General features: G+C 41.7%; 3 protein-coding genes across 3 annotated transcripts; 2 read left to right on the plus strand and 1 right to left on the minus strand.

The window, feature by feature from the left end:
- Positions 1 to 6,645: 6,645 nt before the first annotated feature.
- On the plus strand, positions 6,646 to 26,953 carry CLTRN (collectrin, amino acid transport regulator; the record flags this gene model as incomplete). The annotated part of the gene is made up of 6 exons (XM_082491212.1): positions 6,646 to 6,712; positions 7,097 to 7,155; positions 12,780 to 12,865; positions 19,614 to 19,730; positions 22,526 to 22,720; positions 26,797 to 26,953. The coding sequence occupies 6 exons, from the start codon at positions 6,646 to 6,648 to the stop codon at positions 26,951 to 26,953; spliced, it is 681 nt and encodes a 226-aa protein (XP_082347338.1).
- Positions 26,954 to 37,425: 10,472 nt separating this feature from the next.
- On the plus strand, positions 37,426 to 62,630 carry ACE2 (angiotensin converting enzyme 2; the record flags this gene model as incomplete). Its single annotated transcript, XM_082487444.1, has 18 exons — positions 37,426 to 37,608; positions 40,611 to 40,769; positions 42,681 to 42,774; positions 43,398 to 43,541; positions 44,887 to 44,999; positions 45,551 to 45,659; positions 46,400 to 46,497; positions 48,003 to 48,172; positions 49,256 to 49,482; positions 50,648 to 50,792; positions 52,384 to 52,482; positions 53,150 to 53,272; positions 53,629 to 53,801; positions 54,885 to 54,943; positions 59,187 to 59,287; positions 60,306 to 60,422; positions 61,676 to 61,870; positions 62,510 to 62,630. The coding sequence occupies 18 exons, from the start codon at positions 37,426 to 37,428 to the stop codon at positions 62,628 to 62,630; spliced, it is 2,430 nt and encodes an 809-aa protein (XP_082343570.1).
- A 4,190-nt stretch (positions 62,631 to 66,820) lies between these two features.
- On the minus strand, positions 66,821 to 95,695 carry BMX (BMX non-receptor tyrosine kinase; the record flags this gene model as incomplete). Its single annotated transcript, XM_082480418.1, has 18 exons — positions 66,821 to 66,895; positions 67,893 to 68,050; positions 70,003 to 70,121; positions 71,051 to 71,115; positions 72,803 to 73,019; positions 73,964 to 74,135; positions 74,875 to 74,949; positions 75,362 to 75,489; positions 76,961 to 77,040; positions 78,751 to 78,805; positions 79,561 to 79,620; positions 80,632 to 80,694; positions 82,714 to 82,892; positions 87,650 to 87,711; positions 89,488 to 89,607; positions 90,192 to 90,273; positions 94,450 to 94,554; positions 95,558 to 95,695. 18 exons carry the CDS (start codon positions 95,693 to 95,695, stop codon positions 66,821 to 66,823), a joined length of 1,953 nt encoding a protein of 650 aa, XP_082336544.1.
- Between the last annotated feature and the right edge of the window lie 48,484 nt (positions 95,696 to 144,179).

The following is a 144,179-nucleotide window of genomic DNA, read 5'->3' on the forward strand; positions in this document are numbered from 1 at the left end:
TTTCGAGGCGAGCAGGGGCACCTGCTGTCCCTGGGCCGCCCGGGCCCGGTGGCTGAGGAGAATGCAGGGAGGCACAGGGGCTGGTGATGGCTTGGGGTCGTAGTTTTCCAGCCGGTCTGCAGCCGGCTGCAGGAAGCTGTCCGACGCTACAGCTGTAACAGGCTGGGCAGTGAGAGTGGGGGGAAGGGAAACCAGCGTTGGGTATCACTGACTAGCACAGCTGCTTTCAGCGTGCTCATACACTCTTACAGCTGCCTTTGCAAAATTCAGAACACAAGACCAGAGCAATTCATATGTTAAAAGGTGGGATTGAGTTTGTGTTATTCCTCCTGTCAAAAGCATTTAGGATTCAGTGAATGTGCTGAAAGGTAGCATTGTAAAATTTCAATTTACTAAAATCTTTAAAGACCAGAAAAGATTCGGTCTGCTGAGTTTTTCGTTGTGATATCTATAACTTTCCCAGTTGTACCAAGTACAGCAGTGCACGTGGTGTGCAGTGTCGCAACCTGCCTGGGTTCTTTCTGCACAATGCTCCCCGGGTGTAGTAAGTAGCTGCTGCCAGCTTGTTCTCTAAATTGCATCATTTTCTTTGTGAAATACGCGTGGAAATGTGAGGTGTACGATGCCTGCCACGAAGCGAGCTCCTAGTGTGTCTCTTGGTTGCTGTGAACACAGGTGATGGATGGCCACCCTGGCCTACAACTTGTCAAAGAGCTGAGGGAAGTCATAGCTCCAGTGTAGCAGAGTCACAGCAGACTGGTATGTTGATGAGTTTAACTGACACTGCTGATGTATTATCACCGTCTCTGAGGCATACTACCTGTCTTGATTATAAATGTATTTTGTGGCAGGAAATGAGTTACAATGCACAGACTGCCATGGATATGATGGGTCAAAATATGCAAGTTGTCAGTAGTCAGTTCCTCGGTGGTATGTGTTACAGATTGCAGCCTTCAGAGGCAATGAATTTGTAAGTTTTATTTAGGCATGTTTTGCATATCCATTAATAATGTACATTGTTGATTTAAGATCTAAATTATCATCATCAGCCACAATGCAGGAGCTTACTTCGTATATCCTGGAGGTAGTATATTGCTTAAATAGTCTGAGCTGCTGGCAGTGAAGCATACCAGAGCAGGCTTTGTCAAAATCAGGCTAATTGACTGTGCTGTTCATTAACAGCATAATGAGTATCCTCTTATTTATTCTGAAGCTCAGTGAAGTTCTTCAAAGCAAGCATGTGACTGCTGTAGTCAGCAGCTACATTTGCTATTTGACCAATGGATATTCAGACCATGACCTCTCTGCTATTACTTAACCATGTTTCAGATTCTAGATTGTCTTTTAAAATGGAGTTGACATCACTATTACTGTTTGCTTGTGCAGAACATACATGTAAAATAACACATAATTTGCTGCTTCTTAGATACAGAAGATGGCGGTATTGTGCATTTTACAACTGAAGAACTGTTGACACCCATGAAAGTTTTGAAAAAACACAACCAAATGTGTTTCATAAATCTAATTTATTTAAGGAATTGCAACTAACTTTTCATCCTCCTTTTGACAGAGTAAGTGCTATAACAACAACCATCCTTTAAGCTATCTATAGGTCAAAATTGAGAAATTCAATCATTTCTTTCATTAGTATGCTATATTTCATTATGGCATGTTTCCAATATACTTGGGGAAAGAACCATCTTAAGCTATATATTTGAGTAGTGAAAAGGAGGATCTCTTTATAAGAAAACACAAAATACATCAGCTATTGCAGATACTCGTAATGATCCTGGAAAAAGCTGTCATGTTTCTTTGAAGCAGGAATACAATAATTGTGGTTTTCTCCGTCTAGTTTCTTCTCATTAATTTATGCACAGAACAGCAGCTTTATATTCAAGTAAAAGTGTAGGATTACATACAATTTAAATTGATATAGTGTCAGAAAAAAACAAATATGGCCATTCCAGATTAGCCAGCACTATTGATGTATCCAAAGTAATGTAGCATTCTGGTCAGTAGTTGTTAGCCCTTACGCTGAGGGCTAACACTGTACAGACCACAGGTCTTTTCAAGCATGGTTTATTTTGGTGGAAACCTTGAAGAAGTTTGTGGAACTCACTCTTCTCTGTTTTCTAGAGGAAAATATACCTATATGGTATGGTACTATGTGAACCCCATCATGTGAAGGTTGATACCAGCTGCACTGGTTATACTTCACAGAATAGCACAGAACAGCGAAACATTTCTCCTACAACTTGAAGTTACGTATCATATTCTGTTGTAAATCTGTGCATGTCTTGTAAGATCTGTGAACAGAACAATGCATGTGCAGTAGACCAGCTCTGAGCAAGTGTACAGGTACTCCATTTAGCACACATTTGCAATTGCCTTCCACGTGGTTCTTCTGGTTTCCATTTCTCTTGTATTTCCTACCAGTGTGGACTGACAGAAGCAGATAAAAAGTATTCACTTTCTTTGTTGTATGCCCAAGCCCCCTGGGGAAAAAAGAAAGATTTTATAGACATACAGATTGTCCTCATCATAATTTTTGCCATAAGCTCCAGTAGAAGAGCAGTACCTTCCCTCATGGAATCATACAGCTTTTATTTTCCTGGCTGAAGAAAATGGATGTAGGGGAATGTGTGGGAAATGACAGTAAATCACTACCGTGGATTTGGTTGACTCAAAAAATATGTGTTGATTAGGAGACGCTTGGAAAGTGTGGGTTTGAGATGGGAAGCAGTTGGTTCCCATTGATGCTTCAGGGCTGTAGATTGTACTATACACTTACTAGTGAAGTGGCGGCAGCAGGACCATCCTTCCCCTCTGCGCTGGAAGTTGCTCCTTGTTTGTTCTCGGTGCCAGCCCTGTTGTGGGTGATCCTCAGTGCTTTCCACTGCAAAGTGCAAGTTTCAAGGCAATACATGTGAACTCCAGAGAGCGTGTCCTTCCCCCACCTGCTGCCTAATGGCTACACTACTGTCTCAAGGGGTAAATGATTTCTCACATACTGTCTACTTCTGCGAGCACTAATAAAACACTCCATGACAATGTAAGTCACTTTTGCATCATTACAATTACAACAGTGGTTATGGGCCTCATTCAACACCCAGATCCCCACAAAATTACTGGAAAAACACCCATCTAATGAGACTTGGGCTGGACCTGTATCAGCCAGCCTGATCTATTGGCTGATACTGACATTCGCTTAGATCCTAATCTCACCGACTTTTGAAGTCTGCAGGAGACGTGCAGTGTTTGTCGTTTCCATTGCAAGGCACCGTAGACAATTAGACTTGCAGTGCTCCAGGTACATTTCCATGAGTGACTAATGCTGACAGTAGCACATTGACTCTGTCTTCATAAGAGTTGAACACAACTGTTTAAGACTAAATATTAACTTCCTCGGAGTTTAAAACTGTTAATTTGTGAAATTTGAAAACTGAGGTTAAGTTTAGCCATAGCTGTTAATTAACTTATATGATAGCTATCAATTTTTTACTTTCCTGGGATTTTCCATTTCAAAGACATTGAAAGAAGCAGAAAAGTACATTGCTAATCACATTGAGAAGATGGAAGGGTTTTGTTTGTTTTACCAAGTCATATGCTTTGCTGAAATTTCAGTCCTCTCTTGATTTGTTTGGAAGTCCAAATTATGGTATACTGTTAAGTATATACATACAGATAATCCATGAACTTCTGGAGGTCACAAGCACTGAATATTATACTGTTATTTTCAACCATGCAGACAAATTCATTTAGCACAAGAAGAGAAATAGCTCTTTGCACTAATTCAATGATATTTTTAGGGTGCAGGTCACGTATGAGATTCTGCATGGCTCAACAGCAGTTAGGAAAAATAAAGTTACTATAAAAGGGGAACTATTTAAAAATCTAATACCTCATGAAATAGTGAATTAAAAACATACCTTGCATATGTGCATGTAGATTGTCATTTGTTCAAGCAAATTGATGCCTAACTGATTAATCAGTGACAAAAGAAATGCAGATGTGCTTAAACAGTGGTACATATCTTGCCGAAATGGGAGAAAAGAGGCTGGGCGGAAAGTTATCCATGCATGTAGATTTATTACAGAGATGTGAAGTGTCAAAATGCCTGTCTTTTTAGATTATGCCGTTATACTCCATTTGTAAGCTGAAAAGTTACTGTGCTTTTTAAGACAATATTTTAAAATGTCGTTGATTTGAAGAAAAGTTGGCTTTCCAGGTGAATCTGCTTTGGCAGGGGGGTTGGACTAGCTGATCTCCGAAAGTCCCTTCCAACCCCTACCATTCTGTGATTCTGTGGGTCTACTAACACCTGCTCTAGGCTTGCTTGGCCACCTAGCTTGTTTAAAAAACATGCCGGCTTTGGAAAAAGATTTATAGATGCTTGTGTGTATTGCTCTGTGCATATACAACCCGATAAGTGCATGGGTAGTCAGCTGGATGCATTTGGCACACATCCAAGTTGCTGTGCACGTATATATCAACTACACGATGCTCTCCCTGTGAGCTCTGAGCTGGGGTGTTTATCACACTGCTTCTTCTCCTCACCTCCTCCCCTCTCTGCGGGAGAAAATAATTTGTCTTGCTTGCTTGCCAGCAAGACAAATTGGGGAAAATCAGCCATCCTGGCTGGAAGTCAGCAGCCCTGATCAGGGAATCCAGTCATGTCCTCTGAGGTTGTTCCTGCTGGGCGTCCTATGCCTTCAATGTACTTTGACACCAGCTCCATGTGATTCTGAGGGAAAGAACTGATTTACAGTGGTTTACAGCAGGGAGAAGTGGTGATGCTGCGTATCATTGCTCAGTTCCATTTGCCTTTTGGCAGCAGGGAAACAACGCTTGGCTTTTCCACTCTGTTCCTGTGTTCTCCAGTATTTTCCCCAAAGGTACAACAAAGTTCAAATGCTCGTTATTGAAGCAATGCACATGAATTTAGCATGAAAATGGAAACATACATGTTCTTTTAATATGTTTTTACATTACCAATTTTACAGAAAACTGATCGTCTTTCATACATCCGTACATATTTTAGTGCTCTCCTTTTGATGTGTTTACATACAGCATGTTAATTTAAGCCATCATTAGAAATGAATACATCACTTTTTTTTTGTTTTCATAGGTATAGATTGAACGTCTAAGCAGATAATGTATCCAATAGTTTTGTACTCAGAGATGGTTGCCTAGCGAGAGTAAACAGATGCCCAGGAATCAGCTTGATTTAATGACTTTTAAAAGTGGGATATCAAGTCCTTTGACAGTGGCTTCTAAAAATAAGTTTAATTTAGTGAAACAGTAAGTTCTCCATTACCTGAAAGTCCAAGTATTCTTGCATAGTAAATACTAGTCATAGTTTTCCATAAATTCAGTCCCACAGTTAAGTAAACATTTCTCACTGTTAGTCATTCTTGTGAAGGTCTTTGGGTTTGCAGTCTCACAACACACTTGTTAGTGCTAAAGGGCCAGCTGAAAGTAATTTTGAAGCAATCTTCAATTTAGGAACTAACATTTAATGAGAGTTGCTACAGGGGACGTACAACAGCAGAGTGGAATAAACTAATCCTGTCTTGCGGCCCAGATCGCAAAGACTGTTCAAGTACTTGTGATACATTTCAGTTTCTGAATTTTATCTCCTCTGCATTTATTTATTTGTCTTGGTAAACATTTGGCTAACAGCGTAGAGCACATCATTGAAATACTAACATACGTGTATGCATATAGGTATATACAGCGTGCCATGTCTGCAAAACAAGAATATATCCTTATTCAACATGCTTCCTATGAAGTCCTTTTATTGCGCCTCTTCTTACTCCAGTTGCTACTGTAACAATCCTCCAACAGCGAGAGAGTAGTTCTGCGCTTTTATAACTGTTGTTTTCATGCAAAGCAACGCCTCGGATACGGGTTGGGTTTTTTTGTGTGGAATGAGGCATTTGCTCTGCCAGGCTCACACAAGCTTCTGAGCCAGGATGCGGGAATGGGACTGGGGCAGGGATGAGGGGACACAGCACTGGGGCCACCAGGTCTGCCCTTCAGAAGTGCTGTGAGTTTGAAGGCAAACGAGGGGCAAATCTGCAGCCCTATTTTTTGGGGCCGGGGCATCACACATTTTATTGGAGGGATGAAAATGGTGCCTGGTCTTCCTTTATCCTTAAGGAGTCTCTGTGGGGCCAGGCAGTTTCCTAGGGAAGCTGGGTGGCAGTTTCCTTTCGGATCTGGCAGCAGCCGAGCTTCAAATTCACCAGCTGTGGGTAAATAGCATGGTGTCCTGCTACCGCAGTCACCGGCTGCTCTGGTGTGATGTCCCTCAGACATCTGTGCCTGTCTGACATCACATCTAGGGGGAAAAAATGTTGGCCTGGAGCACTGCATGAAGTTTTGTATTATTCTAAAAAAGAAGAAGGAAAATTAAGAACTTGTTATAGCCTTTTTTCACTATGGAAAAAGGTAGTAAATAACTAACAGAAGACAGTTGTTTCTAGTGCCTGTTTTAGCTAAAATAACGGGGTTAATTATTAAACCTTTTACTTGGTTGCTCACTTGTGCTGCTGATGCTTTAATCCTGGGTCACAGAAAGTTTAAGAGTGCTTTACAGGGGAGACTCACTTCTTTTTGCCTCAACCTTTCCACTCTGGCGGGATGTTACGGGTTTTGCTGCTTACACTCTCTGTAGTTGCCATTGCTGATGCTGAGCTCTGCAAGCCAGGTATGTTTTGGACGTGATTCCCATCCTTCCCCAGGTAAACGTAGCTATGAGTTTATGCCTACAAAGCTGTCAGCTTCTCAGATTTTTATTGTAACTGTTTGTCTCCAGTCTGAAGATTGAAACGCTGAGCAGTCGCTTCTTTTATGAGTTTGCAAATTAAGTACGGAAGTTGATCTCATTTATTTTAAAGAGGTCATGGTAAACTTCACTGAGACTTTAGGGCTGCGGCATTTTTCATGCTAGTAACTTCTGTTCTCCTAACCAGGTGATCTGTTAAGACACATTTAGAAGCTGTGATTTGTGAAATAATTAGAGAAGTAAATTATTTAAAATCCTATTTTGGCTGACTATCAATATATGTTTGCTTTTTTCTCTTTGTGTCAGATGCACAGAATGCTTTCAAAGTGCGGCTTAGTATCAAAACAGCTTTGGGAGATAATGCAGTAAGTAAAGTATTCTTCTTAAGTGAATATCTGTCACAACAGAAATAATATATACTGTAAAATTTCTGAAGGCAGCAGAAGCAATTTGTTCTGAAGTTTTAATTGTAATAGCTTGCTCAAGTCATGATCCGGGCATCCATTTCTTGACATTTGACTAGTCCACTCCTTAAAATGGCATCCTTTAAGAGAAATACAAAGCTTGCCTTTTCATAGAGATAATTTTCTGTCAAAGATTTTTTTTTTTTCCTGGAAAAACAGTAGAGATGTTACACTTTATGCATGAGAGGTGCTGCATAAATCTAAGTCTGTATTTTGGGAAAAGCACTTCTGCTTGAGCATGCTAATTCTAAGGTCAAATATGTCTAGGAGAAGAAGCAGAAAAAGATTGGTAGGTCTTTATGAAATGGGACTTTACGTCAGGCTCTCAGATGTGCATGAGCTGTAGAGATCATTCAAGCGTATCTCATCAATTCCCTACAAATGTAGGGGCTCAGAGAGTGGCCTTTCTTCTCTGCGCGTGGTGCACAGGCTAGTCTCATGAGGACTGAAATGCTTTGGGTTAAATCAAGTCCTTGCGTTTTACATAGAAGTACTGGTGTGAGCAAGAAGGGTCTGTGATACATAAGAGATCAGGACATTAGATGACCAAATGGTCCTTCCTGATCTAAAGTGCTATGAAATATGGCAGAGCCCAGAACTTTATTTGCAGTTTTTAATGGTTAGAGCAAACCTGCAGCATGTTACAGGGCTCAACATAAAATTAGATGTGAAATGTCTTGGACAGTCATCTCTACTGGAAGTCTGGTGTCTGATTATATCAGGAGCCCTGGGAAACAACAAGCAGTAGGTTACTCATGTTATAAGAGACTGAAGATATGAGAATCTCCCTATGACCGTAGAAGCCATTCTAAAATTACCCTGAAATATCAGGTAATTTAAACTAACATTAGCAGAGACCTAATTCCACTGGTAACTTCAAAAAACAGAGAAGAAATAATCAAGATACATGCTAAAGTATTTGTCTGCGGAAATTCATGTTGGAGTCAATTCTCTTTGGTGGAAGCCTGGTTTGTTAAAAAAATTATTAAAAATAGTGTAATCCTATGGCTGAAAATACGTCAAAATCATTATTGAAGCTTCTTTTGAAGATAACTGCTAATATTTTGATTTAATCTTCGTTCAAAATAGTAGCAAAGAAAGAAAATTGCCATTCCCAGTAATGCTCTTTCTTAGTGCTTTTTACTTCTCCAACTACAGTAAAATAACGGGGCTTTGTTTGATCATTTGTGATTTTTTTTTATTTTTCATCCAAAAAGGGTATGATACAAATCATTAATCTTAAAGGCACTTTATATTACGACAAAAAAGCAATAACTGAGGAGTCTGTTGTTTTTTTGTAGCTAGATAGTAGTTTATTTCATATAACAAAGTGTGTGAAAACCCTAAGAACGGGACAATCTAGAACAGCGTTTTAGAACAACAACATGCTGGAAGTGGTATGATGCCATACAAAATTACCCATAAATAATGAACAATTTATTAAGTGCACAGGTAATAGTTCCTTTTCATAGCCATTGCAATCTTCTCTGCAAATGACTGAAGCTGAAAACTGAAACTACTATCAAACTGAAATTCATTTTGATTGAAGAATTTGGAACACTTTTTCATTTATTTATTTTAGCAAAGAAAAGGATAATACTGTCATTGTATCACAGTAGGACACAGTTAGCTTAGAATATCTTGGTATGATGCTTTGCTGTTGAATTCTGTTTCATTCATTTCCAAGTCACTTCAAGATAGTTGATAACAGAAAATCCTGACACTGTGGACATTCTTCTTTAGGACTGGCAGGGTAACTCCAATGTACATTCAGGGGCATAGGAAGTAGGTTAGTATAGTTTTCCACATGGTTTAGTGCATGCCGTCCACTTTGTGTGATGCTAATAAAGACAGGACACCATTTTTTAATTTGTTCACAGGCTAGGCTGTACTTTGGCAAGGAGTGCCATTTAGTGTATTTATATAGTTCTTATCACAATGGAGCTGGAAAGAGCAGTTCAGATACAGTAAGTATTTAGCTGTTATCATTTTATTTGCAAATAATGAGTGTACTTGACAGGGACATTATTTGCTCACCGGTGGGAGGAAACATGGTGTCTGTAAGCCTAAATGGAAGGAAGGTGATTTATGAGTCTCTCTGAGGGTGGTGTTAACTTTATGAGTGGCTTCTGGAATAGCTGCTAGTCAGTAGTTGCTTCCTACTCATGGAGTTAGCAGGGTGGCAGAGAGTTAATTCAAAAGAGCCAAAGACAGCTAGGGAGTGAGCAGAAGTGATGTGCACTGAGAAGTCTATGTAACTGTGTCACCACTCAGTTTAACTGTAAGAGTCAAAGAGCTGTCCCGTCAAGGGCTGCAGCCAGGTGAAGTAGAAGGTGCTCTTCCCTTCTGGCTCATGTATTCAGACTGTTCCCATGGTAGAAGATGAAGGGGAGAAGGGCTGATGTGCACCTGACATCTTGGCACCAAATGGGGCCCAGAAGCGTGTTCATGTGTATGTTGCCACACTGCAGTCCGAATGGCTGTCTAGTTAAAACACAGAACCGTTCAAGAGGGAAGGGACCTTGGAAGGTCCCTAGTCCCCTGCTGCTCAAAGCCAGGTCAACACTGAAATCAGATCAGGTTGCTCAGGGCAATCTTGTAATATTATAATCTCATTCTAATACCTTAAATTTTGTCTTCCTTAGAGCACTACTATAGTATTTCATCCCACTGCCAATCTACACTCATCATTTTACCCAATATCTCATCAGCCTCCTCTTTCACTAACAGGCATTTATGGCTGGCTTTCACAGTCAGCTGTGTCTAATTCTGTTCTCCTTAACATCTAAAGGATGGCAAGTGCAACTGAGCCAAGGTCTTTGTGTTTGTTCCTTTGTAGAGCAAAGAAGATGGTAAACATTAATAGTTCTGATACCATCATATAAGGTTTCATTGGTAACAGAGTTATCTTATGTTTGTAGTGTGTGGTTGCAAATGATATTTAGTACATTTCCTCTACAGCAGCACAAAATGTGCATCGATAGCTACACTTTGTAGGAGCATAAGAACAGAAGCAACATCCTCAGTCATCATCTGCAGTCCAGGCCTTTGCAGTTGGAGGATAAAGATGAAATTGATAAAGCCCCGTAGTGGAATGATTCAGGTTTCTTCGCAGCTATCCGTCTCACTGGAGAAAGCTGATTAGAAATTGGCTTCTGGCAATTCGTGCCCACTTGTCCTGAGTTGATACAGTTGATTAGCTTAAAGGTATTTTTGCCATACTTTTTCTGCTCATTATGTTGCCTCCCCCTGCATATTCCTGCACGCAGTCATGTACGGAAGTTCTTGTTCATATGGAGCCCACAGCCAGCTCCATCTCCTCTGCCTCCTGTCTGATCACTATTTTCCTGGGGCTTCTTGCCCTTCTGCCCAGAAGGTTGCCTGCCTTCTCCTCACTCAAGCAGACCCCGGACTTCTCTGCCGGTCTCCTCCCCATTTCTTGCAGCTTTCTGTTTATTGTCTTTTGTAAATTGCTTACTCTTTCAGCTGGGGCAGGAGTTCCTTACTACAAATTGTTTTCCCTGTTTTGAGATACCCTTTTTGTTACTCTGACTTAAAGAAGCTCTAGGCTACTGCATTATTTATAAAAACCGAATACTTGATAGTGATGAATTGTGCATATACATGTACTGCACTAAACATAAATAAGTATGTATACTTGGTAGTGCTGCATTGCATTTGTGTCCATGTAAGCATGAAATGGAATATGCTTCATCGTTATCCATTTTCAAGACAACTGATTAAATTATCTCTACAGCTGGTTTAATCCACTGGATAACAAATGATTTTTTTCTGTCCTTTTGGACCCATTCTCAAAGACTGCAGATGGCATGTAGGGATTTAGTCAATACTACTACACACAGAAAAGGGAAGATCTTCCCTTTTCATGCTGCAAATTGTGCTCCGTGGTTTAAATACGGATGTCTTTAAAATTGCAATAATTCGTTTTATGGCTCTCATCTATATTAATTCCTCTACTATATTATCTCTTTTTCTTTTAGTACTAGTTGCTGTCATTACTGTCATGTTTTCGTCAGTGCAATGGGATCACAATACAGGCTTTTATAATTTCTTTTCAAAGAATCTTTCTTTTTTTTTTCCAGTTTAAGTTCCTAGACTGGCATGCATTATCACAGTATGCTTACACCTTCCTTCATTCACAAGGCACGAGTGGTGAGTCAGAACCCAGGTTCAGCACTGCATCTGGATTTTAATGCTACTCAAGTTGTTTGTTGCTCAGTGCTGTTATCCCTGTCCTACCACCTCTCAGAGCCTGTTTCACAACTCATCATTTGTCTAGGGATGATAAATATGATCAGTACAACTTTCTGCCCTTTAAATGACTGCCTCCTTCCCTGTTTATGTTCCCAGTCCACAGGATGTCAGAGCAAAATGAGGGATGATGCCTGAAAGTTGGATTCCGTCTTTCTGTGGAGAGGTTGCAGCTTCATGCATCCAAAATCAGAATTTAAAAGCCAGAATTAAGATTTGGCATTTGCAGTGCTGTTTACTGTTTTTTGATGTACATTGGTGGGTTTTGAATGTGTTATAAAGGCCCAATGAAAAAACACCATTGTGTTTCTGGTTTGTATGATTACTGTGCAGGTTATTTTTAATGCTGAAAGTTAAAGATTAGACTTGTGTTCTGATTGACTGAAGAAAGCTGCCTCTAACCCCCATTAATATCATTTCAAGAAACTATTAATCTTTGTAATTTGCTGAAAGGGGAAATTCAATCAGTATGCCTCAGTCATGGCTCTTGTTATAACAATGTAATAGGTGCAGTTCTTACAGGTCATTAGAATTGCATATGTGAATGAAAGCCCAGGGGAACCTAGTGAAGCTATCTCAGAAAACTGAAATTATGGAAGCATATTTCATCAAGACAACAGAGAACAGTTTTTGAAGCCTGTATTTTACTTCTTATTGAAGTAGTAAGGATGCTATTTTCTTTCTTTTGTCTCACATGCGATGTAGTAATTTATACTATAGTTGAGTCTGTCTTCTCGATGCAGGGATGGTGTGCAGCAATAAGGCCATAATCTCATTTTATTTCCTGGTGTCCTGACATCCAACTCCCAGAGACTACCTTCAACATTACCTTTTTTTTTTTTTTAATCTTTGTGCAGAGCCAAATGGTGTTTGAGAGTGGATTTGAACCTTCTACTTTAACAGTGTTTATCCAGCAAAAGAGGCAAAGCCATGGGTGCAGCTCTGTGGGTAGAATTCTAGTAATATGCTTAGTCTTTGGTACAAGAAACTTTACATCTCCAGTTTGGTCAGCTTTTGGAAACATTCAATTTATTCAGTTTTTTTGAAACATTCTTTGCACTTTATATTGCACAGCCATTAGAAAAAATCCTTTGTGCACAGTAAATAATGGGCAGGAATTTATTTTCATAGCACAACCACAGAATTTATTTATTTCCTAGATCATTATAGCATTTCAAGTTCAGTGACTCTTTTCCTTCTCTGTACTGCCAGCACCAGTGCTGAAAATGATTATTTTCCATCTTCCTTTACAGTATGCCTGGGATGCCAATGAAGAGTTCCTCTTCAAAGCAATGGTGGCTTTTGCAATGAGAAAATATTCCAGCAAGAGCACAACTCAGTAAGTCTCTACTCTGATTTGCCTTATACATATTAACAATGCTGCAGGTAGTGGCCCACTCTCTGCTGTACTGAACTGTAGAGATCATTATACACAGCTTCTAAAACCAGAGCATCCCAGTATATTTCTTTAACACGCAGGTATATGTTAAACATCACACTCTCTCTGTCTTAAGCAATATTCAGTCTTTGGACAGTATCCCTGTTGATGTGAAGTGATGTAACGCAGCTGTGGATCTCAGTGAGATTGTGCCAATTCACTCTAGCAGAATCTGCCAGTAAGACATGATACCTTCTGGAGACCATACTGGGAGGAGGCGAAGGCACACATTAGCAAGGTCAAGAAATGCAGTACAGATCCTTGAACAGGCAGCTTTGGTGCACGTTTTCTTAGAGCACAGCTTCAAGCAGTATGCTGAAGATGAGCTGAGTCAGAGAACTGGAAGGTGGATAGCTGTGCCAGGGCTGTGTACTGCTGCATGTAGCCATCTCTAATATTGCAGCAGTTGAGTTACCTAGCATCAAAAAGTTTCAGATGTTGCAGTTCAGACATAAATCAGCCTTTAATTGGTTCTGGGATTAAGTCTGCCCTGAGGTATTGAATATTCTTCTCAGGCTTCTGATCCTTGCTACTTATGAAATAAGGTACCAGATTAGACAGACCATTTAGCAAGCTGTATTTTCAGTATGTTCTTATCTTTCTTAAATGAGAAACCTTGTAAGTGTATTTCTATAGGCCTATTATTTTTTCATTGTTTTGCAGTCTTAAAGGAAAGATTTATTGTTCTGTTAGGCTAATGAGGATAAGGTTCTTAATTTACTTTTAAAAAAACTGCTTCAGGCTGTCATTGCATCAGATGAAGCATATTCCATAGTTGCAAAGATATTAGTTAACTTTAGTCACATGGTGATTATTGTGGCTGCCGCACTTTCTCTTAAATAGAAGGTGATTTCCCCCTCCATGTAAGAGGAGTGTTTCGTTCCTTGCTGCTTCATTTTTATCCCTCAGATGTTGTCTCCTTTGAGCAAGAGAGCCATTACACCAAGCTTAATAAAACCAGCCAAGTATGCTATGACACACAAAATGACACATACAAAGTATGAGTTCCAGATATAAGCCAATTAAAGGTGATTATGCAGGGCTTTTTCTCGGGTTTTCAAATTAGCAGAGTTTTCATCCAGTATCTGATACACAAAGATTCACTTTTGTATACTTGGTTTTGTCCCAGATCCATTTTTTAAAAAATTATTCTCTTCCTTCAAAGTTGTGGTGCTTTCACACAGCAAAAAAACGGTGTCAGAAGCCAGTAATCTTTTTCCTCTTCAAGCACCATGGCTCTCTGCAGACTCAACAAATATTAGAGTGCTTGGTGCAGGAATGGGAAAAAATCAAGCCAGTATGAAAGGAGTTCTAATGGAAAATATCTCTATCCACTCTGGGAAATCACAGAATTTATGCTTAATTCAGTTTCCTGCCCAGACAATTTTTCCTATGGAAAAATATGATAATGTCAGTGTTACTCAAGTTTGGAGGTGGGGTTGCACACATCAGTAATTTCCTGCTACTATGTTTGTCAGAGGAGAAGTCAGTATAATATTTGGAAACAGTTAGGTGTGGGCATCTTCACCTCTTTTTAAGATGGTATAGGACATCCTCATGGGGTGTAACTTGTTGGGCTGTGCCTTGGAGGTATAACTGATCTAGGACTGCTAGATACCTTTTGGGTCATGTGTGAACAGCATGTCAGCTGAAGTACAGCTCTGCAGCTTTGAGATCTGGTACAATTTACTAGGCAACAGGCTGAAGAGTTTCCTATCCATAGATCTCTCCCGAATCCCAGGGGACCTCAGAGTCCCCATTCAGTGATGAAGAGCTAGATGAACCTCTCAATACTCCCCAAATAACCTGCCTATTACATGGGAGCAGGAAAGCTATGAAAGCCTCCGTCCTGTTAGAAGTCCTGGAAATAACACACTCCTTTCCCCACCCTCGTGGCTGGCAGCTGGAAGGAGCTGGGTACAGAGGAAGGAGTGCGGTCCATTTCCATCTCCTCTGCAATGGGTCTGGAGGTGTGGGAGCACTCAGCATCCCAGAGGGTACAGCAGCATGCCATGCACACAGGAGCAGCACTGTTGCGTAGCTGGTAAGGATAGTGGCAGTGGCTCGCAGTGTGGTGAAAAGAGAGGCAGAAGAAAGAGCTTGTGGCAAATAAATTACATTACGCTACAGGAGCTCTTACAGATAAATGCCAACAGATTTTAGTTGGGAGCTGTAAAAGATCAATGATCAATTATTCTGTCATAAAAGAACAAACGAACTGCTTGTGACTGCATTCTGGTAGCATCTAACTTTACCCAGATTTTGCATCTGGTTAATTAAAGATTTTTGTCAAAATAAAGACTTATGAAAAATTCACCAGTATTGTACATAACCAAATACTGGTTCTGCCAGGGTATAAATTCTGCACAGGGCCATAACCAGGATGTGAAAAACCTCCCCTTTAACATCCCATTAATTTCTAACGCACCCACAGCCCTGCAGTAACTCACAGCCACAACTAACTCCCACATGAGACCAAATGCCATTAACTTCAGCAAGCTGGATCAGGCCCTAGATAATTTGCCTGGTGGATCAGCATAAGCACTGTTGCAGCCTGTCCCATAATTTTTGAGGTTCAAAGTCACCTTTTGTTAGGCTTCTGAAGCTGGATAAAAGCCAGCCTATAATGACAACCATTTGAATGTGCTGCTGGAAACAGCAGTTGATGCTGTTGCACTTGTGTAACCACTGAGCGACCCAATGCAGAATGGACAGGATTGCACATTATGTCTCAAGTTCTCTAAAGTTAATTTCTAAACTAAAATTTAATAAAGCATGGAGCTGTGTTTAATGTTTGAAAGGCTTGTCAAATTTTCAAGTTTATGTGAAACAGAAAGAAGACACAATCCATCAAAATACTCAGTAGTTATTGATACAGATAAAATAAACACTTCTTTTTCAGTGGAGAAATAAAAATCCTTTATTTCCTGCTCTATATATGGCCTTTCAATTCATTCACAATACATACGTTCTGAACTACATAAGCCAACCTTCGATCTCTCAGTGTTAAAAAATGATTGTCTGTAGTCTGTTTTAGTAACCCTGGTTTCTCTAATCTGTGACTCATTTGAAATAATATGCATCTCTTTTGGGTCTGAGACTAGTTAATCTTTAGTGCAGAAAGAACGTCATCACGTTTACTTTCATTCAAGTAACAGAATCTACTTTTGGTACATCTCCCCATTTGTAGATAAAAAAAGCTGCAGTATTCCTCCTGAAGTGACCAGAAAAAATTCATCAACATTATCCATCTTCCTAAGACAGGCTATTTTGATATAAAAATATTGTGACCATTTAGAACAACAGAGTAAGCTTGTAGAGTTAAAGCTGTTATGTCAAGGTGATCCTATGGCTGCTGCTCACAAAAAAGGAAAAAAATAACGTTCCTTTGCAGGAGCAGCTGTGCAGTGCGAAGTTTGAGGAGGCCTGATGCTTTTGGGAGAGCTGGAGATGGGTGCTTGGGACTTGGGCCTGCGGTTCTCCCATGAGCTAAGGGTCACTATAGGCACCGAGCTCCCTTTGAGTCTCTGGCAGCTCTTTCTTACCCCTAAACAATCCTTTAAATCTTCTTAAGGAACAATGATGGTACTTCAGGCCAAGGAACCATCAGGGTTTCCTGCCCTCTACTCAATGGCATTCACTTGCAATTTTGGACTTTTGCCATGGTGCCGTAAGGCCAGGACCAGGATCTTGTTATTCTGACAATAACAGCCGTCTTATCTCCATGACAAAAGTCTATCACTTTCTAAGGAAACTAAAAGATGTCCACATATTTGTTTACAAATACGCTTAATTAGCATAGTGCATGAAGAAGTCAGGTTTCTGAAATCTAAACAGTGTAAAGGTATAGTTTTTAATGCTTCTGCATGCTGTGAATCAAACCTGTGTACAAATAGCACAGGAAAAAAAGGTGTATCTGCTGCAAAGAAATTGCATTGGTTGTTGTTGAACCAGTCTGTTTTGGTGTTTACTCAATCCCCTTTGAACTTCTCGTGAGCAGTATTACTCTCTTTGGACCCTGAAAGGATTTACAGGATTCAGATTCCACTGATGAAAAAGTGGCAGTGAAGCCAGGTTTTGGGTGCTTATAATTGAGCAAGGATTTTAGACACAACAGGGAGCAGAAAGGAAGCAAAATTTACATATCCTAGCATGAGCCTTGCTACCCAACTGATTCAATACTGTTTGTTCTAGGGAAAGAGAAATGCTGACTGACGGCCCTATCTCAAGCTGAAAGCCCTTGATGCTCTAGGGCAGACCCCAGGTTGAGGAGTCAGGGTGTTCTGCCAGCCTTTGTCTACCAATCTGATCTTTCTCTTTGGTGATCGAACTTTCCACACTCATCCCATTTTGAGAACACCCGTAGAGTAACACGAACTCAGCTTTTCTACCTGCATCAGTTTTTGATTGTGCCACAGAAATTCCAGCTTTAAGAACTGCAGTAGCATGAAGATTTAGGTCCTACTGTCATAAATTCTCCTTATGGAAAACTCCCTCTGCAGATACAATTTTAGGTATTCTGTGAAGTCAGCAAGAGCGTGTCAGCCACCAGCCAAAAGTAGACTCTTCCCCCCAGCCCCCCTCTAAATTTTGTGCTTTGCTTTTGTTTGGGAGGAATAAATCTGCTTTCATCTCTGACTGTTGCCAGAAAACTGATGTGAACATCTTTTCAAATTCCAGAGAATGGCTTTCCTCTTTTATCCAAAAAAAAATCTCTGTATTTGCAAAAATGACATTGTTCCAGAGAGGTAAAAGTGGGTATTTCAGCTTTGCAAAATCATTGTTTTCCATTTTATCGCATATCCCTATGGAATGTATACCTTCTCTATAAAATGAAAGGCTGGACTACTCAAGGCACCCAAAACACCACCCAAAAAAAGCTTCCAGCAGTAAGTCAAATATTTCTGCAAAATATCCATAATGAACTGCTGTGATCAAGCCAATGCCTGTCCCACCTTAAAAGCAGGATGGAGACTACACATTCACCGGTAATTCTGGCTCCCTTGCATTCCTTTTTACCTCATGCTTCCTGCTTCTCAGGCCCCTGCAGAGATTATTTAATTATGCTTGTAATTAGCCAGCAGATGGCACTACAAAACAGAGCTCTGTGGCGGGGGAGATGGCTTGCAGCCGGGGATCTGTCACCCTGAGAAAGAGGAGAAAGAGCAGAGGCTGCAAAAGAAATGTTAAAACTTGCATTTTGATGATGGGCAGGCCAAACTTTAAAACCAATTATAATAGTTAGTAGCATTACAGACGTCACTGTAGTTAATTAAAAGAGGAGCTGCATTCTTCTTTGCTGGCTCACAGCAGGGTTTCCTTCTCTGGAACAGCAGGTAGTATCTGAAGACTGATCATCCCAAGCAGGGTCTGTCAAGACAGGGCAGCTGTGTTGTGCTTGTAGCCAGGTAGACCTCATGCAAAGGTGAACCAAGTCCAGGCTGCTCTCTGGAAATAAAAATTGTCCTAATTCTTGGTCCTGGACTTTCAGAATATCTGCTTGCTGCTTGGACGAGGCCAATAAATCTGAATCCTGAGCAAAATTCTTTGGGTTATTTATTAATCATATAGAACTATTTTTTTTCCCCACTTTTATCTCTCTAGCTATCTGTCATTGAATTCATAAAGGCTTTGGCTGTCCTTTTATGATACATACTGTGTTCCTTGCCATGCTGTAATAAATGCGACCGTATACAATTCCTGTATATTACACAAGTTTGTCTGGTTTGTTTCTTAGTTGTGTGAATAAACTAGGAACAGATGGAAGAACACAGGGGAACCATCTATCCTCAGTCACTATCGATGCTAATGTATTAGCCTTCACTTCTTTAGTTTAAATACTCATGATGATATAATTCCATGAGGTTTTTCTAATGATAGTTCCACCATTTACTAGTATTAGTGGTAGAAAACAAATTTGTAAGAATCTGAAAAAAAAAAAGGCATTTAAAAGACGTTCTGCACACTTTTTAGTGTGCCATGAGATGCTGCATGCCTGTGCCCTTCCACTATTAACTTCACATAAAGCTGAGCAATCTTCTTTTAAAACAGATGAATATTTGTCATAGCATAAGCTGAAGGGCATAGGCCAGTGCCAGTAGAATGTCTAAATTTAGCCTCTTGCCTCCACTCTGTGCTTGACTCAGCGAACAAAGATGTCAAAAAGAATAACATCAATTTCATTGCTCTTCCTTCCAACAAGTGTATCCTGTAGAAGGACTGCACTCACTTCAAAATCATGTGGGGAATCCCCCATGCCTGGTTCCTTTGCTATTAGCTGTCAAAACCAAAATTCTTAGTTCACCAATGTGTTTGTCCCATTATGTAGCCTTTGTCACAGCCCTGATGATTAAGATGCAAATATGTATTTTTCCATTTGATTACGTTAAATGTATGTCCAAGACGATGCAAGTTGAAATTCATTTGAAGACTCAAGTTTGGTTCCAATAAGCTTAATTCTTTTTTTATCATATTGGGAAATGGGAAATGCTGTGAGTGATATTTCTTCTTTGAGCATTAGCTGTTAACTTTTTAAAAAGTAAGAATTTCTCTGCCTTTAGATGAAAGCAATATTTTAAGAAAATCTAAAATATTTCCATAATTCCTTCCATGCTTCTTTAATGATGATTTTTGTTTTAACTATCTGCAGAATTTCCAATGTGCTGCTCTGCAATGTGACGGATCGGGTGTCATTTTGGTTTGTGGTTACAGATTCTTCCAAAAACGTGACAACTGTTGCTGGAAGTGAGGTAGAGGCAGCCATCAGGTACAGTCACTGCTTCTGCAATCTTTTCTTCCTCAGCTGACTGAGGATGCTTTCTCTCTCTGGGCCTTGTATGAATGAGAACTCTGCCTCTTTAAGGATGAACCAATCCTAGTAGTTAAAACACTAAGGGGTCAGTACTCTTTCATGCATGTGAGGTTAGAAGGATTTTTAACAGTCCCACCGAATGCAAAGCACGTGAGCCTTGGGATTATAACTTCAGAAGGAAGCTCTCTTGACACTGGAGCCTCTCAATAAATCTAGTCCCTTTCCAGAGCCCTACCTGTAATTTGCTGTCTAGTGCAGGGCACATACACTGCTCTCATCCAGCTGCTACATTTCCCAGCGAGAAAGCCTTCTCCCCCAGATGACAGAATTGCACACTTTCTGGGTGGGATTTATATAATTTAACTCTCATTGCATGCCACATGCACATGTACACCTGGACTAATGGCCATAGGCTCCCTTTTGGTGCTTCTCAAGTACAGTTCATCTGACTTAATTTAGAAGTCAGCTTTCACATGAGAACAGCTCATGTGAGCTCTTCATGAGTGGAGCTGGCTGTGTCCCAGCTTGGCTTAAACAATCTTATACTCACATTCTTTTCATACCAGCTCTGTCTAGAATGCCAGTCAATACCGTAGCTGAGCATTGCTTGTACAAAGTACCATGCAGTACAAGTCAGTTTGCTTTCTACTAAATATTGCATTCTGTATCCAATAAAAGCAAGAGTGTTGAGCTGAAGAGGGAAAAAGAAAAAATGGGTAATCTGACTTCAGTGGTTCACCAAACCTACATAAGGGGTTTATAGGGATGACTCCCACAAGCAGCATAACTCATGTACATTTCTCAAGCATGGAGTGGAAAACAGACCTCTTTGTTTTTAGGCATTCTGTACTTTGTCTTGAAAGTTCATGTTATCCCTGTGGAGGTGTAATGCCTAATTCCTGATGAATGAGTATGAGTTCTTTTGGAAAGATTAACTTTTAAGCTTATGAGCAGATTAAACTATTTCCTACAGAGACCCCAAACAATAGCTTCATAGCATTAGTGGAGGAAGCAGATTATTTATTCACTGAAGCTCTCTGTAAGAGTGCTGGAATGCAGAGTTTTTGCATTTCTGTTATTCTTTGATACGTTCAGTAGCATAAGCTGATTTATTTAAGTCTTTTATGTGCCCTGTTTGCCACAGAAATTTGATGGTATTATAGTATGTTTGTTTTTTAACTGTTGTCTGTCACCCAATAAAGAATATGCTATTTATGAAAAGTTTTAATTCCTGCCTAACTTAGAAACAAGGAATAAAACGGTCTATAAAACTACAATACTTTTTATTCAACCATTTCTGATTGCAGGCTTCCATGCTAAGCTCTTATTCTAATTCTTCATACTACAGTAGCGCATAAGAATGCTCTCCGTGCACCAGAATTTTATTTTATGAGATTCTCTACAAAGTAAGAATAAAGAGGAAGGTAAACCTTCTCTCAGCTATGTATGAGACCCAAGATCTTGCATAAATATGCACAAGATACATTTATGCATATACAAACATGAAATGCACCTGTAGTTGCCTGCATGGGGTTCAGCACATAATTTTCTGTAACTCCAGACGTTAGATGAGGGTGAACAATGCTTATTTCAGCTGTTCACAATGATCCTTTCATCATCATAATGATGAAAATCTTTTCTAAATCAAAGACGGCTTACTGTATTTTGAGTCTTATAATATGCATGGCTTCCAGTCCTCTCCAGGAATGTTAGCTTTCCATTCAGGCTAAGAACTTCCTGTTTCAGGGACAGTCAAACATTATGATTTCCAATAAGAGAAATTTGCAAAATCTTACCTGTATTTCTCATATATCTGTTCTTAGGAAACACTTGCTCTATGGTAAATAAATTGAATTGTGTACAAGAGAGAGCTGCTGTAAATCACACAACCACAATCAAAAGGAATCTCTCAAGACCAATATGTGTAATACATTCTCTCAAAAAATGTTAACATTTTGAAAAAGCTAATGAAAGATGCTGCTAAAGCCTCTTAAGGCTGTATAGATTCAGACCCAGAAATACCTGCAAATGCTTTGAAGTAGTGAATGTGGGTGAAGATAACCATTAAAGGGTAGCAGTTGTACTACTCATATGAAAAAAGTGTATTTCTCAGACTTACAGTTTCTCATAATGGAAAAAATGTGCAAGTACAAATCCCTTTAGCTTCATCCTGCAGGGAGGAAAGGCATGTTGGCAATAGGGGTGGATTCTTCTAGACCAACTTCTAGCCTGTGCCTCATGCACCTAAGTAAATCTACCGCAGCAAGAGCAGATGTACCAGCCCATAACATGCAGGATGGTTCAGTTTGAGGAGCCAAGGGGCACTGATAAGTAAATCCTCTGAACATTGTAGGGTAGATCTGCCACTCCCATGCTAACCTTGAATGCTGCATGCACAAGACAGCATGCACAAGACGGATTACAACCTGCTATGTCTTCAGCACATGGTCCGAACCAGAAATAAATAATACTATACTTCAGGTCTTATCTGTATTTCCCAATTTTCCAGATAAATACATACGGAAGTCTGGTGTTCAAAACACTGTTAAGTGTGTGGGTGTCTATGGATTACTGACAAGTTCTATGTTAAAAGTGAAGGTCTGTGAATCCTACCAATATCATGCTGGATCAAATTCAGCTCTTCTAGACTTGCAGCACATACCTGAAAATTCCTTTTTTTCCCCTTCTTTCTTTTTAACTTATAAAATACCTTTATGAAGAGTTGTGATGTTCTTTGTGTTTTTATGAAGGATGAACCGGAACAGAATCAACAGTGCCTTCCTACTGAGTGACAAAACGCTGCAGTTCCTGAAGATAACTTCAACCTTATCACCTCCTGTTGAACCCTCCACGCCTGTTTGGCTTATCGTATTTGGTGTTGTTCTTTGTCTGATTGTGGCTGGAATTGTTTTCCTCATTGTTGCAGGGATTCGGCAACGCAAGAAGTAAGCGGCTTAGCTTTTATTCTGTTTTAACTGAATACTGATTGGCAAGTTAAGTCAGCTGGGCTGGTTTTGCTTTTCAGATCAGCCTCAGAGAAATTATAGCTGTGCCCCTCCCTCCACAGGTAAAGTCAACCCATGTGTCCTTTTCTCAGGGAAGAGGTTAAAATTTTCAACTGTGAGGTGTGGATGCCTTAGTAATGCTGAGGTCTAATGAGGAAATTGGGGGTATAAGAATACGATTCTGGAGGCCACCAAAACAGAGATGATAGCTTTACAAAGACATTTACTGTCATTCTTCTCGAGGTTTAGCGTGCCAGAGGGAAGCCTCCTCTCACAGACTATCCAAATAGCTACCAAGAGGGAGAAGGCTGGGAGTAACTGTGCCCCTTCCAGAGAAGTAGTGCCAAAAGCTGGCAGGTCTAAAAAAAATAATTTGCTGCTGCAGTTTGAGAAGCCTCAGTAGAGGACACAATAATAATTAATGTATGGCTGAAGAGGGCCTGCTCAATGGAACGGCAGTGCATGGTCTCACCTACAATTCATGACTTGATGAGCCCAAAGTACGCAACCCTTCACAGGTTCATGACCAGATCTCCCCATGAGCCTAGGTGTTTGCTGTTTGGCAGTAGGGTAGGAGAGAGATAATCTCTTTTCCTTTCAGTTTCTGCCCTGGGGTGTCACTGGTGAAAAAAAGAAGGTTCTTCATGCTTCCCTAGTGTAAGCATGTTGGAGCAAGACAGAGAGTAGGTGGAGTTTTGCTCCTGACATCTCTGTTGGCTCAGAGTTGGGCATAAAGAATAGAAATTTCTCAGCTAAGATGAGATTCTGCCATAGAAGTTCAGCTTCTGCCATGCTTTAGGCTGCTGTGGAGGTTAGGTTAACACAAAATTATGACTTCAGCAAGAGTCATACAGGAACAGCAGAAGAACTGAAAAAGGGTAAATTTCTTCTGACAGCTAGACAATTTTAAAATTATTGGTATGGTAGACTGCATCTCCAAATATATCAGAACAAGGGATTCATCTATGAAAAGTGATGTGTTGCAGGGACTTTTCCTTTCTGCCTCCTTATCACCTTGAAGAACAATGTTAAAATACCTTAGAAAAACAACACTGATTGTGAAGGATAAGTGCTTCTCATAAAGAACCTTTAGTAGTGTAATCAGAATCCCTTCAGTTATATTTTGCATTCAGAAGAGTTGCATGAATTTGCAAAATCCCGTTCTGTTTTCAAAAAAACAAAATTCAACAAACAATAGATGAGAGATGCTGTTGGGGAAAGAGTCTGGGCAGGTACTTGGTTTCTGTGGATAGTTAAAGCCCTGTCACAACCTTCGATGTGGTATGGGCTGAGTTATTTCATCCCCTGAACCTAGGCAAACTCTTCTGTAAAACTGGAGAATAACGTTGCTACCTGAAGCCCATACCTGCCCTCTGTGTAGTATCATGGCTCTGTGTGTCTATGTAGTGCCTAACTTAAAGGGGGTCTTTGAACATTTCAAATAAGTGTAACATAAATAAATTACACTAAATAGCTATGATTTGTCTAGGTAAAATAATCATTTGTGCTTCATATCAGGCTTCATATCAGGCTGAAAGACAGCATTTTCCCCCTTCTATTTTCAAAATAACTCAGCTGAGTTTGAGCAGTTCCCCTCAATATGGTGTAAACTGCATGCTCTTGTCATCATACTACCAGTAATATGGCTTGTTGCTGCCTGCCTACAGTCACTTGGCATCTTCTCTGTCTCATGCTCTTGTTGTCCTTTTAGTTGTTATGCTCCTTTTCACTTCTCCCTCTGTTTGCCTACTCTGCCTTTACATATAACCTTTCCTCAGAGCAGATTCATCAGTGAGTGAACTCTAAGCCTCCTTTCACCTCAATGGCATCTGCAGACAGGGGTAGGGGAGTGAGAGAGAGGGTGAACCAAACATGTATTTCTTCCATCTACTGTTGCAAAGACTGGAGAGGTAAAAGGGATGGCTTGGGTTATTTGGCTTCTTGAAAGAAGAGCCAGACATCAGAGAAGAGAATTTCTAAAGTGCTCATCTCTTTTTCAGGCACTGAAGTACGTGACCAGGTTGTCAAAGACTTCAGCATGTCCAGTAATGAGTTTTCTTGGAAACCTGTCCAGAGCTGACATAATAGCAGCTCTGTTGCCTAGTAAGCTGTGTTGGAAACCTGGCCCCAAGGACAATGTTGACTTCTCATAAATCTGGCATTTTGTCTTTATAGGCCTTTAAAGTACCAGTTAAATACTTCAGTTCAGATAAGCCCAAAAGCACGTGCTTCAGGCCGTTCATACTCAGGATGGCAGGGAAGCACATGATTGGCCTATAATAGAGTTTCAGTAATGAGTTAGACTCATGCGTCATTTCTTGAACTGAAAGATTTTCTTAATTAGATCTTCGGTGTGCATCACTGCTAACATGTAAAATTGCAAGCCGCAGCTTGAAGAGCTCCATGTGATTTTCACCCTTGACTCTACAGTGAGCTGGATCAGACACAGTCTCCCAGCCTTATGTTTGTTCTCCTGTCACTGCGGCAATAGGACACCTCCCTCTCTGATAATAGATTTGGCACATACCCAGGGCAGGACCATCCTCTACTGGCTGTGCTGAACTAGACTGAAGTCTACCCCTACCCCCCAAAATCCCTTCTTCAACAGACCCCATAAATATTTGCCTTGAAAAGACCGAAAACAGAGTAAACACATGGAGTGGTTCCCTCCATTACTCTCCCAGCATCTAATTTGCAGCTGGGGGCCTTCCTAAGCTGGATTTGGTCTTCATGTTTTGGGTAACACACAATGTTTTCTCTTCCCTTAAGTTGTTGAGTCTCCCCTTGGACTCAGAAATTTTTAGCTTCTCTAAATTCCTGTGGCAACAAGTTCCACACGTCTCCTACTCCTCTCATTTATTTTGAACCTGCTTCTTAGTATCTTCTTTTATGTTCTGCCCTACAGTTTTTGTACTAAAGAACACTCCTTTTATCACTGTAAGAGCAGATACAGCAGCTAGAGGTCAGAGGTTTCCACTACTACCCCCCACGTTTATTTTTAGCAAGTCTGTAATGCCAAGAATCTCCCAAAGGCCAATAAAATTTTATTATTGTTAATATCGCTGTTATTAGCAGTTACACTGAGTCAGGTTGTTATGATTATCCTGAGTCAGATTGTTACAGTACAGGTTGTGGGATAGGAAGAAGCAGTGGAGCTGACCTTTGAGTTTCTTATCCTCTGAAACTGCTGATGCTGCAGGCTGTGAAGTACAGCAGGTTTTTCAACTATGAACTAGTAGATCTTAAGGTCAGAATAAATCTGGAATTAAAGGATCGTCATGACATGTTGACTGATATTTCTGTATTACGTCTTCTCGTGGTTGCATTTTTTGAGAATTTTATTCAGCAACTATTTTATTATGCTTTTGGTGAGAACTGGAGCCTGGAAAAGTGAAAGCCGTGCAATTGTTTGATATAGAAAACAAAAGCATAAAATACTGGATAGGAAGGTGGCTGTTAATAAAGTTGGAGCTAAAAATGCAGATTTACAGCGTTAAGAGTACCTGACTTCTGGAGATCATCAGGGGGTGTGAGGGCACTCAAGTCTCATCATTTGGAGGCTATAGTCTAAAGCTGATCTGTTTCTAAAAAGTATGTTTTAATTTGTCCACATCACGGACTGAAATCTGTGACATACACAACAGGGTCAGACTAGATGTTTAGTGCAGTCCTTCCTGATGTAAAGCAAAAACAGATTTAGAGTTTTTTTCCATTTTTGTTTTGCAAAAGCTTTTCCTTCTGCACCCTCCAGTCATTTTACAGAATAAGGAGGTTAAGTAATATTTATAACATACTTACAACAAGTTTACCTCAAACCTCTAATCCAGGGCTTCCAATTTGTGAGCCTCCCACCTTCTGTGGTATATTTACAACAGCAAAGAGGTGTGCTGGATTATGCCTTTCAGAACATAACCTACAATAAACTTCTGACTAAATGTGCAGTTTTCTGTCTGTGGAATCGCGGTGGAGTGCTGCAGGTCAACAGAATAAGATGATTTTCTCTTTCCTGTTTTTAGGAAGAATAAAGAGTCAACAGAGAGAGAAAATTTAGAAGAGAAAGGCGAAGTGACAGTAACAGTAGAAAATGGCATTCCTTGCGAAGCGCTGGATTTAAAAGCAGGCCACGTTAATGGAGTCTTTGCAGCAGATGATGAACGGTTCACGTCCTTATGAAATGCTGCCATTGCAATCTGGTGGTTTTTTGAAAGACTCCTGTGCCTACCTTATCTCATCACTACTCCTGAATGTCAAACATGAAGACAAGAAAAATGTCCTTCACTTAATTTCCCTTGAGAGAACCTTTTGCTGATAACATGTACACTCAAACTTCCATTACAAAGTTTTTGTTCATGAGCAAAGCAAATGAGAAGACCTCAAATTAGATCCATTAAAGATTTCCAGAAGATGTGCGGCAGAACAGGGTTGAAAACTGCTTTGTGTCGGGCATTTAATTTTAATGGTTATTTAAATATGTCCATTGCTTGTTTTTCCCTGATATAAATGTGAAAGTGCATTATTCCTGCATGCCACTGGGGAGATCATCTGTCATTGTCAATTCTTGCTGGGCTTTCTTTCAAGCCATATGCAAAAGTTTCTCTGTAAAATGACTTCTGTTTGCTGATATGCAGTATGCTTTTGGATGGAATAGTGATCAGTGCATGAAAGTTTTCATTTATCGAGGAAAAAAAAGCAAGCTTTCACAGCCTCCGTAAGAGCAGGTTAAAAAGCATCTGGGTCATCTATAGCTTTAGGGCTAGCAAAGATCTGGAACTAAAAGTGTTTTTCACTTAACAGTCACAGTCATGGATTACATGACCTGGAAATTAAAAGTTGCAAAAGTTTGAAATTTGTTGAAATTAAAAGTTGCAACAAAGGGCAGATTTTCCAAAGGTGCAGTGGTTAGTGGCCCAGGTCTCATTAAATCTATGAGGGCATTTCGCAGCTTTTTGAAAAAATCTTCTTTACATTTTTTAATGATAAAACCAGAGTAGATGTCCAACACACATAGCCAGCCCAGGGTCAGATGAACCTTCATGTGACAGCTGGATAGCTTTTGAAAGATTCGCTGTTTGAAACACCAGCTGCTGGGCTTGGGCCGCCCGACCCAGAGGAGAACATGCGGGTGGTGGTAAGTCAGCAGAGACCGTTCAGTCCTGTGTTCCCTATTTGTGTAGCTGAGGCCATCAAATGGTGCCAGACCCTGAATTGCATTGTTGGATTACTTTGAAGTCAGCCATACGCACAGACTGCGCTATCTGTGCCCTAATCCCATTCCCATTTAAATCAGTGATAAAATTCTGACTGATTTCAGAAGAACTGGGTCCCACTAAAGGGGAGCTGTATGCGTGGGTAACTGTACACACAGAATGGAGGTGCGTTGAAGCAAATGACAATATCTGCAGTCACCAAATAGCTGCCCACATTATTCGAGGCAGGATTTGACCGCTAGCCATCTTGTTTCCAGTGTCATGTTTGGAGGCAATATTAGGAGACCCATTTACTGATTAGGGTTACTCCATCAGGCTCCTCACCAACATGAACAGGGTCAAACAGGGTGAAAGCTGCTTGTAAAGGACCGTCCAGTGTTCTGAAGGATACAAAGGTTTCTTGTCTCTCAGGGTACAAATCCTTCAGCATTTTGGCTGTATTGAGCACCTTTGGCTGTCCATTTGGCTCAGTGCTGGCTCTTGGGAACAGTGTGAGCAGAAGGGGAGGAATGGGAAAGAGAAGGGGAAGCAGCGGGGTGAAGGGAGGAAGCTGAGCGGGGGTAGCCCGAGGCTAGGGGAGGCGGGGAGAGAAAGGCTAAATGCAAAACAAAACTGTGGAACCCACTGATGGTTTGCCTCATGGGGCCTCATGTGTCACGGTTGCCTTTGAAGTCCTGCTGGTGGGTCCCACTGGTCAAGGACTGCGCCTTCTCTGTGTCTCAGAGGGTGTGCTGCTCCATTCTGCAAAAGGATTAATAAAGTCAGTTATTAGTGATGATATCTCAGTGCTTCAAAATTATCGTCCACGTTGTGGAGATGTATTTTCACAGGAATGGCAGAGATTAAATTTACCAGTGTTTAAGATCATTTATAGAGTACAGTGTTATTATTGCTTCCACAGTCATTGCTCCAAGGTCTTTCACTCAGGCAGAGTTTTATTGAGGTAATGCAGATCTCATCATTTCTAAACCTTCACACTTTCCACATTCTTTGTATGACAAATAGCTACACTGCAGTGTGACCACAATGGATTGCTGTAACTGCAGCACCTCTGCAAGAACCCATGAAAGATTTCAGTGAGAATATCTTGGTGGTGCAAGAGCAACCTTGAGCTATCGATTAATATTTACTGTTATCCTGTATTGTACTATAAGATGCCGAAATAAAATTCACTTGTTATGAAAAAGGGCCAAGCGTATCTGAGCATAATTCTCAAGGCCTGAGTGAAGGTTCAATTCAGCCCACGGCACTGGCCACCGATTTGAAAATCGGTTGAAAGCCTCTGAACAAAACGTTATGTGATGTGGGCTGACTCTAGTGGTAACTAATCACTGACTTCCTCCCAGCTCACCTTTAGCCGCATAATTACTTTGCAGCAGTTTGGTGTAATTTTCTGCTAATGATGATATGGGGTTCACCCAGAGCATAACTCCTCTCTGCTGACAGAAAATGGCTTGAGAGGAGCAAATGATACATGAACAGGCAGGTATCACGCTTAGCAACACTTTGAACTCGGTGTTGGCATTAGCACTTTCGCTGAAATAGGTACCACAAACTAGGTTAATCAAGGGCACAGTGCTACAGAAGAAATAAATCTCTTTTCTAGTCTCGTTGTGCAGCGGAATTGTATTAGAAAACAAAGAGCACTTTGATTTGGTAAAGCCTGTCCTCCAGAGCCTGCCAATGTTACCACGACAATTTAAATCCCTTGAGGACCTGGCCCAGATGTTTTATGTAACTTTCACCATTTATTTCCTCTAAACCACCTGCCATGGAAGGACCTGATAATAAACAGGAAAGTGAGTAGCAAGCAGTATAGACTATACTGTAAACTACGTCCTAAAACAATGAGTCGGTTCTGCTTTCAGTTACATTTGTGCTGTGCTAATGAATTTTGACAAAGGAACATGGTGTGCCTGAGACTGAACTGTTTCATTTTCATGAGCTGCATTTGAGAAAAGAGAGGAGAAAAGAAAATTCAATTAAATGAAGCAATAAAGCTGGAGAAGTTCTGTCTGAGGAAAATCTGTAGCGTTTATTGCTAGCTCCGCATCCCCAGCAAGTCGACATTTCGGGAAGGACGTTACAGTTCTGTTCAGCTTACTTGAGAGACAGTATTGATGTCTCAGCTAGAATGAGCACAAATCATCCGCGAGTAAGCTGTTTATGCTGTCCGTCATTAGGACACGTCTGGAGTGCTGGAGAACATCAGGAATTCTGCGGTGCCCTCCTTACATTAGGGACCGCATTGGTCATGACATGACCAGTTGCTGTGTGCAACCTTCAGCAATGTATTGACCATAGACTGGTTTTGTAAATGAAATTAGTAGTCCTTGTTTATCGATATTTATTTAGGAAAGATTGCAAACTGTGGGCAGATGCTGAAGTCCTTACTTGAGCCGTTCTGCCCCTTGCTTTAAGGAAAGCTAACCACTCTGTCCTGCAAGCTGATGCTTACTCTGTGTTGGAGAAAACTAGACTGAAGCTTGTCTGTCACATCAGCATTTGCCTCTTCTCTTCCAGGACAGTGTACAAAGTCTTGAGAGAGTCTGTCTGTGGTACTCACCCCTAAACATCTCCCTGTTAGCCCGCCTTGAAGTCTGGTACTCACAACTGGATCCAGTACACCCCAGGGCTCTGCCAGTGCTGAAGAGCCTGGAGGGCTGACCTCGTGGGCCTCTTGCAGATCATATTCGCCTGTCCAGGTATGACATTTGCTTCTGTCGTGTTGACCTTCATGGAGAACCCTTCCCTGGCTATGCCTTCTTAAAGGGACACTTTTGTTCTTCATTTTGAGGGAAGACATAACTGAAGCCAGTTCACTGTTTCTGCTGTTGTTCTCAAAAGAGGAGGTTCAAGGGGGAACAAGGAGACTCAGGGCAGGATTCCAGTCTTGTTCCTTCCCGTGAGAATGAAATAATTTCCAAATGAATACAAATCATGGCATTAGCACGAGAGCTTCTGGTTTGGGAATTTGGTTCCAAGAACTGGGTGTCAGTTTTGACCAAGCAAGGAGCGTTACCACATCTTGACAGAAAGAGTTTTTCACGTGTAACCTCCCACATGTGGGAAAACAAAATAAATTGCTTTAAAACTTAGGGCAGAAGTGCAACAAAGACTTAAAATAACTCCCAGTGAAAAGTGGGTGTCTATGTTTCTAGATACCCTTAAAAACATGGCTCAGATGCCCTCAAAAATCTGGTCGGTTCATCAGTGCAGTAACCAGTGACTCAGGAAATGAACCATTTTAAGTGTGCCAAGTTTTAATAGAAAATGCATTGACCAACTGTCCACAATCCATTAGCAATGAGCAGTCTGTGCTTGGTTTTCTATGAGCAGTTCCTTTCGGCCTCTCATGGTTTTTGTTTCCTTTTAATGTGGCGTGCAAGAAGGGATGTGTGCAACGGAATGACACCGCAACTTCCTACGGTACCGGACAATTGCTAATGAAAAATTTGCAGTGTTAGATATGCCTAATATGACAGGCTGAACTTGCTAGTTTCCAGTCACATAAAGCACGTTGCCAGTCATGAGTGATACACACTTGCCAGCACAAATGTGTCAGTATATTCAGTTTTGTGAACACATTAAGCACTGTGGATGCACTTAGCAGAATGCATTTGTGTCTTTACTGGATATGCTGTGGCTGGATTGATGTTTGCACCGACCCAGAGGAATTCCACGTTTTATAGCACGGATTCAACTTTGTTCTCAGTAAAGTCAGCAGGTTCAGTAGAACTGAATTTGTCTTAAGGTCAAAAAGAAAAGTGTGATTTTGCTAGTCTGTCCTCTTCCTTCCTACTGTGTTTCCCTTTCCCTTAGAGGTGGCAATCTGAAGCTATCAATGCATATTAGCTACAGCAATGGCTAAACAGAAAGCATTTAATATAGAGAAATGGCAAGAGTGTTCTGGCATTATCTCTCTGTCAGCTTCTGCCTCTCTCCTATCATTTACATTCTAATTGCTACAAATTACAGTGTGTAGCTTTTATCAGTTGTGGACCAACAGGAATTTTAGACTTTGGAATAATGTCCTCTATGATATTTTATCTAAACCACATGGTGGATGCTGATGGTCACAGACACGTGGTCAGTGTAAAACGAACTGGGAGCACTCACTCCTGCCTTAGTAAAACTGAAATGAGAAACATGGGTTGCCTAGATGGAAAGTTGTGTTTCACAGGATCGATACCCTTCCCTTGATTGGTGGGGCAAGGTGGCTTTTTGTAACCGACAAGGTGTAAGGAATACACACTATTGTGCTTCTGAGTGGTTCCCTTTCTGCCTTCTTAACATATGGTCTTGTTTTTGACTGTGGCCTTCAGCAATGACACTTTACGATACACTGATTTAACCTGCCAGTCCGTACACTCACCTGCCTTCCTGAAAACCATTCAGCTTCAAAGCTTTCTCCTAAACTTTGCAAAACCACTTCAGCTTCCTGATGCTTCGAGCAACTGACAGCATCTTTACACAGCTCCTGATGTTGTCTTCAGATCTGGGGCCTGCCCTTGCCCATGGGACACTTTTCCCCCTTGGCAATGCTGAGCACGCTTTGACTCGGGGAACAGCCACCAGCCTGCCCCTCCCTTGGAGCGCAAAGGAGTGGTGCAGAGATGACACCTTCTCTTTAGGTCTGACATCCAGGGAGCAAAGCATCCTGTCTTGGAACAGGAGGTTGTGGAGGGGTACAGATTAGCTGTCCAAGGCACTAGCCTCAGCCTTGGGCCAGCGGGGTGCAAACCCCTCCCCGCTCCAGGAGGTCACAGGGATATGGCTGGGTGGCCAAGCTAGCTGCGGGAGGTGGGTGCAAGCCAGGTAGCAGCCCCCCCTTTGCTTCTTCCCCTCTGAGACGGAAGTCCCGAGCGTGGGGCAGCGGGTGGGGAGTCTCTGTGCTCTGCAGTCGCCGCCTTGACCACCGTGCCTGCTGGGCAACGGGGAATTTACCCTACCAGCCACTGATCTGCCCTGTCTCTTTTCTGCAGAGGAAGAGCCAGCTAAGCCCAAACTGCTGATGCTCGGGCCAAGGATGGCTGCTGGTAGGTGCTTTTGGCATGGGAACTGGTTCTGGGTGTCTCAGAGGTCGAGCAGGATGGGCTGTGCCTGCCTGCAGAGGAGCAGAGACGTCCATCCTCCTCACTGCCACGCAGCTCTGCTGCCTGCCTAGAGAGCGGACACAAGGATCTCACAAAAACCCTCTCTTGTAGGATGGCTCCCAGCATGGGGAAAGCCCCCATCACACGGGCTGAGGGCAGCTGGCGATCCAGGGAGCCAACACCCCGGTCCCAGCACTGGCAGGAGGGCTTTCGTCCGAGAAAAGGCGGATGTCACGCATGCAGAAGAGTTAGTCATGTGGGAAAAAGGCTGCTCGGGGGATTAAAAGGACTATTTGCCCAGCCCCCAGTTTGAAGCGCGAGGAAGAGGATTTGGGATTGCCCCCCCAGCCATGCCCAGGTGCGGCTGCGGCAGTGCGGCCCCTCTCCACACACTACTGCCCTGTCAGGGCGATGTGCCGAGGGGCTGAGGCCGCCCCCAGGCCGGCCACTGCCTCCACGAAGCCACTTTACAGGGAGCCCTCAGAGCAAGGATTTGCCAGGTATTTAACTGATGCGAGCTGCTCTTTGGCAAGCGGCGGAGGAGCTGTGGCTGCAGTCCTGCGCAGGTGGTGGGGTGGCTGTCCCCTGGAAGCTCGTCCGCCCTGGGGATGCTCCAGGCCAGGCAGCCCCGGCGCCGTGCGGTCACAGCCCTTCAGAGCCCCTCTCTGCAAATCGGTCACCGAGCAATGCTTGTGCCCCTCTTTTACGTGCTAGGCAGAATGACAAAGTAAGGCAGAGAGCTTAAGCAGTGCTTCTGTCTGAAAAAAATGGCCGGAAAATGGTATTATAAGCAATTTTAAGGGTGTGTGGTGCCCGATACGCAACGTGGTGGTTTCTTATTGAGGCATGCCCGAAACGCAATTCTCTGTTATTGCAGTCCTAGTTTCATAGCACAGCTCAGCCAACAACATGAGTGATGAAGCAGAAAACTGCTCTGACAGAGCCAGGGTACAGCTCAACGCTGGTGAGCAGCTATTTAAGCCGATGTCAGACAACTCGGACCCGAGCATCAGGTAGGAGCTGGGAGCTGCAGAGCCGAGGGGTGGAGGGGAGGACTGGCACACCGGAGAAGAACGAGCCTGTGTGATCATGTCAGGGTACCCGCAGCCTTTGCACCGTAACGGTGGCAAACTGACATAGTCGTCTTTGCTCCGAGCCAAGCAGGCTGGCCTCCATCGCATACAACAACATATTTGATCAAGACCAAATTTTAACTCCCAGTTGCTCTTCTCCTGTCACCCAAACCCAACGGCTGCTGCCGTGCTGCCCTTGCTGGAGGTTTTGATTTCTTGGCCGGGCTCGAGGTACTTCCCTTTCTCAGTTGTTTGCTGTTTCCTTTTTGCTGTGGCACAAACTGTCTCCGTGCTCTTGCCAGCCTTCCAGACCAGGCTGAAGGTCCACTCCAAGAAACGCTCCCAGCTCATGTGAAAATGGGCCCCATCCTCTCCCCGTAGACCTGATGTCACTGTGTCAGGCTACACAAATCACTCCCAGCTTGGAGCCTGGCCATCCTGCAGAAAGCCTGCCGTGGTAGTAAGGCTGACACAAACAAGTCTGTATCCAGTGGTCTCCTATGTGCCTGCTCCATGGGAGCAAATCCATCCATGAAAGTGTGATGGGTGTGGAGCTTAGTGGCTCCCCACAGTTGCAATGCTGTTTTTCAAAGCATAAGTTTGCGCTGATTCATGCCACAGCTTAAAGTTTTTTCTCTTGTCTTAAGGCAATGGCAAGAATGATGCAGTGTAATTCTTGTATTATTCCTCGGATATGATATCAAGTATTGCATTTAGGTATGCAACAGAAAAAAACTTAGAAATAAGGCTGAAAATTGGCAGCATAATTCAGTGTGACTCTCCCTGCTACATTTTCAGCTCCCCACAGTGCTTGCACACATGCTTAAATGCAGCTGCAGATGCACTCCCTGTACGAAATGAGGTGACACCCTTCCCTCCCCTCCAGGTACCCCCCAAGTATCCCACCACTTGGGGGCCCCTGGGTCGTGCAGGCACCCCTCGGGGTTTCAGGGCTGTGTATGGGAAGATGGCAGCCGCAGGCAGGAGCAAGGTGCGCAGGTGACTCCTGCACCACAGCAGGGAGATGTCAACTGTCAGGGCTGCCCCTGGGGAAGGCACCAGAGCACTGTAAAGGGGGAAAAAAATAACACCTGCATGTAAAAAGGGAATTTTGGATCAGCCAGCTCTGTTTTAGTACCCTAAAAAGTACTGAGTGCAGTGATTGTGCAGTTAATTTATCAGCATAGAGGAGAAAGCAAAAGAGTTAAAGCAAATAGTCAACATAATCCCTGTTCTCTACTGGAGGAGCAGAAATCATATCAAGGTAATAATAATTCTCTGCTCTGACAGACAACAGATCAAACACCAACACAAAAAACTTTCAACATTTCACCACATGATAGTCTCACTGGCAAATTAGGGAACGATGAGCTAGGCAAAAATCACAAAAGGCCCATAATTACTTTAAAACCATGCTGCATGGTTTCCAGTCAAGGATAGGGGCCATTTTAAGTGATGACTCTCCTGGGCCTTGCTGTATCCCGTATGATCTGGATGTGGGAAGAGAAAACCTATTAACAGGTTTGCAGGCATTGCCAAGCTGGGAGTACTTTGAAGGATTACAATTCCAAACAATCATAAAAAATTCAAAAAATGGTCTGAAATCACTGCGATGGACTTCAGCCCAGAAAAATTCAAAGTGCACTAATTAGTGCCACCCTAGAGCCAGATGTAGAGAGACAGAAGAGGGACCGACTGGGCAGGTAGCAGTGCTACCAGAAAGGTCACAACTGGAATATGAGTCAATGTTGGCTAATGTCGGCAGAAAGATGGCGATTGCGTTACTGATGGTGTGTATCAGCAAGGTACACAGATGCAGATGGCGATTGCGTTACTGATCATTGATAAGGTTTTGGTTATGATCAGATGTGGACACCATCATTGAGGAAGCACAAAATGTGGCAAGTCTGGATGGCACTGAGAAGAGTAACGTGATTTAGGGAACGTGACCTTTGGGGAAGTGTTGAGTGAATGTTGTTGGCTTTCCCTTGAAAAAAAAAAGATTGTTAGAGGATTGCACATGGATGAAAGAGGTCACTTGTTGCTGGTCCACAGGACATGGATATCAGAAGATACTGAAGCAAGGTGCTTCCTCAAGGTCGCTGGTTTCTGGCTTTGCTTGGTGGGGATGCCTGTTTCTGGTGGCCCTGCTGAGGCTGTGCTGCATTCAGCCCATCACAGGCAGCAGGGCTGGAGCTCCTTTCTTGGGGTTTGGCAGTGAAGGGACTGATTGCTGCTACTCCCATGTAGACAGACTCACAGTGATTTTGGAGAAGCTCTGCTGGGAACTAGAAACCAACCCCATGGACATCCTTCAGAATTGCATCTCAAAAAGCCTCCCCACAAGAAACAAACAAACCCAAAACAAAAACAACCAAGTGATTCTGAGCAGAAATAGGCTAATTTAAAAAGTACTAAGGTATTGTCTGATCAATAACACTCAACCCAAGCTGCATTTCCAGAACTAATTCATGCATTGATTTTCCCATTGATTTGCAGTAAGCGCTAGGTTCCTAGCTAGATTAGCAAAGGTATTTAGATATTAAACTGGGATCATTTTAGTAGTCTTAGTCACCTTAGTACTTAAATCCAGTTGATTTATAGTTCAGATTAGGTCTCTACGCAAGATGCTGTGACCTCATGAAGCCTCTTGCTACTTTTTGATAGTTCAGTCAACACGTTTAAAAATCTGGTTTCAGATGCCACAGATGCTTTGAAAATGAGGTATATTCTCAAAATCACTCGGGCTTTGCAAAGCCTTCTAAAAGATGGGCCTAAACACCCAACCAAGTACCCTATGTTGGGCTAAGTGGGGTTTCTTCCTGCCTGGGAGTTGAGGTTCATGGCTTGGTGTTCTAGTGAATTTTCTAAATATTTTTGCAGCTTATCACCAACCTGTTAAAGGATTCACAGATTCTGAGCTATCAAAGACACGGGCAGGCTATAGATAAAGTGACCAGCTGTATCATTGACAGCACATTTGGGAAACATTAACCAAAAGTAAAAGCCTTTTATAAGAAGGCCATAAAATGGCAGGAGTAATTATGTTTTTCCAAAGTTAATCATTGACTTTTGTTTATTTGGCTTTTTATAAAAAACTTTTCCCTTTCTCTCCGACAATGAATAAAACCTATAAAAGGCCCAGCAAATTGGATTCAGCCCTTTTTCTTCACGCTAGCCATGCTTGAAGGCTGATGAGACAGAGCCTGGCAGAGAAGCTCACCCGAGGAAACCTACTTCATTGGGAGGTTCTCAGCCTGGACACGAATATGCTGGTCCAACTCTTGCTTCTCTGTGGTCTGAGCGCTGTCGTGACCCCTCAGGATGTCACACAACAAGCCCAAATGTTTCTAAAAGAGTTTAACAGGAGAGCAGAAAATATCAGCTATGAGAGCTCACTTGCCTCATGGAACTACAACACCAACATCACTGAGGAGACTGCCAGGAAAATGGTAAGTGCTCTGTCCTGCGGGTTTTACTGTTGTTTTAGGAATCTGACAGCTACTTTCTAGTTTATTTTGGTTCCACTGAGGTTGGCTGAAATTGCAGTGCTACTTCTTTGGTAGATATGGTTTAGTTTCAGGAGGGTAGAGGGGCTTGCTTTAACCTACCAATGCCTCACTTGGAGGTACCTGGGCCCCTACCAGCCTCTACTGCCTAGGGTTGGTGCCTGGGCTGCCTTCGCACTGCATGGGGACAGCCAGAGGCTGGACTTGTCCCTAGCCATCACCCTGAGTCACACCAGTGAACAGAAGGAAAAGGCGAGGGAGTGCTGCGTGTTCGGCCCCAAATCTGAGCTGGATGGAGAGAGATGCCTTCTTCTGCTTGAGGTCCACCACCACCACTGCCTTCTGGTGCAGCATTTCTGTGCAGGGCCCCTTTCCTCTTAGAGAGGGCACAGCCAGAAGGGGATGGTCTCCTCCCAGGGCCTGGGCTAGTTGTTGCCCTGAGGCGCAAGGAAACAGGATTCAAATCTTGTGCCCACATGAGCTCAGGTCTCCCACTTTTTGTAAGACCGAACTAACACTGGGCTTTTTACTGACATGGACAACACTCTCTCTCCTCTGTTACTGAAATGGTTTTATTTCTTACGGAATAGGCAAATATTTTCTGAACATAGGCATTCTATTAAATGTTTGCTGATGGTTCTATGTAGTGGTCCTCACCCTTCACCTAGTGGGGGACCTTCCCTTCTGTCTCCCATCACTCTTCTCATAGTCAGGGCTGTTGGTAGACTGCCTGGAGGTATTAAACTGGGAAAAATGAAGTGAGACCATGGATTTCCAAATGTCAGCAGTGGAGTTTGTAGTACAGTGGTCTAGTACATTGGTCTGAAAGGCAATTTCGATCTGCAGGAAGGACCACGGCATTTGCACTGATGCTGTCGTGCAACACAATTTGCCCTGCTTCTCAACACCAATCTCTAGCTGTCCCAGCCAAGGGGGTTTCTAGGTCTCTAGCAAGCGTCGTGTTTATCAAGAGCAGTCAGCCATGATCTGGCTGGTTACCGATACTGTCATGCCTCAGCCTAGCATCTCGTAACTTTGGAGCCTTTCAAAATGAACAAAACCACCTTGAATTTTGTAGCTGTGAACTCAAGTTCTAGAGAAAAACTATTCAGAGTATAAAATAAAGCTGAACATCCTACATCTACTTCTCCATAATGGTTTAAGTCTTCCACTTTGTGGTTTTATAGCTTAATTAAAACATGGTATAATTATCGTATTTCCTAATTAAAGCAAGGAGACTGGTTGCTGGAAGAAATCCTAATGACTAATCATTGTCAGTCTGGAATGTTTTCTGAGGCACCAGGTACTTAAACTGTAACGTTTCCAAACACGTAAAATGAAAGCCCCATATAGTACTTTCAGCATTAACGAGATGATAATAAAATACGTGAGGAGATACCAGCAATAAGAACAAATTAGTCCACTGCTCAGAAAGGACATTTCCTCACACTTGATCTCTTCAGTAGTGCTGATAATAAACCCACTGCTTCTCCTCCTCCCTTTCTGCTGGAGGAGCAGAGTTAATGACTACTATCCCTTCTGGCTCCTACCCATCCATTTTCCTTGTAAATTGAGCCACAAAAGCCATAACTATTCCTCTGACTTATCAACTGATTCCTCTAATTCAGGAAAAATCAGACAGTAAGCTAACTTCTTTCCCCTGGCTTTTGTAGTCAAAAAGCCCCCTCTTCTGCCCTGCCTCTTCTAAGGCACCTCTCCATCTCTCCTCTCGGGACAAGGAGTTTGGAAACAGTTTTACACAGTGATGCTCTTCCTCTGGGTGCCTATGAAGCTCTTGCCCACTGAGCTTTGCAAGCTGCTGAGGTGTTTGCTCTGCTCCCATGGAGAGGGAGAGTTGGGAAGGCCTCCTGGGGATGGCTGCCCTCCCCCAGAGGGGCTGCATGGGCAGGGGCAGACGCAGGGATGGGACTGCCAAGGGCTTACGCCTGCCACCACCTCTCTCTGATGGAGCCCAAAGTAGGTACGGTAGGTCCATCACACACATGGGGCTGGAGAAGCTGGGCGCAGCTCTGACAAAAGTGTTGGCACAGGGCTGAAGTGTGCCTGAAAGAGCTCATAAGGGACAATATGGCATTTGTGCTTCCTGGTGCCTTGGCAGGGAGGGATGGGCGTTACAGGTGCCCTCTCCACAACCCAGGAAGCTCTGGCATAAGCACAATTAATTAAACTGTCCCAAGGACCGAGGTTAATTAGTACTGCTCTTGTTGCCATTTTGGATGGGTCCAGATGTGCCAAACTATGTACAAAGACATTAACAAAAGATGAATATGAATAAGACAGTCCCAAATCCAAATAATGTTCTAATGGTGCTACTTTGTGCACTGAAGTTTGGGAGTTTCATGTGTCACGGTATGTAATTGCAGCAGTGGTAAAAGCAATCCCATGCAAAACATTTAGGTTTTGTGTGCCCAATTTAAGCACCTGTTCAGAGTCTCCTATGCCCAAGTATAGTCTTCCATTTACCAAAACCTCAGGAGAAAGTGATGTTTGCATAATGAAAAGACTCAATGTCAATATCTTGGCTGCTGTCTGTCACTGCTACTGAAGCAGAAATGGTGAATGATGTCTGCGTCACAGAGCTCTTGTGCCCTGGCTTGTATGTGGTTTCTGTTAGGCACAGGTGGGTGAAGGAAAGCACGAAGGGAAGAGTACGCGGTGATTTAGAGTAGCAAGGGAACACAGCTAGGTGATGCTGGATCAGTTATAACAGGCATGGTGTGAGGAGCCAGTCCTGCTTTTTGCTATTTCCAAAAAAAAAAAAGGTTTTCTGGATGTGTGAATAAAACAAAGCCAAAAAGTGCAAGTACTCAACCTGCAATCTGCAGGTGGTCTCCGCAAATGAAGTTCTCCCCAGAAGTAATATTTTTGCCCATGGCTGCACTCTTTTGGCAGAGTAATTCAGGGTTTGTGTGAATCCCTTTCAGACTGAGGCGGATGCCAAGTGGTCCGCATTTTACGACGAGGCCTCCAGGAACGCCAGCAACTTCCCGTTAGCCAACATCCAGGATGCTCTCACCAAGCTCCAGATCCAGTCTCTCCAGGACAGAGGATCATCTGTGCTGTCAACGGAAAAACGTAACAGAGTAAGTTGCTGAATTTAGCTCATTTTTGTCGGGTGAGTTGAGCTGTTTCCTGCGACACCCCCCAGCGAGGGCACGGTGCTGTCACCACCCTGCTTGTCTAGGGGTGATGGTGTCTCCCAGCATCGGTATGGAGAGTGTACCTGTATAAGGTGCTCACAGCAGTAACAGGACCGGAGGGGTGGTCTGTCTTAGGAAGCTCGTTCCCATTCAAGTCAGCAGTTTTGCCATGTAATCCATGCAATGAATTCCAAACACACACACACCTCAGAGTTGTCCTTGCACAAATGGCCGGATTAGTCATAAGAGGAAAAAAGGACCTGTGGTAAGTGCTCGGCTAAGTCCGGACTGAGGGCAATGAGCAGAAAGAGACGGGTGAAAGGACTTTCAATGAGTCAAAGAGGTGGAGGTGGAGGAAGTCTTTCTTTCTCTGCACATGTTGCATTATCGAACTGTGAAAAAGAGGGGATGTTTCTGTGCAGCAGGCACCCTGGGATGCCGGAAACTGGGGAGAGTTGGTGACCTCCTTCCGCAGAAAGCTGCTGAAGGCCAGCACGACTCATAATGAGATGTGACACTTCCACTGACAAGATCATGTAAAAGGCATGATTATGGATAATGACTATATGTGGAATTGGAGTGAGCAACTATGCAGACTCGAAAGGGAATTATAACTGAAAACTTGAGGGTTAAATTAGTTTCCTAATTGAGTTAGGGGATCCTACAGTCCTGGTTATAGAATAATCTTGAGATTTTTCTGCTAAGATCAGCAGTGTTAACCACCATGCAAGAAAAGCAGCAGACTGACTGGATCTTCTGTCTGATCCAAACAAGATGTGTTTCTGGAAAGACAGATTACCTTGTTGGGAATGCTTACAAGTCCATGCAAACATATTTATTTTGGAGTACAGCAATGCACTGATGGCCATGTTGTCTCAGTTGATGAGGTATTTTCTTCAGCGTCCTCCCTGTTTAGCCACTTGCAGTTTCCTAGACAAATGGCCTTTGATGCTGAAATTGATGATTCTTGCTTGAAAAGTGACTTTTTGCACAGTCTGATGGGATTCCATAGGAAGATTTAAATATTCTTCACTGATACAAAAATTTCCCTGGGTACCAACTTATTTTAATGCTGACAGACGTAAAGTTAGAGCTAGTTGTTACCTACCTACCCCTCCCACTGACGGCTTTACATAGTTCTGATTTAGAGCTTTAAATGAGAAATAACATACTCCTAAAGGAAAAGCTAAAAGTGGTGCATGTTTTTCCTGATGTATGAAAACCTGAAAATGTAAAAAAAAACCCAACAGAGCTATATAGCATAGCTTCTGAGATAGCACTGAGTGATTTCAGATGCAATTGGCCTTCAGCTGACCCAAGATATGAGCTGTAACTTCTTTGTAATGGAGTGTGTATATATATATATATATATATATATATATATGCAATCAGTGTGATGCGATGTTAAAAACCACAAGCAAGAGTCAGCCTGGCAGCATCTGCAGAAGGAACCCTTTTTGCTGCCATTCAAAACCACGACCTACCTGGAAATTTTAGGTGGGTCCATGCTTACGGAAGCACATTGCTAAGCTTTATTGTTTTATTGCTGCTGTATATTGATAGCGCTCTCGTGACAATCTGTGCTCATTAAATTCAGAGCTCTGTCTGACTGGATATTAAGGACCTGTAGATTACGTCATACATTTGGGAGATTATCTGTCTTTTCCAGCTAGATCCTCATTCAATAGTGCATTTAGGCAAATTCTTTCATTAATCTCTACTGAGCTTAACTATACGCTTAAACGTTAAGCTGGTGGGTGAAGTGTTGAATCGAGCTCTTAAGGAATTAGCATAATTGGCTGTTATTTTGCGCAGAGTGGCTTTCTAACGGGCTATCTCGCATCTAACTTGCAGCTGAGCACGGTGCTAAATACCATGAGTACCATCTACAGCACCGAGACCGTCTGTAAAATCGACAACCCGTCTGAGTGTTTGGTGCTGGAGCCAGGTACGGTACTAACCACTGTCCCTACCGTGTCCTTTACACTGAGAGTTCAAAACCAAAAAAGCCCAAGGGTGGCTGCTGACTGCAAGAGAACAGGCTGTAGTTTCAGTAGATATATCCTGCTATCTAAAGCTTAGTCATAATTTAATTGCACCTTGCAGTTCAGGGACCTCCGGTGAGCCTGCTGCCCGTGAGACATACTGTCTCCTACTTGTAGTAGGCAGAATTTGGAGAGGGCTGCTCAGCTTGTGTGACGGTCTGCCTGTCACCTGGGGTTTGCCTACATCACAGAAAGTCTATTTTTTTCCCCTGTCATCAGTCTTGTTGGACTCAATGTCGTGTTGAGGCCATTCCCAAGAACGCTACCAACTTAAGGGAAGCCAACGCAGAGAGAGCATTTAAGAGACTTATGATCTGCTCCGTGTCTCTTAAAGAGAAGAAGGGGGAAACCTGAAATCAGGAAAGAATGCAATAAAATAATGGGATATTTCAGTGTATGAAACTCAAAGTGTTTTCTTCTTAGTTCATGAAATTTCTCTTGGTTTGGCTCATTTGCCTGCCTGTGAAAGAAAAATAAAGAGATTATGCTTTTTCAAGGACAAGTACTTTTTTTGTTGTTCTGACAGGTCTGGATGCTATCATGGCTAACAGCACAGATTATCATGAGAGACTGTGGGCCTGGGAAGGCTGGAGAGCTGTTGTTGGCAGGATGATGAGACCATTATACGAAGAGTATGTTGAACTTAAAAATGAGGTTGCAAAGCTTAATAGTAAGTCACATTTTTTTTTCTTTTTTTTTTTGGCTTCCAGAAATTAACAAACGTACCACAGCCTTCCACAATTTGCACAGGAATTCAAAACCCATGCTTTTTTAACACATTGATGATCAGCGCTTTGCACATAATTTGCTCTTGGTGTGCATGTCGCAAAGTGAGAGGCAATGCAGACAGGTGCCATTGACCAGCCTGGAACAAAATGGGGATGTCTTTGCTGGCTCCTTTTCTAAACACCATAATGTACCAGTGCCCCTCATTACGTACTGCCTTACCCAGAACTGCACTGCTTGTGATTTATGGGCAAGCATGCTCAATTTAAACAGCTTTCAGAGTGCTGCTGAGTCTTGGTGATGTCTCCTCTTTTCTAGTGGCATTGACCTTGTGGCACCAGCCACAAGCAGTGGTACATTTATAAGGAATATGCCCTAACCGGAATGATCAGATTTGGTAGGCCTGGGCCCAGCAGATGCAGCCAGGTGCTTGAAAAGGATTTTGCACTGAGGAAAGTGTGCTTGCAGTCAGAGATCTCCACACAAATCACAGGGAACTGTCTTTTCAAAGAACAATGGCAGATGGCTGTTAATTTTCTTTGGGGGTCTTCTAAAATAACTTCTGAAGTAGCAATATCATCTGGCTCTTGACCAAACTGCAGCTGTATCACCTGTTTTCCTATACTCCTTGTTTTATGAAAATGGTCAAGGTGGAGCAAGACATCAGGAATAAGAAATTATATTCCAAATAGTTAGACAGGAAAAAAAAAACCCAAACATTAAGAAATGGTCATTGTTACCTTCCTCTATACCACCAAGGAAGAGACCTCAGCTATGAGCCATTTCTGCTCCAGCCTTGGTGGAGCTAAAGGACTGGAAGATTTAGTGGAACTGGGAGCTGAATCTCAGTCCTGGTGTCTACCCCTGCCCTGGTGGTTTTGTTGCTGGAGGAAGGGGCCCATATTCAATGTCCACCAGCTTATACCTTCTTTGAGAACCCCTTAGTATCCAGCCTGAGCAGAGGCTGCCCTCCCTCATAGCTACAGGAGCTCCAGTCAGGAGTGATGATTTCCTTTGATCTCCATCTCCAGCTGAAATGACCCTAATTAGCAAACAACTGTGATTGCAATTTCCACATTTCTTGGAAATCTCCTGTACCTGCACATTCATGGGACAGAGCCTCAGGGGAGCAGTCTCCTTCCCCTAGACCCAGAGCGTCTCGCGCTTTCCTGCTTTGCTTTGGGGAAAGGCTGCGGGTCTGCATGGGATCAGCAGGGAGCTGCACGGCTCCTGCAGACCTGAGCAGTGCCATGTGTGGTGTCCTGATGTGATGCATCCACGCTTTACAGGTTATTCTGACTATGGAGATTACTGGAGAGCAAATTATGAAGCAGACTATCCAGAAGAATACAAATACAGCCGTGACCAGCTGATCGGAGATGTGGAGAAGACATTTGAGCAGGTAGAGGCAGGAAAAAGCTGTCACCTGGGCCATAGGGTTGTGTTTTGTGATAGTGGGCTCACGTGTCAATGTTGTGAAGGAAGACGAGACCTGCTCTAAACTGGCTAATCTCAGTCTACATGGGGTTAACAGATGTTGGGAGACATACATGACATTTTAACTCTGCAGCCACTCTAGGACCAGCTTGGTCCCCTTGGGCTGCACAGCACCAAAGGCTGGGAAGACGGGAGCTCTGCAGATCCATGTCTCTCCTCCAGGTAGGGCCCATGGGGGGAGGTATGGTGCCCATGGGGTAGATGGCATCCTTGATACTCCACATCTACAGTTAGCAATACTCCCTCCCCTGTACCCAAGCAGGACTTCTGGGACTAGGATCTGGACTCAGCACTTGAGCCCCGAGGCAGGGGGCAAAGCTCAGCTGCAGGCCTGATGTGCACTTACTTGCCGGGAGAATTTTGTCAGAGAGTGCTTCAAGGCTCTCTGTTTAGGAGGCATGAGTGGCTTAGACCAAAGAGAAAATAATTTGTTTCCTTCTCCTCTTCTTTCTCCAGATAAAACCTCTGTACCAGCAGCTGCATGCCTACGTTAGGCACCGGCTGGAGAAGTTCTATGGCCCTGAGCTCATCAGCTCCACGGGATGCCTCCCTGCTCACTTGCTGGGTATGTCAACGTGGCCGCGTCGTGCAAGCATGACTTTGTACAGAGGACAGTCACCTTCAAGGCACATGGGAACGGAGTAATCTGCCTGTTTAATCAGGTTATTAACAAACAGGTTACAGATAAGAAAAGGGGAGAGGAGAAATGGAGAAGTCATCCCTGGCAGAGGTGACACAGGTGCTTAGCAGCACAGGCAGGTAGGGAAGGCAGGTGTCCTCATCCATGCTGGAGCTGGCAGCACCCAGTTCAAAACTCCAGCACTGGGCTGGGACATTTCCCTCCTCTCTGCAGCGCTTGACTTCCTGAGAAATTGGAGTTTCAGAGGAGTTTCAGAGAGACTTGGTTTTTCTTTTAAATCTTATCCTAAGCTCCCGCATTTCAGGACTGCTTTCAAAGTGTGCAACATCAAGCTGCCATAACTGTAATGTATATGAACACGTCAGTGGCAATCACATGGACTAACAACATGGATGTTCACTTGCAAATAGACCTTTAGGAAGGTGATCAGTCCCGAAACTATATTTTACAAGAATAGCTGATCTCGGGAATAAAAGGATCTTTGAGCTGAGTTTGACCTATGCATGACTTCCTAGAGCTGCTCCCCTCCACATCTGGATCAGACCCATTTAGAGGTATAGGAGGCCCTATTTATGACACTGCACAATTTATAGAACCATCTGGCACTTTTGAACGATATGTAACCAATCATTTAAAGTATTTCTGTGTTTCTCTCTTTTTTGAAGGTGATATGTGGGGTAGATTTTGGACAAACCTGTATAACTTGACTGTTCCCTATCCAGCCAAACCAAACATTGATGTAACTTCTGCAATGTCTCAAAAGGTAAGACATGCCTTTAGGCAATACGCATCATGTAACAAATCTAGATGGTATAAAAATTATACATCACATGCCAGCTGTTTGCTAGAAAACCGTAGCTGCCCTAAGGCAGACACACCACCAGCAAAGCATTGCTTTCCACATCGCTTTTTGCTCTTCACCTTTATGTGTTCATGCATTTTCCACTGTACCTTTTCCCTTAGCTGTTCTCCTCTCTTTCTTCTCCACCCTCTTTGACTGGCCTAATACTGGCTCCAAGTCTGTTTTCCTCAGAGACACCTATCTATTAAGATATATGTTTTTGTACATATAAATATTTCAGGTCTCGCGTAGCTGGCTGGTATCAAATACGACCTTTGCCAGCCATTACCATAATCAAATACTTTGTATATCTCAGGGTTTTTTTTTTTGCCAGTCTTGTTTATTTGGATACAGCTAGGAAACTGCAATGCTGCCTGTTATCTTTTGATAACTGCATAGTACCATAAGGTCTATGTTTGAGATCTGTAGTGGTAATAGCCGTGACCACACCTTTACCAGACTGAGAACATGGGTGAAGATAACTCTCTGTAGTCTTGCCTAAGCTTCGCTCCTTTTATAAAATAAAAGGTGATTCATCGAATTTGATTTCTGAAATGTGATTATTCACCTGAAATCTACCCTCCTTTCCTAGGGAGCACTCCATGCAAATGTTAAGCTGGCAAGAGAAGGAATAGCTAAATTTGATCCGTAAGCAGTATGCACAAGTCTGCATTAATCTCACCTTGATTTTACAATCCTGACCCCCTTGTAGCCATAAACGTGTGTATACTGAAGTACCACCATGAGGAGGAAAGCATTACTTACAGAGCCTCAGGGCAAAAGCTGGACTCGTCCTTGTTGGTGGACGTGCCCCATTTAGGATTTTCATCCAACTGAGCTGTCTGCCATCTAAATCTCTGCAAAAACTCAGCCTGGTAAATGCAGAGCTCCTGCTATGTAGAATAACAAAACCTCTGAATGACAAAAATATTCTGGACATTAACATGCAGTTACAATCTTATAAGCAACTCCTCTAGATACTTTTGCCAGGTTTTATGGTTCTGGCCAAGATCTCCTCTCACACTCATCTGCTGGGAGTGTAGCTCCACTCCCTCAAATGAGTTGTCCCCAACCGAAGTGGCTGAAGGTTCGGATCCAAGGTCTGACATGCTGCTGACAGGAACGCCTTTTTTATCTTCACTACCTTATCTTTTGTTGTGGGCTTCTCTGGTCTGAGTCAGGTGCTATCTGCTGAACGTCTGAGTGCAGAAACCTATTTTGTTTGTGGGGAAAACACTTAATTCCAGTTCCCAGCAGAATTTACAAAAGTGCCAAAGGCAGACACTACCGTCTTACTCTCAGCAAGTCAGGTGCTCATCTGAAGTCGCTGAGACATAAGTATGAAGTCAGCTGCCCTGCGTTAAGCCAGACATCAGGAACAAGCTCCTTGCAGAAGCAGTGGTTAATGGTGGCATTGTCTCTTTCAGAAATGGGATGTGATGAAAATATTCAGAGCCGCTGAGGCCTTCTTCACCTCCATTGGCCTCTACGAAATGACTGAGGGCTTCTGGAATAACTCCATGTTCACAGAGCCAAACGACAACAGGAAGGTTGTCTGCCATCCTACTGCATGGGATCTGGGTAAAAATGACTACAGGTACTGCAATTACTATGACCCCTTTTTATACCACCTCCTAGAACATTCATATTTTCACTAAAGGTACACAATGGTGGTTTGAGTTATATTTTTTCTTATTTTTTGGTTTTTTTTTTTTTTTTTTTTTTTTTCTGGCTGATAAGAGGGGAAAGGAAGGCAAGAGAGCAGGGATCCTGTGGGACTGTAAGCCTTTCTGTGTAACTTTTTCTATGAAGACCTAAGGACTACTCTCAAATTTAAGCAGAGAAGTGACTATTATTTGTACGAATTACAGAAGTAATGACTATGTTCTAGGGCTTAAAGAATAAGCAGAAATGCAAGTGCTTGTGGATACTAGTGAGATTTGTGGACACCTGCACATTCTTCAGCAATGGCATAGGGTCCCTAGGTAGCAAGTGAAAATCTGCTGAGATCCCACCATCTTTCTTTAGCAGATATATCCAGTTTTATGGCAATCCATCAATCTCTTCCATATTTAGGAAAGGAGAGGAACAGCAAGTTCCCACACAATGAAGTCTCCTAGGGTAAATTCTGTCCCCTCTTGCAGTCCCCACAGTTACCTGGGGAAAGAGGGTGGTCCTCAGCAGAGCCTTAGTGGAAGCTGCCAGCCCCACACCTCACACCTCAGCAGTCTGGGGAGGGTGAAAGAAAACCCTATTTGGAAGAAATTCCTTTATTAAATAGTACCTACACGAGGATGAAGTAGCAGGAATCACTGACACACATTTTTTTTTACACTACTGTCTGCCTAAGTTTGATGGTGGGTACTCACTCCAACGCACACAGTGAGTTTATCGCCAAATTTCAGAGAGCCACTGCTCCTCACAAAACAGCAATTTTCTCTTGCTCCCAGAACAATTTCAAGGTGGCAGAAAGTGTTTTGCTGAGTTCCCCTCCAAGCCTCGCTCTTGCTGGAGGAACCACACTCCATGCTAGGATGCGGCTGCCCATATTTGGTGAGGGCTGAGGGGCGTTCACAAGCTCTGGAAGCTGCTTTGTCCCAGAGTTGCAGCAGGAGGGCTCGGGCAGCAGCTGGCTGGGCCACCGTCTCTCCAACCAAAAACACTTTGCTCTGGTGCGCAGGATCAAGATGTGCACCAAAGTGACCATGGATGACTTCCTGACCGTGCACCACGAGATGGGCCACATCGAGTATGACATGGCATACGCTGAGCAGCCCTACCTGCTAAGAGGCGGCGCCAACGAGGGCTTCCACGAAGCAGTAGGTGAAATTATGTCACTTTCTGCAGCCACTCCTCGGCACTTGAAGTCTCTTGACCTCCTAGAACCAACTTTCCAAGAGGATGAAGGTAAATAAGTGCATAAATATTATATATTTAAGTGGCAACACTTGCAGGCCTTATTTTGTAGCGGAAGATTGTGTCTGCAAACTGAGTGATCAGCTGACAGGCTTCTGAAAACCTTACCCCATTAACTTACCAGAAATTTTTTTCCTAAATCGCATCGTGAAGCAAAGATCACTACTTCATAAAGCTGCTGCATAATTTAGAAACAAATAGCTGGCATTTCATTACCTTCAGTACTGAACAACTCATCCCAAAATCTTCATAGTTCATTTAGATGAGCCTTCAATAGTCTTTTCAATTTCTGTTGCATGAATCTGTACATCTCTCTATGCCATGGTTTAGGCTGGGCTGGCCACTAAAACGAATGACAGATGCTCTCTTTTACCTCTCTCCCCTTCAGAGAAGGGAGAGCATCTCCCTTCAGAAGAGAGGAGGGAAAATGAGAGCAAGAGATTTATGAGTTGAAAAGAAAATAAATTACTTTAATGAAATATTAATAATAAAAAGAAAAGATAATAATATCAAAAAGAAAATAATGAAATATTAATTATAAACATCAGGCCTTATCTCTGCTAGAAGCTGGCACTGTGAAAAATATGCCATTAATTTCAGAGAGTTCAGTTAGTTAGAAGAGGTTTAGCTGAAAAGTAAAATTACTGAAAAGAAAATTTGTTCTGTTTTACCTCAAACCGGGACACTCTACCAAAGTATGCATTTAGCAGTACAAATGAAACTGAAACCTTGAGATTTACATCTCCCACTTAAGTGAATATTGAGCGGATAATGTAGGTAGGCCGTCATTATAATGCGGTTTGTCTGGCTTCTCTGAGTTTTACCTTATAAGGATAGAGATGTACCAAAGTCTTCAGCTGAAAATTCCCCAGAGCCAGGGTAGGTTTTCAGTGGAGGATGATAAAATGCAAATGCCAATGGGCTAGGTTATTTAAGAGATAAGGGGGAAAGAAAGAGAGCCAAAACTGTATACAATACCTAAGTGATTTTTTTCTCATTTTTTTTTTCAGTAGTAGTCTTCCTTCCACTTTTTCCTTAGTGAAAATCTGTAGTTCAAACCAGATGTAAGCATTAGCTGTAAAAGGAAGCAACTTTAGCTGTCTAATCAGATACTAATTGCTACCATAACCATTACTTTAACTGCTTCCCTCTTCAGAAACTGAAATCAACTTTCTGCTCAAACAAGCGCTAACAATTGTTGGAACAATGCCTTTTACTTACATGCTGGAGAAGTGGAGGTGGATGGTGTTTAAGGGAGAGATTACAAAGCAGGAATCGACGAAGCGGTGGTGGGAGATGAAGTAAGTTTGAGAAACAAAGAGGATATTGTTTGCAAATAAACCTGCAAAACCCACCCTTCACAGTTACTCAAGATACTGAGTTTCCTGTTCCCCCATAGGGCAGGATCTGTCTCTCAGGTGTTTCTACAAAGCCCGGTAGGGCGCCACCTAGAAACACCCAGCGTGGTGCAGACAACATCTCACGAGCCATGTAGCCCCATTAGTACTGTGTACAGCCCTGGGAAGTTTAACCTGCCTCTCGGCAGACTTTCTTCTCATTTCTGTTGTCAGCTTCTCTGATAAAGACAGCCCATGACCTTTGCATGGGACCTTCCAGATCCCAGGATCAACATTGCTGTCCCCCCGATGCATGCCCCAAGACATCTACGTAGCTTAAGTACAGCCCTTCCCTAAGTCTTTCTGGGTGTATGCTCTTGTTTGCTCCCCACCTCCTTAAGGACAAGTGGAAAGTGAAGTTCATTATACTTGACAGCCTGAGAAGCATACAGATCTCAAGCTATCAAATATCTATGCACATTTCTCTGCCTTGTGTTTCCTCAACATTCTAGAGTGCTTTTGGAGGCAAATTGTCTGCAAGACTCCAGACTGATTCTTTCCTTTCTTATGTATTAAGTTACCACCTTTCTTGGCCAAGAAAATACACTTCCCTTGGCAAGTAACATCCCGAGGTGCCTTTTCAGATTAAGCCCACCAGCCGATCTATTTTCAGCACCCTTGGAGCTCAAGATTGAAAAGTGGTTTGATTCGGACTGGAGTCAGTCATTTCCCGGGTTGGTTAACATGGGGGTATAAAAATACAAAGAAACCAAACAAGCCCCACGCTGAAAATGGAGTCTGCACTCTTAAATGAACGCAAACACGGAGCCTCCATCAGCAAACAAAATCTATAATAAAGCTTGATATAAGCAAGCCTCCTGACCCCCTGTAAAAATCAGTCAGCTTCGATTTATTCAAAAGTAGCAGAGATGTCAGAGAAATGGAGAATGACAAATTGTTTAGGGAAGCTCATCGCATCTGTTGTAGCGGCACTGCAAAGCTCTCTGCTGGAACAAGACCTTGAAATACAGGTTTATGGAAAATATTTCCATGCAAGTTTATTACCATTTTCAGAATTTAGGGCATGGGCTTGTTTCCATAGTACTGCTCAGGAAACTTGCTCTCAGGAGAAGAAAATGAAGAGAAACCTCCTCCCCAGCCCAGAGCCACAGTAAGCTATGCACCTTTTGGGTGACCCAGTCTCTGCATGTACTTACCCAGCACAAAAATGCAAACTCGGGATGGCGCGGGGCATGAGAAGTGGGTGTGAAGCTCATGCCTTGTAGATAATTTCATACCCCTAATTACTCTCTGCATGCCCTGCTATCTACCATACTAATCCCTTCCTTACACTATCAGTTTCAAAGCAGCTTCCTCTCTGTGGTCTCCAGCTGTGGAGCAGTACTCATTTGGGGTTACTGGCAGCTGTACGGACTTCTGTTTGGAAGTGAGAGAGGTGCTCATATGTATCAGACAATACAGAGGAAAAGCAGAGTCAGATTATTTTTCTTTATTATCTGCTGACAGAAATTCTCTGTTTTTCCTTCATCCCCAGGAGAGAAATTGTTGGCGTTGTTGAACCAGTCCGTCATGATGAAACCTATTGCGATGCTGCAGCGCTGTTTCACGTGGCCAATGATTACTCATTCATAAGGTAGCTCAGTGCTTAATTCATAACTTACATTTTGGGTACAGAACAAGCCCCGACTACCTAAAACATCTACTGGAGAGTTACAGGATACAGTCTTACTTTGTTTAAAGCCCTGACTGAATGTCACTGATTTCAGTGGAAGTTTTTCTGTGGACATCAGGGGCTGCTCCATAGCAGTCTCTGAGCAGCAAGGAGGCTGCTGAGCCTCTTGCCGAGCAGAGAAGCTTCGTGCTGCCATCAAACCATTGGGAGCACATCTGTATGAGGTGCTTGCCTCTTGGGGAGACAGCGTGCCCCGTACCGCTGTCATCTCGGCCACGCACATGCAGCCCTGAAGCAACTAACTCTGGACGTCCCTCCGTGTCCCAGCCATCTCATTTTAGAGGACTCAGCCAGAAGAGAGAGTTGAGCCTTAAAAGCCTTACTTGCTCCTGTTTTATGTGGCAGCAAACAGATTTTGGGCTCTTCTGCTGCATTTGATCTTGGCATTTTGTTAAGTCTGAGTTACTATAGCCTATAAATATCAGCTGGCCTCTCTCCCTGCAGTGCGGCCTCCCAAGCAGGAGCGACGGCTGACACAGCAGAGCTTTCCAAAAGCCAAGGGCTTGCGGGTTTCCTTGCCAGACGACTAACAAAACCTGTGCCTTCCTTCTCCTTGCCCTTCCGTTAGGTATTACACCCGGACCATCTATCAGTTCCAGTTTCAGGAGGCACTTTGCAAGGCAGCTAACCATACCGGCCCACTTCACACATGTGACATTACCAACTCCACTGCAGCTGGTCAGAAATTGAGGTAACAAAGCATATGTCTCACCTGCAATAAATCAGAGTATAACAAAGCCTAATTCATCCTTGAAAGTATCTGGAGTCAATGAGGTTGCATTAAGAATGAACCTAGCTTGAAAATTTAGCGTATATCTGCTCAGTTTATTTTGTCAAGTTGACTAAATTTATATCCACTGAGGATCTAAACATCAAAGGTTTAATTGCCCGTTAATGAGAAAATTTAGTTTTACTGATAGGAATGATGGGAGGAAGGAGGGAATTCAGAAGCAATTCAGAAAACTGATTCTGATCACAGATTGTTTTGCTAGATGGCTAGGTGGAATGTGGCAATAACATATATTACCTCTCCTTCCACATACACAGACAATTGCTTGAATTAGGCAGATCCAAGCCCTGGACTCAAGCACTGGAAAGCGTAACAGGAGAGAAATACATGAATGCAGCTCCCTTGCTCCACTACTTCGAACCTTTATATAAGTGGCTGCAAAAAAATAATTCTGGCAGATACGTCGGCTGGAAAACAGACTGGGCTCCATGTACGTATGGCTTGTGGGTGAATTAAGTACACTCAGTAGTCCTCACAACCCTTGGTCAGCAAAGTGCCTCTCTCTCATGGCTGTTGAAGGAAGCAGGGTTATGGGAAATGCACACCGAGCAGTAAGTTTTACTCATGGGAAGGCAGACTGGTTTCCGCACGGCCAAAGCTGGATAAATCGGCACACATGAGGTTTGTCACAGCCTCACCCAGTTTTCAGTGCTAAGAGTGTGGGATGGCTGTGCAGATGGGAGAAAGACCAGAGGCTTGGACTTGCGTGGTGCTTGCCTGAGAGCAGTGCGCCTGTTCTGCAGGGCTGGGAACCACTGGTCCTGAGAGGCAGGGATGCTGGGCTGGGGGCGTAGGGAAAAACCAGTACAGAAAAAATTCCTATTATTTTGTTTGCTGTCATGTGCCAGTCAAAGAAGGGAGCTCAAGGGGACGAAAATGAGGAGGCTGTGGAAAAATGCATTTTGTGGCTTATTATGGAGACATTGAGTGTTGAACCACCCAGGTTATATATGTGTAATCACTGTCAGTACTGGAGAGCACTGTAACTCTTACAGTGCTGCACCAGTCTCTAATGGTGGGATTCACCTAACCAGGCACCAACATCTGCATCTGAGCTGCTCATTCCCAATGGCAGGAATCACAGAATGGTCAGGATTGAAAGGGACCTCTGGAGATCATCTAGTCCAACCCCCCTGCCATAGCAGGGTCACCTACAGCAAGTTGCACAGGATGAAGTCCAGGCAGGTTTTGAATGTTTCCAGTGTGGGAGACCCTCTCCAGCCAAAAAGAAAAGAGGCATTTCCTTCGAGAGATGTCTAAAGTAGAGCAGAGGACTGCACTCTGGTGATGTGCTCACTCTTTCTGTCTGCTACAAAGCCAGACTTGGGTGACTGACAGCTCAGATGCAGATGTTTGCAGTAGAGGTTGCTGAAGGGAAACAAGATCAATCCCACCAAGCTGGCCCAGGGGAGCAAGAGAACCTGTAAGGAAACTCTAGCCATCCCAGCATTTCCCTGGGACAGGCTGTCTGTCGCTGCAGCTCTGCCATGGCCCTTCTTTCTTTTTAAACCAGATTATGACAACGCCATCAAAGTGCGCATCAGCCTGAAGTCAGCACTGGGGGACGAGGCGGTAAGTGTGTTTGCGCTGTGGCACTCTTCCCACTGCTCAGGCAACAGAGATGTTGTGCTAATGGCTCTCGGAAAACAAGGCAGGGTATAGCTGAACTTTGTGTCTGAAGAGTGGCATTGGCTCAGGTGAAGGGTTATCACATAAAAGATGTCTCGTCTGAGTATGGGGTCAGGACTCCCTCTACAATTAGTGGAAGGACCTCTCCAGGGAGTGATTACCCCATTTTAAGAAAGACATCTCAGCTAGATGAGTTGAGTTATTCTGTGGAGGTACCGATGGTTTTTTACGTGCTACAGGACAGGCCTGGAGGGCTGGCACAGGGGAACTCATGGACTTAAAACCAGCTATATTTTTCCCAGCTATGCTGATGTGTCTAAATAAAACCTCTACCTAATTTCTTCTAATTTCCATTATCATAGCTATGGTGGCTGCCTTCAGAAGTTATTATTGGAGCAGCTACTTCACGTTTAAATGTGGGCCTAAAGCAGAGGGGTTGAATCCCACTCTCTGTTCTGAAATGTTCTGACTTCACACTGAAACACTTCTGTCAGCATGCCTTTGCAGAATTTTGTTTGCCTGTTCGCTGTAATCTTTCCAGGCCCCAATATATTTGGCTGCCTCCCTGCCCTCCAACCCTTCTGCAGAGACGGCTTTGTTGTTAAGATTGGGGGGGGCAGTGCAGCTGCTTCTGTTTCAGACGAGAAGGGCTTTCATTCCCAAGAGCTTGTCTGCTTTCCCCAGTTATACCAGCTGGTCCAATAAAGTGTATTGCAGCAACCGAAAAAACTCATCAAAGCCAAAGATGGCTTTTAAGATTTTAAGCAGAGCATTGGCTTAGCCCATCTGCTTAACCCAGGCTGAAAATTCTCTCCTTATTCTAGCTGTGCCTCTTTATGCTAATCTCACAGAGGCAGCGTAGAAGGCTTAAGTGCAGACACTTCATTCCTGTTAATAGTCATTTTCACCTTCCAGAACATTAGTAATTTTCCAAGAACGAATATGTCATCAGGAGGTCATTTAGACCTGCGTGTTGGAGCCTATTGGACTAGCAAGGACACAATACCATAGACTCATTTTTCATAAGAATTGATGCCTTCGCTTCTATTGCTCTCTCACATGCAAGCCCCACTGGAGTTTTATTGCTTCCTAGACCGCTGAGTCGAGTTAGATACAATTCAAAACTGATATCAACAGCATGAGAAGGTTCCATATTACAACACATTTATTAGTCATTATGGTTAACGTTTAGCTTAATACCATTTTTATGCCTTCCTTTTGCCATCATAGTCTTTTGTTGTGCAATTGAGCAGCTGTAAAACAATCCCACACAGATTACTTAATTTGAATTATTGTATGGACGGTAGGTTCCTAAGCTCTGAAGAGCAAGCCATGCATTTTCCTCTCAAAACCAGTCCACATTACCAGCCTGCAAGAAAACTTTTCCGTTCAGTAGCTTGCTGCCTCCCCACATATTTCCCTTAGGCTGAGCTCCCGGGGAGCACGACTGCGAATGCTGGAATGCCAGCGGCGGGTAATGGTACATGCATGAACTGGCATAGAGAAAAGGCAGGGGAAACCTCGGGCAGGAATCCCAGCCCGGCTGCACAGAGCAATACGCGTTGGCTGCTTTATGCGGCTCACAGCGCACAGCAGCCGGGGACCCAGTGCCGCCGCTTATTTAAGACATCTTTCGAGCTGCTTTGCACAATTAGGGTAGCGGAATACGTTCTGAGTACACCAGCAAATCTCATATTTCTGCTCCTTCGCATTAGAGAGATCGGAAAGGGGAAGACCCCCCCCTCTTGTGCAGAGGGAGCTTCGTTGGGGGGGGCAGCGGGGGCAGCTGCAGCGTGCACAGGCGGTCCTGCCCCTCTCGGCTACGTAGCCTGGCTGTTACCAGCAGGGAGGATTCAATGGCCCAAAGTTCTGGCAAATTAAGCATCCAGACTCACGGATGGGCTTACACCAGCTGTGACAGAGTGTGGGGCTGTCGCAATTACCCTGCTAATTGTTTTCAGGCTGATGAGATTAAAGCTGCAGTCTTGGCATCACTGGATCACCGGAATAGCTGATGAGGCTGAAACACCCACAGCTTTGCTTCAGCTGGAGCTCTATAAAAGAACCCTCCCAAGGGAAACTGCTGCAAGACTCCTGTTGAATCATTTGGGGTCTGTCTTATTTAAAATAAAGGGTTCCATGAGTGTCGGTCTCCTGACTACCACTCAAAAATGGGAACCCTCTCCAAACGCTAATTCAAAATTCCCCACCAGGTCGATGTCATACGTGTGATTATGTTGTAAAAGGCTGGCACGCGAGGCGGTGTTTGGAAACGGAGAGCTGTCAGCCTGCAGGCATTTTGATGTGCTTTACAATGGAAAATCCCATTTTGAATTAGAGGCCAGGCTACCACTGTCTTTCAAGTCACGCGTGGGATCTTGGAGGGAGCACGTTATAACAGAGCAGGGGTGCTTGGCAAAGTTCATTTTGGTCTGAAAGGCAAAGCGGCCTCTGTAATGAACGGCGGGCACCAAGGCAGGTTTCTGAGATGCCTGAGGGAAGGCGTGGAGATAGTCATTGCTCAGTCACAGATCAGAGGCCAGCGAGGTACTTCCCATCCACGCAGCCCGTAATGGTATTTATAAAGGCAATTGAGAGGCACAGTGGCAATTAAAATACATCAGACTTAAAAAGACAAAATATATGCCATAGAAACAAGTAAATGATTAAAAAGCTAAGATGCTAAGTACAGAAAGCAGCAGTAGAGGAATCAAGCTCAATTAACTCCTAGCTCAATAAATAAATAAATAAATAAAAGCACTGCAGAGTCTAAAGACGTTGGGGATAAATGCAAAATGGAGAAACCCCCCACAAACGGCATTGTAGGCTGTGACGGGGAACACTGCCAGCTGCCGGAGAGAACGGCGGTAACACGGAGGAGTGCTTCAGCGCAGGGCTCTGCCCGCCGCCCGGCGAGCAGGAGAAAGCCGGGGGCATTTGCCCAGGCAGAGGCGACTTGCAGCTTTGACCTTGGCTAGTGGGAGCCGCCGGAGCTGGCACAGCCCCTGCCCTCCGCATGCCGCCGGCGTCGGGCTGGGGGCTGCTCTGCTCCCACGGGCTTCAGGTCTCCTGCGTGAATCCAGGGGCCCGATCCTGGATGGAACGACAACCGCCGTCTCCTTCTGGTCTTTCCTCCCTCCCCTGTGTTCCTCTCTCTTCGTTTTATGTCAGTGTCAAGAGGAGGACAGGGTTGAAAAATGTCGCTGGGTTTTATAAAGCCTGTTACAGCAGGGCTGCCTTCTGCCGCACCTTCCCAAATGATACTCGAGAAAGTCGGGAGTTGTATAAAACTGTCACTGACAGCATTTATAGGCATTCCTGCTGAGGTACCATAAACACAATCAAATCTAGGCCTTCGGGGGATAAAAAAAAAAACTGCCACAGAGTTCAAACAGGAGTTGTCCCTTCGTGCACACGCAGTGTTGCACAACAGACCCGGCTGCGTTATCAGGTGGTTTTTGCCCCCTGTACAGCTCCCACTTTCTGCCCCAGAGAAGCTGGTTTTGACTTCCACTGCAAATAACTTTGGGCTCATAAGGCAGGCTGGGAGGAGCCCGCACATAGGCAGTGCATTTTTTATATCACCTATCTATTCTCCAGCGAAAACCAACAGATATATATGCCTGCTGCAGAAATACTGATGCAAAGAGTTTTTTTACCAAAAAAAACCCAAACCAACCTCAAACTAAAATCCCAGCTCATCAAGCAAATAAATGAGCCACTTTCACGCAACAACCCCACCTCAAAGTTTTTCCTCCTGAAAGAACAGGTCTGCAAATAAAATTATGTGAGTAAAACAAGATCTAAATTATGAAATCTTTAGACTTCAAACAGAATGCACACTATTTAGTAGGACTAATGTTGCTCCTGCTGCCTTTGCTCCCCGTAAGGCAGGGAGGTGGGATGGGACTGCAGCATCTTCAGCAGCCCCGCGTAAAAGGTACCAGAAAATGCAGTGTCTGGCAGCAGGGATGCCTGCTTGGTTATTCTCCTGCAGAGCACCCAGATTAACAGAGCTAAAAGGTTTAAGTAGGTTCCTGAAGTGCTATCATGGCACAAATAAATGATACTGAAGTGCATGCCATGCATTACAATGGCCACTTCTTTCTAGAATGATTTCTTAGTGCCAGATAACTTGCCGTACAATCACTATCTCTGATGAATTTCTCTTGCACTGTTTTTGCAGTACGAATGGGATGAAAGCGAGCTCTTCTTGTTCAAGGCATCCATCGCCTATGCCATGAGAAAATACTTCGCAGAGGTGAAGAAACAAGAAGTTAACTTCCAGTGAGTGGCTTGTTTAATTGGGCTGGCTATGTCTATATTGCTTCTGGTTCGCTAGCGGCATGAATTGGTGGAATTAATTGTGCCTTCTGTCAAATGTAAGGTGACAGCAAACAATGTTAAACATCAGCTGGTTGCAAAAGGCAAGACGCCAGCTGGGTTACATGCTGTCTTTTCTCTTTACTCGGGAGTCTGAAGTTTAAGAGTAATGTGCTAAAGTTAGGTAACTTGAGTGGGTCCAGAAGGCTTTGTATCCCACAGTTTATCAGTGGTGGAAGTGAGCCTTGAGAATTTGTGCCCAACACCTATATGGGAATATCAGGGAAGATACATCGATAAGAAATAAAAGTTTCTAACAATGTATGTGTAAGATACTGAATAGCCAAGAGGCTTTGTGCCCAGGAAAGATAAACACATTGATTATAAAGCACTAGAATTCTGTGCAGAGTTACTAATCTTATCCAGGTTCACTTACAAACATAAAATCTATCATTTGAAACAGACAGAAAAACAACCCTTACCAACAAGGTAAGAAAAACAACCCTTTTTATTAGGCCTCTTCAAAAATTTTTGGAAGCTATATACTTAAGCTATTTGATATTACTTTATAGAACATCAGTCATGTAATGTCTAGGATCTATTCCCCGCAGAATATAAGGAAGAAGGATTTTTATTTTTTTTTTTTTTTTCACTTGGTACTTCATACAACACCTCATTCAGGAGGACTGCCCCAAACACTCTGTTCTGTAGCTGATTATGTGCTTTGGAAAATTACGCCAAGGATTGTCTTAGGTACAGGGTAGACTCTCTCCATCTCAAGTTATGAATCAGCACATGGAAAAAGGATTTCTGTCAGGAAAATTGATTTCACTTGCCAGTTGAGGTCACTAGGAAACATTCACTCAGCATAAACTCACCCCCAGGCATTGCCGATCAAACACAACTGTTCACATGCCTGAATTTAAAGCTAATGTCATCTCAACAATCAAAAAAACCGCTTTTGCTTCTGTTTCTCATTCAGGCCTGAAGACATTCATGTTGAGAGTCAAACACAAAGGGTCTCCTTCTACTTCACTGTCAGCATGCCAGGTAGTAATAGCAATATTGTGCCCAAAGCTGACGTGGAAGATGCCATCAGGTGAGATTTTGCTCTCTGGGGAAAAAAAAAAACAAACAACCAGGTGAAAGGGTGGAAAGGAAAACAGTGCTCAAGTCAGCTGAGGCAGAAGGGGTGATAAGAAAATCTGTTCTGCAGTTAGTTAGCATGGAAATAGTGGCATGAGAGAAGCTGTTATGACAGAAAGAAAACAGTCCATCTACCTGATGGTGTCTTGGACAACAGCCAGTGTAAAATGCTTTAGGGGACTTGTAAAACTGCCATAACACATCTAATTGCATCATACCTTGCCAGGAAATATCATTGCTCAAACTTTAACAGGAACTATCTAATATTCTGAAATCCAGGACACAGTAACGGGGTGTGCACGCACGAGTTTTCTTCCTCTCATTAGTGAAGACTCAGTGCAAGAATTATTGTATAGCAAGGACTCCAGAATAACGATGTTTCAGAAAGACAGCCAGATGTATTTGATTATACAGGAAAGAAGAGGTCAGGGCAGGAGCTAGTTCCCACTTACGGGTCAATGAAGAGCTCTTTTATAGCACAGTATGACACCGCTGTAAGTCAGTGCTGTAAAAATGATAAGTAGAACTGCAGCTCTGCAGGTGGTCAAGGATAATGTACAGTGGGAAATGAAGAGGGCACAAATCTAAAAGCCACAGCAACATGAGATGGGGTTGAAAAAGCAGTTAGAGGAGTTGGTGAACTGAAGGAGAAGAATATGGCTATGAAAGTCACTGTCTGGTTAGCACTCAACAGCAGAAGCAGAAGTTCAGGGAAAAACAAGGCACAGAAAATATACCAGGGAAAGTTTTCAGGGCAATGAAAAGCACAAGAATTGAAACTGTGGAAGACTGCAGAGAGGAAATGGCTAAGAGGAAGTCAAAACTGGGGTTTTCTTCACATATCCAAGAAGCTTATGGATAGCCAAGAAACTTAGGGTAAAGAGAATGAGGGGCAAAATGCAAATAGAGGGGGAGATCAGAAGGCTGTTTGCCTCATTTTGATAAATGTTAAGATTGAATTTAAGAGTTCATACAGTTTTTGAATATGTCAGTTAAGATGCAACAGACTAAAGGCCTAAGATACTGTGCTTGTCACCCACCACCCCGTGCTAGAAGAAATATGGGTTTAGCAGTACCTTCAGCACAGCCTTTTCAACTGAGCTGTTCAGGGGAAGCTGGGCACACTGGAGATTTATAAAACAACTGAAACTGTTTATTTCCTTCCCATAAACATGTGAAACTCTTTGAATTTGCTCTCGATGGCAGGATGTCTCGGGGAAGAATCAATGAGGCTTTCAGACTGGATGATAACACTCTGGAATTTTTGGGCATACATCCAACCCTGCCCCCACCTTATGAACCACCAGTCACCATCTGGTTAATTATATTTGGGGTGGTCATTAGCCTGGTTGTCATTGGAGTTATTGTCTTGATCGTTACTGGGCAGAGAGATCGAAAAAAGTGAGTAATATTTTTGATACTATGATCATGACCATTGGGAGACACTGGGAAGATTGAATCATCAGGGTGCTTACAAATGGGCTGCCAAATCTAACTGAAGCAAGTTAAGGAATTAAAGCTTGTTATCCCACTCCCATCAACAGTGATGGCTAAAGGTTCAGCTCCCTGCCTTTCAGTGCAGGGCAGCTTTGACAGCTTTGTGCAATTTCTCCATCATCAGCAGCTGGGCACCGTGGCCGCAGGGAGCCGTGGTGTGGCCAGGCTTCTGCCAACCCCACTGTGAGATGGATGGAGTGGCCTGCAGGGAACACAGTGCCTTCTGCAACAGCAGAGTTTGCCCACACCCCTCAGCACCTGCGGTTTTCCATACTCTTGTTGGAGGTTGTCCAGTAATGTGATTTTCCTTAAATATTGCTGTATTAACAGCAATATAGCTGGGTTGGTTTTCTACTTCTCTCCATTAATGGGGTTTCTAAGAACGTAGTTGGTTTGCTACAGTTCCCCTTAAAACCAACACGATTCCTTTTGGTATAAATATTCCCAGTTAAGCACAGTATTATTTACAAAAGGCTCTTTTGGAGATCCAGAGGGACTGGAACAGAACAGAGGCTTCTAATATAAAATGTTTTTTCATTACAGGAGAGCGAGAGAAAGTGGGAGTGTCACAGGAGAAAACTGTGAAGAGGTGAACCCTTATGCTGAACAGGGAAAAAGCAACATGGGGTTTGAGCCATCTGAAGAGACACAAACATCATTCTAGAAGACACTAAGACTTTATGTTTGTTTGTTTGTTTGTTTGTTTGTTTTTTCAATTATCTTTTAACAATAGTGCCTAGCAAGGACCAAAACACTATGGATGTCATCAAACATAATGTCTTCTGGTTGACCGTTAATCTATCAGTTCACAGACAACAGCAACTAAATTGCTGGTTTTGTGGTAACTAGAAAATATGCAAAAATTGAAGAGATATATGTCCTGTGGTTTTTCTATGAATTATGCGCATAATATTACATACTATTTGTGCTGCTTTTCTGAAGTGTGCTGCATCCAACTTCTCTTTGTTTCCTCTGTAATGAGATACAAAAGCTTGGAAGTATAGAGTTGTATACAGACCAAGACAGACATAAGAAGAACACATGCTCCTAACGCCCATGAGGAACATCTTGATCTTTCCAGATGGAGACCTCAAAAGTGTACCTAATAGACAGTGAGAAAAAAACCTGAACACCAGAAGACCCTTAGTGATGAACAACTCGATTTAGTAAGAAATAACTGCAATTTTTGCACCTTCAGGAAATCTGTATCAATGTAAAACAGATACTGAATGAAGACTAACAAGCACTGGGACTTTGTTAGGAAGTTGTAATATAAGTTATTTTTCTAACTGTTTGCTTGATAAGTATTGTTGAGACCAAATAGCCCACACCCCTGTAAAAAAATATTTAAAAAATCTCTGTGTTTTGTTGTTATCTAAAAATGGAATAAACTTCCTTAATACTAAATGATCAAAGTTCTTTTTTTTTTTTTTTTCCAGTACCTTAGCCATTGTCTCCACTATTACAAATACTGCATTACAAATACTGCATACTAGAAATACAAATTGCACTATTACATACAGGCAAGAGTAGACTGAGGCTTGGGAGGTTCAGGTTGCACCTGAAAAAGAAAAGCTGTTCACAAGGAGGGTAGTGCAGCACTGGCATAGGTTGCCTATTAATGCCCTGGGAGAGGCTGTGGGATGTCCATCTTTAGAAGTGTTCAGTGCACAGGTAGACAAGGGTAGATCAAGCGGTAGAGACAGTCCCACTCTGAGTGAGAAGTTCAGCTAGATGACCTCCAGAGGTCCCTTCCAGCCAGCATTTCTCTGATTCTGTCTTGTATATTCTGTGTCATACCTGCCATGATGCCAGTGCAATTGTTCTGTACACACAAGGGTGACTGGAAGGCACAAGGTGTCTACTCAGTCCTGTGTTCTGACAAAGAGCCAGTAGCAAACATGAGCCTGCATGAAAAACATTCAGTAAATGCATAGACTTAAACTCATATGCCTCTAAAATTATCAGAAACCGTAAAAAGCAGTCAAACATATATCTGAAATATACAGCTGGAGTCTCTGGGCTCACAAAACACTTTCCTAGCGTTCCACACTCATTACCTGTTTGAGAGACAAGACCTTTCAGTGAGACGGTTCAAACAGTAGGCAGATGATACTGATGAACCGCAAGCTAGACAGGAATGTAAATGAACAAAACCAATATTTCTTTAAGTTACAGAATCACAGAATTAAGTTACAGAATCACAGAATCACGGAATGGTAGGTGTTGGAAGGGACCTTCAGAGATCATCCAGGTCCAACCCCTGTGCCAAAGCAAGTTCACCTACAGCAGGCTGCACAGGAACACATCCAGGTGGGTTTTGAATATCTCCAGAGGAGATTCCACCACCTCTCTGGGCAGCCTCTTCCAGTGCTCTGTCACTGTCAAAGTAATGAATTTTTTCCTCATGTTGAGATGGAATTTCCTGTGTTCCAGTTTGTGCCTGTTGCCCCTTGTCCTGTCTCTGGGCACCACTGAAAAGAGTCTGGCCCCGTCCTCTTGACAGCCACCCTTCAGATAGTCTTCTCTTCTCCAGGCTAAACACACCCAGGTCTCTCAGCCCTTCCTCATGAGAGGTGCTCCATTCCCTTGATCATCTTTGCAGCCCTCCACTGGACTCTCTCCAGTAGTTCCCTGTCTTTCTTGAACTGGGGAGCCCAGAACTGGACACAGTACTTCAGATGCAGCTCCACCAAGGCAGAGTAGAGGGGGAGGATGACCTCCCTCGACCTGCGACCAGACTCTTTTTAATGCACCCCAGGATACAATTGGTCTTCGTGGCCACAAGGGCACATTGTTGACTTGTGGTCAACTTGTCCATCAGGACTCCCAGGTCCCTCTCTGCAAGTTTCCTACCTTCATCATGTATCCCATTGCCATAAATCCCCAAACCTTAGTACTTTATCTGAACCTTTAACATAAATAATTCAATTATGTATGATCTTCCCACTTACTGTGCAGCAACAGAGAAAGGGAATGGCAAAGCTGGAAACAATCAAATAATGTAATTAGTCATGCCAGCCATCTTCAGATCTGTTGTTAAGATTAACATTTCTGTTAAGGCAAAGCTTTCATTTCAAAGCAATTAATCTTAAAAGCTGTGCTATGAATCAAAAAACACCATTCAGAATTGTCAACACATAAACCCACTAGAAAAATATAGCAAGATGTTGGGAGAACAGAAATAAAAAGGCAATGTCTATACTAAAAAGCTCAGCTGCATGCATTAGCCCCAACACCACCTCACACCCTCTGTGCTGGGGTGCCCACCCTCCTCTCATGTTTTATCTGTGCCAGCACTCCTCCCTGACGCTTTCCGTGGGTCATCACCCCTCTACCCAGCTTGATGCACAGGCAACTTCATACCATGCCCTACCTCTCCCTCACGTGCAGCCTCCCGTGGGCCCCCAGGCCTTTATAGATCCCCACAGTCATTTGCATGACCCCAAACGCTTCTTTCCCTCTGACACGTGCGCAGCTCCCCACGTAGACGGGGATGCACTCTGCGAGCCAACTTGCAGTGCTGGGACCAGGCAAAGCCAGCGAGTGCAGGTGCCGGAGCCTCTGGCTGGCCAGGCACCTTCATTTCTTTCTCCCTTCTCCCCACATGTCTGCACCCTGCATTGCTCACTCCTTAGGTTCAGGTAAGATGAAACTGGAGCTGCAGAGAGGTCCCTGCTAGGGCTGGGCCAGCTCCACCAGGGAAAAGGCAAGCAGACATCACTTGGGCTCTTAGAGGCGTCACCCACCGAACTAACTCAAATATAAGGAGAGAGGAGAGGATTTTTTTTCAGACCTTACTTTATTTTAAACTCCTCTATTTTATACACATTAGATCAGCATTTTACAAATGTCAGTGTCTAAGTTTAGACTCCTTTGTTATAGTTATGTAGCTTTAGATGTATTTGGTATCTCTAGACTTACTGAAGTTAGCACTAATTTGGGTAGTGTTATGCACATTTGAAAGTTGGGTGCTCTTATTTAAGAACCCAGTGTTAACATCAGGAGCCAAATTTCAGCTCCTCAGCAGTAAAATATTTGGCTAAGCAATTATATTGATAGCATTTTCAGTTCTCTTAAAATCTTTGCTTTTCAGCTTTTATAGAGAACAGAAAATTTACCATTTACTATTGCAACGACTATGGAATTCTGCATGAAACTTTTTTTTCTCCATTTTTACCCGTAGTCAGAAGCAATAACACTCTAGTAAACACCTCATATGTTGCTAAGTCGTGGATATCTTAGATACGTAGCTCACAATAAATTCCAAATCAAGCATACACCCTGAGGGCCCAAACTAAAGTGAATAGTACTGGTAAGCAAACTGATAAAATATTTTACCAGTAGTAATTTCTAAATAATTGAAAGCAAGACTATAACTATTTATGTTGCTGTCATTTGCAGCAGTTCTAAATTTGACTTCAGGTGTCAGCTTCAAGTGATTACAGAGGAAAAAACACATTCGGATGAGTTATGATAATCAGAAAACCTAACAAGCATATATTTCCCTGTTTTCATTTCCAGTTAAGGCCAAATAATGACAGCTTGGAAGCACTGAAGGAGTGTACACAATTGGTGTATATATATCTCAGTGTCTGAGAAGTCCTTTGAAACAATGCTAACAAAATGAATTACATTCTTCCACAGTATCCTTCCAAATTCTGTCACCCGCAGAGTGTCACAAAAGCTTTCTCCATATGCTTCTTGGTCAACTCCCTGATTATATGAGAAGAACACTAATATACAGAATCACAGGGGTGGCTAATGACAGGCAGATTTCATATTTAGCTCTTGTACAGAAGACAGGTGATATGGAACCAGCATGCACAGTCATCTGCTTATGAATCTTCTTTTTCAAGCTCTGTTGTCTTCTCTCAGTGCCTCAAAAAATGCCAAGAGCTGATTAAAGGCAGGGCGCTTTTCTGGTAGCTAAATGAAGCAAAGATGATGGGTATGGTTATTTAATTTTGAAATCATTGAAGAACTGTCATTTGCATTAGTTTCTCTTGATTTTAGCATGCAGAAATTCACAGAGACAGAGACAATTATGAGGTAAAGAAAATTAAAGTTACTTTTTATATCTTTCTTATGTTGTGATAGTTTAATCTTCTTCCTTTGCATTAACATGTCCTCAAATATAAGTTATTTTTCTCATTTTTCTGACAATTATATCTAAAAAACCCCCAAATTACTGTAATTTCATGGTATCACCAGTAATGTGCCAAAAAGTTCTTTGTCACTGGTGAGAAACAAATCATGGTCCACAGACAGCTGACTAAAATTTAGACGAAGAAGAACAATAAATCAGGGTAATTCTTGGCACAGAAGACTCAAATGTCTCAAAATAATATGAGCATGATCAGCATTTGACTTATGATTCCTAGGAGACTCACAGACGGGGTAACACAACCTTTTCATTCTAAGGCTGAGGTTATTTCAAGCAATGTTAGATATCTAAAAAGGTAGCGGTCTCATCTAAATTAGTTTTTAAAGATCTTTGTGTATGAAAGCAGATATGTTTTATTTTGCAGTGGCTAAGACAGAAAGAACAAATGACCATGGAGAGGTACCGGTAATGGTCGTGTAATTATGGAAGGAATTTAGACAATTCAGCAACCAAATTTTAAACCATTAAAATTACATGAGTAGAATCTCACTCTGTATATTATGTTGATGTTGAAGGGTATTTTACTGTTATTTGCTTAAATACATGGTTCTGAGAAGAAGGGAGCCAATCTTCCTTTATGCCCTGTTTCCTGTACTAACAATGTCCTGAACTAGACTGCTATATAGAATGTGCTACACATAAGCAATGGCTTTTATAAGGGATATTTTCCACTATGAACATTAGTTCTGCTAGCAACAGGGACTCGTAGTGACTCCAATTATTTTGTTTTCTCCAGTTTGCATGTGCAGATATACATACCTCATGCCAGCAGTTGTACATTATCTGGTAGATGATGTCTGAAACTAGTTGTGGTCTATAAAGTCTGTATCCTTGAGAAACTTTCTCAATCACTTGCATGTTATCATAAAGCTCATAGGGCTGCTTTCCCAAAGTGAACACTTCCCACATTAAAATACCTGCAAAAATATTCACAGCAATGGAGGACAAGAAATGAAAGTCAAGAAGCGCAAGATAACCCCTTTTTCCCCACAACAAGACACACATGTAACCGGTCAGACTCTTTACAGAGAATATTGTCCAAAGAAAAGTATGGAGATGACTGACAGGTGTGATTCCGTTCCCAAACGTAAAACAACTTCTACTGTAGTAGAAAGTGAAGTTAGATTATACAGTTAGTTATAGAATATATTTAATGTGGACAATAAGTGACAAAACCTAAGACATAGCAATCCATGGATTGTAGTTTTTACAAAATACATACAAACATCCTCATATATGTGTGTGTGTAAACACAGAGGGATAGAAAAAGGGAAGGAATAACAAAATGACAGCTATAGCTATCGATTTTATAGAGTAAACCAAAAGAAAGTTTTTGCTGATTTTGCGAAGTGAACGGAACATATACTCCTTTGGTATCAGGAAGATTTTTGAATGTATTTTAGTGTTAGCTACACATGACTATAAGAACTGGATTATACTGAAGCAATAGAAACACCGGATAATATCATAATAATTAATTCATGATAGCTTTGCAAGAATTCATGATAGCTTTGCAAGAAACAATTTTTGTTGTAACTGAACATATGTAATGATTGTGCCAACTGTAAAGTAAAAAAAATAAAATTGTGAAATATTTATTTCACAATGATATATAATGCTGGCAGTAAAGATTTTTTTGAAAAATAAATTTATTGGACCTTTGACTTCCCTCCAGCTTGAAGGCTGGAGCATTGTCGTGTCATAGTGGGATCGGAATAAAATGGTACCTGAATCCCAGCTTTCCCTAATGAGAACATTAAAAAAACAAGATTACTTGTTCTCTGACATCTGCTTTTGGGATATGATTACATCGGTTCAGTTCTTTAGTCCTTTAAAGATTCATGAGTTTAAAACAACCAAACAAGAACCATGGATCCCACTGTCCCCTTGCTTCCACTGCGTCAATGGATAGTGTTAAAACGAGATCTTCTAAGGAAAAATTAGGTTTCTCACTCAAGTTAATGACAATATTGAAGTTAACGACAATAAAGCCTAGAGCCAGGATTTCATCGATAAGAGCAAAAAAAAGTAACACCAGAAATTCCAAGTTCTGATTTAATTGTATATATTATAAACAACTTGTAAAGGGCATGAACGACCTGTTTCTCTGCCAGCGTCTCTAGTTCAGAGACTAGCTGAAGTTAAAGATAAGAAGCAGCCACCATTTGGAAACACTTTCATCTGCTTTATTCATCATTGTTCAATGTCAAGAACTGTGGGTTGCCAATCTTTCATCAACTTGACAGCTGCCAAAATTTTCCTACTGGAGGAGCAAAACCATGTAAGTGGAATTTAAGCCCGTTCACAAGAGGCTCCCTTTCCTTTGATTTAGAAAGACTGAACAGGCTCCAGGGATTTGAAAATCAGAGCTTGAAGCCCACTGAAGTAGAAGTTCATATGTTTGAAATTCCTGGGTAGAAAGTGATCTGCAAACGCATATTATGTTTGCTGAGAGAGAGAGTTCTGGCTCACACAGACTCTCTTCTGCAGCTGGCTTGTGCACAGAGTCCACTCTGACCTCTGTGACTAACAAAAAGGCTCTTTTTGACTTGGGCAGCACTGATTTATGGTCTAGATACGCCAAAGATACTGTTTGATCTCCACTGCCAACAGTTTACCACATTAAACACATACAACAAACAGGGAGCGGGCAGAGTTTCTACATGCCTAAAAGAAAAACAGTAGGGCTAAAAAATCCAAAGAGTATAAGGCTTGGATGCATAGACATATTAAACAAGAACATAAGCTGTAACTGCTTTTTACATTGATTTAGTCTGTAAATGTCTGGCATTTCTGCTTAGTAAGCTGAGGAAATCCCGATGTAATGGCATATATGCATACCTATTGATATATCAAATTCCATACATACCAAAGGCCCATACATCTGACTTGCTGCTAAATTTGGTGTAATGAAAAACTTCTGGTGCTGACCACTTCACTGGAAATTTGGTTCCTAATGAACTTATATACAGGTCATCCAGAACATACCTACAAGGTGAGAACCAAACTTGGTTGTAACTGAGTTACTGTCAAACACTATTTACTGCTTCTTCCTAGTACACCACCAGGTTCCTAAAAAAAGCCTGGGAAGAATCCCAAATTTCCAAAGGATACGTGATAGAAGTATCAGCTATAATCTGTAGAACAGATCATTGCCATCAACTTACTAGAGAAATAACGCAGAATCATAGAAATCCTTGCTGAAAGGCCATCTAGCCCAGCCTCCTGCTCAAATAGGATTACTCCCAATATCAGATCAGGTCAGCCATGGCTTTGTGTAGCCAAGTCTTTAAAGCCTCCAAAGACTGCAATCTCGTAGCCTCCCTGACTGGCACGTTTCACTGTTCTACCACTCTCCTGGGGAAACAATTTCTCTTACTGTCCAGCCTGAACTTCCCAAACTATAGTACATGGCCGATGTCCCCTGTTATATCACCTAGCACAGATACGACTTATTTGGCTCCATCAGCTTTGTAACTGTAAGTAGCTATAGGCAGCTTTTAGATCCCCTCTTAGCCTCCTCTTCACCAGACTAAGCAGCTGTCTCCCTCCGCCTCTTCTCAGGGGACGTCTTCCTCTGCAACTTCTCTCCATTGAGGCTGCTGATTAAGATGTTTGGCCCCCAAACTAGGTGAAAATCTTGTACACAAAGTAAACTCTGAGATTTCTTTAACAAACATGACTAGTGAAATCTCTAAGCTGCGACTGCCCTTTAAGCCTTAACTTTTTGAGACAGCGGAATGACTTTATTCTAACCCCATAACGGCTTATGGTCATTAATGTAAAGGAGACACAAAGAGCTGTGTCACACCCTGTGGCTTAACTTTCCTAAGTGCCAGTTGCTAGCTGATCAGTGCCACATAACTATATATACACTAACATCACAGCTTCACAAGGATCCCAATTCTTTCACTTACCTAGTCATCCCAAAGTCAGACACTTTCACGGTAAGATTGCTGTCAACCAAACAGTTCCTAGCAGCCTTCAGTAGAGAATTAAGAAAAGAAATGAATGGAAAGATGCAAAGAGAAGTAAATAACATCATGACTCAGTAATTTGCTAATAATAATTTATGTCCTCCAGCATTTCAATGAATAATGACATTCTTTGATTGAAGCAATTGTTTGGAAATGTAAGGGAATAGTAAGTAGCTCTCTTATTTCACTTTTTTGCTATTGCAAAATATTCTTTTCCATTACCCAGCTTTACAAATAAGGACATCGAGGAAACAGAGGTGAGAAACCCACATCCACTTAGAAAAACAGCAACAGAACCGGTAACTAAACCCTGACTTTCAAATTATGTCCTACTGCAGGGTCCTTTTCAATAGTCTCAGAATTTACCAAGACATCAAAAAGTGAAAAACATTGACTGGTTTATAGTACATTGCAAATGTACTATAAACAGAGTGGAGCAATGAAAGGTGATTTAAACAGCCTGATTTATGAACAGTTCAATGTAAGCCTAGTTCTGCAGATGATCGCTTGATAACATTTATCTAAGGCCATATTCTCTGCCTGCATGCTTGTTAATTTCTGTTTGAATCTGCAGGCTTCAACCTGAAACCATGCTCAAGTTTTATCTCTGTTTTTCCGTGGTGTATAGCCAGGTTTTGGGAAACTGTTTTATATTTACAACTTGAATTCTGCTACCTAAGTTGTCTGATATTTGTGATTTCTGAATCCAGGTGTGAAAATTGGTGAGATAACAACTTTGTTTACACATAAAGACGATTCTTTGAAAGCATCAACAAGACATTTGAAATGCTACCTGAGAAGACTGCACCCTCATTGGAAAATGAAGCAAGTCAGTAACATACATTGTCACAAATCTTCCAACATATTTTTTTGCCAAGAGTTAGAAGGCAAAATACTGCTCCTGACTGTGAAGCACAATGCACCAGAAATTTGGATATGTTCACTTTTCATAGGCCAATAAAATGACAGCTTATTTCCCCAAAGACTTACGCCAGTATTCTTGAAAGCTAAGTTTTGCATAAACTTGGGGTCTAAGTCCTTGAAAGGACCGATCCCCTTATGGAAAGCAACTCAAAATACTTGTTTGAAAATTGGAAGATCGATGTATTTAAAAGAGCTAGGCAGCTGTGGACTTTCAAGTTCTGCTCCTGCTTGCATACGCCAGAATAAATCCCATTTTATCTTAGCAGTGTTCACACTTGTTTGATAAAAGAAATAGTTCCCGATTAGATAAGTCTCTAACTCATTAAAAACAATCTAAGTGACCCAAATCTTTTATGCTTCACCTCTTTCTCCTGGAGGACTACAGCATCATCAGACAGAACCCTTTACTTCGGCCAACTGATTTTACGATTGGCGGTCTGCGCTGCCAAGCGGTACATCAGTCCTTGAGGCCAGAGCCCATAAATGCGGGCAGCAGAGCATGCAGGGCTGTAGGGCTGTCAGCTCAGCTCTGAAGCAGAGCATACTACCTTGGGGGCAGCGCTGTTGACATGAGGCTTTAGTGCTGCTCATCCAGAGGTGCCTTGTATTAAGCCAGCTGGGTGTCTCTGCTCAGCAGACCACAATGCTTTTTGGGGTGAGGGCCAACAGAGACACTGCAGCTGTGGCTGATGTAGAGGGTTAGGACTGCCCAGTGTTAGGTCAATCCCACCACGTTCCCTGTTCCACTTCTCCCGTGGGATAGCTTACCAAATCTCTATGTATGAACTGACAGCTCTCCAGAAATGCCATGGCATCACAAACGTCATAACATATTTCCAGAAGCTGAAGGGGCTGTAGTTCCTTCCCATGACTCCTCAGGTAGTTAAGCAAACAGCCATTAGGCATGTATTCCGTCACTAGATAGATGGGATACGATTTTGAGCATACACCATACAGTCTAACAAGTTTGGGATGATTAAGTTTCCTGAAATAAATAAAGATAAAATAAATAGAATAAATATAGATTACTGTGCATTTCTGTAGGGTTTGTTCTTCAAATACTAACTAATTCTTCAAATACTAACACAAGGTACTGAAAAATTCTAGAGACTGGATACAGTCCCATCTCAGACTTTAAAAATTCCTTTTCAGGAAGAACTGAGTGTCCTTCTGCTCTTTACTTTGGAACTCAGTATTGATGACAATCAAAAGAAGACTCTGTATTGATGAAATGACAACTTCATCATCAAAACTTGAAACAGGATTTAGCAGTACAAAAGTGCAACCTTATTGGTGGGAGAAAATAGATCTGAGTTGGTGGGGTGGACCTTAGGTCTTAGGGTTTTCTGCAAAAACCACGTCGCAAAATTTTCAGATTAAGAATCCTGATCGTATCAGCTAGTTAACTGAGAGGAATGTAGTGCATTCCTTCAAGATACAAGATATCTGAAATATTCTTGAATTTGTAAGCTTCAATTATCATCTCATGGAATTTCACCGGAAATTCTAACATCTTTACCTCTTCGGAGTCAGAGATTAAAACTTCAAGTCTCGTTCATATTTCTGGCATTTCTCAGTTATTTATCTGTCTCTCGTTCCTGCCTGCAGGATGGTAGGAACAGCTTTCTAACTGTTTCTGTATAAATGCTAATGAAACATAGTTTTAAATGACATAGATGGAACCTCTGAAGTTGTGGAAGAGATGTTAATTGAAGACTTTGTCGATGACCCTTATTAACCTTTGTAAAGTCCCTTTGGTAATACTTCAAATATCCTATGTGGCTACTTATTTAGCTTGTGACTAATGTACTCGACGCTACTTAATGCTATTTTTAAGAGGAAATTCTCTTTCCTGTGTGGGCTATATATTACTGATTAATGTTTGGAAAGATCATTATTTCCAAATAATTAAGCAATGCCATAGCTTACATCATAGTCTGAGCTTCTTCTATGAATTCATCTTCTGACATTGCTCCCTCTTTAATCATCTTTATGGCCACATCATATTGTCCCTTCCACTTTCCCAGATGCACCACTCCAAACTGACCACTCCCTAGCTCTTTCAAGACGTCGATTTCTTCTCGTTTCAGCTCCCAGATGCCTAGTGGGACAAAAGAAATTCCTTTAGCAAAAAAAAATGGACAAATGCAGGCATGTTATCACCGTCATGCAATGCTGCTGTTTTCTCTGGATGGTTGCAGAACCACACAGCACTGAAGAAACATACCCGTCTCTTGGCTTTGTGTTTGAGTTACAGAAGGAGGTTGAACTTCCTACAAGTGTTGTTTGCTGCTGCTTAAGTCTAAGAATTATAAATAGTTTTAAGAAAGCTTTATGCACCAGATGATGATATATTTTCATGCAGGGGATTGAAGAACAAGTATTACTGTGCCGGGTAATGTGGCAAAGGGAAAGAAAGGCCACAACTCAGATGTACTGGAGAAGGAAGCATGCAACGTCTTGCACTGTTGATAAAACTTGACATAATATGCCTTAAAAAGGGCACAACATAAAAGCTGATATAAAATGCCTTTACATTCACATTGCCTTGGATGTGGACTAGATGCACTTGTAGGAAGGGATACCCTGTTTCACAGAACCATAAGATCTCAGTGCTAGAGCAGACAGGAGGAAATTACAGAAGGAGCTATTGACTGAAAAACCATCCTTCCCAAATTCTCACATTGCCTCCTGTGTGGATAAATGAAAATGGCCACCAAACAATGACCTCAAAGGTTCTGTAACCTCCCTGAAAGCAGTAAGATTCATGATTTTTTGCTTATTCTTTTCTTGGTGGCCAGGGTTGACATCAGTTTCAAAAAGGAAAATTATCTTCATACCATTTCCTAATGAAGCTGTGGTTGGGACTTTATTTACTTGTGTAGACACTGCGTGACGTAGTCTTGTCACCATACCTAAAAAGAAAACCTGTTAAAGGTCACAATATATACATGAGTCTTCTGAAATCAAAGAAAACACAGGGAAACAGATACCTCCCTTCCCCTGCCATATTACAAGCATCCAAATAATGTCAGATATTCAGCATTCAATATTCAGCAGCTGCTGCACCATGACACAAAATTGAAAATTTTCTGTGCTTAAGGGCTAGTCCAGCAAAGGTATTGCAAGAAGCGGTAGTACAGTACCAAAAAGCGCTGTACAGCAACTATATTGATTGTGAATGTGTTAGATCAAGTTCCACCCAAATTCTCCCCAAAGATGTTTCAGTATGTAGAGCATTCAATATTGGAAGAGATTCACCATAACTCTGAGAAGTCCAGAAGCCTAAGCCAAAGCCAATCAAGTAGAAAGAACATATAGGATTACCGGCCGAGTTGTGCTGATGGTAGTGTATAAGCTTGGGAATTGATTCAAAGCAGTAATTTTCAGCGAGGTAATACTTGTTCTCAGGGGTTTTGTGCACATGATAATGTTTGACTGTTCCTTTTTTACATCTGAAAAACATCACACAGTGCTGTATGCGTCAAAGCCTTCCAAAGGGCCTTCCAGTCCATGTGTTAATAGATTAGCCAGTTGCTGAATGAACTGCAACGTACCAGCTGGCCAAATAATTAAATGTGTTGTAGATGCCACCAGGAAGACTGCTACATTTGCCCAAGTCCTGGTTTTCCCCACTTTACACCTGCTGGCTATGTACTACAGGATTCTAGCACATCAAAGACTTCTGCTGAATACTCTAATGTAGTCTGACAGTTAGTACTTGTCTCCCAACAGTTACATCTAGAGCAAAAGTCTTTCAAATACTGCCCTTGCAATGTTTCTACACCTAATTTTGAAGACATTCCCTTCCCTTCCCTTCCCTTCCCTTCCCTTCCCTTCCCTTCCCTTCCCTTCCCTTCCCTTCCCTTCCCTTCCCTTCCCTTCCCTTCCCTTCCCTTCCCTTCCCTTCCCTTCCCTTCCCTTCCCTTCCCTTCCCTTCCCTTCCCTTCCCTTCCCTTCCCTTCCCTTCCCTTCCCTTCCCTTCCCTTCCCTTCCCTTCCCTTCCCTTCCCTTCCCTTCCCTTCCCTTCCCTTCCCTTCCCTTCCCTTCCCTTCCCTTCCCTTCCCTTCCCTTCCCTTCCCTTCCCTTCCCTTCCCTTCCCTTCCCTTCCCTTCCCTTCCCTTCCCTTCCCTTCCCTTCCCTTCCCTTCCCTTCCCTTCCCTTCCCTTCCCTTCCCTTCCCTTCCCTTCCCTTCCCTTCCCTTCCCTTCCCTTCCCTTCCCTTCCCTTCCCTTCCCTTCCCTCTTCCATTCCCATTCCCCTTCCCTTCCTCCTCTTTCACTCTTAAGACTCTGCTATTCCCTGTCCTGGATTCAGCTGGGATAGAGCTAATTTTGTTTTTAGTAGTTGCTATCTTTCAGATTTGATGTGAAAGGAACATCAATAACAGATATTGGTTTAGTTGTTGCTAGGTAATATTTATAGTATTCCAGGACTTTTTTTCAGCTTCCCATAGAATCTGAGAAGCAGCATAGACAGAACAATGGAATGGCCAGTAGAATATTCCATACCATAGATGTCATACTCGGTATATAAATGGGGGTTGCCTGGGGAAGGTGGGGGGTGAGGGAGGTGGGGCGAGAATCTGTTATCACTGTTCAGGATGGGCTGGACAACCAATTCACCAGGTGGTGAGTGTGACTTGTGTTTTATTACTTTATCTTATATATTCTTTTACCATTATTATTGTTACTGTTATTTTCCTTTTTTTTTTGTTATTCGTTTATTAAACCATCTTTATCTCAAGGCATGAGTGTTTTTCCTTTCCCCAAGTATGGACAAGTATGAGTTCCGATAACTAATATGACCTGGATGAGCCCAAGGTTCACCCTTAACACAATGTAGAGATTTTGCTGTTGACCAGTCACACCAAGCAGCATGTCCATAGCACGCTCATAGAAATGATACATATTCTTTGGATACTCACTCAGGAACCTTGCTGAATACAGACACAGTATACATTCCTGCTTGGCTAGATTTCCGAACCATAAAAGCACCTTCTTTCCCCTAATTAAAAAAAAAAAAAAAAATAGTTACAAGGAACAATGACGTTGGGATTCATTTCAGTGAACTTTAGGTTTTTACACTGGAATGTCCACAAAGGAGAGAAGGAGATGTGACTATTAGAATCAGAGAACCATAGAATCGTCTAGGTTGGAAGGGACCTTTTAGGATCATCAAGTCCAGTCATCAACCTAACACTGCCAAAACCACCACTAAACCCTGTCCTTTAAGAACTACATTAGGACAAGATGAATTATGCCTTAGAAATATTTATTTCTCTCAACTAAAAAGGGGGTCTAGGCAGCTGGTTGTGGTATCCCACATGTTTAAAATTAGGTGAGTTGTATCTCAGCCCAGACATGAAGCAAGTAGTTTGTAATTTGGTTTTGGTGCACAGATACAGATTTATAGCTAGGGAGACGGAGAGTTGTTAACCCCATCTCCTTCCTCATGTCCCCTCCAGAGGCAGTACATGTTATAAGACCCAAACACTGCCACATACATCCCATCTGCATAAGAGCTCTATCCACCACACTCAGTTCCTTTACATAATGCACTAGACTAATGTATTTTCTATTGCCAAACTATTTCTGAATTACTGAATAAGTAGAAAGATTTTCACTGCACTCTAGTATATTTGGACTGGTTTTAGTCTTTATGTGGTATTCCAGTCCTAACTTTCACTATCCACTTTTACTTCTGTTAATGGTTTATCATAGTGGCCTAGAAATTCTGGTTTTCAGAGTTTATTTAGCAGCTACAGCTTTAATGTGTTAGAAATGGCTATTGTGGGGAGGAAAGAAGACGTCTGGAACCTCACATACAGGCTAAGGCTTATTGCCATCAAGTTCAAAGGAAATTTTATGTCCCCTTAAAATTAGCTGGAGTCTGGAATAACCAGCATCTTTTGGGACTGGGACATAACCATTTTATTCCAGTCATTTGCCACACTTGACTTTCATTCCTGAATCTATGGAGGAGGTATAAGGGAAAGGACACTGAGCCAAGACTCCAAAGGGTCAGGTTATGTCAAAGCAGTTAGTGGCTAAGTGCCAGTGAGACAGGCTGTGAGAAAGCAGGAAACCACAAGGAGAAAACTCGTTTACACAGCACACCCAAGCGCAAAGCATGGCTGAGGCTGCCTCTCCTCCAGTGAGATACATGAACAAGCCCTTCTGCGCTCATATCCTGTAAAGACTTGTACCCCTGACCAGTCCTATGGTGCTGTCCATCCTTGCTCTTAGACACCTGTGCCCCGCCATTCCTCAGCGGCCACAGCACCGAGTTTGGTCGGGGTTGTCTTCTTGTCTGGGTGAATTTCTTTTACTCCACATTTGTATACTGTAAAACCATCACAGAGAATTCCTCTAGAATGACCTGCAGAAAGAGCCACAGTGGAGCAAATAACACAGGCCTAGAGGTAAAACCAAAAAGCAGAGCTTTGGTGGGAAACGCACTCCTTGTAGCTTTGTTCCAAGCCTATTTTAGAGGTGTATCATTTATTCATTTATGTATAAGAGCCATAAACGCATGCAGAAATTTTTTGAGATCTGTTTATCGATACCAAGTTAGCACAAGGGTTTCTAGCACTCGGTAATACTACAGCTATTTAAAGAGCATCAGCATCCTCTAGCTACGCAGTATAGCAAAGACAACAGACACAGAAGCATTTCCATGGTTGTTCATATATAAGTGATAAAGGATATGTAGGACCTTTTGACGGAGCAGCTGCTCACATTGGGCACGGGAGATGTTACCGGCATACCACCTGCAAAGAAAAATATTTGGCTTATTATTGACAGGCTAATTTCTGAATAAGGCACAGCAGATACATGAAAAATGCCAGACATTGTAAATATTTTCAAAACGGCTTTAAAACCCACAGGGTAGACTTGGGACTTGTCCACTGCATGTGCGATTTTAGGCCATGAGGTAAACGGGAAAACACTAATTCCCATCTGCTTCCTCTCATCCAGTGGGTCTTCTCGCCCTGAAATATCTGGGCACACTCTGTAACTCTGACTTCTTACAGTAACTCCTTAGAGAAGGATCCGGCTGCCCTAAAGCTCTGCCAGGAGCTCCGTCTCCTGCAGACCATGACGCATCTGTCTCCCTAAAAGTGGGGAGGTGCATAATTCTCCTCTAACCTTGAACCTTAAGGTTGCCATAATATTTAAGTAAACTGAGAGATCCCAAATGGGGGAAACAAGCCACATATGCTATGGCAGATCAGTTCAGGGAGCTCCAATGAAGTCTTTTTAACAGCAGTTCACTTTTATGAAGCATCCCTTTATTAGCTGGTTTTTCTAAATGACTTTTTTTGTCTGAAAACAAATACATTCACACCTTTGGAAGTCTGTGAGCAGTGATGTTGCTGATCACAATACCTATAATTATTATCATTATTAGGACAGCCATAAATAGGATGCCATTGCTCTTCATATAGTGGATGTCTGAAGTTCGAAGACAATCTCTGCCCAAAGAATCTTTTAGTTCTCATGAAGACTTTTTCTATATACTCACTCATGCTTAGCAATACTCTGCTCTTCTGCCATCATCTGTTCACTGACACTGGAGTTTTCCCTGCAAAAACAAAAAAAAACATGCTGCGATTGTGAAAGACTAGTTGTGAAGAATACCTTTCTTGGGTTAAAAGTCATACTACATATATTTTTTGAGTAGTTATGTCATGGTGTAAGGTGAATATTTCAAAAAGTTGAGACATATTTAATTGTTTGGATTTTTTTATGACTTGGTAATCACTTATACAGTCTTTCTCCTCCACTGTGCAATGTGTTGGAAAGCCAAATATTCTTGGTGCATGCTGTAACAGGCAATGAAACTACACATCCCTTTAGTGACCTTATGAAGAGATTGCATCTACTTTTTCAAAATTTACATGGAAGATTTCCAAAACTGCACAACCCTAGACTTCCCAAATAGATGTTCTTAACATGACTAACAACAGAAGGAGTTCATGTAGCCAAAAAGGAGGCCTCTAAAATAACCTTTTGTGCAGAAATAATAATGATTCTTATTTATGCTGTCTTTTACAGGATACTATGAGAGTAGGTTTTTTTAAAGAAACCTCTGAATCTTGTCCAGTATGGTTTACTATGAGACAATCTGTTATGTTTCTGTGAGATTTTCATTCAAATACTTACACATACATTTAATGCTTACAATGTTGTGTCATCTTACTAAAAAGGAAAAGATGGGTTTGATGTATCACTCCGACAGACCCAGAGTCCCTGTGCCCTGTACTGGACTACTCACATACACAGAAAGGCATGAGAGTGCTAGCCAGGCAGATCCAATGCTGAAATAAGAGCACAAAGATTGAAATCCCAGCATCATTGAAGTCAGTGGCAAAACCCTATTGATTTAAATGAAACCAGGATTTTCAACCAATGTCTTTTGCATTAATGTATGAGTCAAGAAGACAAATTGTATCTGATTCTATACCTTTCAGGAAATGTTATGCTTAGTACTCAGAAAGTTATTTAAAAAGGAAAATATTCCAGCAATATTGCCTAATTTTACTAGAGCGGTGAGGAAAACGTTTAAGCGGTGGATGGCTGCGTATTGATTCACCTTGGCTCATCATCATTCAGAGATAACTTTCTCAAGTAAGTGCTCGGTACGAAACCTTCGTTCCTGCAAAATAAACAGTTCACAGTTTAGCTATCATACATGACTGCATCTTCAATTTGGTCACTTAAAATAGAAAAAAGGATTAATCAGAGAGTCACGTTTTGGAATGCCATAAACAGAAATGCTCACGGTTAAAACATTTCTGCTTTTACCTACCATGTAGAAAAATACATAAGTGATTTGTTTTTAAAAATTACATTTCAATGAACCACTGTTTTTGCTAGTCATTGAAATGGTTTATTCCTCCGTGATTGGTTTCATCACATGGAATATTGGAGCAGCTGTTCAACAATATCATTACATGCCATCTCAGTTGCTGTCATGAAGGACGCCAGTGACTAATGGGTTCCAGCACAGCATCCAAGATTGAACACAGGAAGTCAATGGTAGGCTCAGCACTCTTCCTGACACAATGCTAGATGCAATTGAGAAGCTAAGCTAAGTGAATATGGACAGCTGGGCTACCTGGGCAACTGGCAGCGTGGCATGTTGGACCTAAGTTATGAGGGCCAACGGCTATCTGTAGTTGTAAGGGGGTGGGCTGTATGCTGTGCCCATCAGAAAAATAAATAGGGGCAATCAATTGTGTATTTGAATATGGATAGACACAGAAAATAAGGGGTTTTTTAAGAGGTCTCAGTAGAGCGAGAAGAAAACTGAGTGCATGAAAACAGGTGAAACAAGTTACTCCTGATGTTTGTTCCTACTGCATTCAAGAAAATGAGATCTTCAATTTTTTTTTCAAGCAGAATTTAAAGGTTTTGTTATGATGCATACATGACTTGTCCCTACAGAATCAATAATGCAAAAGTCTCAGTTGCTCAAGCCAAAGAAAAAACTGTAAATATCCCCCCTTTCTCTCGATCTCTCTCTGCTTCATTCATCTCAGAGCCCTCTACTCAGTCTCTATAAGCAGAGCTGCCTGCATCATATGCTTTTACATAGCCATAAGCAGTCCAGTAAAGGCATATAAGAGCTTATCTCAGCTTACTAATTTATTATTGTCTTTGAGTTGCAGGGATTGTGTGCTGCTTTCTTCATCCAGAATACTATGACGGTCCTGTGAGTTGTAAAGTGCATACACTTTACCTTAAGTTAAGGTTGCTTTATTTGTTGGTTTCCTTGCTGTTGTAAACTTAATCAGTGAATTATGAGTGGTCCAAGTAATTTCATTCTGTTTCAAAGCAGCCTGGGCATCCCCTGGCTCAAAAATTCTTCCCGTCCACAGTTCTATCAAGTACATAAAATCAAACTCAGCTAGTATCCATCATGAGACAGACCAGGAATCTTATCTCTTCCAGGCAGCTTCTGTTCGCTGCACTGCCTTTGTCTCCAGTGTACTCCTAAAGCTGTTTCTATTTAATAACTTGGGAAGGGACTATCTTTTCTGCCCCAGCTGGATATTAGCCAAAAATATCTTATTTTAAGTTGCTGAAGGGGATTCCTCTACTCGTGAACCTCTAAGAAAATAATTAAACTCTTCTCTACTGCACAGGATGGGGGTGCTCTGTCCCTGTGGAAAAGTATTGCTAAAGCTGGGGAGAGATTGAAGAAAGAAGTGATTTGTGCTTCGCAGTTCTCACTGGTCTCCCTGATGTCACTGCTATTGCAGTAGTAATGGTGATTGTCTGAAAATGGTTTAGTGCAAACTAGAGGCAACACTTGTGAGGAGAAATTTTATCTTTTTATGCACTTAAATTAAATAGTTGGAAAAAATGGACAGCTTCTGTATACACAAGACTTTCTTCAGGCACATATTAAAATTAAGGCCACCGGGTACTATCTTGGTATACTAGGCAGTGACTGTTGTGAATCTTACCCAACCTGGCAGCCAAGGATGATAATGAAAATGGCGTTGTGCAGAAGACAACGAGGCTTCTAGAGCAAGGTTTAAAAGCTATTAAGGTAATTCCTAACACAGATCCTGAAAGGTACAAGGTCTGCCTGCAGTGTTGTCTATGAAGATGGGATATGTGGAAGACCATAGCCATGGAACAAAAGTATTCTGCAGTGTATACTTACCCCTCCAAGTCCCTTACTTTCCACCAGTCAGAATCACCCTCTTGCAATACGTAGTACTTATCGTTTCTGACAAGCTGGAAAGCTGAAGTTCCTTTGGGCTCATAGTTGCATTGGGCCACAGCCATTTTCAGGGCTGACTTGTCTGGTGATAGCGCCTGAGGCAGGTTTCTATGCTTCCGCTTTTGGAGACAGAGGGAATAAAATGGTAAGGAGATGCAGCACAGGGTACAGCAAGAAATAACACGACATGTACATGATCGCTTATATCTTCAACAAGTATAATGACATTAGGCAAATTAATCAAAGCTAAGAAGATGGGCATAGACAAGTGACGTTTTCCTCATTCATTTAGAAGTACAATCCAGATACTGTTGTCCACATTTGTGAGATAGGTGAGAACAGAACGAAGATCCGTCATAATGACACCAGAAGCAATTAACTCTGTGTGGAGGCTGACACTGCTGTAATAGGAAGCTCTTATTACCAGAATTCTGTGATAGACTTGATTTGTATCAAAGGCCTGACACCTATCTGAAGCTGATACTACTTGATGAACTGTTGCAATTCATGTGCTTTGGACACCACAAGACCACATTGTGCTTTACTGTAACTTAGTGCGGTGGTGTCCTGTTGTATCAAAATACCCCATCACAGCATTATAAAATAACTGGTTTTTTGAATGGCGTTTGATCAATAGTAAAGTTACCATGGAGCGCGACAAGCATAAGTCATTTGTTACTGCTAATCACTGAAAGCAAAAAGCTATGCTAACTCTAAATTGTTCCCTTTCCTTACCATGTTTTATTGATGTTACTCTGCTTAGCATGGTGGATATGAAGAATCCCACTCCTTGGTGCCTAACTTTTCCTGTGCAGAGTTAAACAAGTTTAGGCATGTAACTATTGGATTCATCTTACTCAGCTTTGACCCATGTCTTCATGTGAAATGTCACCCTACAGAAGTGTCTACCTCTCATCACTGATTGTTGAGGAAGTCTATACAAATGACTTGGATGAGAAGCCTGACATTAAAGTTAGGTGACATCAGTCAACTCATGGCCAAAAATTAAGGCACTGAAATGCATTTAGAAATCATGGAAATGTCATAACTGAGAAAATCCAGACATCATAATTCTTTAAGAGCAGAGAAAACTACACTTGAAACACTGACAGCTAAGGATGAGGGAAAATGAGAAAGCCTTAGGACAAAAGGCTCCAAATGCCACCTGTGTATTATTGAAAACCACTGTAATTCAATGCCAGGGAAGAATGCCAAGTGTCCTGAAGCAGGCTGTGATCCCTTTAAATCAAGTCCAAGTGACCACAACATTGTATTTTTGCTTGTTTTCTCTTTATTGACATTTCTTTACTTAATTTAAATAAGGGGAAGACTAATTAATTAATTAATTTAACTTAACTTAATTAATTAATTTACTTAATTTAAATAAGGGGAAGAACAAGTGAATGCCTGATTCAGTCCCCTGAGCCAGAAGATGCACATGATCTCTTCCTGCAAACACACAAACTCTCGATCTGATCTCACCAAGATCCAGTGGAGATACTCATTTTTAAAGAGGTATCACAGTCCTCCTCATTTGACTAGATTTAAGTCTGTTACTCATCAAGAACTACTACTTGAACCCAATAAGGGTAGTTCCTGTTGGCCATATCTGATGACGAGTGGAAAGGAGCTTATAGCTTGAGGGCCTGTGTTAGGCAGGATTCAAGTCTTAGGCTGCTTGTTTGCTTTGTGGAATAATGACAGAACTCGAGTTGCCTGCAGCTGCCAGAAAGATAGAGAAAGTTATATTAGAGATTAAATTGTTTTCTCTTTAAAGCATCTAGTGATGTTAGAGCAAGCTGATATTCAGTAAACGTGTTTATGAGCTCATGAGCACCTCTGAGTTTTGTCCTTGGTAATTTTTGGAGACCAAATTGTTCTTTCTTAGTTTCCTGTGTTTTGCTTACAGAACAATCAAGGTATCATCCTCTGATGGGGCTTTCATCTTTTTGTGTGAACAGAAGAAAACGCAAAGGATTGGCCAAAGTAAATGGCAGAAAGAGTTATGATCACAGAAATTAATTTTGCTTTGTCTAACCTGCCAGGGAAAAGAACCAGCCAAAGATGAGCACATCAGATTTGCATCCCTTTGGGTTTCACTGCTGGATATGTATTTCTCTGTTGCAATATTCTGGATGGACTCATCTGTAACCTGGTACTGATTAATGTCTTGATTTTTGTCTGTACGTACAGCTTTCCATTTCCAGCATTGGCTGAAAGCCCCAAAGCATTTCCTAATAATAACTGAGTGGATCTTATTATTTCCTTTATGCTGGCAGTGCTATTATTGTGGTTTTCATATTGATGACTGTGCCACTGTCATCTAGAGAGCCGTAGGTGACAGTCTGAGATTCAGCTGCGATGTGCACATGGGGAATGCCTACCATCTGCTGCACTACACCCCTGCCGTACAGCTGGAAGCATGTGCTCAATCACTTCAGCTTCCATAAACCTTGTCCAATACATAAGCATGAGAAGATACGTGTATGCACTCAATGGACTTCTATGATCTCATCTACTGCAGCATCGGTCCAACCTACATGAACCATTTGCCATTGCAAAGACAGTGTCTTCCAGGCCCCAGCAGAAGTCAGTTTCTCAGGCAGGAACCTCCTGCTTCCTGCTGTTATCAAAGCACAGGACAAGTGCCCATTGGTTCCCGTGAAGGGACCTTTGTGCCTACTGTTCTTTGTAATGGCATCACTCTTTAGGAACCAGCTCCTCTGTGGGAGAGTAGAGGTATAACGCCGAACTGGCGACAGGGACAGGGGCTTCAAAGGTGCAGGATGTAAGAGTGCAAAAATAATGCCTTATGCAAAATTTAATGCCTCTAGTCAGTTTTGCATACATGCAAAAGTAATGTCTCTGGGCAGTTGGGAAGAAAGCAAGGCAGCAAGACTTGTACAGGCTGGAGAGGTGAGGGACATGAACTGAGAGAGGCGAAAAGAAGGCTGGCGGTACGGTGGTACCTCTGATGATCAAACTGAGTAGATGAAAGGGCAAAATAAAAATGTGCTGAGAGCTTACAGAAGTAGCTCTGTGACTAAATATAGACTGTTACTCAGCATGAGCAGTCAGTATTAGCCTTCTTAACCTGATCATATCATATGGCTTGGGAAAATGAAGTCAAGTTGTTCTAACCAGATGTGGTAGTTATTATATCTGCACTTACTGAATCTGTTTTAGAAGTACCCATCTGAAAACTGTCATGTCCTTGCTTTTTAAATTTCCCTTTCAAAATACCTTCTTTGAACTCAAGCAGATAATAAAAATAAATCATAAAGGCCTAGCAGAAGCCAGCATGTTCAGCAGCAGATTTGCATGACTGATGATCTCTCCAGATAGACAAAGCATCTCCTAATGGAAGCCAGGCAAAACAGACCAGGGTATTCAAAACAAGTTACGCTGCTGGATGTTTACAATGCTATTACTTTCAAATCTCATTATGCGAAAAAAATGTCAAAAGGTTCTTTGTTCTTAGCTTCTTTCCAAGGCTTTTCTTAAAGCTTCATTTTACAGCTCTTGTGATTTTGTCTTCTGTCTATTGATAATCTATGCATTTCTTAAAGCCCTGGCTGTTCATGTCAACTGCATACACAAAAATGCCAGCTTTTTTTCTTTTTCATAAAATTACTTTATGATTAACAAAGAGAAGCTAGGAAATAGACCCAGACTGTGTTCTAAAGATACAGAATGGAAGACAAATTAAAATAAAGCAGGAAATACAGATTTAAAAATCCTGTGATTTGAAACGCAATCTGGTTTAATTTGGAGGACGTTGGGGTAACAATCTGTGAATACACAGATGGACCATCTTGTTAGTCTTTTTTGAAATAAATAAAAACATAATAACTTAAACCACTTTGTTCTCTTCTATTCTCTTGTCAGCTACCTCCTTTCCACCTACAAACCTCAATAATTAGGCTAGGCAGTAAAACTAAGGTCAAAGATACCTGGCACAGGAGGAGCTAGATGAGGAATTAAGCATAAAATTGAATCTTCCAGTCTTGCTTTTACTTTTAACCCTACCAACTGTTGCCCTTCTTCATCAAGCAACTGCTGTACTGGAGGACTCAGGCTGAATTGAGCATGAGCAGCACCTTTTGGCATCCTGGTGTCCTGTTTTTCTCTTTGTGTTTGTGAAAGCCTGGCTTTCTCAGGTGGACAGTAAGGCCCCGTGCTGGTGGGAGACCACACTCTTGGGTTTCTGTCTGATATAAAGTCAAGATGTAGGCAAGAGCACATAAAGAGCTCAGATGCGCTTCCCAATTCATTAACTTAGAGGCCGCCTCTGTAGAGTTGGACTAAACAGACCTTCCTAACCAGCCATCTGTACTCCTGACCCAACCCTCTGGGGGCACAACTTGGGACTTGCCAGAGATATTTGCAGTTCATCCACCATTTCTCACCCACCTAAAGGGTAGATTTGTTCACACCTTCAGTTACAATGTTTGCTCCAAGTACTATGAGCACCGTTTTCACTGGGGAGGGTGCTGGAGGGGAGTTTATGTCATCTCTAGGAATGGCGACCTCCTACACACTAGAGAGCTAATTTTGATGGCATTCCCTGATCCCACTGGAAATAAGTGTGTAAAGTAAAAGACATCACTACAACGGCTGTAACCAGTACTGCCACCAGCATGTTAAAGTGACCTGAATGTGGCTGAGACTTTCCCAGTGTGCCATTTACAGCATGCGGGAGAGGGACATGAGTCCTTCCCTCTGACATGCTGGTGGACACAAGGAAGCTGAAGCTGCGCTGCAGATTAGAGGTCTACATCATCTTCCACTGAGTGGTGGTTTGCAATTCTCCATTCCATCCCACAGCCCTCCCAGGTCTTTCCCTGTATCCAGACACTCAAATGTTTTCACCTACCAGTGTCTGAGGGACTGGAGGCAGTGGTTTCACAGACCCAGTTGTGCAACACAGAGTCACATCTAGAAGACAGACAGAATCAAAGAAAAAAACATGAATTTAAGTAAGGCTTTATCACTTGAGGCTTTGTCACTTGCTGATCTATGTAGTGGCAGCAATGGCATCATGCCAGCTGACATTTCACCTCCCTGAGGTATCGACTTGCTTTAGCTCTGTATTTTCCAACCTTCTCTTAATTCAAGCACCACTTCAATATCTTTAAAAACCCCATCAGCCATTGTTTTCATCTACGCCAAAATACAAATTCAGGTAAATATGCGGTTGTGTTTAGCTCTGTGGTTTTCCCAGTTCTGCTAGCTTGTTTGATTATATATAGAGAGAAACATATATATACTTTCTTTTTATTCTGTTTTTTTTTTTTTGAAATGGTTTCATTGAAACTTTTAATCTGTGAAGCAGTAATTAAGAAATACCTCTTTCAATTACCCCATCGTTACAAGACTGAGGCTGTCTGCAGTCATCCCTGCACAGACAGTCTCCCTGTGCTCCACACATCCCTGTTAGCAATCTCTGGAACATATTTAGGAACAAATTTAGAGTAGATATAGCACATTATCCTGCATGCATTATTATCTCAGACATAAATGAAACATTCAATATACAAAACCCTCTTTTTGATTTGTCTCTTGGCTACGTCATCCATGACTGGTAATGAGGTATTTCCTTGTCCTTACCACTGACTGGGGGTTTCATGGTCTTATTTGCTTGTATAACAAGCAGTTTTGAAGTTATACAAAGCTATTCAAATTACTGTTACAAATCAGCTGACAACTCTTTACATTATTTAGCGTTCCATAATGATGAAACCTGTTGTAATAGTAGATAAGCCTATATCATTAATTTCAAAGTTCAAAAGTATTGCTATACTGTTACAGGCAGTCTCACAGATATAAATCAGGTTCCTAACTGCTCACACCTACAGTTTTTGATTTAACTTTTAATTTCGGGATCATACTTTTTTGATTGTGACTGCAAATGCTTAAGACCAAGGTTCAGTCATGACCGAAAACAGTGGATCTTACAGTGCTCTGATTCCAGATACTCAAGCTTTAAAAGGATGAAGCCCAAATTGTCATAAATTGCTTTTCCCTCTTCCATACGTGGCATTTCACTGTTAAGCAGCACTGTTAAGAACACAGACATGTGGGAATTCCCTTCTGAAAATGTGAAACCTAGGAGGGTACCACTTCATAAATTTTCCTCTCTCAGTCTTTCCAGATAAAAGTTAAAACCCCTAGATAATTGTGACTAAGTTCTAAAAAAAATAATTTAGAAAAGCATGTTAAAATAAAAAAGTGCTGCAAGTTAAATCACATTGTTTAGAAAAAAACCCATATCATTATTTATTAATGTAAGAGTTTTACTTCTATTTAGTTATGAAACTGTGTTGTGTTACATTCATTCATACGCACTCCTGTGCTGAACTTCTATTGTTCCTACCCATCCAGCTTATGGGACCTCACCCATAATGCTACAATTTAGCTACAGATCTTAAGAATAAGGAGAAAAATAATTCCATATCTGGTTTATTTTGTAGGTAAAAATGTCACAAACTTTTTGATCAAACACAGCACATATAATTTAGTATATTATTTCCCTGAGTTATACTATAAGCTACAATGTATAGCAGCTATGATGTTAAAAGTTTAGCACATACATGAAAAGGGGCAAGTAGATTAGCTTTTATACTGATTACACTGCCTTATATGTCCATGTGATTTGGCAATATTCTGATAAACATCAATGAGACTGATAAAACAAATAAAAGAACACATTACGTTTCTCCCAAATTGTACATCCAGGGGCTGCTTTACAGGTCTGGTTGCAACAGAGAAACTTCCCGCTGATGAAGAATCCTTTATGATACTTGTTTAGTAAATCAGAATTGTCTTTAATTTCTGGAAAGCACAGAGAAACCAAAGAGAACATGAAAGGCTGCAAGATGGGAATGTTCCTTATGATCCATAGGTCTGCTGCCCCAGGCCCCGGAGTGCTTACTGACTTCTAGCTCTAGACAGGTATCCTGGACCCATTTTTATCTCTGTACTATATTCCTCTATGCTTCACTGAAAACAATAGGGATGTCCTTGAAAAAAAGGAAGAAAATACAAAAGAAAAAGTACTAGCAGTATTGGTTGTCAAAATGGGTTTCCAGTAGGTAAGCACTGTACTAGCCACATCAGGAATGTTTGTGCTCTATTAACCTGCATCGGTAAAGGCTTAGCATATGATAAAAATTTAAAAAAGCCCATGGAAAATACCAAAATAGGCTTTATTTTGGCTTATTTCTCACTGAGACTTTCAGCCTTGAAAATTTCTAATCCATTCTTGAAAATGCCATGCATTTCAACCAGTTGGTGCTGAAGAACGAACGAGGCTGAAAACAGGTGACAAAGTATTGCACAAAATGATGAGGCAGGAGCATTTTCCTATCTCTCCCCATGTTATTTGAATATTTTGGTACACAAAGGAATAGTGTTACCTCTATGCAAAGCTGCAAGCCACCGCTCCCGGCTCTCTTCATTAGCTGCATAGACGTAGAGAAGGCCACCCTTGTACACAATCTGGAAGAGGTTGGGAAAGCCACCATGGTGAGAGTGTACTGCCTGAAAGCATGTTGCTATGCAAAAGGGGAAGGGGGAAAGGGTCAGGAATGGAAAAAATAGGCTTTGTGGACCCACATCAAACTCCCATAACTTAGTAACATTTCTCAGAGGTCACTTATATTATTGCCATTTCATATAAATACTTCATATTTCATGTAAGTATATTTCATATAAATAGAATCATAGAATACCAGGTTGGAAGAGACCTCAAGGATCATCTGGTCCAACCTTTCTTGGCAAAAACACGGTCTAGACAAGATGGCCCAGCACCCTGTTCAGCTGAATCTTAAAAGTGTCCAATGTTGGGGAATCCACTGCTCCCCTGGGGAGATTGTTCCAATGGCTAATTGTTCTCAGTGTGAAAGGGCAAAAATCCAAAGAGGAGAGAAGTAAAAGAGAGCATCTGTTATCCATTTCAGTGGCCATGACAGTGTCCAATTGGAATCTCTCCAGGACTAACTTGTACCCATTGCTCCTCGTCTTTTCCATGTGACTCCTTGTAAAAAAGGAATCTCCATCTTCTTTGTAGCCACCCTTTAAATACTGGAACTTGGTGATAAGATCTCCCCTAAGGCTTCTTTTCTCAAGGCTGAACAAACCCAGTTCTCTCAGCCTTTCCTCATATGGCAGGCTTCCCAATCCTTTCATCATCTTGATGGCCTTTCTCTGGATCCTCTCCAGCCTGTCCACATCTTTTTTGAATAGTGGGAACCAAAACTGAAAACAGTATTACAGCTGTGGCTTGACAAGTCCTTAGTGGGATAATGACTTCTTTATCTCTGCTGGCGATGCCCTTGTAGATGCAATCCAGCATCCTATTGGCTTTCTTTGCTGCAGCAGCACACTATTCGCTCCTACTAAGCTTCTTGTCCAGCAGGACTTCTAGCTCCCTCTCTACAGAGCTGCTCGCTGGTCAGGTAGATCCCAGTCTGTACTGCACTCCTGGATTATGTTTTCCCAGGGGCAAGACCTTAGACTTTTCCTTGCTGAATGTCATAAGGTTCTTGGTAGCCTGCTCTTCCAGCCTATCCAGGTCTTCCTGCAGGGTGGTTCTCCCTTCCAAAGTGTCCACTTCCCCGCTTAGTTTGATGTCATCAGTGAACTTCGTCAAGGTATCCCATCATCCAGACCACTTATGAAGATATTAAACCATGTTGGGCCAATATCGATCCCTGGGGGACCCCATATGTGACAGGTTGTCAGTCTGAAAAGGAGCTATTTACCACCACCCTCTGGGTGCGGCCTGCCAGCCAGTTCCCCACCCACTGCACAGACCACTTGTCTAGACCATAATGCATCAGTTTCTCTAGGAGGAGGCTGTGGGAAACTGTACCAAAAGCCTTGGAGAAATCCAGGTGGACAATGTCCACTGCTCACCCCACATCAACAGAGGTTACTTTGTCCTAGAAGGCAATCAGCTTTGTAAAGCAGGAATTTGCCCTTGGTGAATCCGTGCTGGCTTTTCCCAGTCATGTGCTTCATTTGACTTGTGATAGCCCCCAGGGGCTGAAGTAAGACTGAGGGGCCTATAATTTCCTGGATCCTCCTTTAAGCCCTTCTTGTAGATGGGGCTGACATTAGCCTTCTTACAGTCTTCTGGGACATCCCCTGATCTCCACAACTTCTCAGAGATTACGGACAGCAGCTTTGCAACAACATCAGCCAGGGTGGATAAAGTCAGGGCCCATCGATATGTAGGGGTCAAGCTCCTGCAATAGTTCACATACCAACTCTTCCTTCACTGATGGAGGTTCTGTGTTTGAATCAACTTGGATTTTTGTTCCCAAGACCTGGGGCCCAACAGTGCTGGTAAAGACAGAGGTGAAGACAGTGTTGAGAACCTCTACCTCTTCTGCATTGTTGGTGACTAATTCACCTCTGCTCTTTAACAGCAAGCCAATATTTTCCTTCTGTTTCTGCTTGTTGTTTATGTACCTGAAGAACCCTTTCTTGTAGTTTTTGACATCTCTGGCCAATTTCAATTCGAGCTGAGCTTTTCTAACTGTATCTCTGCATGCCCTGGCAATGCCCTTGTAGTTCTCAAGGGGTATTTGTCTGCTTTTCCATTTCTGGCACACTTCTCTTTTGGTTTTGAGGAGACTCATATGAATATGTACTGCCGTAACAAAAGTGATTTGCATCCTAAGGCACAGTTGCAGAAACAAAGGACAGCATAGAATATTTCTAGATACACCCATCTTCTATGTACAAAAGATCTTATCACCCACATGTAAACTCTTTCTTTCCACTTCATTTTTTTCAGACTTATCGTCCAGCTTTTGGCTGTTGTTACACAAGGCCAGACCGAATGCTTACCAAGGCCAGGAACCTGTCTCTGACAGCATCCAGTTACAATACTGAGGCAGAATATATGCTCAGGGCAACTGTACAGTCATCAAGGAATCCTGATCCAAAGGTGATGCATTTATACTTACTACCCTTTGAGAGGTATTTTTCTTCTGTGAATTAGTTCTGTTGCCTTTTTAAGCAAATAACTACCACGTCCTGCATAAAGTAGTCCTTCAGCTTAGCTACATAATATGAACAGTCAGCTTCCTTGCTTGTTTTCAGGCTATCTTCTGCTAGCTTCGTTTGATGCCTACTTAAAAATTACTAACATCTACTTTGTTTTTTGATGATGTTTAGTACCGAGCAGACTGTGTACGTGCGTGTCTGTGTTGTCAGGGTTTCATTTCCCTGTGTATGTTTCCTTTCAGTTATCTGCATTGAATTTCAAATGCCACTTAATTGTTTTTGTTTATGAGACTGAAGAGCCCTTGTTATTAAATGTGTACTCCCACTGGTAAGTATACACGACTGATCAATTTGCTTCCTGTCTCTTTATTTAGTTAAATGCTGGAGTCCTGTGAGCTTTTCTCTTTAACATGTTATCCGTCCAATCTATTAGTCATTGTCAAGTCTCTCCTTTGACCTCTCTTCAGTTTACAACATCTTTCTTCAATTACAGTCACCAGAACTAGACACAATATTCTTCTGGCGATCACAGCAGTGTCAAAACATATTGAGTGCTTTTACTCAATATATGCCTGCTTCTGTGTCCAAGGATGCCATTTGCTCCTTTAGCCATAGCATCACACTGGGAATTTATGTTCAGCTATCATGACCCTAAAGCCCTCTTTAGAGATACCATTTCCTGGAACAGTCTTCCATCCTGTAAAGACAGCATACTCTTTTTTTCCTCACTTAACTGAATTATGCTCTCCTGACATAAATACAGTGATTTAACATAAATGTGTCATTCAGTGCCACAAAACTGGGGGAGGGAGAAGGGAAAGAAAGACCGGAATGACTCCTAGGATCAACCAGGCAGTGAAATATTAATTGTCTCTCATGAGGTTGCCCTTGGGCATGGCAATTATTGCAGGGTCATGAATTAATGCACTATTCAGCAGCTCTGTTGTTCACCCTAGCAGCCTGCTGCTTGTGGTTGCACTGTTTGGCAGAGGCACTCCAGAGGGGGAACTGTAGCCACTTCTCACATCTGCATCTCCCACTGCCCATAGAATTGAGACTGATGGAGGCTCTAGGAGGAACCTGAGCTGGGCAACTGAAACAGATGAAACGCAGCAAATCTGAATTTATGTTCTTCTCATCACATTCAATTATTGAACATCTGTAGCGCTAGCGCTTAGTGCAGCTGCATCTTCTGATACATTCACAAAGGATAGCCTTGGATTTCCTGACTATGGCACATTTGAATGGTAATCAGGCAGTCAGGGGTCAAATCCTGCACTTGGTATTGAGGCAAAAAAAAATTGGAAAGAGACAGTGACAACTAAAATAAGAATTTTTAAGTGCTTAATTCTTCCTTAAAATAAGTGATAATCACATAGTGTTGTGATCTATATATTCCAGAACCTATTAAAGCAAATATCTGATAGACCTTTCAACATAAAAGAAACAAGGCTTGACCTAAATTCTGTCACAGTCAATGAAAAACTTTTCAGCAAAGTCACAACTTCAGTAATAGGGACTGATATTCTCTTTGCTGTAAATATCCATAGCACTCAGCAGTATCACGTATCACTACTCAGGATAGGAATGATCAGTGTACCTTTACAATGACTGGAAAATTTCACATGAAATGTAACTGAAACAGATTTCATAGCTAACCTGAAAAGGATATTGTCTCGCAGGAGGTGTTGATTCCTCAAGATTCACTGTCTCAACACATCGGATTTTCTCAATCTCAATTGACCCCCTTTTGCTTCCTTTTTTCTAAGAGGGAAAAAACACAGCAGACTGTAAACTAATGTTAACAAAATATAAAGTAGTTTAGTTTGAGTATTTTGTGCAATTTCATGTTTAAAGCTGGATAAGCCATAGCTTAGGATTTGTTAAACTTTACAAGAAAGGTAGTAAAAAACTTCCTTGGTACCCTACCTGCATCTAATATATCGATCAAGTTCCTTTTTAAGTCAGTTACAAGAATTACAGGACACAGCCCTATATCTGAGAAAATATCTGCTGCAACTGCAGGAGTACAAGGCAGAAAGTGAGGACCAGGAGGAAAAGAAGAATTAAGAGGAATTAAGAGGAAAACACCTTAAGTGAAAACCAGAAGCCTATCACCTGTGGCATTCATAATTTTGTTAAGGTAATGGAGCTTGTTCTCACTAAGCCCTGCAATTTCCTTATGGGATGTAACTCACGGGAGCAGTCCAAATGTATTAAAAGGAACAAAAACTTTAAAATAAGTTGCCTGGGACATACATTTGCATTCCTGACGAGATATGCTGAGTGAAAAGCCACACTTTTGTGATATACAGTCACTCCTTAGGAAACCAGGATAGTTTAACCGTCTGCTTTGTGCAGCTCAGGGGTGAGATTACGAACTAATTATGCCTCATACAAGTAACTTCTGAAGCCAGTTATTTACATCAGTTCAGAGGGAAGCCTGAACAAGGAAAACTTCCCTATTCAAGGCAATGTGTAAACATATGCCAATGTTAATTACTTGCTTAAGTTCTCTTTGGAAGGACACAAACAGATGCTTAATGGTAAGCACGACTGTAAGAGTTGTGCTGAAGAGAGACACCCTTAAGCCCGTGGCTAAGTGTTTTCCTCGAGCCAAAACTATAGCCTACAATTCTATTCAAAACAAAGTACACCTGCTGTTCTAACACATGCTGTCTAATCCGGTTGCACAAAAGAAAACCAGAGGATTAAGATGACACTGGAAAACATTAGAACAGTTTACTTAAAAAAAATTATTTCTTACCCCTTTGTCATATTCATAATAAGAAAGCGTTGCTTTCGTCAGAACAAACAACCTTTTCTTGTAATTAATTGGTGATATTTTTTTCTTCTGCTGTGACTTCTTTAAAAGAAGTTCTTCTAGAATTGTTTTCTTCTCCATTATATTTCCCTAAAAGAACATCATAGCTACTTTTATTACTACTATTAATAAACATAACACCAGCTATAGAAACAGTAATAATTAATATATTAAAAGTCTTTGTCCTCTATATTTTTTAAAAAATATTATAGTAATATATGGTTACAAAACGTGTTTAATACTGCTTAAAAAATGAGGTTGTTTACCTTATTCACTCAGTAAAAACAATTATAGTACATAAAAATTAAACTACATATATATCGCAGTTCTAAACAAGGTGTCTCTGTTACTTTATTGTCTGAGTATCTCTCCTTTTAAAGCCCTGCACGCTTTCTGGCAGAGAGCACAGTCTGCTTTATGTACAAATGTATTACACCTGCAGCATAACAGGGAAGGCATTACAGCAGCAAAGAGAATGACAACGAAAAAGAAAACCCTTCTGTTTACAGACCAGAAAAACATATCTGGTGCTGACAAGGGTATTCCCTGAACTGGAAATTTCCCATTTCTTTCTTCCAACTGAAACAAATGCACTTCTACGGGAAAATGACACGTGGAAAAGATCAAAAAGTAGAAATGTTCTTGTACTACACATATATACATATATACTTCTATTTGTGCGTTTTTTCTTAGCCTTGGTAATCGTACAGTAGAAAATGCTAAAAAGGTTCCGTCATATTTCTACAAGTTTAGTATGATTTCAGGTTATCTTACCCAAGTGTGAAGAAAGCACGTCACGTCCTTTGCGTGTATGCTCTGGAGGTCCAAAGGGAAGTGTTGTGCTAAGCTACCCACTTTGTTATGTCCCTATTCACCAGATAGAGCCCAGCAGAAAGAGAATATTTGCATGACGCTCATCACACCCACTTGTTCTATCCGCTGAATTCTACCCCAAACCAGAAAGCAACAGGTATCTAGTAGGAACAGTCTGAAGAGGAAAAGGGAGGCTTTACTCCACCATGGATATCTGGCTACCCTCCCTGCGGACAGGATGCCTACCTACACCTTCCACCAACTCCCTTTTGGACAGAGCAGTGCATATTAGTGCCACCGGTGAGTCAGTTTAAAACCAATCTTGCCATGGCATAAGACGTCTGAAGGATTTGGGGCTGAAATCTTTCCGTTGAAATGTCTGCTCTCGTGTGGAGGAAAGGAGTGCCCACCCCACTTTAGCAGATTTTTCAGGCGTCACAGGGTAGGCACTTGCTCTGACTGACTGTAGGAATAACTCGTGCGAAGTTAGCGGTTAGTTCAGCGTAGCTTAGAGAAACTGTCTGCAATGAAATGATAGGGTGCGATAGAAGACCTAAAAACCTAGTCATTCCCACAGTGGAGCAGTAAGAACTCCTGCTTTCTGTAACGGCACGTGCTTTTGTCTCCTTATGCTGGGAAACATCCAATCTTTAGCTACAACCCATTGAAGTTCACAGAGCTCATGGGGATTCTGGAGGCCAGAAATAAGGATGAGTGAGATGGAATTTCAGCTACTTTATTTTAAAGCATTTTTCGCAGGTCCTCTTTCTCGGGTTGTCACCGTGTGATCTTTACAAAACTTCTTAAGTAACTGCTGCTTTAATTATTCTGAACGATTACCTGAATTCCCAGAGCTGATAACATTGCTCTTGTGAGACCTAATCCACATTGGCTCTAACAGTGACCACTGAGAGCCCAGAGAATATCAGCTGAAGCCGGAGTGACTTGACTGCAGTGTAGACTTAGTGTGGCTTAGAAAAAAGGCCAAGTGCTTCCATTACTACTTGTGGAGTTGTGCTATGAGTGCACACCAAGAATTGAGTAGACCCAAAAGGATTTACCATGATATGTAATTTCATTTAAATATTAGAGCCTTATGTTCTATAAACTGTACCTTGCAACAGTCAAGAGAGGCTATTAAAAATACAGTAATATATAATATAATCTATAAGTTGTATTTTATATATTATATATGTATATTTTATACATAGAAAGAGAAAATTAGGCTGAGGGGAGGCCTCGCTCTCTATAACTACCTGAAAGGAGGTTGTAGAGAGGTGGGGGCTGGTGTCTTCCCCCAAGTAACGGGACGAGAGGAAATGGCCTCAAGTTGCACCAGAGGAGGTTTAGGATGGATATTAGGAAAAAAATTTTCACCAAAAGGGTGATCAAGCATTGGAATAGGATGCCCAGGGAAGTGGAGGAACCTTCATCCCTGGAGGTATTTAAAAGACAGGTTGACTTGGTGCTTATGGACATGGTTTAGTGGTGGTTTTGGGAGTGTTAGGTTGATGGTTGGACTCATTGGTCTTGGAGGTCCCTTCCAACCTAGATGATTCCATGAATCTAAATATAGCAAATACAAATTATGAAATAAATAGTAAACCCTTACGAGGTTTATTAAACATTTATTTAAAAAATTGTAAGTATTTATAATGGTTAAAATTTTGTTTTCTTGATATTGGAAAAATCACATAGTCATCTTTCTAAAGTAATTAGCTGAAAACAATATTCTGTTGAATTTAGGCACTTGCTGTCTCTGGATGTGTCCTTGCAGAGTAAATGACATAAGGGATCACCTTGTGCTCTAACAGCATGCCTTCTGCCTTGTTGTCTGTGGGCCTGTAGCAAGCACATGACCTTGTTCTAGGGGTGCAATAGAACATAAAAGGTATAGGTTAAGAGAAACACCTATAAGACACAAAAAAGCCTATAAAAATTGTTATATTCCTTAGTTTCTCTGAGGCAGAATACTGTGTGTTCGGCCTTTGAGGAAGCAGCTGCTTACACTGCAGCATATATCAGGCACTTCATTACTGGAGTGCTCTGGCTCAAGTTTAAAAAAATGTTTTCCAGATTTTGACTTTGCATTACAACTTGAGATAGAAAGCAATTTCAACCTCTAAAAAAGGAATCTTGACAGTGAAACTACTTCCTGTCCAGATCCACTGCACAATGCTCTTCTTTTCCCGCTTGTGGAAAAGAAATTACAGCAGCTGAAATTATGCCAAATGAAATACTCAAACTCTTTTTTTTTTTTTTTTAAAGAAGAATGTGTTGCACTGCCTTTTCACTGCCCAGGCTGCCCTTCCTCTGTGAGCAGAGTCTTTTGTGCTGAGTCAGGACATGCTCACACTAACCCCTTAGTTGTGCTGAAGGATGATCCTTTGGTGCAGAAAGTGCAGAGAGTGGCCTGGGACGAGTACAAATTTCTGCCTACCTAGAGAATTGCAAGGTCGGGTACCCCCCCTCTTTGCTGGATGAAGCTCAAATCCTTCAACTGTGAAATCTAATTTCTCCCTGGAAGAAAATAAAAAGCCATATGAAATTAGCTGTAAACACTTGTTCCGTATGATTTGAGGGGACATGAAGGATCTAGGGATCTTTGATTCCTTTTCCATGCTTTAAATTTTTGCCCTGTCTTCGCAACAGTTGTGCTTGTACTGAGGATATTTGCATTTTCTTTGCTTTCTGCAACACAGTGACAAATATAAAAGTTTTTTCCCCCCAACAGATCATTAAAGTCTTAGAAACCATCCTGTCTTTCAGAAAGAGGGCTGCTGTGAGACAGTTTATCAGAACTGCACTCGGCAAGGAACAAGCAAAAGGGGCTGGGACATCCTGGAGGCAAGAGGCACTTTCTCTAGCGTTAGCTGATTTTTCTGTTTCCTTCTCTGGCAAAGTGGTTTGGATGTGATGGTGACTGAGAAGCATTTTCTAATGGTAGGCTGTAACGCAGCATGCAAGCTGCAGGGTACTCTGGCTCTTTCCCTCTTAGTAACCTTTATCTTCAGCAGAGTGAGCAGCTGGAAAGCAAAAGGGAAAGGGACAGCAGACGTGACAGGACAAGCTTGGAGAAGAATGTGATTAAGCTATGGTGGCTGGGGAAACAGTCACGTTGGAAGCATGGCTCCTGGCTCAGAAATGCTGGCAAGAAGGACCTCCTGACTCCCAACCAAGTGGACACATGTCCCTCCCCTGGATGAAGGAAGCAAAGGAAGCAAATTGAACCTTCTAGGCTGTTCTCCCCTGCAGGTTCAGAGGGAACCCTTTCTTTCAGTTCAGGTTAACTATTTCAGCTCATTAAGCTGTTCCGAAACAACCTGAAAGAACCCAGGATTTGGAATAATACAAATTTTCTTTTCTCTTCCAAGTAAAGTAGATGTAGAGGATGAGAGCTACTAATTCTAAAATTTCCAAGGTGCACGTAGACATGCAAAACCAACTATCCCTAGTTACTTACAAATTATATTAGTCTTGCCAGTGAACCATAACATTTTTAAGTTTGAATGTTTTGATAAACTGACCTTTTTGCAATCCACCAAACTTGAAATACATTTTAGTTAATTAAACCAGTTGCAAAGCACTACCTTGTTGTTTACAATTTATGATTAAGGTGACTCTAACACCAGTGGTGAATAAAAAGTTGAAATGAGATAAGCAATTTATTTTAATATGAATACATTTCCATTAAACCATGGTATTTAAATATACATATTTATGATGCATCCTCTTGGTACTCATTTTAGCAAGTCATATTTAGGCTACAGGATGGAACTCTTTCCTGATCCTGGTGTAATGGAAACCAGTGAAGGAAACAACTCAAGTACACATGGAAAACAGTACTAATAGTCTTAGGCTTTTCTGTCTTCTAATTTTAAAACTTAATTTAAAATCGTGGTTTAAATTATCCTGCATTTCACTGCTTTTCAGTGAAAATGACCTGTTTGGTATTGTGTATTTTTCCTCACATCACGAGACATGAAGTCTTAGTAATATTATACTTATGGTTTGGCATGTTGCAGCAGTCTAATTTCACTACATACGACAAACTTATCTTTTCCTCCCAGAAGCTCTCTTGTTCCCTCAATCTTTTTTCTGTTCAGTTGAAATTTACTGAGGGTCAGAACTTTTTGTATGCAAGATATAAAATCAAAACTACTTATTGGGGTCATGCCACAATAATTCATTGTTTATCCAAGGGATATTAGTGGGGTCTAGCCTCAAGTCCCTTAAAATATTATCACTGAAGTGTGTTTAAACATGCATTTCATTTACTCTGGTTTAGGATTAGTTACTTGTTTATAAAATACCAGCTGAATTCTATCTGAAATGGGTTATTACTCCACGGGCTGACAAAATGCAATTGACTTGTTCATGTTGCGATGCAGTTGCCCATAGCTGGACCTATGCTTTGAGTAGGAGGTTGAATTCAATGACCCCTTGAAGGCCTCTCTCAAACTGGACTATTCTGTGTCTCCTTTTGATTGTTAGCTAACATTATGCAAACAGCACATCTTGCTGGACCATGTGAAAACCTACTTTCTTGTTTGAAGGTCTCACCAGCCCTGCACCTGGTGGGACAAAGCTGCAGATGAGGGCCAGACCTGCCCTACAGACCTTTAGTAGGCAGGGCCATGTCCCTTAAAGGAAGCAGTCCAGTAATCTCATATTGTGTGAGTGCTGCTCAACTGTTTTTGTGACCTGAGCTTGCTCTGAAAGCAGTATGGTCTTAGTACAGGTAAAATGCAGTCTGTTACCCTGATAAGATGGCTTTAGTTTGCTGAGGTTTTGCAGTATTTCTTAAGCAGTGGTTGCTTCCCTAAACAATTAAAGCTAAAAATATAAATTATATATATTTGTAATATATGCATAAGGTATGAAATAATATTGATAATATTTTCATATCACTGCCAAGTAATCAAAATGTCAGTCAGCTAACAAATGACCATGAGATTAAAATCACAGAATCACTGAATTTTCAGAGTTGGAAGGGACCTCTAGAGATCATCTAGTCCAACTCCCCTGCTAAAGCAGGATTGCCTAGAGCACATGACTCAGGACTGCATCCAGGCGGGTCTTGAAAATCTCCAGGGAAGGGGACTCCACAACCTCCCTGGGCAGCCTGTGCCAGTGCTCTGTCACCCCCACCGTAAAGAAGTTTTTCTGTGTATTTGAACCAAACTTCCTGTGTTCTAACTTGTGCCCATTGCCCCTCATCCTGTCACTGGGAACCACTGAAAAGAGCCTGGCTCCATCCTCCTTCAACCCACCCTTTAGATACTTGTACGCCATAATAAGGTCTCCCAATCAATCTCCCAATCTCTAAAATCAAACATAATTTTTAAGGCTTTTGTTTGATCACCTTCAGATCACTTTATTTTTTTTTACACAAACTTGGAAGCTAGTTTTATTGTCAATAAATACTGATTATTTTCACATATATGCTTGATTTCAGCAGACGAAGATTAAAACAAACCACAAAATGCCTTGGCATTGCTCTACCCAGGTTTTAAATAAGGTGTTCATGAGAGACCTATATATGTGTGTAGCCACCAGGATTGGCTCTGTGCCAAAGAGCAAGGTTGAAATGGCACACCAAGAGTCGTTGTATTGAATTGACTGGGGACCATCTGTGGGAATTGGAGATAAATATATACAACAAAGTTTGTGGGATCTGCTGGGATGTATTTGAGGGTGCTAAGAGAGCTTGCTGATGTCATGACAAAGCCACTCTCATTTTTGAAAGGTCGCAGGGGACAAGTAACATTCCTGTCTGTGAAAACACAGAACCAGGAAACTGCAGACCAGTGAGTGCACCCTGGGAACAGTATGTGACATGTCCTCATGGAAGCTGTTTGCCTGCATGTGAAGGTGGTTGGGACAAGCCAAGTCAGATTTGTCAAGGGTAAACAGTGCATAAGCAACCTCATTGCCTCCTGAGATAGAGCAACTCGCTTAGCGGGAGCAGGGAGAGCCGTGGGTGTCAAACCTTGCTATTTCAAAGGGTGTTTGACACAGCCTACCCTGACAACCTTGTGGACAAACTGGTAAGATATGAACTGGGCCGGTGGGCTGCAAATTTGGTAGGAAACTGTCTAACTAGAGCTGAAAGGGGGATAGTTAATGGCTTAAAGCTGAACTGAGCGAGAGAGGCAGATGTGGAGATCACAGGGGTCAATGCAGGGTCTGATATTATTCATGTTGTATGTACACATGTGACAGTCACATCTTGTCACTTACTCTCACGGGTAGTGAGACTAAATGTGCCCTCTCCGAGATTGTAGAGTATACCAAACCAGGAGGAGAGGAAGGTACACAGGAAGGAAGAACCATCGCACAGAGACATCAACAGACTTTAGGGCCATCAAGGACTGTAGACTGCGGCCTGTGTGTTGGAATAAGCCCGAGCAGCCCTACAGCCTGGCAGCTGGCTGGTGGGGACACAACTCTGTGGCCAGGGCCCTGGGGCTCCTGGTTGGCGTTAACAAGCATGGACCAGCAGTGGGTCTTGGCAGCAAAGAGAGCTGACAGTGTGCTGGGCTGTGTCAGCAAGAGTATAGCCAGCAGACCAAGGTATGTGGTTTTGCTGCTCTACACAGCGTTTGTTAGGCCGCACCCGGTATACCATGCCCAGTTGTCATTTCCACATTGTTAGAGAGACATTGAATAATTCGGAGAGGGCCATCAGGATGGTTAGCATTTTGAAGAACTGGACATACAAAGAAGAACTGAAGGAGTTGGGTTTCCTGAGCCTAGAGAACAGAAGACTTGAGGGGAACATGTTACATTATTCAAATATTAAATTAATCAAATATTAAATATCAAATATTAAAAAGTCTTTCTGGAGAAGATGGAGGCACTCTGTCACAAAGATGCACAATGACAGGGCAAGAGGCAACAGACAAGTTGCCTCGGGAAATTCTGTCTGCGTATAAGGAAAAAATACTTCCCCGTGAGAACAATTAAAGATTGAAATAAGTTGCCCAGAGTCATGGTGGAATCTCCTTTGCTGCAAATAGTCGAGACTCAGCCCGACATATTCAGGGCCATCCTTTCCCACAGGAATTTGGGCAGAAGGCACTCTGGAGGTCCCTTTTAGCCTGGGGAGCACCCTGTGGGTTCTGAGCTCCCACCAGTCTGTCTTTCTCAGGAAAGCCAGCAGGTGGCACGGTACAACAGCAATAAAAGTCCAGTAAGCGGCAGTAAGGTGTGTTTGATACTGAGATAAATACTAAAAAACCCATGTTGATTTGGGGAAAGGGGCTTAATAAGAGGTATTCAGCATAGTTTAAAAAAAAAAGTTTATTTTATGGTCAATTTTATTTTAAGGGTATGTTATGTGTCTGTGTGCCCAAGCCAGGTAACGCTACACTATTCTGGTAGGTTTTCCTGGCGTTAGCTCTGGAGGTTAATGGTGATGTTCCCCAGCTCTCCCTTTCTTAAAGGAAAGGCATTTCACCTGTTAAGGAGCATCTTATAGGTGCCTTATAGGTAGGCAGTCTTGTGACCTCATGCTCGCTTATGAGCCTGTTGAGTGGATGAAAGACATGGACCCTCTGACACAGCAGGGATATTACAGGTTGGTCCCCAGAAAGGTGCATTGCCAGTCATCAACGGGACCAGGACAGGGGACTCTAAGGAGAGAAGGCATTTGGGACTTTGCTGTTCACCAGTTTAGCCCGTGTCTCATTCCTGGTGACCATCTGAGGAGCCCTTGGGAAACACAGAGGCTGGGAGCAGTCTGCACTCTGTGTGTGATTGTCTTCATGTTAACAGAAACAGTTAGATATGATTAGGCTCCATCAAATTTTATCGTTGATTTATTATGTTGTTGGTGTTACTGTACTCTGAGACAAGCCATGAATATATCAAACCAAATATAACAAGATAAACTATTTCTGTTGATGCAAAAGATTTCTGGTTAAGTAATATTTGCCCTGATAAACATATGGATGAGAAATCGAATAATTACCATGTACCGTGTTCAGGTACATCCAGCATGAGTGAATGTTGCAGCTGGAAGGTTTTCCCTAGCTTTTGTCAGCTTCTATGTATGCATCACCTTAATCCCAGGGAGAAGCTCACGGAAATGAGCAGACTTGTAATATAAACCTTTTTTTTTTTTTAAGCTCATGACTACTTGCACCTGAAGGTTTTCTGATTACTGTCAGTTTAGAAATTTTAGCTGAGTGCTTGGAGTAAAAGTTTACTTATCTTTTTAGTGTTGGATTTCTTAGTATTGAAATGCCATTGCTCCTAATTACACGACAAGGATGCAGGGCCAAACTGAGCAGTTTGACGGTGCTTAATCTGAGGAAGTAGTAATATATTTGTACAAAGGTTTGAGGGGGACAAACCAAGCTTTTAGAAGTGGCATTTGACTGATTAATGGTGGTCTTGGGGTGAATTTGATGAAACTTGTTTAAAATAAATTCAGAAACAATTTTCAAAGGACCTAGTACTAGTCCTGGAAGCCCTCCCTTGTAACACAGCGGTCAGAGTATTCATTTTGAAGAGTGGAAGGAAAAAGAGCACCTTTCCTTAAATTATTTCTTTGCCAGGTTTGGGAGAGGAATTTGAACCGTGATCCTTTCTTTCCTGTGGAGCTTGTTTTGCCGTAGCCTGCAGGGGATTCAGGGTGGTTTCTTCTGTTCTTTGAAACTGTTCCTCTGAAATATGTACTGGATTAAGAGTTGAAACCAAAAACTCTCCAAAGAATTTGTTTATCACCATCACAGTGTCAGTCTTTCTCTGTGGCTAGTAGTTGCCTGAGTACTGGAACTGGTAGAAAAGGATGAATGTAATGGGTCTCCACCTTTGCTTAGAGTAGGAGACACAGCTTGATTTCAAACATTTACTCACTGTGAAGCAAAGAAGAAAAGTGAACTGGTCTTTTCTGCAAAGGTGCCAAGACTGTGCTATGGCAGGCATTAGAGGGATTTGTGGGCTGTTTCTCTCCACTTAGGAGTTTAGCATTGTATATTACAAAAAAGGGCCCACAATGACTAGCTTAAACATTGTTTCTTTTTTTTTAATGTTATTTTTGCCAAAATCACTATTTTTTCAAGTTTTGCATTAACGCAAATGGATTTTTGTTTTGATTTAGCCACAAGACCAGCAATCTTGAGTCTTGGAAACATTGTAACAGCATTAAAGTGGTGCTTCTCAGCAAGCCTAATTAGCCCACAAACAGTGTGGTTCTGATGCAATTACATCGCTGCTTGTTTTGCAGCTTATTTATTGTGTGATAGTTTGGAGGTCTCTGTGCAATACTCCACTGTACAGTGTAAGGGTGCCCTCGGTCACCTTGATGTGTCTTCCTTATGTCTCGCCCATGTTTTCACTTTGAAAATAAAATTACTGCCCCCATTCTTCTTAATGTTTTACTGAATTTAGCAGACAAGGTAGGGCTTAAAAATTGAGTCAGTTAAATGAGTTGGTGGAAATTTACAGCAACAAAGGTTGACTAGTGGCCAGAAATGAAGGCCAAACAGAGAAGGACAGAACATTTCAGTCCAGCTTCATCAGACGGGTAGAGTCTGTTGGGTCACTTACAACCATGTGCTGAAGTAGGGAGCTCTTTGCCCTGGGAGTGTTGGAATTTTGGGAGGTTTGTTTGTCATTAGCCTGATAATGTCAGAGCTCTGACACTGGGATCCAGCCATAGCAAAGGGTCATGCAGAATAACATGGTTATTTTCAATCTAAATTCCCTCTAATGTAAAAATAACGCCATCGAATAAAGCCCAGAGTGAGGACAGAAAAGGGGGAGGAGTGGAAATCGGATGCATCCTCGGAAATGTGATGCAGCGCACAGGAAACACGCTCACTGTGGGTACATACCCTCATCCTGTGGTGTACGCGTCTATCCTTCCACCCTCATGTAAGGACAGAAGTGCATGTGCACAACAGCAGCACTTTCTAGAGGAAGAAGAAAACTTGATCTGTCCTTTCACCGCCTGTGCTTTTTTGATCTTTAAAATGTGTGAAATGAAAGGGCTTGCATGTGCTCCCTATTCACTGAATTGAACCTCTGGATCTGAGTTTAGTGTGGTCAGGATACTGGTGCCATCCGTATAAACAAGGGAATGCTGACTTCTAAGTAAAAATGCCCAAAGAGCTCAGAGTTGGGCTTGGGGTTCCTCAGAGCTCAGCAGCATACAACCACAGAGGTAGGCAAACAGAGCTCTTACTCCTGAAACCACAAGCAAGGAACCCTATTATTGCTCTGCAAAGTGCACTGGCTTGTTCCTGGAGTGATATTGCTGGTTTTGCTCTATTCCTTTATGAAACACCATTTGAAGAGTTTAAAAGCTTAGATTTCACTTCATGTTTTTCCAGACTTTCTGTGCATGTTTACAATCAAATTTTATCATTCTTGTTGACTCTCTCTGGACTACGTCAATGTCCTTTCTCTAAAAGGCTGCCAAACATTTCACAGTTGATTATAAATGTTTCAAAAGAACTAGATTTAATTCTGCCTTCTTGTTTATTAGTAGCCATTTGTTGGTGTTGATGGTTTCATGAGCCTTCCTCACACCCAGGCCCTTGCTATGTGTTTGTGTAATATATGGAGTTCAATTTTCATAACCCGTGCAGCAAACTTAGGAAGCAATTCTGCAGTTTGGCTCAAATTCTAAATGAGGTTCATTAGGTACAAACCCTTATAAAGCCGAGACAAGAAAATGTGCTGAACCTCACACAAATGACAGTTACATAGTACTGCACATTGTTGTTGATGAAGTTTGAAAGAAAGTGCAACATCCCACTAGCTGGCTTATTTGAACTTGAATTGTGTTTGTGAGTTGAGACTAAATTGCATAATGGCTTTCTCAAACCAAAATGTTTGCAGTTGTAAAAACTCATTTTCTGAAAGGACTCCTGGAATATTCTGTGTTGCAGGTGTTCCAACCAAAATGCTGAAATACATAGAGTTAGTGCCGAAGATAATAATGACCTTTATGACCTATTCTGAGTCAAATCTGAGCCTTGATGACTCAGAGTAGTGAAACTGTGAGCAGCTGTACTGAGCAAGGGCCCAATCGTTAATGTATTCGGCCATGCATTCTTCGTATTTGAGACAACCTTTGTTATTCAGATATGCCTGCTTTATGTGAAGGGCTGCAGCGAGGCTAAGTGTTAAATCTCAAGATTCAGAGAAAATAACAAGAAAAAAAATCTAGAAAGGGTTGTTGGGGTTTATTTTTAACTAGCAGAAACTATAGCGGAGTTTTGTGATCTCTTCTCATCAGAGTAACTTATCGATGAGTGTTCAAATTGCAATTCTTACAGAACAAGAATACTAGCTGTCTGATGCCTCTATCTGAAGTTTACAGATTTCACTTAAAAGGAAATTTTTCACTTAGGAGATGGAAACAAGAGTCTATGGAGAGAGAAGCCTTTGTCATTGAGTGATCTAAACACTTCCTGATGCATACGCCTCCTGAGAACATGTATAGCGTCGGTGGAGGGAGGGAATAGCTTTGGTTGTAGGACTTTGGTAATACTTCCTAGAATCTGAAAGGTTTCGTATTTTTTTCAGGAAATAGTGGTTTCAAATAGGGATTTTCTTAGCGCATCAGGCTTCCAACTTAAGCCAAGGGACCTTGAGGAAGGTGCTGAGTGCAGGGCCGGGAGCTGAATTCCCACTCTTCTCCTGTATCTATCCCATCTCCAAAGGTCTGCATTCTGGTTTATATTTGCCTTCGTAGAAGTGCTGGTTCTGGAGGCAACATCTGTCTGAGACCTTGGCAGTATGTAAGCAAAATTTACTTGCATTCAAAATCTAGATCAAGGTGTTGAATTTCAGCTGGCTAGGAACGCTAAGCTGGTTCTCAGCCTCCTGTCTGCTGAAGCAATGCTGTGCCCAAATCTTTTTCAGGTTTACGCAGCAGAGAAGTAGCTTTGAGTTGGAAGAATTGCAGCCAGCTGTGGAAAGACTTCTCTACCTCCAGAGCACATGGCTGTGCAATAGTAGTTAGAGCCTTGCATACTGGAGTAGCTCACGCTTGTCATGGACAGTGGGCGCACTGCTAGGAAGAGACCGCTTACCTCTTTCTGTTTAGCTTCCAATTACCAAGCAACTTGCTTCTGGTTAACTACAGCAAATTCAAAACTTGGGAAAACAGAAATGAGTCTGGCCAAAACTACCGAATGAAGTTGGTGAAAAAAACCACCATTTCTAATAGCATGCCTTTTCCTGCATGGGCCTTGTTTACAAAAAGGAAGCTGAGGTAAAGGAGAAAATGATCTATGCAAGGTCACTCAGATTGCGTTCTCCTTGGCAGAGGCTGCGGGTTAGTGGCTCACCTTCCGCTGAACTGATTTGACTCACTAAAAAGCAGAAGTGTCTTCATTTTTTGCCAGGTTGTTTCTGTGCATTGTGTAAGTTACACTGGTTCACGGAGAAATCTGACAGACAACATAAAATCTGGCACAACCAAGGCAACAGGGAGTGTGCAGCTGGCAAGAGCAAGCTCTTATGGTACTTCACCACATGTCATGAAACTGTTTCCCCACCATAGCGCTGGTGGCAGAGCATGGCAAGGAGGAGCAGGTTTTCTCAAACTTCACTGATGTGGTTGATCTGTTTATTCCACCTGGCAGTGGATAAAGCCAATGGCATCACTCTTAATTTTGTACTCTTTTGCTGGCATGGGTGCGTGTCTAGAGAGAAAAGCACCTCCGTTTTGAGTTGCGTTCACATTACATAGACATGGGGAAGTAAATTTTTTTAGGGAGAAACCATGGACAAACTGAAGGAAAGCAACCCTGTGTCCTAACTAGTCAGACAGAGATGGGAGTGTTGCAGGTATTGAGCCTTATGCTCATGAGTCAGTCCATGAGCAGAAATCAAGCCATTAACAAATTACTAATTTCATGCAGCTTTTTTCCTTCTAGATGTGTTGAATCATCAGGGTTCACATTATCAAACTTGTCTTTCAAACCACAAATGCTTTTTTTGGTTTGTTTTTTAACGTAAGTGAATTTTTCTTTATTTCAGAGCAGAAGAGCTACTGGAAAACAACTAGTTTTCCAGTTGAGAGGGAGTAGGTGTGCTGGGCCAAGGCCTGGGGAGTTGTTCTGGAGAGCCAGGAGCCTGGCTGAAGCTGGCTGAGCTCTCAGGAGGGTGCTCTGCTGTGTGTTTTCTTTGGATACAAGACGTTCTTGCCCTTTCCCATCTCCTGGCTGCTCTTTCCTATTCCTGCAACCCTCTCAGTTGTGCTAACATAACTGTTTGTGGTCTGTGCCATAAAGTCATTGCTATGTGCTAAAAAGAATGTGGATTTTCATGATGAATTGTGATGCAGGGTTAGGAATAAGGAACTGAGAAGGGAGCAGATGGGAATGAGACGGGACCTTCATATGCCAGGATTGCCACTAAAGAAAGCAAATAATGCAACTGAACCCACCAAAAATTTAGAGAGAGAAAAAACATTTTCAGAGGGAACTGAAATGCAACTTTCTAGCTAGCTGCTGCCTGCTTGCCTCCCTCTTCCCTGTTGCTTAAAGGAAGCATGCGAACCGAGATGCTTGGTTGATAGAAAACCACCCGTACCAGGTAATGGCCAACTTCATTGCCTTGGTTCAATTGCTGACTCAACTCACTCTTCTCAGTGAAAATGTTTATTATATTGAATTAGCAATTTTGTTAAAATATTCCCGTGAAAGCATTTATTCTAGTACCTCTTTTTCAGTTGAGCTTCATGTTCACCTTTTTCTCCTCCTCACACTCTATATTCAGGTGGTGGGACCTTCCTGCTGTTACCCATCAGAGTAGTCTCTCTAATCCTGCTGGCTCCCGATCTTTGCCTCCACCTCCCACCCACGCTTTCTAAAAGGAAAAGCTATCAAAGGAGTATTAGTGTTAGACACATTTACTAGATTCTCCTACATGAAAATAAATCTAACAAAGTAGTCTCGCTTCTTTTGTACCCTGAGCCTTGTGGTGTTTCAGGGCAGCAGTATGTGTCTGTAGGAGGATGGTTGTGGGGGCAGCGACCTTTAGTTAGAAATATTGCAGTGTACCTTCATCCCTAGCCTCAGGACAACAGCTATTCCCTCCCTCCCCCCCCCCCCCCCCCCTTTCCATTCCTCTGAGGAGAATCTGGTTTCAAATTATGTTTAAAGACTTAGAGTTTCTTTTTTTCGTGACACTGCCCCAAACATGTTCCATTGGCAAAAACACTCTTTGTTCTTTAGTTACTATTAAAGTGGTTTTTATTCCTCCTTCTCCCCCTTTCTTAATCTGGCAGAATCTCCTAGACAGAAAATGATGTTCTGGTTAAGTCTACAAATGTTGTTGTGGGCGGAGCACTCCCAATTGCTGGGACGCTGTTATCCTATGTGTGTGTCTGATTTGGCTATTAATAAACAGAATTTGTTTGTAAAACTTCCTTCAAGTATTTCATGACTGGTAGTCTCCCTTTGGAGACTAAACTCTCATTCAGTGCAGTAAATGCTGTGATTAAAACCAAGTACTGTTTCAAGATGAAGAACTGGCTCTATCTGATGAACTTTATATGGCACTTGCCTTAATGTTGGAAGATACTTCACACATCCTTTGCTAATAAGAGTAAGTGGTGATTAATGCATCCGTAAATTGTTCTAGTTGTGAATTGCATTTTAAATTGCCTGAGCACAGCCAGCAATAACTTTGCTGTGGAGTTAATAATTGTGGAGGAGCAGCGGGTGCTTGATGTCTTCCTCCTTGGAAAACAAAGTTTTGAGGGTTTCTGCAAAGCAGAGGTAATGTTTGCCTCTGACTGTTGGTTATCTTCTCCACTGTTTTATCTCAGCAGTATTTCATTTCAGCAAGAGATCTAGAGTGACCTGTAGAGAGGCACGCGACTTTTCTTTTTTTCTGGGCTTCTGGTAGCATTCACACTTGGATGAGCAGCCTCTCTGCCAGTGGCAGCTCTCTGAAACTCACCTTAAAGAGGTCATCCAAGGGTAACTGTATTATTACCTGTTCCCATAGCTTAGACACCTGGCAGTTCTTTCTTTTGAATTTATGCACATTATCTCTAGATTGCTAGTTAGGTTTAGTGAAAAATCAAGCTAGGTCTTTGAAAAAGGTCTCTAGGTCTAAAAAAAAAGCCACGTAAAGGTGTTGTAACAAAGTCTAAAGCAACTTTAACTTTTCTGGACCTTTTCATAATATAACAGAATGAAAGGGTGAAACATAATCTGTACAAAAGTACTCCACACAGGTTTATCCACAAAACTTTTCTCTTGCAGATCTCCATTCAAGGGCCTGATATAACTTTTGTAGTGATGTAGGACTGCTGACTTTTTCTCACTGTGATGTTTCAGTGGCATAAAGCTAACTGTGGTAGTAGTAAATGAAGTCATCTTTTTAAAAGAATAGCTTTCCTCATGCCTTGGGGGAAATAATAAAATGCAGGTTTTAGTTGATGACTGATGATTAAACCATCCAAACACAACAGCAAGCATATATTAACTGTCTCAGAAAATTTAAAAGCAAATACGTTTTTACACAGGGGAGAAGACAAGGCATCCAAAGTTTAGTGAATGAAAAGGTGGAAAACCAGTGGAGAAATGTGGCAGTTATATTACTAGTGTGGCATTGAAAAAAAGACGGAACATTACAGATTATAATCCATATTGAAAATCATTGTTTTAACTCGGAAATATCAACCACAGATTTTGTTTTGAAATATTGTTGGGTATTACTATATAATTCCAGAAGTTCCAGGTAAAGGACTGGGGTGTATTGAAAACAGCCAAAGAATTAGATGGAAATTACCAGATTGTATGTAAAATAATAAATATCCTGCAGAGATTGCATTTCACTTGATGCATGGTGTACTAAAACATCATAAAACACAAAAATCTAACTTTAGAGAGCTAGAAATGATAGCCATACCCCTGTAATTGAGTATAGATTGAAGTAACTTGTTATATATCCAGGATAAATGATAGAAATAATTCAGGTTGAAGCTCTTTGATGAAAAGGGGAAGGGGTTTTACTGTAACCTCATACATGAGTTAGGTGAGAATATTAATGCAGGTATAATTCTGGAGATGGATTAGCTGTCCTTAAAATTTGATTTTCAGCAACCTTTTTATGCAAATGGTGAAACAAAGTTATAACTGTATAAAATACTGCCTCACGGTAGCACAAAAAGAAATTGATGGCTGCAAAATGATACAGATGTTTTTGTTGAGGCGGTAATAATTTGTGCAGAAACCCTGCAAAACCTGCTTTTTAATATTTTGAAAAAGCTTTTCTTCATCTTCGTAAATATTAAAAAAAAAAAAGTGTTCTGGGCCAAATTCACCCATGGCATAAGTAAGCATATCACTATTTTTCTCTGTGATGTGTAGCTATGACTTTAGTTTAGTGATACTGAGACATGTTCCTAATTTACATGTCATTTCCATATTCCTGCCTTTCGTCTCCTGGGATTTTATTTCCTTATTCAAAACAACTGCAGATTTCCATCACTTTCAGTGGAGTCCGAGTGGAGCAGAATGGCTGCCATTTATTTAATTTACTCATTTAAAGACACCTGAAATTTATTTAAAGGAAAAAAAAAAAGAAAAGAAAATCTGCATTCTGTAGATGTGATCATTGGGTCTGGATGGGTGGGACACAGTGGGAGAGGGATGGGGTAATGCGAGTGTGTAGACAGACTGAGGAGATGAAGGACATGACCTCGAAGGAAGCATGAGAAGGCCCAAGAAATAAGGAGTGCAGATGAGACCAGAGGTGACAGGAGAGGGTGGCTAAAATACCCACCTGCCTGGTGCTGGGGATTTGGATATGATAGATGGATAGAGTTTCCCTCATAGAGAAGGTAGACGACTCTTATTTGCTGCTTCCCTTTCATAGTAACTATTGATGTTGAACTGTTTACTTACATACTGAAGTTAGGAAGCTTCCTGGAAAAACAAAGACGCAATAGGCAACGTCTATATATTTATTAGAGCAGCATGATTTCTGGAGGCTTGACTTGTAGTTTAAAAGTGCTTAGGATGGGCTGTACTGAGGCTTTCACTTGGAGTAGGAGGACAGAGGCTTTTTGATAATCGCTGCCTGCATCAGTCCTTGCACAGGAGATCATATTTGGTTTAATTGGCTGTTTATTCTAGGTGCCCTCATATGCTGCTTTATATTTGACTTCTGACCCTCTCCTCTCCCATGTAATTACACTCCTGGTCTTTCTCAGTTCTTGGCTTTATGGTCCCAGATCTGTAACTGGTTCAACCTAAGTTTTGCTCAAACTACAGTTTCTTTTTGTGAAGCTGAGCCAAAGAGGAGATAGCGCAGCCCTGTTTTGTAGCTTTAGATGTTGAGGCTCATCTGAGGTGAGCAAAAGCAGGTGGAGAAATGCCTGAGCCTGCACCCAGCTGGCAGCTGAAACCAACTGAGGCCCAGAGATACTGGGCCAGTGGAAGGTATTCCTTCTCCCCTCAGCAGTTATAGTCCAGCTAACCAGGGAATTCAGCTGCTGGTTCACCCAGATTTGATTTGCAGTTCTTTGAAAATCTCAAAGTGAGCATTGTGTGCTTGTAGGAACAGGCAGACCTGCGCTCTCCTCTGCAGATGTCTTGGCAGAGCTTTCCTTGATATGTTCTTGCAGGAAAAGTTGACCATGGCTTGTGCTGCGGTGCTTCTCCTCCTGCTTTCCTCATTGAGTGTAGTCTTAGAGAAATGTGGGTTTCTTGCGTTACCATTGTAACAAAACCTGCGGCGTGCAGGTTTCTGTCCTAGAAAATAAATAAAAAAAAAAAGAGGAAATTGCAGAAGTGTAAGAATGGAGAAGGCAGAAAAGGTGGAAAGGCTTAATAAAAAGAAAAGAAATGAGAAAAGGAGAGGGATGAAGAGAACAAAACCAAAAAGTGTAATTTTCAGATCAGGTATGGAAACCACAGAAATTGACTTCAGCTGTTTACTGCAGTGGAATAAAATATTTCTGTTATACCACTGCCTATTCTATTGAGTATGTATTTTTATTTTCAGCATAAAGTATTTGGGTTTGTGATTATTTTGAATGTTGCTACACGTGTTGCATTAATCTGTATCCGTTGTTCTTCAAGGTAAGTTAACCATTAGTGGTTTTACAGCCTATGAAACTTTCTGTGGACATGTGACTAAACTGAAGCCAAACTATTTACAGTTGAGGGAATCTTGACAGAAAGGAGTAATCGATATTTAAGAGGCTCCATCTGCCTTATGTGAATTGGTGAAGACTTTGCAGCCTAAAAATATTGTATGTCTTTTTTACTACATCTCTCTGGTATGCTGCAACCAGCTGTTGAAGCCAGCCAACGTATTGTACTTTGCCCTCAGAAATGTAGTATGTTTACATTCCAGGTGAATTCTCAACATGCCATGCTTTACTGAGAATCCTTAGATTTGAGCTGCTTAAATCTCCACCAGCAGTGAATTGTCACGCTTTCTTGATCTGCTAAAGCTTCTTAACATTTTAGTGGTATTTTTCCATGCAACATTTCAACACAGAAATATCAACAGATAATAGATATGAAGTGATTGTTTACCTAACTTACCTTCAGATCAGGTGAAAGCCTCATGCATATCAGTTTTTCCCGTAAAATGCAATACTAGTATTTATTGTTCTACATCCATGCTTCCTGTAACACGGTGTCTCCTGTTGAAGGCACATAGGATGTTTACGATACCTTTAACAGTGTGTGTTTTCCATCTATGTCACCACACTTCCTTTCTCTTTTAGTATTTTGCCATGGGTATTTCTTACGCTGGGAAATGTTTTGTGGCATTCCTCTGCTCCTATGGTCCTGTGTTCTAAAATTCAGTGGCTGACTTCTGTTTTTTGTGTGTCATCAGTTATCCTTTTCTTCTTTACTGGATGAGACAGACAAGCCTTCATGCAGACATCTCTTTCTCAGAGAAAATAGCCCATGGCCTGCAAATCTGAATCAATTTGAGCAGAGCAGAGAAAATGGTAAGGCCTCACTATCACGAAACAAAAATGAAGCAATGCCAAAATACTGCAAGAATGGTGTAACCCCATCCATCATTTTAAGAGTGATGCTGGGGGCAAAGGTAAATTCTTTAGAACACTGGGACAGCTGGTAGGTACATGCAAGGGATTTGCATGCTGTAGAGCTTTATTTGTCATACATCTGTAGACAAGTTTAAACATAACTCTTTTCTCAGTTTCTTTATACTTTAAAGTTTCTCGCAAGGTGTGTTTCTCACGATGCCTCATTTTATTATAATCATTCCTTCTTACGGTATACTATAAATCATACTTAAGGCATGGTTCTCTACTCAGAATGAAAAAAAGTCTTATGTATGTGTTGTTAGGGGAAGAAGATCATCAATGTTTCTGTGCAAAGGGCTTGTCTGTACAACTCTGACTTGCATGAATAGTTTCAATCCACTCTGATTGCTGCTCTGAGAGGGGCTATTTAATGTCAGATTGCAGATCCCTGAAAAATGATATTTTAAAAAGGATAACAGTGTTCCCTTTGAACAACTCATCCTGTTGAGGGGGTCCAGTCTTGCTGATAAGGGGTTCTGTCAATACAGTTTTTTATGGGATGGGGTTAGCAGTTTGGAGGAAGAGTAGTAGTAACAACCAAGTCAAGGTAGGTGGTATGATGTCGTGGCTTGGGCTGGATTGGCCACTGAATGGACAACAGATGCTCTCTTTAACCTCTCTCCCTTCAGAGTAGGAGAAAGAGAAAATAAGAGAGAGAGATTTGTGAGTTGAAAAGAAACTAAACTTGTTTAATGAAATATTAGTAATAAAATAATAAAAATAAAAGATAACAAGATTAATAAGAAAATAATCAAATATATACAATATAGACAAACCGTATCAAGCTTCCAGGGTGACGATCACTTCACTGGCTGGCACAGAGAAAGTCCCAGACTGGACTCAGTGACGGACAGGAACTGGGTTCCAGATCTGGATTTAGGAATGTATGAATCGGGATCAAAGGCAGATGAACAGACAGAGTCCTTGTCAGACACCGGCCATTGAAGAAAGAGGGCTGACCCTTTGGTCCCTCAGCTTTTATACTGAGCATGAGGCAGGTGGGATGGAATCCCCTGTTGGTCAGTTTTGGGTCACCTGTCCTGTCTGCACCTCCCTGCAAGTGTGACCCCTCTACACTTTTCTGCTTCTGACTCTCCAATGGGGCAAATAACCAAGTTAGCTGCCTTGGCTGTTATAGCAATAAGGATAAGCAAGAGCCTCTCTGCTTACCATTCCTTGGTATTAACTATAAACATCAGGCGTTATCACTCTGGAAGCAGACACAGTCTGAAGAATATGCCATTAATTTCAGTTAGTTAGAAGAGGCTTAACTGAAAAGTAAAATTAATGAAAAAAAAATTATTTCTCTTTACCTCAATCCAGAACAGGTGAAAAAGGCTTTATGCTGCTCTGTTTCTCAGAAAACTCACCCTCTCCACCCTGAAGTTTCCACCCTAGGATGTCTGTGCCATAGGGACTGAGTGTCAGGCCAGATCTGAAAAGCTGGATGTTTGCCTGCTCTTCCTGTCCTGGTTCAGTTCTGTTCCTCCATCATGGAGGAGCATTCTACCGTCTTCTGGGTACCAGGGAAGTACAGGAAGAAGACTGCAAGAAGAGACCTGGTTCCGCGTGATGTTACCCTTTATGTTATCACTGAAATCCAAACAAAAGGGGTCAGAATGACAACCTTTCAGCCCTTTTCCACCTGTGAAAACTGATGACACAGACCGTTAGGAAGCCCAGGTGAAGGTGATCTCCTGCTGCTACCACAACAACAAAGTTCTGGCCTATTGGCATAGCTGTATGAAGAGCAACATTACAATTTGTCTACTTTAAGGCATGATAACCTTAATCCTTTCAATTTGACATTTACTTTTTCCCTTTGGTAAACAAGCTATTCCTGCAGCTTGTAAAGATAAAACTGGCGACCATAGTTTTTACACAAAGTAAAATCCAGATGTGTTTGACTATAATTTTGGCATAAATACCCCTTACAGAAACACAGAACCAGAGAATGGTTAAGGTTGGAAGGCACCACTGGAGATGTTTTAGACCAATGCTCCTGCTCAAAGCACGCTCGTGCAGAGCAGGCTGCTAGGGTTGTGTCCAGTTGAGTTTTGAATACCTCCAATGATGGAGACCTGCTCCAGTGCGCTATCACTCTTACAGGAAAACAGGGTCTTTTTCTTAGGTTTAAACGAAGTTTCTTGCATTTCAATTTGTGCCCATTGCCTCCTGTCCCATCACTGTATACTGGTGAAAAGAGTTCAGCTCTTTTTTACATGCTTTCATCAGGCATTTGTACACATTGGTGAGATCCCTCCTGAGCCTTCTCTTCTCTAGGCTAAACAATCCCAGCTCTGCCAGCCTCTTCTCTTATGTCCAACGCTCCAATCCCTTGATCATCTCTGTTACACGCTGCTGCCCTCACTCCAGTATGTCTGTCTCTCTTGTACTGGGGAGCCCAGAAGTGGACCCAGCTCTCCATATGTGTCTCACCAGTGCCGAGTAGAGGGCATGGATCACCTCCCTCAACGTGTGGGCAATGCTCCTCTTAATGTAGCCCAAGACAGCGTTGGCTTTCATTGCCATAAGGGCACATCACTGGCTTGGTGCCTCTCTGCTTTCCACAAGGACCCCAGGTCTTTCTCTGCAAAGACGCTTTCCAGCTGGGTGACCCCCAGCATGTACTGGTGCCTTGGGTTGTTCCTCCTCAGGTGCAGGACTTCGCACTTCCTCTTGTTGAACTTCGTGAGGTTCCTGCCGGCCCATTTCTCCCACCCAACAACCGTCTGGATGGCAGCACAACAATCTGGTGTCAAACACTCCTTTATGTTCCTTTGCATGGTTTTGTTTTCCTTAAAAAGTATAAAGGCTGTTTATAGACAATGTAAATATTCATATTAGTGTTCAGATTAGAAGATCTGCAGTGTATTTAAGATGTATAAATTAAATATATGTCAGAAGTATAAATTCCCTTTCACTGAGCCTCAGGAGAGATTTTCTTTCTTAATACCTTCTTGTAGCTCATAGTAATGAGAGTTATGTGCATCAGAAAGACAGAGACCTTATTTATTTTGTCATGGAAAAAATAGAAAAAAAATTCCCATTTTTTTCCAAATGCCTGGTCAAATAGGAACTTGACTTGGAAAATTTCTATGAAGTATTAGTGTAGTATGAGATGGAAAAATTTAAATAATGGCAAAAAAATATTTTTTTTACGTTCACCTGCTTATGTAATTTCCTATCCTAGTAATTTTGTTGTAGCAAAGTGTGTCTTGTGTTGCAAGAATAAAAGCACAAAGAAAAGCGGTTTTGTTTCATGTTTTTCTTCCTGTTTCTGAATGATTAAAACAAATAATTCAATCTTTCCTGTCTTTGAGGCAAGAGGTTTTGAATGTGTATGAGTCAAGCCGCTTATTTTCACCTATTTTAGTATTAGAATGTAATGCGTTATTAGGGTTTGATTACACACAGATCTAGAAGTAGATGGAAGAGAGAGTCGGTTTCTTCAGATACAAGGTTTAGGTAAGGAAGAATGTCTTTGTGATCTGCAGGAAAGTGTCTGGTCAAAGAAAACTGAGTTTTTGTCTTTACTGTGAACCAGCAGGATGTCTTCATCAGAGAAGGTTGGGGAGGAAAAACAAAGCTTGCAGGGCAGCTTGCAGGTGCCCACGCAGGGAACTGGTGAGCCCACCCTCCTGCTCCCAGCTTCAACCCCGACCTTGGCTTCTGCTCTCATCCCCTCCTTTCAACCCGACAACCAGCTCTGTAGCAAGTCAAGAGCAGGCAGGTGTCTCTGTCAGAAATACATGTCTATTTGGCGTTCCCCGACCCAAGGGGAGTTCAGTCCAGGTGCCCATTCAAGGAATGGCTTTAGAGGAGAGAGTCTGCAGGATTAAAAAGAGGTTCTGCAAAAAATAAATAGCATATGTATGGAAACGTGCTCGCTGCGTTACACACTCCAGCAAATCCTCCTTCCCATGCCATCAAGATGAAACTTTCTGTGATAACTTTCGGTGCCCTGCATAACTGCCTGCATCTTACTGTTCTGCCTGTGGTTCGGTGAGGATGAGTAAGAGATATTAGTCAGGTAAACGATATCTCCTGGCTGTAAATTTTTCAGTCAGAAGACTTGTCAGTTTTGTACTTTTCCTGTAAAGCATGTAGGGCTCTGCAGAAATTAGCTGAACATCTGAAAATTATATGTAACTGATGGAAAAAGAAGCATCTCCCTCTATTTTACACATGTTCTTCAGAGCAGATAAACTAACTGCCCACGTGCTTCTCCTTCTTCACTGCCTTTACAGAAAGTTAGGGAACAAAACTTTTATGTAAATGTGTAGGCCTGATGTGTAGTTTTTAGGAGGCTGCTGTTAGGCTGGATGTAAACAATGCAGTGTTGAAAGAAATAAACTGTATACGTGTAAGTAACAGGGTACCATGACCATCTTATCTAGCAAGTCTCCGCTTACAAGTGCATGATATAGAGGGGCACATCTACACAGTGTTTACAGACAGATGTGAGCTTCTGTCCATGGAACGTGGGAGTCAGGTCAGGTTTGAGCAGGGGAGCTGCACTACACAGCTTGGTGCTATGCTCAAGCTCAGGTAATTTATTTTTTCACTAGGCTTCTCTGCAGGTATCCGTGACTTTATCCGTAACACATCTGCTCCATAGCTGGCTTACATTTGACTCACTTGCAGCGGGGACAGAATTCACTCATAATTGTCTGGATAAATGGACCCAGAGCAGCTGAGGAGCCGTACAAAATGTACAGAGGAACCATTTCCTAACTGAGGAAGTGGGTGGTAATGGGTTCCATCTGTAATTGCAGACAGATAAATGAAGAGAAGAAAAAGCATCAACAGTTTCAGGAATGTTTAGCTTTTTTTGGCTGTTCTGAAATGTTTCTGATAAGCAAATGCGAGCTAGTATACTGCGGACTGTGGATCAGAAGGGATCCAATTTTTCTGTTGCAAACTGTAGCTTGGCACAGCAATCTTCTTCCTCTCCAAGCAGTCTATGGAACATAGTAAGAGTGTACACAGAGGGAGGCAAAAAAAAACCCAAACAAAACAGGCCAGGCTTTTTTCACTGGATATCAAGAGTGTTATGGATGATAGAGGGGATTTTTTGTAGAGTAGCTTTAAAGGAACTGCTAGGAATTCCATCAGAGGCTTTCATCTTATGAATGAGGTGTCTCCGGGGCCATCTTTCACAAAGTGTTACTGTATTTTTCTAGTAGTTCTGTAGACCTTTTTCTATTATTAGTGGATGCTGTCCCAACACATACCTTTACCCTGAAGTCCATTTTTTTCATACCAGGTCAACAATATGTAAGTTCCATGAATAAAACCAGAAACTCAAAATTATAGAGCCTTTCCTCTTAGCACAGAGTTCACGCCATTCAGTGAATTTACCTAAGAAAAGTACTTGTAAGACTGATGCACATCATTCTGCAAGCGGAAGACACTACAGCTAGAAATTCCTCTGTGCACAAGAGTTGCTAGGTATGAAGACACTTATCTCTCATTTGGGAATTATATCCTGGTTTACCAGTAATGCAAAAAATATATTTTTTCTTGTATCCCAAACAGAGTATTTACCTGACTGCAGCATATTTAGAAATACTAGGGATAATGAAAATAGACGTATCTCTGCTGCAAGTCTGGAGACTCTTGTATCTGATGCTACAATAAACATGAATTTGTAGTAAGGTTATGCCACCAAAACAGCAGGAGCCAGAACTGCTTTTAAGAGACGCAGTATAGGAGTGGATGCTGGGTTACTTCTAGGTGAAAGAGTTTGAGATTGTCTCTGAAAATGTAGTAAAATAAAAGATAGGCCTGGAGGTATTCCAATTTTGTTCCTTACTGCCTCTATTAGGCAATGCCTATACTTATCATAGACTTTCTCAATGAAGAGAAATAGGCACTTGCAAGATGCTGTGCAGCCTTGATCACACTGAGAAGTATCTCTTCTGTATTATCTAGGCAGTGTGATTGGACTTACAAGGCTCTTTAAAACCTCAGCTGGGTGTGTAACAAGTCACAGGCTTGCACATATGCACATCATATGAAATGCTGTGATTGAATTTTTTGCAAAAATGATGCCTTTTGAAATAAGCAAGCTGGCTAGGCTAGAGAAAGCATTTGATGCCTTCTGTGTTACTCGTAGATAATTAGGCAGGGTTCCTTTAACCACAGAAGACTCAACCACAGAGAGACTAAAACATTCAGAAAGAACCAGGATTGTAGGGATGGACAGTCACCCAAGAAATACTGCCAATCTGTGTTTATACTTTTTCGGCAAGAAAAGTTTTACCATTGCTGGCTTCATGCTTAAAAACACACAGCTGATGGCAGCCTTTCTGAAAAACAATTTCAGTAGACAGAAGAGGTATTGAATAGGCTGGACTGATCACATGGCACAAGGATATGGTGCTAAGCAAAATAGGTCATTCCCATGGCCTTTTTTTTAAACTAATATAATCTGTAAAAGTGTTTTTAAGTGTCAAAGCAGAGTTATTGTAATGACCACAAAAGAGGATCTAAGGATTTTGATTCCTTCATATGCTTTAGGAAAGAAAGGTAGAGTAAGGCAAGGGAAATTGTAAAAATGGAAGAATGTTTTGGTAAGAGATTGAGGCCTTGGCCATTTTAACTGTGTGATCATTGTACCAAACAATAAGTCCTGCAGTCTGCAGCTGTTGGCTTGTAGAAGGTTGTGAATCAGAGCATTGATAGTATTAATGATCATTAAGCACTGGGCTTCAATTACAGTTTCCAGAGGTATATCCAAGGTTTTTTATGACTTCTCCTCCCTTTAAAGGAGCAAAACCAACTAGCCAGACTTATAATTCCAGGTAGCTAAATTTCTTCTAGCAACGATGCAGTGAATATGTAATGATCACCTCATTAGTTGTGGGAATAGACAAATGGTAGCTAAAAGGACAAATTACAGGATCAGGGTCTATTGCTACATCCAGAATGCTGGACAGATAGATGAGTGAGTGCTTGCCAAAACCTTTCTTCTGACAAATGAGTAAAACCAACTGCATGTCCCTGAACGATCTATGTTTAGGGTAGTAGTGTGTTTAAATGATAACTTAATTTATGATGATTTTTAACTAAACTGTCACATTCAGTTTTGCAAAGGGAATTGCGCAGGTATGGCTTTTGGTCTCCCGCCTCTGTGGAGACTTTGTTGTTGCTTGTTCCTACATTTCTCTTTCTGCAAGTCATTGAAGCAATCCACAGCAGCTTGTCACTATTCCCACATTGTCTTTTCTTGTAGGGTGTGTTCAGATGCTTTCGCTGCCATCTATCCTCTCCTGCCAGAGCACCTACACAGGGCAGAGAACCCCGAGTAAGGGATAAACTGGGTGTCCCACCCTTCCCTTAACGTGCAGCCATGTGGCAGTTAAAATCCTAGCATGGACTGTGAGCTAAGGAATGCTTTAGGGGTGTTCTCTGGCCTTACATTTTAGTCATGAACCATTATGGCTCTTGACCTGCACCTCCCACAAGAGCAAGTCTTGAAAGGCCGTGCTAGACCTGTCAGTGTCTACACAGCCAGCGTCCTATAACAGAAGGTCAGAGATGAAAAAGTATTTTGATTCATGAGGCTGATGAGCCCAAGTATTATGGGATATACCACTTCTGTTTGCATGACTTATGTGTCGAGGAAATTCTAATATTCTGCAATTCTAATATTTTTGCATGATTTCTGTCAAGGGATATTAAAAGCAGTCGCACCTCCAGCACATTTGAGGCTGGGGGATTTCTCCTGCCCAGCCACCAGACCCCTGCCCAGGCACCCAGCGGTGTCCATCCCAAGCCAACAGATGCAGCTGGTTTCCCATTTCCAGCACCGAGGCCACCAGTGTTGAGACCCTCACTCACTCCGGTCCATCCCAGCAGCTGGTGTTCAGAACATGCATTGTTTGTTCCCGCCTGGTGGCTGGCAGCCAAGACTCCCACCTGGATTGAATCCGGGAGCTGGCCCCACATTCACTCACGCCTGCCACGCTGGTTGTGGGCACCTCATCCATACAGTGTTTGCACAGGACAGAGGGTGAGAGTGCACAGAGAGAGAGTGAAGAAAGGATTTAATAAGCAGGTAGGACAGACTGCAGTGATCAGACACAGGGCTCAGTCATACAAGCATACTGACCAGCAATGTTTCACATGCAACTGGCCCCTTTTATGCCCTTTTCTGCCTCGTCCCTCTCTGTTCCGCCCCAGTCCCCTTCCCCCTTAAGTTTGGCATAGTTCCACCGATCCCCCGAATCCTTATGTTCCTCTTGCTTCCATCTTCTTATCAGTTACAAAGCCCAGATTAGCCTTTTCCAAACCTAAGCCTGTAATTTCTCAATGGCCCATCAATTAGTGACTGGAGACTTTTGGTCTTCGGCATTGCATTTCATTCCTTTTCTACCAGGTTTGTGTCTCTGTGCGTTAGTGCTTATTGCTTTCTCCCTAATGTGTTATTCCCTTTGGTGTTGACAAGGTGGTTGATCAGATAACCGTAGTGGTGCACAACCTTATTTGGCACCTTCCCAATACCCTTAAAATTTCTTTTCTTCTGTGATCTCATCCTGTTAGTCCCAGTACCTATAGCTGTTTTAAAAAACTTATATATGACAGTACTATCAATTGAAATTTGGAACCAGGTCTTCAGGCAGATTTAAAAGAAAGTTAATAAATGTTACAGTTTACATAAAAAAATATATCAGAGATTGTTGCATAATTATTAAAAACCAGTAAATACCGTAAGAATTAACAACACTGAAATGGTGTATCACCTGCTAGCAAACACTAGTGTTTCTTCCTATTTTACATATACAAAGCCTTAAAAGTTTTAGGACCGTGCCCTTCCTTCCAGTATGGTCTGCTTTCATTCCCCGGGTCTTCTTTTTCAGAGACCTTTTTTTTTTCCCCCGAATGCTCTGATTTGCAGCACTAGAAAGCTGAGGCCCAGAAGTGAAGACAGCCTGTGGCAGCGGAAGCCATATGCTTACAGTGGGGCCATAGTTCCTCATGGCTGCAGGCCCATCCAGGGACAGAGCATAAATGATGCGGTTGGTGCTGATGGATGTGGAGAGAAAGGAACCTGGAGAAACCACAATCTCCGTGGCCTGCCTCCCTCTCCCAGTCCTTCGCTGCCCCAGCAGTGTCCCAGGAGCGCATCAGGGGGTGTGTGCGGGTGTGTGTGTGTGAATCTGCACTAGGGGATCTCTCTGCATGTGGAACTCCAAATTGCGTCTTGGGTCATCTTGGGTACCACGCTGTAATATGAAGGTCTCTCCTTTGCTATTTCTATTACCTGTTTGTGCCATTCAGCAGCACTGTTACTGTGTCTCCTTCTTCTTATCGTATACAGCAGTTTTTCAGATCATTTCCTTTCCCCCGGATGTATATTTCTCCCAGACATGGTTTCACCAAGCTCTCACCCTCTGCTTTTGATCAAAGCCTCTTTGCATGATTTCTCCCTTCTGACTGGTGGTTGATATTTCTCCTGGTTCATTAACATTTAAAAATTACATTTATGTGGTATTCCCTTACTTTTCTGATCCTAAATGCATACTTTAAATAAAACCTGATTACAATGATCCCTAAATCTTCCATTAGCCGTGTCCCCTGACCTCTGTACTTAGCTATTTATCATTACCCTTTGCTTACGTTCATGGAGTTTTTCAGTCCATGTGACCGTTTTCATGCTAGCTGGCTCACATTAATTTTGCAAGTGAGATTTTGTAAGGCAGATTGCTATCTGGTATTTGCTGCATTCTTTTAATCCACTAATCTTGTATTTCTGACAGAAAGCAGTCATGAAGAAACAACGGACATAGTGCTGAAAGACAGAAGGTGCAGCTGAGTTCAAGATGTGCAAAATCAGGAACTCGTAGAGTAATACAGTAGAAACACTGTTCATAGCCGAGGCTTCCACTTATGTGCATGCAGAAGTGTTTTCCTTCTGCCATTTGTCTAAATACACTCTGTCTGTGTGAACTACTGCAAATATGGCAAAACAGCACGTAGAGTCGGGGGAGATTTATGATTCCCCTTGCCAGATGAAGCAAGTATATGTTTCCAGAAAGGGGAAGAAAACAATGTAACTGAAGTGTCAAAAATCACAGATGGATGTTGAGCAGGAGAACTCTGGGCTTGATGCTGTATGACAGTTTTCTGGAAGTGCAGAGAGCGGAATTATTTCACCTGATTTTAAAGGTCTCAGCTGTCACTAGAGAAGGTAAAGATTTTATTTTTAATTTAGATTTCCGCTTTAGCTGAAGCTGAATCAGGCCCGTTGATCCCGGGAAGCAGCTTAGATGCAGATGTCTGTGTTTTATACAGCCGCTTTTGATCAAATGAGACTGCTTCCTGATGTTATTAGAGAGGAGGAGCTTTAGTTGCCTCTTTTACCCCATGCTGTGACAGCACAGAGAGAACGGGAGGGCTCTCATATCTTACGCCCAAGACATACCTTTCTACAGGTCACTTTCCACCTTAGGTATAGCTGTTGGTGGCATTACAGACTCCCCTTCAAAGCGCTACCCAATTACCCCTTCCCGTGCTAGCTTATGGTGCCTGCTCTGGAGGGGCTGTTGCAGCCACTGCCACTTCCTCCTTCACATACGAGTGTGTGAGATACGGCTGGAAACTTGGTTCCCCACACACTTTCACAGGCCTCGGACACAGAACTGGAGCTGCTGTCGCCACCACTTCGAACATATTTAAAAATATTTCTCATGAGGATGGCACATAAGCAGGTGAATCTCTTCATGGATTTGGTGGATGCCACTAAAAATGTGTTTAAAGAAAGCCTCGCCACCAAGGCGAAGAACGTTGCCTTCTCCAGCTCCTTCCCTTCTGAGGACAATGTTGCCAGGTCCTGTAGACTTAACACGAGGGCGTAGACTACTTGATTTTTCTTTGAAGCCAAACTTTTGATGCTGTTTTGTCCATCCAAAACAAAATCTTTCTGCTTTCTGACTGCTGTGCCAGTAATTTGGGGGCCACAGAGACATGTCCTGGAGCTTATAAACAATTCAGCAAATCAAGATAAGAGACAGCTATTTGTTACCAACAGAATGGAGCCAGTTTTTTCAGTACAAGTGCCATGGGAGACTTTCTTTGCCAGAAGATAATTGTTGCTTTGACTCAGTTTATAAAAGTGCCCATGGCCTTTTGCATTTTTTGTAGTTGATAAGGCCATTGCAATTTAAACTGTCATCTCAGTGGAAGGACTGAATTAATGTTTATTAACTAATCAGCACCGGTTAATAACTCCCTGAAATTGAACATCGCATTACCTCTGACATAAGCTCATTCCAGGCACTCTTGCTGCATGACATAAGGCAGTCATATGTAGCTCCTTCATTTTTATCCCTGTTTATCTATTTTGCAGAGATATATGGCTCTGTGGTTTTATTATCTTTATTAAGAATAACCTTTATGGGAGAAAGAGAAGACTAATGTATATTGAAATAACACATCTATATCTACCACTAACATTGTAATCAGATGCCTCCCAGTTTTTCATGGGTTCTCTTATGTGCGATGATTGAGCACAGGCTTCTCGTTGCTCTGCAGCTGTGACACTTCCCCTTGTATGTGGGAAAGGCACACTGGGAACAGCTCAGTCCTCTAGAGCTTTTTGTTCAAGCTGGCAGCACATTTCCAGTTGGGTGATGTTGATACCTTTCCTGCTGTGACTCAGACTTCTGTTTAACCCCCAAAACCTCCTGCAAAAAACAGAGTCACTGACAGAGCCAGTGCAAATCAAAATCCTTAAATACCAAAGAAAGCACAAGCTCTGTTTTAGAGATCCTATAAGGGCAAAAGTAGTGAGGAATAACAGTGGACAAGGCTGCAAAGGTAACAGGAATTCGTTTGCATTACATTTGCCTTGTATGTTTGCTTTTATAGTCCTTTTTTTTTTTTTTTTTTTACCAAGGTAGTGATAAGGTGCATTATGTCTCAGTCTTTCATCAGGGACAGTGCCTGTGTGCAGCTACAGGATGTTGAACAATTAGTGGCTGCGACATCTACTAGATCATTTGTTCTGACTTTGAGGAAAAGCACTTTGGCTGCTTACCTCTCAGATGGTCATGGTCCGTGCAACTTCATCTATAGCATTTTATTACAAAATAGAGAATAAGACCATGATTTTGCACCAAGCTCTCTTATAGACGACCTTTCTCTGTCTTGCTCCACAATCCCCTGGATGTTGATAAGTAGGGTACTGATAAGGGCATGAGTCTGCACTACCAGATCTAAATTCAGGTGGTGTTGAACAAAGCCTTTAGTGGTAGGCAGTGGTGGTTACACAGTTTTTCATTCCCAATAAGAATTTTACTATCTGTACTGGGCAGAGCACAGAGGAATTTGTAGATAGATTTAAAAACCCCTCAGACTTGTGTCTGCTCATACTGTTCAGATTTCATGTCGCTGCTCCCTCTCTGATACCAGATGCTTCTTCTCAATGGGTATCTTTGAACCAACACAAGAAAAACAGCAGCTGCCCAGCCTATAGGTAGAGCATGAATTGTGCGATGGCCTTGGTCACCTTTGACAAATGGCCATTGAAGGGTGGGTATTTATACCTAGGCTCAGTAGTTTGTTTGTTCAGGGATCTTGCTATTAGTATTAAGGAAGGAATAAATGAGAACAAACAAACATGTGGGCAGGATATGCATTTTTATGAGGTTAACTCATCCCTGGGGAAAGAAGGAAGGCTCCAATCAAAGCATAGCCTTATTGCAGAAATCTGACTGCAGGGGTAGTTTCGTTTGTTGAGGATTCAGTCTCTAGCAGGCAGCAGCGTTGAATGATTTAAGAGAGTGGGCCAACAGAAAGACAACACACAGGAAGGAGTTACCACTGCTGTGAAGTTTAATAGCTCTGAATTAAACTGGCTCATTTTCAAAGCAGGAAATATACTACAGTGTTGACATTTACTGCCCTCTGGCAGGAACGTAGTGGGTCCATGTGGTAGGGGTGTTTTTTCTGTTTTTTTTTCCCTCCCTAATAAAAAAGGGAGGAAACCTTCACTTTTTCTTTTACCATTCGCTTCTCTTTCGCATATCTTCAGCCAGTAATGGGAAAAATGCTTGGAAAACATGACATAGTAGGAGGGGAAATGAGGGACACTACACCAATTATTAGGTCCATTAATAGATAAGGAGGTGTCCACCCAGCCAGATAATTGGCAGAAGGGCTGGATATAGAGCCTGATCTACTGACTTGCTGTCCACAGTGCTCTTTTCGGAACCACCCTTTTATTGCAGCTTGCTGTTTTGCAAAATATCCTTACATAAGCTTCCAGTCACACAGTGAGAGTGTATGCAAATCAACATTTTATGTTATTGTCAATAAAATCAACTGGGAAAATATCATTGCCAGGTTTTTCCCATATTAGCATTCCTAATGATACAAATTACTTTACCTGAAAAATTTTGGAGTGAAATTCTGGTCCTCCTGAAGTCAGCAGATATTTTGGCATCAACAGACGAGGAGAATATTCCTTGTACAATGCCTGCCTTGAAGCAGGTGACATTCAGATACAACTTCATTGTGTTATATCTAACTTGTTCAAAGCTGGAACTTAGGTCATGATTCCTCATTATAAAAATAAAGTTTCTGGCGTTGCTCTTGCCTGTGCACAGAGGAGCACTTTCTACTTCTTTGGCATTAAACTCTGTAGGACATCTGTACCCTGTAATTGGCCGGGACTCTTGTTTGCTAAAAAAGGGATGAGGTAATCAAGCGGTGAGTAAATCAGTTGACTGCTCACCAGAACAGGCCTAGAAGGGCACATACAGAAGAAAAGCATATAAATCACTAGAACAAGTAACTAGATGAAAAATTATGTAGTACATCTGGGTATGATAAGTCATTGCTATGTCGGGCATTCAGAAGCCTGTTCTGCTCTTGTTGTTTGAAATTATTTTGATACTAGCATATCAATTCAGAGTGCGTGGAGTAAAAGAGATCCTGCCCTCTCCAACTGTTCCATTTTGCCCTAAGCATGTCATCCAGGACTTTCTCTCATGTGCTGAGGGGCAGCTCCCTACACGCATGAAAGAGGCAACCTGGATTCCACTGTTCACTATGGACTGGTAAGTGGCAGCCAAATGCTGTGTTAAATTAACACACTGTTGGGCTGTGATAGCGTACTGTGGCTGCACTATGGGTTTTCAGGATGTCTGTGAAGATAGGCAGCTTGACAGAAGCTGTAATTAAGGTGTTAAGATTACACTTAGTGACTACCCAGCCTGCTTGCCAGCCCCAGTTGTTCCTGTACACATTCAAAAGTCTTCCTCATTCATTGATGGATTATCTTAAGAGCTCACAATAGTCATATCCAGAATTTCTAATTTACACATGTTCACATTACTACAGGTTCCTTCACTCTTCCTTTATAAACCATCTCTTTTCAGGCACTTTTAGAATGATTTCCTGGGGGGGAGAGGGGAAGCATATTTCTTTCTTTTTTTTTCTGTGCTTCACTTCACCACCTTTCTTTTTTTTTTTTTTTTTTCTTCTTTTTAATTAATTGGCTTATTTTGAATTGCAGAACTCAGCAAACATATTAAAGATATAATCTACTGTAGCAAAACAATGAAGAAAAAGGAAGAAAGTAATAAAAACATCCTCTTTTTTTCCAGAAGACAGCTTTGCCCCAGTGGAACAAGGCCTCTCCAAATATTTAACACATCTGCAGCATGTGATGGGAACGAGTTTTAGCATATTTGGGACACAAAGCTAACGGAAAATGAAATACAGGGCAACAGCCCTGTAGGTTGCAGTGGGAAAGCCTTGAAGCACCAGCACCAAGTGAAGAGTGATGTTTAATTTTGAAGAAAAACTTGTGAGTTCTTCACTAGCTTTATATTTCCAAGGTTTAATATGCCCTTTGTGTAAAATGCGTTGCAAAAATGCTATCTAAAGTTGGCAAAGAGACAGTGAGACTGTCCTGCCTAACTGTTCTGGAAAGGGACTGGCTGATGACTTTAAGCAGGACTATTTGTATCTTTTGTTAAAAATAGTAAAACTAATACAGCTCTAGGTGCACGCACTGTTCTTTTGAAGACAGTTCTCCTCAATTCTCCTACCTTTTAGTTATTTTGCGTTGGTGGTATTAACATGTTATTTTTTCACAATTGTTTTACTTATAACTTCACAAATTGTTCCCTTTTCAGTTCATAGATGTTCATGTTTCTTCACATACATAAAAAGAATTAGAAAAATATTTTCAAAGATAGATTAATGATCTAGCTTTAACTTTGGAGATTTTATGATAAATAAGGCTCAAATTAATTATGGGTTCACCAGTTAGTCTTACTACACAATTTTTTTCATCAATAGCTAGGAGTAGTTATATGCATATACAGTACATGACTCAAAAAAACATAGCTCTATAGTAAACTATATATACAATAGTAAAATATATATAAACCATAGTATAGTATATATAAACTATAGTATATATAGTAAACTATATGTAAACTATAGTAAACTAAAGTAAACTACAGTGTTTAGAGATTGTTTGGAAGAAATTTTAGTCTCTCCTTGAATATGCTAACATACGTCTGTGTGTGTGTGTGTTTACGTACCCTAAAACTAAATGGTTGTGCTTTCTATGCTTTGGAATTTTTGTCTTAGTCCTGTTAATACTGGTCAAGTAACCTAATCTCAACAGTCACATACTTTTTTGGACATCTTAGCAGGGAAACCATCAGTTGATTTGGCATGGAGACTAACCTTTCACCCCTTGGGGTGGTCTCTTTAGGACATAAGAGAAGGCACATTAAGTGGATTAGCGTGTGGAGGCTTATATTGCTGACAGTGATTTCCGTAAGCATCGCATTCTTAGGGTTCTAGCAGCATTACAGCCCTGCATAAGTGAAACTATGCATCTATTTCAGCTCTATTTTTATTCTGTTCTGGTGTCTTTTCAAACTAAGGTTTTCTGCTACATTCATATTCTCAGTGCATAGTAATATCATGTGAACGTGACTAATGAAGAGCAGTATCCTAATGGTGTTTTAAGCACTAATGGCCAATGAGTTGGCTATTTCCTGGCATTTAATGGACATCTGGAGCAGATCTTAATCCGTCTGGTCATTAATTGCCAGGAAATTATTGACTTGGAGGTTGTTATTGCTCTTAAAAATGAAATAGATTCTTTCCTTCTCACTCTCCCCACCATCATGCCACTGGCTTGCAGTCCTTAAATACTGTCACCAGTGTGAAATTTCTTCTTGATTGCAAAAGTTTTTTTAGCTGTCCAAAGTGTTTTCTGCACTTCATAGAATCACACAAATGTGATCCCTGCCTGAAACAGTTTATAATCCGAGGCAACAATTTTGCATTTGTATCTGCATAGGAAAAATTGTGAACTGCCGTGAAATTATGTTTAACTGAAGGGAGTTCTATGTGCAAAGAGAGGTTTTGATCTTTCAGGTGCAAGTGATAGGCTGTGATCTTGGCAGAAAGGATATCCGTTGCAAGAGCAGAGAGCAGAAAGCAACAGGAGAATGACAGTCAGCAAAATATGGTTACAACAATCTGTCTTAAAAAAAGTAAAAATTAACATGGATAAAACTAAAAGTTACCTTGGCCATCTTTGCCTTCATCCTACATTTATTTCTTTATCTGCTATATGTTTAGATACATTCGAGTGCACCATTTTAAAATTTATATTTTTTTATTATTATAGTTATTTAGGGCAATCTGCATTTCTGAATCTCTCCATAAGAACTTGCTTTGCCAGATTCTCTACAGCAAGTTTGATAATAACTTGAGGTTGTGCTGAGCCCACTGCCTATCATCACCAGATTGTCAATCACCAGATTGAAAGGCTGAGAGAGCTGGGACACTTTAGCCTGGAGAAGAGAAGGCTGAGGGGACACCTTATTATGGCGTACAAGTATCTAAAGGGTGGGTTGAAGTAGGATGGAGCCAGGCTCTTTTCAGTGGTTCCCAGTGACAGGACGAGAGGCAATGGGCACAAGTTAGAACACAGGAAGTTCCGCTCAAATACACGGAAAAACTTCTTTACGGTGAGGGTGACAGAGCAGTGGCACAGGCTGCCCAGGGAGGTTGTGGAGTCCCCTTCTCTGGAGATTTTCAAGCCCCACCTGGATGCAGTCCTGAGTAATGTGCTCTGGGCAATCCTGCTTTAGCAGGGGAGTTGGACTAGATGATCTCTAGAGGTCCCTTCCAACTCTGAAAATTCCGTGATTCCATCTTATTGGTTCCTTTACTCCGCCATTCTTCTGTGCTGATCTTTATCCTAAAGTAAGATGAAGCCATACTTTAAGTCCTCTAGGACATGCAGTCTTTTTATTTTGCATTTGTACAGGATGTGGCAGAGTTGCATGTGGTCGATGTCTGAAGACCTAGATGTTACGTTGCTGCAGAGATGCTTAAGTAAAGTTGGGCCTGAGACTTAAAGGATTTATGCTGAGAGCAGAGAGGAATTAAAAAGAGAGGATGGTTGTGGAATGGCATCTTTGGGTTACAATTCATTAACGCTGAGGGGAGGAGAAGGGGAGAAGGGGAAAGACTTGAAGGATGAGATGTACAAAAGAAAAACAAAGGTAGGTGAAGTAACCTGTCAGGTAAAATAAAGTTAGTGCTGTAATGTGTGAATCAAAAAGAAAAATCACAGATGATTATCAGTTTTATCAATTTATTGTCTACTTAACAAACAGCAATTATTCTAGAAGATGCATTGACTGGATCTGAGTGAGACCCATAGAAGCAGCTGTTAAAAAAGTGGGTCTGTCCAATACAGGGCATTTAAATAAGAAAAATGGAGAAAATCTTGACTGATCCCCATCCCAAAATCTCTGACTGCACAGCTTATACCATTCCTGGAATTATGAATAACTGTACCTAATACAGTATCTGGATGCAAACTATTTGGTTTCTTTATTCTGTTAGGAAATAACTATTACTAGAAGAAAAAGACTGGTGAGGAAGACTAATTTATATTTTATAATGTCTTAAGACATAGTGTTTCATACCTTAGTTGCAAATTATAATTGGGTCAGGAAATTAAACACAATACCCTGTAGAAACTAAAAAATGGAGCAAGCTTGAAGAAAAACATTAAATAAAAATATCTTTTAAAATATGATTGTAAAATAGTTATGGATGCATTTGAAACCACATGTCGAAAAATTTATGACTGCTCTGGTATGCAGACCCCACTCTGTTTCAGCCTCTCTCCTTTATTTCACTTTTTATATTTTGGTTCAGTTTGGCAGTAAAATGGACATATTAAAAAAGGTTGGTAGATCAGTTCTAATGTGTAAAAGGGGAATTTAGTGTGGACATACATCTTCTTGCCTCTCATGCTTGTGCTAGAAACTCCAGTGACCCCCTTATTGGAGCAGCTGTGATTTCAATAGGCTGCGTAGCTTATGTGTTGTAATGTTTTTTTTCTTATAATTAAGACCACATTTATAAATAAAACCCAGGAAAGGAAGGAAAGAATGTTTGGGGTGATAAAATTAAAGACTTCTGAATGGAAACTCTTTGAAGGGCATACAGTGTAGGTAATTCTTCATTTCAGAAAGGGCATTTATAAGTTTAGTTTAGTTCTGGTCTGTGTGTTTTGTGTATTTTGAGACTGTGCATTTGGTTACAATGTGAGACTGCTTGCTAAGGGCCAGTTCCTCAACTGGTTCAGTCCTTAATTAGGGAAATATCTAGGGGTGGTGGCAGAGATTGTATGGGTAAAATTACAAGAAGAAAAAGAACGTCAAAGAGCTTGAATTTTTAACCTTATTTAACACTTGCTCAGGAGGTAGGCAGCTCCCCCGTTATCTGCCTGGACTCAGGGTGCCCTGTGGCCTCTTCTGTTCCTTGGCAGACTCCCCAGTTTGGAGTGGCACTCCAAGACCAAGACAGACCAAGGCATTTGTCAGCAGTGAAAAGCCTGTCAATCATCTTCATCCCAAAATAAATGCTCTGGGAAGTCTGTATGAGCCACAGGAGAAGGAAACATACCTCTTTGTGTGAAAGGGGACCTGTAAGACTGCAGCCTAACCTGCTGGTGTTTTCACTATAGAAGTTTTACACTCTTAAAATGTGCCGGTCTGCCTTGCCTTGGTCTGTGTGCAAAATTAAGTCTTAGGGAGTGTAATAAAATGTGTTTACCAGCAAGCAATTTAGAGCTGACTAGGCTGCATGTACATTAAATAGTATCAGAACAGGCCTTTTCTGTTTTAAATATCAATGATGAGAATATACTGATTTCATGACTGCCACATGTGCAACAGAAAACAGAGATGAATTATGTGACAAAACCTAGAAATTCTCAGTAAAAAAAAATGGCTATGTCAGACAACTTCTGACATTTTTCCATATTCAGTATACATGGGTAATCTCTAACCCCTTTCTCTGCAGGGCGAGGAATGGTTCTGTGTCCTGTCTTGTCTTATTTTGGTGCCCTGATGTAAATGACCACTGTATGAACTAGAACAGGTTGCCCAGAGATGTGCTGGAGTCTCCATCCTTGGAGATACTCGAAACTTGACAGCACATGTTCCTGAGCACTGTGGTAGCTGCTCCTGCTTCGGCAGTCTCCAGAGGTCCCTTCCGACCTCAAAGACTGTGGTTCTGTGATCTATTCTCTGCTGTAAAGCAGATGTTCAGTCTAATTCCTCCTAAGTCTTTTTTCCTGGTTTCTTTATTGTTTTCCATTGTGAAACTTCCCTTTAAATGCATGTAGACCAGGCTCAGATGTAAAACACCCAGTAAAACTCCTAGGATGGTATTTATGTGCCCTAACTGCAGAAGTCCATAGCAGAGGCATCTGCTGCAGAGCTGGTTGCCCTAGATACTCCTTACAGTACATCATTGACAGATTTTTAGGGTTATGTTGGCTGCATCAAAAGAAGCATTGCCAGCAGGTCAAAGAAGGTGATTCTGGCCCTCTACTCCACTCTCGTGAGACTCCACCTGGAGTACTGCATCCAGCTCTGGAGTCCCCAACATAAGAAGGACATGGACCTGTTGGAGCGCATCCAGAGGAGGGCCACGAGGATGATCAGAGGGCTGGAGCATCTCTCCTACGAGGAGAGGCTGAGAGAGTTGGGGCTGTTCAGCCTGGAGAAGAGAAGGCTCCGGGGAGACCTTATTGCGGCCTTCCAGTACCTAAAGGGGGCCTACAGGAGAGCTGGGGAAGGACTTTTTACTCACGCATGTAGTGATAGGATGAGGAGGAATGGCTTTAAACTGGAAGAGAGCAGGTTTAGATTAAACATTAGGAAGAAGTTTTTCACTTTGAGGGTGGTGAGGCACTGGAACAGGTTGCCCAGAGAAGTTGTTGAGAGCCCATCCCTGGAAGTGTTTAAGGCCAGGCTGGTCGTGGCCTTGGGCAACCTGGGCTAGTGGGAGGTATTCCTGGTCATGGCAGGGGGGTTGGAACTCGATGATCTTCAAGGTCCCTTCCAACTTAAACCGTTCTGTGATTCTATGATTCTGTGTTCACAGGCATATTTTTTGTTGTTTAAGAGAAGATGAATAACCCTGTGAAGTGCCTGATAATTTCAGATCATTCAAACTATTGGTATGTTTTGGATTGTTTCACTGAGTTTTTTCCAGTGTTTTTTACCAAAGTGTCAACTACCATTTCTGCTCACCATTAAGTGTCTGAACTTCACCCACTGAAAAAGCCAGGTGAATGGGATACACCATTTTATTATTAGAATAATGAAATAGCACTGTGTTGTTTTTTAGTAAATTCTCATCTTTTGAGGCTTTGACACCCAGAACCTTTCTGAAATCTCTATTTTTGTGGGCACTTTTTTTTTTTTCATGGAAAATGTAGACAGGCATAATTCAGTTGTTCACATATTTTGAAAAATAACAAAACCTACCTGGCCTTGGGCAATCTGGTCTAGTGGGAGGTGTCCCTGCCTATGGCAGGGGGGTTGGAACTCGATGATCTTCAAGGTCCTTTCCAACCTAAACCATTCTATGATTCTGTGATTCTAATAGCACTGGAATGCATTGCATATACTTATTGTATGTTTGCAGTATTAGACTAAGTCTGAGTTTCACAGAGCATTGCCACTGTGAATTTTAAACTCAATTTACTTCATTTTTATCTGCTGTCCATAAATAAATAGTGTACCGCAGGCAAGGTCTACAAGAAGTTATCTACAGGAAGCGGTCTGTTATTTTGGTTTTGTGATTTCAGTAAAATTATCGCCGCAGTATTTTGGTGAAGTATTTGATGGAAAAGTCAACTCAAAGCAACTGCGATATGACCAAGTGCATAACAGTTCAGGAAATTGTCACTGTCTGGTCAGAGAGTCCAGGCCATCCTGCCCAGGCACAATACAGAGTCTCTGCTGAAAGATGATATCTTGCACATGTCCAGGAACTGCTGGGCAGTCTGGCACCCATAGACCTCCCCTTGGTCTGTTTATGGACAGTTAACTTTCCCATCAAACAGAAGTATAAGTAGCTGAAGTCAGTCAGCAGAGACCTGGAAAGATCATATCTGTGATAATGTGATATACATTATAGTGATATACATGAATAGTGTCTGTGAGCCCAGAGGATGACAGTGGTCCTGCTTGGATATCGTCCGGGCGTTTGTGGCCAGTTCAGTATCAGCTTCTCCTTCTTGCTGTGCATGGACAGAGCACCGTCTTGTGAAGCCTCCCGTGGTCTGTGAGGAATCCTAATGAGGAAAATATATTGCAGAATAGCATGGGGATAAAACAATAATGCCTTGACGGCTCCCCGAAAAGTTGCATGAACAACTTTTTAGACCTTTTTAGAATTCTTAAGAAGAAATGTAATTCTCTATTAAGGCAGTTCAACTTGTCTCGAGGATTTTCTTTTTCTTTTTCTTTTCTTTGTCGATTTTCAAAAAAGGACATAAGCTCATCAGCGACTTTTCCAGGAATAATCCCTAAATTGTTAACTTTGAAAAGAAAAAAGCTGTACCAGGATTGCAAGGTGATCAAATCCAGCAGCAGCATTCCACTGAGGAAAAGGTGATAGAAAAATGTCTGTCAGTGTTTCAACCTAGCCAGCTTTCTGCTGACCTCCTAACCCAGCTCATTACTGCTGAATGGCTTAATAATACAATGGTCCCTCCCAGAGACTAGCTGGGCTGCTTCTATTCAGCTGCAGAGAGATGAACGCAGGAGTGCCTCGGGGCTGTTATACAATACTGCAGGAAGTTCCAAAGAATCCTCATTGCTTTTCTTTTAGGGAGGACTGATGTATATTTTGGAAAACTTAAATGTCTAACTTAAATGCACTCACACTGTCTTTTTATTCAGTGGAGGGAGGGAAATGAAAGGCTTTTCTTTTGTACATCTGGAATTGTCTCTTAACTAGAAATATTTCCAAATAAGGGTAAGCCAAGTAAACACCCACTGGAAAAATTATTTTACGGTGTTGCTATTCCTAGTGGATATTTTCATTGGTTTTATTTATTCAAGTTCTAGCACATCACTTGCATGGATAAGATTTCCTAATTGCTACTGATTCCTATAAAGAATCTTTTTATTATAAAACAGTGTGATGTAACCCTTTGAACACCAGCATTTGCCAGTGAGTAGCAGTCCAAGTGTGGCAATTTCTCTGCTTTGCCTGTAATTTCTGAAGACAAGCATAGTATTTCCAGTGAAGGATAATATTGCCTAAAATTTTAATTTTTCTAAGTTTCCCTTAATTTGCTTCACTATGTGAATGGTGATAGCAACAAGTCATGTCTCCATAAATGCTATTAATTTATCTCCTTTTACAAATTCCCTGTTGTCTTCTGAAGAGTTCATAGGTACATAAATACTTAGAGCATACAGAAAAAATGATGTTGTGCTGGAGCTGTCAAGCAGAAAGGAGATGCAACTACTGTCCACGACCTTCTTCCTTTGTGAGGGATGTTACATACTTCTGCTCAGCGTACCTGAGGCATTGTTTTAAATATTAACCTCAAACTGCTCTACCTCAGCCAGATTTCCCTTTTTTTTTTTTCCCGTTTGATATTTTGGCTTTGTCTTTTATAATGGACTTTTCTTTTTCTGCATTTGCACAGTTTGTTTATACAGCTGCCATTATTGCATCTGTTACTGTAGCCACAATGTCACTAATGTAGAAATCTTTCTCAACTCTCAACTCTTACTCCATTTATCTAGGATGTAACAGCTAACTTCTGAAGAACAAAGGAAAGCAAACTGCTTTTCAATAGTGGTCCTATACATCTTCTTACAAACCAGCTTCCAAACGTGTAAACAATATTTTCCTTCCCTGCTTTTTCCTTAGCCACATGCAAGTACAAGGCTTCAACATGGACAAAGAAGTCAAGCATGCTGCTTTCTTAAAGGCAAGAAACTTACTATTTTTTGAGGGAGAAGGAAAGTGGGAGAAGAAGAGGAAAGTAATAAACTGGGTGTTATTCATAACAGGATAGAGAATTTCATCTTTATAGGGTGAAAAACTTCTTATTTTTGCAATGCTCTACGTTCTCAGTGTTTGGAAACATACCAAAAAAGGCAGTTACCTGTTCCCAAATTCTGCTTCCAGGACAGAGCAGCACAGTGCTTGATGGGAGCTGGGGTCCAGTATAAGGAAGCACAATATCTCTATCGATCTAAAAGATCACTCAAGATCAGATCAAATTCCACTGACTACAAATCAACAGGAACTGGAAGATGTAATCCCAGCCTGGTAAGTGAGATTTTGAGGTGTTGGACTGGAGAATGGGAAGATACTGGTTATTGTCTAGGGGTGACTTGTTTGGAAAGAATTTGGTCTCTTAGCAGGGTAACCATGGATTAACACTGGAGCTGATTTAGTAAGGTTTTCATTGTTTTCTTGGTAATGAAAGGTCAAAGATACCAGCAAGAGGACTCAACTTCTTTGTGTCAACTGGTAGTGGACGTGGTGAGGGAAGAAATTTTGTCTTCTTTATAGAAAACCATGCCCTTTTATTTCTAGGAATAACGTTTGGGTCCTCTTATGGTTCAAAAAACCCTCAAGTGAGAGTTTGGGCCTTTGATGGCTTTGGTGAATGAAGGCCGCCTAATTACCACTAATTAAGAACAGTTCCACTTGGTGGGTGTTAAAAAAAGAAGCAAAAGTGATGTTGTCAGCTGTACAAACCTGTAAATGAGGAGGCATTCCAAATGCTTTCGTACATACCTGCTGCATTAACGTGAAGGCAGATGAATGAGTAGGGATTTGGGAGAAGGAATTAAACACAGCTCAAACAGCATCATTTTTCATGTGACATTTCAAATGTGTTATTTCATTGTTCCTTCTTTATTTGGCTTCTGTAGATTTGTTAATTGTCAGACTGCAATCAGAAGATTAATTACAGATGTTAATGGTAATCAGATGTTTTCAGGTATAAATCTGCTACAGGCAGACTTTGAAAGAGAAACAGTGTGGGATTGCAATGTATGTTTACTTCAGACTGAAATACCTAAATATATAGGCAAAGAGTGCATTGAAAACACTCTCTTGTTTGCATTTCTTTTAGGTAGTAAGGAAAGACTTTTACTACGTGGAAAGCGCCTTTGGTGTCGGTCAGTTCATAGTCGTCCACCCGCTGTCCAGTTTCAAACCGAGGGACTGAAGGAGATCGCTCACAAACAATTATGCAAGTCATAATGCAAACTTCCTACAAACAGGCAGGGATGGAGGCAGGGATTAAGAGCTCTTTACTGAGGAAGAAAGCAATATGAACTCCACTCCTCCTGTCCCTGTGAGAGAGGGTGTTGCAGGTGCCTTAAAACCAGAGGGAAAACGTCACTCAGAATTCGCACTTCATCAGCATCAGATAATTCACATGGGAGTGAATGGAAACAATAAATAAAGGATGACACACATCCATTAGAGACAAGTTTTCAGGGAACTAGTTGTTTTAATTGCCTGGGTGATTCCTTTAAACTAGACACATCTAAGAGATAAGCAGCTGGTCAGTGATTTTGCTCTCAAGAAAGCATATATTTCCGCACAGCAGCGGAGGCCAGTGTGGGCGTTTGAAGGCAGCACATTCCACCTGCCTTGGAGAGAACCAGGGACCACATCCTGCGGCCCTCACCCATCTGATAAGCCCTCCCCTCCCCTTGAGAACAGTTCTCCACAGACCGTGCACTAGTCACAGCAGTCAAGGCTTGCCCTCAGCCTTAGAAGAATCTCAGCACCGCCTAGTTCGTTCACATTTGTAACTCATTACTCCCTGCTAGCTCTATAAAAGGGAATTCACCGTTACCTATTGCAGTGGGTTTGATTTGTATAAGAAATTGATCTTATTTGCAGTACAAGACATAGTTGTTAGCTGCTTTCATGTAAAGAGGGCAGATGAGGGAGAAGATAATATCAAGCATTACAAGCATGTAACACCACCAATGAACTCTCTTGTCTTTATGGGCACTGGTTACAAATTGCTTACATATTAGAAGAAAAATAAAGATGGGAAGCTGGCCTTCGTGAATTACACATTATACGAATTACACGTTATATGCCTCATATGGGTGTATATGAATAGACCTGTAGTTAAGTGGTCAGGACTGTACTCAATTGCTGTAATCAGCATACCAGATCTTGGCTTTGAATTGCCAGGAGAATGACTGGAAGTGGTCATAGCATGTGGAATAACAGGAACCTATTGAGCAAATATGTTAAATTTAGCAAAGGGTCAGAGTAACATGGCTATCCATGAATGACCTTGTGGTCATGAGTGAGTTAGCAGGCGGCGGCTCTGATTTAGCAGATCACTTTAATCACAAATACACTTGCTTATCTCTTCTTGCATAATGAAGTTTCCAAGTACATTTGTACATAGAACTGGAGTTTCTAACCCAGCCCTCTGTGAATGCACAAATGCGGTAAGTGGAGGTAGCAGGGCAGTTTTCTAGTTGCCATACAACAAGTCGCTTTTGACCTGTTGTTTCTGAGGTCAGTTCAATGTCATGGTGATTTTGAACTTAACAACAGGTAGGTACACCTCATCTTTAAAAATACTCACCCTGTGTTGCTTCTGTATCTGTGCACTACCATATCCACAAAAGATTGCTTAAAAAAAGCTCAGTGAGAATCAGTGCAATACGTTACCTTAGCAAAACCTGAAAAAAGGGTGAAGTTTTATTTCATTGATAGTTTCTTATTAGATTCTTTTGCATTTTCTAGCTAAAACTATTGTTATTTTGGCTGCAATGTCTAAAACCAAATTGCATTCCAATTGTTCTTTGTATTGTAACTTCACAGCGTGGTGATTTTTCTTTTCTACATTTTGTCTAAGTTTCCCCTATGTGTTTTATCACTCTTGCAGTACTTTTGTCACATTTGTTACTTTTGATGGTGGACCTGGTGTATTGAAGGGAAGAAGTATTTTGCTTTCCATTTGCCACAAGCACTCTTCAGTGAACAATGTCCTGTAAAACCTAGTTCCATTTAAAAATAATTTCTTTAAATATCTAAAAGCACTGAACATGTTCCCATAAATTTTAAAAGTTATGGTGAGAAGACTTTCCTACCCCTTTGCAATTAAAATATCATAGTTTGCAGTTAACTTAAGATGATTTAAAATTACAGATAATAAAAACACAAATAAAAGCAAAACCGGATAAGGCTGATTTATTGTCATTGCTCAAGGTAAGAGAAATGCAAAATCATTAAACAATCCCATGCAAAACAAATATGTCAAGTCCTTTCACTTTTCAGCAGCAGCAGTGCTGTTCATCTGATAGGGAAGTTGGAAGATGTTTCTTTAACCTGAAGTACCTTTCTAAGAATAAATCCTTTGGGAGGATGCCGTACTGTTCTCTAGGGTGATACCATCCTTGAAGATCTGAGCTGACTTAACACTCTTCTGTCACTCTGGAGAACGGTATCAGCCAACCATACCAAGCCAAAACCAACAGTCTGCAGTTTGGCTTGCGGAGCACATTGTGTGGCATCCAAAATCAATTTGTTAGGTAAACATGAAAGAAGTGGGTTAGACCCAGTGTAAATGGATGTTCATAAATGAGGGACTGGGTGAGGGATTTAGAGCCCGTAGTGTTATTTAGGAATCAGGCCTTGATTTAGGAGCTAACTGCAGATGGAGGGAAGTTATTTTGAAAGGGGGTTTCCATAATTATGTATTTCTAGCCTTGAAAGTATGGGAGCTGGAAAAAAAACATAAAAGAAAATTACTTGTGGCATCACTTCTTTTTAATAAATCATTAAGTGGAAGCATAAAAGAATAGAAGGACGGGGAAAAAATAAGGATTTGGAAGGTACAGAATAAAAGATATGACATTTTTGAGAATTTCAGAACTTAAGTACTTCACCTCTCACTGCTGTCAGAGGTGATCACCAAGAACCAAACGATTCCCTGCACACGGTAAGTGGAGAGAATGTAGAAAATGCGGTCAGCGTAATTTAGCAGAATTCCTATCAACTGATATACTGCAGATATATTCCTGATGTAGTAGCAGCTCCCAAAAAGGAAATGTGATGTTTGTTAGCTTGTTAGTAGTTAGCAAGCGTGTGTGTATTATTAACATATGAATGTTTCTCACTGTGGTACTCACTGAAAATTTGACACACTAAAAATCCTTGTAGTGCAAAGTAATAATTTGATAGCAATATTAACTTTTCTGCATTGAAGAACAAAGCATACAACAATGCAAAGGACACACCACACTTAAGAATCTGATTAATAATTGAAAAGGAAGGCCTTCTAAAGCCTTCTAACATTAGAAAACATACACCAGTTGTGGAGTATTGAAATTATTAATTACATGATTAAGGGATTTAATTTATTAATTACATGATTAAGGGATTTAAGGATTTAAGGATATTAATGATGATTAAGGGATTGGAGCATCTCCCTTATAAGGAAAGGCTGAGAGAGCTGGGACTCTTTAGCCTGGAGAAGAGAAGGCTGAGGGGAGACCTTGTTATGACGTACAAGTATCTAAAGGGTGGGTTGAAGGAGGATGGAGCCAGGCTCTTTTCAATGGCTCCCAGTAACAGGACGAGGGGTAATGGGCACAAGTTAGAACACAGGAAGTTCCGTTCAAATACACGGGAAAAACTTCTTTACGGTGAGGGTGACAGAGCTGTGGCACAGGCTGCCCAGGGAGGTTGTGGAGTCCCCTTCTCTGGAGATTTTCAAGACCCGCCTGGATGCAGTCCTGAGTAATGTGCTCTGGGCAATCCTGCTTTAGCAGGGGAGTTGGACTAGATGATCTCTAGAGGTCCCTTCCAACTCTGAAAACTCCGTGATTCTGTGATTATTGAATATGTAATATTCAGTATAGTATCTCCAGTGAGACTACTATACATCTCAGATCGTAAACCACATCTTCTACTAAATATAATTACTTCTCCCACCAGTAGTGCAGCATAGTTCAATACAGAACAAAAGCTGTTTCCTTACTTTTAAGTAATCCCTGCTGCAGCCTCCATGGTTAAGGTGTGACTGTGAAACAAATCCAGTTAATAAGGGAGGGAAGATTCTGAAGATGAAAGCAATATGTTATGCCAAAAGAAAGGGATTGGATCAAATAGGGAGTAAGTTGATCTAGAGGGAAATCCTTTGCCAGGGGTTAATGCTACATGATAGCAACTAAGACAGAAAGGGGGGTTATTAGAAGTTATTTAAGAAACAGGCAGCGTGTCTAAAAGCCTGAGGGACCTGCAAAAAATTTTGGAAGACCTCATTCACCTTGAGCAAAGAAGGACATGGGGTTGAAATGTTTCAGTTCAGAT

Source organism: Vanellus vanellus, assembly GCF_965231255.1.
Source record: "Vanellus vanellus genome assembly, chromosome: 1".
Taxonomy (NCBI): domain Eukaryota; kingdom Metazoa; phylum Chordata; class Aves; order Charadriiformes; family Charadriidae; genus Vanellus; species Vanellus vanellus.